Source organism: Oryzias latipes, chromosome 23 (genome assembly GCF_053564925.1).
Source record: "Oryzias latipes strain Hd-rR chromosome 23, Olatipes_Hd-rR_3.1".
NCBI classification, from domain to species: domain Eukaryota; kingdom Metazoa; phylum Chordata; class Actinopteri; order Beloniformes; family Adrianichthyidae; genus Oryzias; species Oryzias latipes.
Window position 1 is genome coordinate 8,361,445 of NC_136259.1, and position 144,179 is coordinate 8,505,623.

The 144,179-nt window shown below is 41.9% G+C and overlaps 4 protein-coding genes and 2 long non-coding RNA genes across 10 annotated transcripts; 3 read left to right on the top strand and 3 right to left on the bottom strand.

Annotated features, from left to right (window-relative positions):
* Positions 1-5,758: 5,758 nt before the first annotated feature.
* On the top strand, positions 5,759-10,222 carry LOC144989397 (uncharacterized). Its single transcript, XR_013653540.1, has 2 exons — positions 5,759-8,132; positions 8,380-10,222. It is a non-coding gene; the product is annotated as an uncharacterized LOC144989397 (long non-coding RNA).
* LOC144989398 (uncharacterized) lies at positions 8,515-47,061 on the bottom strand. Its single transcript, XR_013653541.1, has 3 exons — positions 46,916-47,061; positions 39,406-39,502; positions 8,515-8,628 (listed from the first exon to the last, which is right to left on the bottom strand). It is a non-coding gene; the product is annotated as an uncharacterized LOC144989398 (long non-coding RNA).
* Positions 47,062-49,098: 2,037 nt separating this feature from the next.
* On the bottom strand, positions 49,099-57,612 carry creld2 (CRELD disulfide isomerase 2). Its single transcript, XM_004082908.4, has 10 exons — positions 57,217-57,612; positions 56,958-57,040; positions 56,723-56,833; positions 54,020-54,111; positions 53,754-53,930; positions 53,577-53,675; positions 51,276-51,359; positions 51,042-51,137; positions 49,458-49,598; positions 49,099-49,369 (listed from the first exon to the last, which is right to left on the bottom strand). Exons 1-10 carry the CDS (start codon positions 57,352-57,354, stop codon positions 49,311-49,313), a joined length of 1,080 nt encoding a protein of 359 aa, XP_004082956.1. The 5' UTR covers positions 57,355-57,612; the 3' UTR covers positions 49,099-49,310.
* alg12 (ALG12 alpha-1,6-mannosyltransferase) lies at positions 57,603-62,528 on the top strand. The gene is made up of 9 exons (XM_078941788.1): positions 57,603-58,042; positions 58,767-58,899; positions 59,430-59,603; positions 59,682-59,876; positions 60,757-60,859; positions 60,971-61,195; positions 61,779-61,948; positions 62,072-62,147; positions 62,223-62,528. Exons 1-9 carry the CDS (start codon positions 57,884-57,886, stop codon positions 62,455-62,457), a joined length of 1,470 nt encoding a protein of 489 aa, XP_078797914.1. The 5' UTR covers positions 57,603-57,883; the 3' UTR covers positions 62,458-62,528.
* Positions 62,529-62,548: 20 nt separating this feature from the next.
* Positions 62,549-74,588, bottom strand: zbed4 (zinc finger, BED-type containing 4). Of its 3 annotated transcripts, none has more exons than XM_011490950.3 (2): positions 74,357-74,588; positions 62,549-67,277 (listed from the first exon to the last, which is right to left on the bottom strand). In XM_011490950.3, the coding sequence occupies exon 2, from the start codon at positions 67,084-67,086 to the stop codon at positions 63,331-63,333; it is 3,756 nt and encodes a 1,251-aa protein (XP_011489252.1). In that variant the 5' UTR covers positions 67,087-67,277; positions 74,357-74,588; the 3' UTR covers positions 62,549-63,330. The 3 variants fall into 3 exon arrangements, with proteins under 3 accessions (XP_011489252.1, XP_004082958.1, XP_020569791.1); XM_004082910.5 differs by lacking the exon at positions 74,357-74,588 and adding an exon at positions 73,051-73,443; XM_020714132.3 differs by lacking the exon at positions 74,357-74,588 and adding an exon at positions 72,925-73,443.
* brd1a (bromodomain containing 1a) lies at positions 74,185-97,732 on the top strand. 3 transcript variants are annotated; one of them, XM_078941787.1, is made up of 14 exons: positions 74,603-74,738; positions 75,952-76,035; positions 77,029-78,448; positions 79,294-79,450; positions 79,532-79,663; positions 79,746-79,874; positions 82,984-83,296; positions 83,379-83,684; positions 85,595-86,164; positions 89,609-89,729; positions 89,811-89,944; positions 93,444-93,553; positions 93,714-93,868; positions 96,299-97,732. In XM_078941787.1, the coding sequence occupies exons 3-14, from the start codon at positions 77,046-77,048 to the stop codon at positions 96,480-96,482; spliced, it is 3,714 nt and encodes a 1,237-aa protein (XP_078797913.1). In that variant the 5' UTR covers positions 74,603-74,738; positions 75,952-76,035; positions 77,029-77,045; the 3' UTR covers positions 96,483-97,732. The 3 variants fall into 3 exon arrangements, with proteins under 3 accessions (XP_023808260.1, XP_004083000.1, XP_078797913.1); XM_023952492.2 differs by lacking the exons at positions 74,603-74,738; positions 75,952-76,035 and adding an exon at positions 74,185-74,398; XM_004082952.5 differs by lacking the exon at positions 75,952-76,035 and having other exon boundaries at positions 74,597-74,738.
* Positions 97,733-144,179: the final 46,447 nt, after the last annotated feature.

Here is a 144,179-nt window from a genome sequence, read left to right on the forward strand (position 1 = left end):
AATCCATGCTTTTGTTCAAAATGTTTTTTCTTCACCACAAAACACTGGACCAATACTACTTACTTTAGTCCACCAAACTGCGTTTGTAAGTAGATCAACTTACTAAACACAAAAGATGTGACATGGCAAATTATTTAATAATCAAATATCTTTCACAGCATCAAAACAGGTTTTCAAGGAAATGACACATAAATGACATTATGATGTTACGTAATATTTGAATACATGTTGTGTTGTGATCACAGGTCAGTTTGCACCAGTAGATGAGTCTCATTTTGGTTGTTTTCCCCAATCCATCACACCCCCATTGCATTACATCTCCCCCCTTCCAATTGGAATGAGTGTGTTTTCTTTGATTGGCAGGTGGTTTGTCCCAATAGGTGATCAGACTCTAGGTTTTTTGGCAGCTTGTTCAACTTTAATCAAAACTTTAAGATTGACTTCAGATTATTGTCCAGGGATTATTGTCCAGTCATTAGTGTCTATGCGTAACTTTCCTCCATCTAAACATCCAAAGTGGAGTTTTAACTTTCACAACAGAGCTTTAGCTCCAGTGTTGACATTCTTTCGACTACCGAAAGTCTTCAACTGTTTACGCCAGGGATTTTTGCAACCAGGGCCAAATTTGGTGAGGTGGAAGTGTGTGAGGGCCAACCCTTTGGCATGACATTCTTTTAACCATTTCAGTAGCATTACGTTTAAATTAAAATAAACGACTTAATGAACATTTTACTTTTTATCTCTCTTGTGCCATCCAAGCCACTTTAACATTGGGAGTGGGGTCATCTAGACCCCACAAGACAGTTTGCTGAACCTCTTTTCTTCAATGATTTGTGATCTTCACTGGTGTCCATGGATTCCATGAAATCTTTCCACCTTTATCCACCTTTGTCATGGTAGGGAAAACACGTCAATGTACGGGCGGGGTCATCTAAGATAGCACACGGGTAAAGTACAGCCATGGACTGCTGACAAAAAAGACAAAGAGAGATTTCTGGAGAAAAATAATCCTTCCACCATATTTGTTTTAAATGCCTTTTATCCGTTCGCTACTGCCGTTGTCGCTCCATGAATGAATGGGAAAGGTTAAGGGGTTTTAACTGAACACTCTGCAGCCTCTACAGGCATGACTTGGCGGGCCAGAAGACAACCTTTGGTGGGCCAAATTTGGCCCGCGGGCCCTACTTTAGGCACACATGTTCTAAAGTTTTAAATAATATCTAAAACAACAAAAAACGTGTCAGTATTTTTATCTTTCACAGCTGGTAATAAATTCAGGTGTTAAGCAGTTAAATCACACAAACAAAATTTCAATTTGTGGCTTTGAAATATTTAAATCACACAAACAGAATTCTAATTTGTTGCCACAAATCGTTTTTTGTACAAACAGAATACTAACTTGTGACATCAAATAGTTGAATTGTGCAAATGAATTTTTAGCTCAATCAATATAAAACTGTCCATCATGTAGCTTTACTCTGTATAGATTTTCTTACCCAAGAGACCGTGAATTACGTCAATAAGTTGAATTACAAGCCTAATTTGTGTCCACAAGTCGAATATTTTATTAGAACTATTTCGTGGCTACGAATTTGTGTTTTGTTTTCACGCTTAAACCATTTTGTGGCTAAACTTTATTCATTTTTGTAGCATCTCATCATGATGGACTCCATTGTCCACTAAAAGTTGACACATATCCTATCTTTTTATTTTTTTTTTCTTTATAAATGTTATCCTAATGAGTGAAGTAAATTCAGACCAAACAGGAACATGTGACATTATTTTTGTACAAACAATGATTCAAAGTGCCAAAGTGCAAAATCCTCGTGCTCACGTTGCCAAACCGCTTCCTTATGTTGACGGTTTTCCACCCAGGACTACGATTGAACAGGCTTGCATGATGTTTGTTGTTTTTTATGCCTAGTTAAGTTTTCAAGTGCTTCAGGGGATTTTGAAATACTGTACCTCTGTGTTTGGAAGCGTCAGCATCTTTTCGTTGACCCTGAACGCATCGACAGTAGACCTGCTTCACTGCAAGTGTAGGAATGTTGGGTTGTTCTGCAAGAGTGGCCAATCAACTGGAGGATATAGGCTTGTTAATGTGCAACAATCTTATGTGTTTGGTCAAATTCATCAGTTAAAGAAATGAACACATTTGATTGATAGGCTCCATTCAAACCACTCAAGATCACCTGACAAGTACATTTAAAAAGTGTAACATAATTAAAATATTATTAAACTTCTCATCATTTGTATAGAATCGGTAACATAACATAGAAAAGGAATAACTAGCTTTGCTCAGGTGTGATAGACCGTCCAGGTAAAAGAGTCCGTGGATGGAGATAGAGGAGAGTTTTTTTAGCTCCTACTCCTCGGTTATCTCTGTCCTGATTGATTATTTTTTCCATTAGCTATAAACACCTGATTCGTATGACTGTGACTCTTTTTTGGGGGTCTTTGTGGAGCTGAAAAAACCCAGGTGGGATTTGTGAAAGAGGAAAAGGGAAATCACTCAGGGGAGGAGGACTTGGGGATTAAAGGCCTGTTCACACCGGGACGAATTTCGCCCGCGATTTTCGCCGACGTTTAACGCCTCGTGACTAAACAAAGGGCACCAATGTGAGTGTGCACACCGACGCGAAAAAACACCACGCGTCAAAGCGTCACTTTTTAAAAAACGCCGCGGGTTCGTTTTTTTGGTTTGACGCGCCGCGTCGAAAACTTTACGACCAATGAGAATGGCGCTTTTGCACACGTTGGAGCTACTGGTGCTTGAAATATTCACGTTTTCTTTGTATGATTCTGACAAGCGCGTAAATACTTGCTCTCTTCTTCTGAGTGAAAAGCGACTTTAAGAAGCGTAAAGTTGCGCAGCACCACCTTGTTTACAGGGGTATTTCTGTTTTATATTACGTGCCATCTAATGTCAGGGAATGAAATTGCATGTTCGCTCGGCTCATCGTCAGCGAAAATCGCCTGGGTGTGAACACAAAAAACGTGACGAAAAAACGCTGGCGAATAACGCCTGGCGAATATTCGTCCCGGTGTGTACGGGCCTTCAGACTGTGAAACACCAGGACAGAGAACTATAGAGGTGAAGAGCAGATAAACCCCAAAGAAGATCTCATGCTACGTTCAGGTTCGGAAAACACTCGTCCGTGCTGCCGCTTCCACTGACAAGTCTACGTAAATGCGCATTTAGGGCTTCCGTGTTGAAAACTCTTGCGTTCGCGCATGCTTGTTAGCAAATTAAAGAAAGATTTTTTTCTGATGTTTTTGTTGTTTAGTAATACACAAATCATACACTGAACCAAACAAAACCGTGACCCAAAAAATGTGGTTTGATCACAATCATGGGATAGGTGAACTGCTGCATCCCTACTGCATACATTTGCAACATTTAATGTATTTAATACTGTCTTCTTACATTACACCAGGCTTGGTGTGATGCTATGTTCACACGGGACTAGGAAACGTGCGTTCAAGCGACCGCTTCCGATGAAAGGTCTATGTAAATGTGCATAGATGTGTTTCGGGCTTCCGTGTTCAAAATTCTCCCGTTCAGGCGTCACTATACAAGTTTTTATGTTTGTTTTCGGGCTCCACCTACAAAACACATGGCCGTTGTTTGCATTTTGAAAGGTAAACCAGTTAAATTTCGACCAATCAGGGACTTGGATTTGGTGGTGTCCTTTTTAAAACACGGAGGCGCCAACCATTAGGAAACTGATGATGGAGGAGAAATTACTAGTTGCAGTTTGTGTTCAGATGGAATTCTATGTCACCAAGTCTTTCATATATCGGAATAGAGATGTGAAAGAAGAAATCTGGTGCAAGATTCAGGGGATTTACACCTTTTTGACATTTTGCACCAATCCTCTTCCAACTGTGAGTGCGAGCGCTAGTATCAGGTGGCACCGGACTTGTATGAACACAGTCAAAAACCCACATTCCTGAGAGGGTTTTTGAAGAGGAGTGCAGGGAACTGAAGAAGATCAGAGGGATGGAGGAGCCAAGAGATTTTCCAGGACCTTTTTCCCCCCAAAATGTATCAAATTTTCAAAAGGCATAAGCATGAATGTACTGAATGTGTAACGTGATTACTAATAGATAAAAATATGTTTAAAAAAGTATTTACAAAAATGTGCAGTAAATTAAAAAGAGGATTTGTATGAATAAAATGCTGACTTTGCATTTGCAATGCATTTGGACTGCCTGATATTTAATATAACTGAAAACAGATTGACTCAATTGATCTATGCAGGGTCAACTGGTTTAGTTTAGGCAAGCGGGCCTTTAATATATATATATATATATATATATATATATATAAAAAAACAAGCACACTGTGAGAAAGACACAGCATCTTTCGTCCCGCTTCAGTACTGTCACAAACTCTGGCGAAGGTCCTTCATGACTGATTAAAGGGCCCGTGTTCACCGCAGGCACGTAACAACCACTCGGATCCCTCATTTTCTTCCAGGAATGTATGGGAGATTCTCCGAAAGGGGAGAAAACTACCACTGTGTGGGGAAACGAGCCATTCATTACAGCCCCACCTCCGGGGCCTCCTGCCAAACCACGTACAGTAGGTAGACCATCGGGCTGCACTTTCACCACCCGCTCAGCCTGAGAATATAGGGGGGACGACCGTGGGAATCAGAAAAGGGAAATTGACCAAACACACTTTGATTTAGAAGGAGCTGACAGTCAGAGAAATGAATACTTTGTGTGCTGAATTAGTTTGAAAGTATTTAGTATTTATTGCATTTAGTAAAAAAAGAAAAAGAAAAACATAAATTAGAAAACTGAGAAACCTAATAGGACAAGGCAATGACAATCCTTACTGGGGATTTAGATGTTTTCTTTTCTTAAAGTTTAGTCGTTTTAGTTTTCTTTAGTTCTTCTGGGTTTCAACAATGATCTATGCTAAGGTGTAAAAATTGTGGGTGGGAATTAAGACATTTTGCCTTTTTCAAGCACTATATTGTTTTCTGTTTGTTATGTCCAGATGACCCCACTCCCAATGTTAAAGGGCCTTGGATAGCCTGGTGTGAACATTACAGTTCAGTTGATGGTGTGCCTTATAACCCTTTTGCTGTCATGTGGGGTCAAAAAGACCCCACTCCCAACGTTAATGTGCCTTGGATAGCACATGGGTTACAAGAAGAAATAAAAAGTAAAATGTTTGTTAAGTAGTTTATTTTAGTTTAATTACATTTAGTTTTAATTACATTTAATTTAAATTTAAATGTAAGGTCCAGATGACCCCACTCCCAACGTTAACGTCCCTCCACGGCACGTTAACGTTGGGAGTGGGGTCATCTGGACCCCACAAGATAACACAAGGGCTAACTGTGTTTTTTTGTATTGGATATTAAAAGGATTTCAAATCAAATCCAACCTAACATTCTGTTTGTTGGTTACTCCAGAAAGTGAAATGACCCCCTACCTGTCTTTGCCGACCTGTAAAAGCTGCGTTCAATGAACACGATTCCTGTGTCAAATTTGCGTCCGCTGCCTGTGTTTTGATACATTTGCTGCTAGACACTTGTTTGATGCTACGTTCACATCGGGCATATGACGCGCATTCCAATGCGCATTCTTAAACGAACTACTGTCTACTAGCGCATGCCCGCCACCTATAGTTGGGAGATTTCTTGGTGCAAAATGTCGAAACTGTTCAAATCTGGGAAATCTTGCTCCAGGCTTTTTCTTTCACAGCTTTATTCAGATACATGACAGACTTGGAGTCATAGAAATCTGGCCGGGTACAAATTGCACTTTAGTGATTTAAAGTGGACGCCATCCATACGTCACTCCCAAATCTGAGTCCCTGATTGGTCAAAGTTCAACCTGGATTACCTTTCAGCGTCTGTCTATGAAGACTCTCATTCATCCAGGTTGATTCCATCATAGTAGTAGTAGTAGTCGCCTACTAGTATGACTTTTGGACGCATGTTTTATATGTAGAGGTTAAAAAACCGACTTAGTTTTGAACACAAAAGCCTGAAACTCGCATTATTGCGCGTTTACATCGACTTTTCATCAAAAGTGATGGCTTGAATGCATCTTGCTAAAAGCGGTGTGAATGTAGTGTGAAAGTGTGTGCAATCTAATGCTTGTGATGCCTGTGGGCGGAGCTAACCTTTATTTTAAGGGCTCATTCCTGAATTATGGAAGACACAGATAATGTTAAGAGTAAAACTTTGGCTTATTCACTTTGAAGAGCTCTACAAAAGCATTTGTTAACACGTCTCTCTTCAGAGACTCTCCCAGCGCAGTGAGGTTCACCATGTACTGCAGGAGCTGTGTCTGAATGACGGCCGCTATCAGCAGTACTTCCTTCTCTCTGTTAATATGAAAAATATCATAAAGTTACGGACTAGAATAAAGATCAGCTTTTGGACTCAACCCAAAGATCACATCATCAACACACCACTACTGAAGCCTCCTGATTTGTTGACGTGACGTAAATCTTGGCCAACGTTCAGATATTTAGGCCGAACCCAAATTGCTTCCCTACCCTGATGGCTCCTCCCCTTTTGCTCCAATTGTTGGGGCATTTGAAGCTATAGTGGTGTTCGATGGTGTTTTATAAAGGGGGAGCCGTAACGATGATAGGGTGATCCGTGTCGCGCTGTGATGCAGAGGAGAGACGCATATCTTTATGGGGGTGTGGTCAGAAGCACAGAAGTTTCAACCTAAATGTAAGTATTGAGTTTTTGTTTTGCCGTGACTTTTTATAGGTATAAAGCCGATGTTGTTATGTGTTTTCCAAAAGATGACAGAGATGACCGGCTACCGTTGATGACATCATCAGGTGATAGTAACGTCCCAGCATTTTTTCCAATACCTCTCCACTTGGAGGGATAGATGTTGGGGTAGGGAGAAGCCGTATGGGTAGGGAAGCAATTCGGATTCAGCCTTAAACTCTGGAAACAGTGCATTGAAATGCACAAACCTGCTGCTTTTGTCACCTATTTTCTTCTTTGGTCAATGGAAGGTGGCTGCCGATTCACACCAGGGTTTACTTGCAAGCAACCCGACACCCTCGTTTCCACAAGGACCAGAACTGACTCGAGTTTAGAGCTTTTACACTCGACAAATGGCACAAACTAAGCCAGGAAATCATCTCCAGCGTGGACCAAACAGCTCAGCATAGATGCACCCTCAGGGTACTTAAACATGGAGGAGCTGTAATAGCTTGTTTCAGAAGGGGGTTCAACATGAGGTCAACAAAGGATCGCATAAAAGATACATTATACCTGTAAATAAATAAAGACTACTCTACTACGGCGCAGGTCAACCTTGTTTTTTATTATTTTTATGGTTAATGCTTTTAGTGTTGTTCTGCCATGTTACAGCAGAAAGTATAATTTAGGATTGCACTGCAATGTTTTAAATGATGGTTCAGAGTCGGGGCAAACCAATGACTTTGATTAAATTACTGTAAGTGATGTATTTCATGTTTTCAAGTCCCCTTCTTGAACTTTTCTCAGATTCCTCCTGAATGTTTTACAAAAATGAATAAAAAAAACAATTAAAGAAAAATCACTTTTGTGTTTTCATGACTTCAAAGATCCTCTGTTGCCGTCAACACATTGTCGTAACTATCTACTCTGTTCAAGGTGACTGTTGTCAAGCCCACTTCCTCCTTGAGAAAAGAACAAACATGGAACAGCTCTGGAACAGTGTGACCCCGATGCAGAGCCGGTGCGTCACGGGGAGAAACCCCCAGAGGAGCCGGATCGCGGACGAACGCCGCAGCTTCCTTCGCTTGAGTCCATTCGGTCCCTTCTGCTTATCTCATTCATTTATCCAAAAGCTGAACTGTGTTTACACAAAAAGCAGCGGTGACGCAGAAAGAAAACGCCTCTGCTTGTGGGATCCTGGTTGCCCTAAAAAAAAAAATTCTCTGGAAACGAAATTCTTCAAACCCCCTGGGGATGTTTTTTATCAATGTCCTCCTTTTTTCCTCAGTTTTCTGTGCCAGACATGAAGAAGTCGCACCAACTTGGAAGGATTGTTTTTCATTCTTTCCTTGTTTCAACAGGAAGAAACATCAGAAATCAAATGTCCTGTTTACTGAAACCGATCACTTCCTAGCGATGGGTTTAATTCTCTAACAGGTCACAGAGTTTTTTTCTTTTCTTCATGTTTATGTCTACCCGCCTCCCCTCCTTTTTTGTCCTGTCCTTTTCACCCTGCCTCTTTCTCACCTGCTTGTTTCAACCCCCACCTCGTCCCGCTTGTTTACCTGTTACTCCGTCTCCACGGTGACGGCTCCGGTTGTCACAGTGATCGTGTTGCATCTAGGACAGCTGGTTCAGAGGAAGCATGGGATTTCCAATAACAAACTACTATTGTTCCCAACAGGCCGCCTCTGTGTCGCTCGACTCCGATAACACACCGAAGCTCTCAGAGACAACCGGGGAGAAATACGCGGGAGTCACACCGGGAGGCGAAAGCACAAAATACGAACTGGAACAACAACACTGGGAACGCTGTGTACCCTTGGAAAGCTCATCTGTTCATTTACATGGCTTTAATTGCAGAGAACCATCAGGTGGAGGGTTTGTGGGTGCAGCTGCTCCATCCAGGTGATGCACACAGACATTAAAGGAGCTGCAACAAAAAAGAAGAATCAAATGAGAAATGTAAAATACATCTGCTGCAGACCATAGGTGGAATTTCCCAAACAGTACTTTAAAAAACTCTTCATCAATCCATCCATCCATCTTCTGAACCTTCTGGGTCCCTTATAAGGTTGCTGGAGCCTATCCTAGCTTCCATTGGGATTAACCCCTAGACAGGTTGCACACACACATTCACATCTAGGGACAGTTAGAAAAAAATCCTCAATCGACCAACAAAGGATGTTTTCATATTGTGGGAGAAAACCCAGACATACAAGAGGAGAACGAGCAAAGTCCACCCAGAAAGAATCCGGCAGGGTTTAAACCAGGACCGTCTAGGTGTGAAGTGAGAGTGCTAGCCATTACTCCACGGCGCAGCCCTAACATCAGTGCAGTAATTTATTTGAACCAGGAGAACATAAACACCATTCTAACTGTTGTTTCTCTTTCGGCTTTTTCCCATCAGGGGTCGCCACAGCGAACAAGTCGCATGGTAAACTTGGCAATGTTTTACGCCGGATGCCCTTCCTGACGCAACCTTCTCAAAGCAACCGGGCTTGGGACCGGCACAGAAGTAGAGAAGGGAACAGGGAACAGCCCGGAGTTGAACCCTGGTTTCACGGACGGAAGGCGCTGCAAACCAGCACGAGCTAAACCGGCTCCCAAACACCATTCTAACTAGGGATCGGAAATCGAGTCGGATCACGATCGGAATCGGATGCTGTGTCCCAGCCAGGGATCGGATATTTGTTTTATTCTTATTATCATCAGCGCTATGTATTAAAAATCTTGTTATTAAAAATTTATACTTCACTAGAAGTCAGATCGCAACATTTTATTATCCTAAAGCGCAGCAAAATATGACACCAGTTTGAACTGGAGAAAGGCAAAAACACAGGTTCGGACTTTGGGGCTCAATCACTTTTGTTGTTGCCAGCCATAACTAAATAACGGTCGCTCTTTGGTATACCGTAACTCAACCCAATGTGAATTAGCGGATTCTGGCGTGGTGAAAAAACAGCTTTTTATAATGGCCTTGCACCTATATGCTACTCCTTATGTTAATAAACTGTTCCATATCAGCACAAAGCTGCTTTACTTTGCTTAAGAATCCACTGGATTTACGTAAAATGCAAAAACGTTTGAAGTGTTACTGTAGTCGAAAAACTAGACCTAAAGCTCCGGTGTTAAAGGGTTAAATCCTCGGCCAAACTGGCCTGATTTGCCATGACATTGCATGATTGGTTTGTACTTTTATTGTGGCGGGATGTGGCTCTTCCTCTGCTTTGGAGTGGGCGGGGCCTCACGGCAGCACCTGCTCGCTCAAAGCAAAAATGGTAGAACATTGTGTACTTTGATACTCCGGACACCAGAAAAGTCTCCAGTGACGCCAGGAAAAGCTGCCAGATTTGTCGTTAGTCATTTAAGTCGCCATGGGTTTCTTGAAAGTCTCTAAATATAGCAAAAAAGTTGTCTAGTGGGCAACATTGCAAAGGATTGTATTAAAATTACTTGATATAATCTTTCAGAAATCCCTTTCTGAATTAAATGGCAACACTAATAAATGTGACCGTACAAACTGCTCTCAGTTTTGGTATTTTCTTGGTTTTTTGTTGCTGTCTGGATCTTTTTCTGTGTTGGTTTCCCTTTTACCTCAGGGGAAAATCTGTTAATGTCACTGTTGGTCCATAAGCTTTTGAAATGAAAAAAAAAAATCTTGTGGTGTTCCTCAGGGTTTTGTCCTGGACCCTATGTCATTTATTTATTTTATCCTGGATTTCTCTTATCGTTTTTATTCAGACGACATCCATTTTGCTCATTTACTGGTTTTGTTTTTTAACACTTTGCCTAATATATTGAATTGTTTAACAAGCACTAAATTGAGGTCACCATATTTTTGGGACTATTAGTGGCTCCAGAGTATAAGTTGAAAAAAAAACAAAAAAATAAGAATAAATCAAATATAAGTCGCACTTTTGGAAGAAATTTATTCAACAAAATAATGGAACAAGAACAGACAAATCTTCTTGAAAGGCAAATCATATGAACATATGCATAGTTATTTACATAATCATAGCATAGAGAACATGCTAACCCCAGCGTGGCTAGCTCTGAGCAGCACTCGCTTGCTCTGCCGGCCCCTGGGCAGCGGAGCTCTCCAAGCGGACATCACTCCACTTCCCATCGGGCAGCTGGTTAGCGCACATGTGGGGCCCCCATGGAAACTGCGGGAGACCCATTTGGGGCCCACATTTTCTGCCCACTTTTAAACCATATTGGGCCCACTTGGCAATGCTGGCTGGGTAGCAAGTAGACTACGGTAAACTCTTTATTTAAATTGAAATCATTAAATCCGTAGAATTCTTCATCCTCTGTCTCTTTGGAAAAATTCCTTCAAACCCGGCGTAAGACTGAGCTGCGCCCTCTAGTGGTTGTTTACCTTAAAAAATCGCATGGAAGTTGCACCCCTGGCCAAACAATCCAACACGACTCATTCTTCAGAAAACACTAGCGTTGCACACATGCTGCCTTTAGCTGGATTTAGTCTGAATCGGAGCGCTGTAGATAAACTGAATTTAAATGAACATGTTGACATGAACCTCTGTGTGACTCTGGAAGACATTGGGCCTCTTCACTTGAGGCTTAACATTCTGCATGTTGACAGCAAGTGGATCTATTCCCCCTTTAGCCAGCATTAGAGACAAGCCTTGGCGTGATTAATTCACGGAAATCATGCTTATTTGCTAAGTGCCACATTTTCCCTAAAACAAAGTTTGCAAACAGAGCTTAAGCCCCGAGCCTTATTTGTAAAAAAAAAATTAAAAAAATACATTGGATGGAAATAATGGGTATGAAGCAAAGAGTCTGCAACTTGGATCAGGCTGATGCTGAGTGGCTGAATTTCCCTCTCACGCTGCTGTGCAGAAGAACTCGCTGCCCCTCCAGTTCTGCTGCAGCCAAGCACAAATTCCCACAGGCTTTTTTTCTTTCTTTTTTTTTCTTCTCTGCATCTCGGCCTACCACAGGAAGCTGAGCCGGGTGCTTTAGTTTTTATAGGAAGCAAATGAGCGCACTGCAGTATAACCTGCAGCAGGGAGCTCCGTTTTCTGGCCAAACAGAAATAGGTCATATCCAGCTTCGCAACAGCAAAGTGGAAGCATGATTGAGCAGCAAGGCATCTGATCATGGCCTACTTTCTTCCTCTGGTTGCAACAGGGCTGATTTCAAAAAGTTATGCTGTTCATGAATGAGGCCCTATTGTGATTTTTTATTTTTATTTTTATTAAATCCTATGAAATTGTAAGATTACACTGAATGCAAATTTTCCCTTATTTATATATATTAAGAGGCTAAAATCTTCAGCCTGCTTGAGCATCATACGATCTGCTGATAATTTCTTTGGAGGTCAAGAAGGAGCACATACACAGAAATAAACTCCATAAACCACCTTGCTTTTTCTGCTTTCTGCCAAATCTAAGAGAAAAAAAGAGAGTGAAAGAGCAAAAGTAACAGAAAAATCTCTGGAAAGATACTGACGTGGGTGTTTGTGTGTTCAGGTGGAAGGCAAAAGGTGGTGGCAGACTGAGGACCTGCCAGACTTTTCTTTTCGATATTTTTGGAAAGAAAAAAAAAACATTTTGCTTGGTAGTCAGTGAGTCCAGAGAAACTGAAAAGATTCAACGTTTAAACAAAGTAAATTTGTTGCTTGAAGTTTTGTTGCTGGACCCAAACTGGGTCTGGTTCAGGGTCCTGTACCCTACCACCTTGAATAAACTGACAAAACCATAGCTAAACCAACCAGTTTTGTTTATATATTTTTTTTAATATGTCCTTGCAACTTATATCCTCCCTCATTTTTTCATCTTTTTTTTCCTTCTGGAAACCATTTAGTTTGACATAGTTACCCTGTCCGAGGATATTAGACCAGTGATGGGCAACTCCAGGCCTCGAGGACTGCATTCCTTCTCGTTTTCCAACATACCCCTCTCTGGAATGTTCTACTTAGTTGGACGCACCTGAACCAGCTAATCAGTCTCGAGTAGGGCTCGAATATCTGGAAGTCATACAGACGCATCCCTGGAGCAGGCAATGGGTTGGTTCCTAAACGAACTGATCATAGACACAGGGTACCATATGGTAGTGGGACATTAACCCTTGTGCTATCTTAGATGACCCCACCCTTACATTGATGTGTTCTCCCTACCATGATAAAGGTGGAAAGATTTCATGTAATCCATGGACACCAGTGAAGATCACAAATCATTGAAGAAAAAAGGTTCAGCACACTGTCTAGTGGGTCTAGATGACCCAACTCCCAATGTTAAAGTGCCTAGGATAGCACAAGGGTTACAGCCTTGTTTCCAAGGTTCGCTCCAGTCCGGTATGGTACGTTTTAAAATGGTTCAGGCGACTCAGGTGAAAGTTGGACCGTCACATCGCATCCAGGGTGCAACTCATTTCTCTCCCCTTCGCCTTTGATACTTCGTATATACAAAGCATTTAATGCTGTTTGAGAGAAGATTGCAGGAATACAGCCGCTTTCTTGGCATTTCATTTTGTCGTAGTGACCTGCCAATCAAAAGGTTTCAACAGTAGCTCCGCCTGAACCGACCTGTTCCTTTTTTGTTAAGGACCTACAGCTAACGGGGGCCTAAACATGGTATGATTCGGTCCGGCTTAAAATGGAAACACTCAAAATAATGTACTGGTCTAATGCTGGACTCTTTTTTGCTGTTGACTACATGGTCCATTGTCTTAAACTTTAGTCACAACTCCCCCTATGGGTGGATATGGGCTGTCAAAAGACGGGCAAACTTGTAAGAGCACACTGGTGGCTGCTGAAAATATCAAGGGTGTAGACCACTCGAGGAGCGTGTAGAAACAAGACGTTCATACACATTTTTGTCTTCAGGCATGCTGCAAGCAACAGGTTGGAGTGAATACTTAAACATTACGTAATGGTAAGTTGAGGTGAAATAGGTGAGACACAGGCAGATTGATTGATCACAAGTAGCACAATTACACACAATTACACGGTTAAATGGGCCTCGCACACACAGACTGATTCCTTTACAAGCCCATTCTCCATCTGCGACTACATACTTCTCACATAAACTCTAACATTGCAGCCTTTGCCTCTCAGGACATCATTAAAATCTTCGCTCTCCGTCTGGGGTCCCTCCACTTGGACAATGCTTGAGCAGAATCTGAAAATGACCCGTCTAGTCATACATGGGCTGTTTAACGTTTTACTGAAAGAACTGAAAAATACAGGTTCTTGCACTTGTTTTAAATGAATTTTAGATGATGTCGATGATATTTATACAGGAAATAGTCCATTTGTTTAGTGAATTCTAACTTCTTTTTTTTTTTTAAATCAATGCAATTGTTATTTGAGGAAACCGTGGTTCAGTTGTAGAGCGGTCGACCTCTGATCGAAAGATCACAGGTTTAGCTTCCGCCCTGCAGGCCCAACTGTGTCTGTAACCCTTGTGCTATCCAACTTTAACATTGGGAGTTGGGTCATCTAGACCCAAAGTCATTTTTCTTCAATGATTTTTGATCTTAACTGGTGTCCATGGATTATATGAAATCTTTCCACCTTTATCCACCTTTGTCATGGTAGGGAGAACACCTCAATGTAAGGGTGGGGTCATCTAAGATAGCACAAGGGTTAAACAAGACACTGAACCCCACATTGATCCTGGTGGTTATAGGTTGGTGCTAGTGTAAAGCTACATACAGCATTTGCCGCCTATTCTTTAATGTGCGTTTACCCCATGATGTTCACACTTGACAAGCCGGGAGGGGCTTCCTCTTGTTTATTTATTTGTTTTTTTACTATTTACTAGTGCATGTCCACAATCTACAGTTGGAAGAGGCTTGGTATAATAGGTGAAAACGGTGCAAATCTTGTGATTCATGCAAGAACCACAAAAGGTACCATCATGTCAAGAGAGTGGCCTTGGTTTGTCTTTATTTGAAGACATCGTCAGACTCATTGCCGTGTCTAAATTTGTTTTAGTTTATTTGTTTGGTTAATACGTTTTATAAAGAATATCATAAAGTCAGAAAAAAGTTATAAGAAGTCCCAGTAAAGTCTCTTTTTCTTTTTGCAGGCATTCTGTAAACACATCGTTATCCAAGGTTTTCTATTATTGCTAAGTTTGTGACGTAAAACTTCACCAGATAAACCAGAGACCAGAGATAAACCTGGTTTAACTGGCAAAGTGTGTTCAATGTCCATGTGTTTTGTATGTACAGCCCTGAAACAGGTGTAAAAACATACATAGCTACGCATGAACACAAAAGTTTTGAACGCGAATGCAACATGGACCTCTATTCGAATGCATGTTGCCTAGAGCAATGAGTCTGTAAGAAGGAAGGAAGAGGGAAGGAAGGCAGGGATGCCCAGTTTAGCTTAGTCTGTTCAGTTTAGTTTAGCAATCAGCTATTGTATTTTATAACTGATTTTATGTTTTATACAATTGTGAAGCCCGTTGAGACAACTGTGTTGTAATGTTGGGCTATAGAAATAAAACTGAAGTGAATTGATTTGATTGATTGATTGATTGATTGATGTAGCTCAAGACATTGGAGCCACCATCAGTGTGTGAATGTGTGTGTGCGTGGGTGAATGTGACTTTTTTGGGTCTTCGAGGGAGGTAGCAGAGTGCTGTGTAAATATACACCATTTAGCGTTTTTATTTTGGTAAAATAGGTCTGTCCTGTAAATGGTACCTTGAGTCACAAGAGATCCTGGATAAACAAAGGTTCTTCCACCCTTACTTTCTAACCTTAACACCATTCATCATCCATTCCTTACTCTTTCGTTCGCGTTTTTATTCTCTTTCTTCTACCTGTGCTCTGTCCTTATCTGTTCTTTCCTCTAACCAGTAAATGTTCACCAGTTTCTTCACACCAATTTGTCCTTCTCCTCCATCTACGTATTCCCTCTTCTTGCATGTTTCTTTTTCGTATTCATTCATGCCTCTCTCTTAGAGGTGCCCTCTTCACTTTCTTTCCTCTTGCTCACTTGTTCTCCTCACCCGTCCTACTCCCTCTTTTATCTTTTCTATTGTTAGATATTATCTGGGTCTGGAGATGCCGCAAACTCAACAAGTTACTCGACAGACCCCAACACCACCATTACTAGCATTACCATTTGCTGCAGATTATCCCAACGTTCAATTCAAACCCTTTCTTATGACTCGGTTCTGACCCATATCTGTCCAACACCAGCTTCAACCCGGATCCACAACGCCTAAAAAAAACTGTCCTAGATACGACCGTATACATTTTTCCCCACTTTCCTGTTTGCGGACATGGTGTCCCCTGTGCTTTTCACCCTCCAGGTGTGTCCCTGCTGAAAGGTTATGGGTATCAAATCTGTCCCTGAGCATAATGAATGAAGTTAAAGTGAGCCTGGAAAAAAGGGTGTTGCCTGATATGTGAGATACGGATCCTCGGAGATATATATCTTTTATTGAAACAACGGATTTCCCATCCGCAACCAGATATTAGACGACTGTTATCAGGGTGTCGACAGTCGTATCCCTGTCGTTCCGAACGGATGTGGATCTCCACAGTGACAGAGGATTCTGGCGGCAACCAGCTGCTTTTTTCCCTCGGCAGCGCTTGGTGACACCCTTGTCAGTCAAAAACCAGTGGCTTTGACAAGCAACCGCCCACCTTTCGGTCGATACAGGTCTTAAAAAAGTGACGTCATGCAAATTTAGCATGTAGCACTTCTACGGCGAGCATGTTTCATTTCCCTGCATTTCCTCCGGTGGCCCTCGAGCACACGTGACCTTTCCCCGGCCCCGTTACATATGTGAAGCATGTATAGAAGTACACGCTTTTATCCCACATTCGGCCATTTAATATTCAACATGAGCTATATTTATATATGTAATAAAAAACAATCTCTTAATGGAAGGGATTCTTAGCCTGGAGGGAGTTCAAAGGTAGGACAGAGTGCATATTCAGGTCACTAGGGGCTCCGGAGAAAATCTTCTTTGCCTCATATCGGTGTTGTACTACACCCACATGTATGACATCCATAGTAAAGGGATTAGTAACCTGTGATGGTTCAGTACATTGAATAATGTTAACCCAATCAAGTAATACAACTGAATCGGATTAACACTGTCTACTGGGACTAGAAAAGACTTTAATTGAATAAAAATTCCAATTGATATTTGTTTGTTTTGTAGCATTTGTGTAGAAAAATCCATGAACTTCACTTCTATATGGACTACAGCTTGCGCCAGGGCCTTAAATCTTTAAATCTACTTTATGCGGGATTTATTTCGCTAAATACTGAAGAAAATACTTCTATATTTGTCTATTATAATAATGACGATTTAAACAATCAACTTCAGTCTAGCTATGTCTTATTATTGCTGTATTTTGCATTTTTTGCTACATGGATCAAATCAAAATTTGACTTTTTTGGTGCATTAATACTTTTTTCTGGCTTTCATGAGCTTTAGTGACATGATATATTAGTATTTTATTTCGGATATATGCTTTAAAGACTAGATTAAAAAAAGAAAAGAAAATAATAATAATAATAATAATAATAATAATAATAATAATAATAATAATAATAATAATAATAATAATAATAATAATAATAATAATAAAAAACAGTGGTGTCCAAACTTTTCGTCAAGAGGGCCAGATTTGGTGAGGTGAAAACCTGTGAGGTCCAACCCTTTGGCCTGCATTCTTTGAACCCTTATAAAAAAATTAAATGCAATTTAACTACTTAATGATTTTTTTTAAAAATGGGACAGTTGTTATTTCTTTATTTATAGCAGTAATAAACTCAATACATTTTTACCAAAGTTACTGGGAATTTCTAATTTGAAGACTGATTGTTGCAACTGGTTTACAATGGCTTATAATGTAATTCAACCAATCATAATCAAGAAATCTTGCACACAGTTCCTGTTCACACAAGTTAGTATTGTGTGTGCACAATACTAACTTGTACTCTAGTGAATACATAGTTAGATAACTATATACACACACATAGATAAATATACACATAGAAACCAACATGGAAACATTGACACATTTGTCATGTCTAAACACTCATTTAATTCCATTTAAATCCTATATGAAATTTACGCTGATATTTTAACAGATCTAATATAATCAGTTTTTAATATTGGGGTTTGAAGCAAAGATGTTAAAAAATTGTTATATTTTAAAATGGTCAAAATGAATGTTTTTTATGACTTCCACCCCAACATCTGACCCTACATTTCATGTTTTTTTTCATGGTTTTGCATTCTTCTGCAAAAATGTATGTGTCTGCTGTCCTGCTTTGAACCATTAATACCATCCCTTCCTAAATTGCAGTGGATGCGGTTTATTGTCTCCTCGACAAAAAGTGAATGAAATGATAAAAAGATTTTTTTGGTGACGTACACAATCAATGATGTTTCAAGTAAATAAGAGTGAACGTCACCCCCTACTGTTTCGATTGACATGTGAGCCATGCGTGAGCAATGAGGGTAAAAAGAGTTACTGAGCAGAGCCAGGAACAATGAGCAGACCCCCTGTGGTGCTGTCGACGGGGGGTAACTAAACTATCTGTGTACTGTCCTAGCAACACCACGGTTTCACCCAACAACTTCTTCTTCTTTGCTCTTCTGGTCCACGTTGCTCTTATTCTGTGAATTGTGTAGCAAGCACAAGGATCTGTCTTCTTAGTATTTTTCTCAGCACCAACCATACTTTGTCAGTACACAGGTCTTGGAGTCGCTGCGGTGCTATCAACGCCATGATGAGTTTCGTGCAGCATCAACGATGTCTCTACATTTAGATGCAGGACCCACGGTGTCCGGGATCGGCAGATTGACATCCTGTCATTGCCGGGCCCCCGGCAACAGCCCTAATCGAGTGCCCGGGCTGTTACCCCATAATTTCTAACAAACAGACGGGGGCAGTGGGTGGATGGAGGGTGGCAGTCTGTAATCGACCAATCATCAGACAATTTGGGGGACCTTGGAGAGCCTCCTATCAGTGAGTCAGTTATCATGCTGCTGTCTTCCTGTCACTGGACTGCCACCGTCCAACCTCCAAATGTGCCCAGGCGGCCGCTAACCATTGTCAAAAAAACACACCGGGTGGTGTGTGAAATGCAACTGCCACCTCCCGATTACAGAAGCCGCCACCTGTCTCATTTGCTGAAAACTTGCATTTAAGTCACAGCGCGGTAGCTGTAATGTAAGGTAAATGTAAAAAAATGTTATGATGTAAAAATTATTTAAATAACTTCAACCGAAGGCAAGATGAGGCATCATTGAAATGTGTTTTTCATGTCTTATAATGCCTATAATTTCCCTGTTATCGTGTGAGTGAGTGTGTGTGTAGGTGTGTGTGTGTGTGTGTGTGTTTAGGCACGCACATGCAATGCGGAGGGGAAAAATGAAATGTGTTTTGGACTGACTGGAGGATTAGGGGGTTGCGTGTGTGCTCGTAAGCGATCTTCCATATGTTTGCATGTTTGTTTGCCGGCTTGCGTGAGCTTCGCCTCATGTGATTGAAGGAGTCATGACTAGCCAGCGTTGCTCATGCTGACTAAAAATAGAGGTTTAGTTATCGGCTCAGTGAACTGCTCAGCAACTGCTTAATAATTCAGGACCTGGAAAAAGCTGATGACTGCCGTTTTCTGCCCCCCCCACTACTCTCGTCTGTTTTTATTTATTTGTTTTTGTTTTCAGTGCATGAAGTGGTGGAGTGATATAAGCCCTGCGTCATCACCGAGTTCATGTCACTGTGTCAGCCCCTTGCCTCTAGATAATATTAATATTGTTGGCTCCCCTCGGATCACGCTCCCTGTGAATCACGGCGAACGTCAGAGGAGCAGTGTACTGTCAAACGCTTATAAAGTAGACCTTCCTAGTACTTAAATTGACTATGACAAACACAATTAAAAGGCATAATCGCTGCTTTTCCTGAACCAAACAATGTTTTTTCTTATGTATAAATGCATGTGCTGTACTTTCCGCACGATCCCTTGTGCTATCTTGTGGGGTCCAGATGACCCCACCCTTACATTGATGTGTTCTGCCTACCATGACAAAGATGGATAAAGGTGAAGATGATTTCATGTAACCCATGGACACAAATGAAGATCACAAATCATTGAAGAAAAAAGGTTCAGCGCACTGTCTAGTGGGGTCCAAATGACGTTGGGAGTGGGGTCATTTGGACCCCACTAGACAGCACAAGGGTCATTAGGCGCACCGTCAACTGAACTGTAATGTTCACATCAGGCTCGGAAACATGTTCAAGTACCATACTATCCCATCACGTAACCGTTGTGCTATCCTAAGAACTTTAACATTGGGAGTTGGGTCATCTAGACCCACTAGACAGTGCTCTGAACCTTTTTTCTTCAATGATTTGTGAACCTCACTGGGGTCCATGGATTACATGAAATCTTTCCACCTTTATCCACCTTTGTCATGGTAGGGAGAACACGTCAATGTAAGGGTGGGGTCATCTAAAATAGCACAAGGGTTAAATGTCGACAACACTAAATCTATTCAGTCAACATGCAGAAACCTCACATGACAACCACCAGCGATGAAGGTCAAACCTCCCCCTGGGGTGCCAGTAATGTTGGAGATTTGTTTTTGACTTGTTTACCCGCTCAGTTTTTTTCTCCTCTCTGCATCTTCTTTTTATCTGGTTAGGTGGTGCGCCCAGCGTGACAATGCATTCATGTTCACGGTGATGAAGGAGCTCCTTTTGTAAGGATGAGAGAAGAGCAGATAAATATAGTTTACTCCTTTCAGGCAAGAGTGGAGTGTAAAAAACAAGTACCGTCAACAAACAAGAGAGTCTGGTGACACTTCGTCAGTGAGTATTTTTAGACCTTGATCCCTGTCCGCCACACAGGTGTTTTGAAGCAGCGGTTGGTTGACAATTAAAACTACATGGAAACGTGTGTTCTGGATTGCGAAATTACATATCTTGCTAACAATTTATGACGAAGGAATGTTTAGCTGTCTAATGGCAGAGCAGAAAAGATGTTATGTTGATGCTGAAGAGGTGCAGTCTTCTAAATTAGGGGTGTGTTTTTCTGCAAACTAAAGGGCCAATCCCACCTACAAATCACTCAACGCAAAAACATATTAAGGATCACGACAATTAAAAAAGCAAAATATTACAAAAAAATTGGATTGTAGAAATCAAAACAAAAATACAGACAATAAAACACAGAATTTCAAAGAAAATAAATTGAATAAAAATGTAACAATTCGCGGTAAAACGTAAATCTCCAGAAATAAAAATGAGATATTAAAAGACGGAACACAATGAGAAACTGGAAAAGGTAGTTACTATGGGTCATCACTGATTGGAGAATGATATCTGATTTTTGGCATTTTTGGAGTGTTTAATGCGTCTTCAGTGTCTGCATACTTATCACATTTTAGGATTAGCACAGAGCAAATCCAGTGTCGCTTATTTTTGGGGGAAATGTTGGTCAAACGTCGTGATCCAATTAGCAATGTCCCTTAGATTTCTTTATTTAACTTGTTTTTTAACATGTCCCTTTTGGTTTAATTTTTCTAAAATGTAATTTTTTATTTTTATTTGTTTCGCTTTTTAATATTCGTTGTGATCTAAGAATTGTTTTTGTATTGAGTGATTTGCATACCATTGGCACTTCAAGGCCACCGTACTTGATTGGGTGGAAACAAATCTAGATCAAGAACATGTGGGTTTTTTTTTTTTTTTTTTTTTTTACGTCTGGATTCTCCAAGTCTTAGAATGTTATGGGAAAAAAGATTCATTCCGTTGATTAAATCTTTGAGTCAGAAGTAAAAAAAAAAAAGGTTAAATAGTCCGGGTTTTTTAAGACAAGAAGTTTGTTTTACAAGCTCAATCGTAATTTTTCCAATATTCGTCACAGGCAAGATGTCTGATTTACAGAATAGGGACCAGATGAACCCAACACATTTCCTGAACTGGGTTTGTGCATGTGTCAGTGATGTTGAGAACCGAAGTTTTGTTGATTGGATCTTTTGTCTGTCTGTATACTGATTGGTTGGACTACTTCAGTTATCTTAGCTAAAGATTTTTATGGCTGTATTGTTTATATTTTGCTGATGGGACTTTGTGGTCTATGCACAGAGGGTTAGCGGTTAGCATCCTCACCTCACAGCCAGAGGGTCCTAGTTTGAATCCTGGCCGGGCCCTTTCTGTGTGGAGTTTGTATCTTCTTGTCACGCATGCGTGGGTTTTGTCCGGGAACTCCGGTTTCGTCCAAAAACATGCTTAGGTCAATTGTTCATTCTAAAATGCCCATTTGATGTGTGTGGGTGGGTGGGTGAACCTGCAACAGACTGGCATCCTTTTTAGGGTGTATTCCACCTTCGCCCAACAATAGCTGGGATAGGCTCCAGCAACCCAGTGACCCTCATATGAATTCAACAGGTCCTGACGATGGATGTCTGGCATGTACTAGAACTCTATGATCTCATCTAATCTTTGTGCCAACACTGACAGAAGCCACAAAGCTCAGAGCGACCCACCACTGATCTACATGCTCACCGTAGCCTGACGAGTGGTTCAGGAAGGTCAATGAAAAGGACAGGAACCATCCCAGAGGTGACTCGGGTCATTCGCTGGCACAATCTGTGCCGCACATTTGCCCTCAGTCACACAAACCCACCCTCTCCACCTCTGAACCCTCTGCCCCCATTAAACAGGCAAGCATGTCAGGAATACTCACGTGCGTTTACAGACATGTTTTGTCCCGATGGTGCCATCTGTTTGGCTAATCGGCCGGAGCGGGCAGCACGGTCTTTGTTATTAGCTGGGGCACAGGGCGGGGTCTCCCCGCTGAAAGAACTTCAGAGCATCAGCAACATTCTGCTTCTTTCAGCGGTGAATGCGGCATGAATTCTTGTAACGCGGAAGCATTGTCATCTGACATAATGCTTGCGGGAGCACAGCAGAGGAGGAAGAGGGAGCCCTCATTTTTCACCATGACAGCCTCTCACTTCTATCCAGGCCGCTGTGCTCCATCTGATGGGAAATAAGGTTGAAGGTTGAAACAAAATAGAGCAATTCATTGTCTGGACTGAAATGTACTGTGTTAACAAAGCTGAAGAATAACCATGTATGACAAAACGGAAAGATTCACAGCTAACAGAGGCGTGGCTGATTCAACTACCGTTAAATTAAAATCAAAAACTTCCTTTAAAGCCTGTTTTGATCATTCAGCTTCCTATTCTTTTGCCATGCAAAGACAAAGACATATTTTTATTAGTGTCTCTAAAGAGTCTAATGTAAAACATGTCAGTTAGCTAACAGAAATGAACCGTTATTAAAAAGAGAGGCAAACACAGCCCCTAAGATAATGCAATTGCAACAAATAAAAATCCGTATTGTTTTTTCTTTAATTAAAACGTTTTTGAAATCTTTGATTCTTTCAAGTTATTAATAAAGACAAACTCAATTGAAAACAATATTTTTTCTGCTGAAATACTGCCTTTTGGGAGAGTTATAGGCAATGGTTGTAAAAATAAGTCCTCCTAAACATGTTTTATCGTCTGGTTGAACGGGCAATTAAAGGGTTAAAATGTGTCAGAGCCATCACAGATAGACAGACGCAACAATAATGTAAACTAGGAAAAGTGGACTGTCCCTACTGTGAAACACGGAGGTGGCACTATTATGGTCTGGGCCAGCTTTGCTAAATTTGACACAGGACGTTTTAAATCTAGGCAGGTAAAGTGAAACCCTAAGACTAAAAAGGTGTCCTGGAGAGACGCCCTGCCAAGTGTCTGAAGGTTTTGTCCCAGTCACAGTCTTTCAACCGAAAAATCAAACAAAACACAAACTTAAAACAGCATCCATCCACCCATTTATCCATGCATTTATCAGTCTTTCCATTCAACAATATTCAGAACCCGCTGAATCCCTTTCGGGGTCACAGGGTTCCTGGAGCAACCCCAGCTACTGGTGGGTGTGGTTACACCCTGAACAGGTTCATAAAAACACCCAGATATAAAAATACTGGACCAGAAGTGACTAAAAAATTCCTGATCTAAATCCCATTGAAAGTCTATGAGAAGAGCTGCCTCATCAGCACTGAACTGCACCTTCCACCAGTTCACTGGTGCTGTAAAAAAAAAAATGAAGAACTACTGTATAGTACAGTCACTTTATTTTTCTCTTTTTACCGTCACTTTATTTTTTCGTCTTATCTATTCATTCATCTTCTTCTGTTTATTCCCTTTTGGGGTCACGGGCTGCCGGAGCCTATCCCTGCCACTTGTGGGGGAAGACAGGGTACACCCTGGACAGGTCGCCAATCTGTGGCAGGGTAGAGTGTCCACGATCACACACCCACACCCTCTCACATTCACACCAAGGGACAATTTAGATTAACCAATTAACCTTATGAAAAATGTTTTTAGACGGTAAAGTTTACTTTGACTTGACTTGACTTTGAAATATGCCATCTCAAGAGGCCCCCTATAAAAGTCTGGTGCAGTTTACCCCAGGCAAAGAGGCTAAAAACACCTGGTTACAGGTGTGCAAACTGTTTTAACTGGATTTCTACAAATGCCGACTAATCACTGGACTGGAATTTAACCCCTTCATGTCCGACTTTATTTCTAAATAAATAAAAAATCATTCTTTAATGTTTTTTTTTTCTGGTGATGCTAAATTAAGTGGAGTCCTGGATTTAATAGTATATGGTGAATTAGCGACATATTGCTTGAAAGTGTTGAGGTGTTTCCACTAGTAAGGGTCTCACATTGTGGTTTCAACCTTTTAGGCCCTCCCCACCCTAGGTTCTTGGCTGGGGTGGACACAATTTACTGACGCTAACAAGAATACCAGATACCTGGGCTCTGCCAGGTGGTCAGGAAATGGCGGTGGTTGTTTGTGGTATGGCCACTGTTCCTCAAAATCGTTGTGGGTGGTTGTACTAAGGAGAGACAGCAGTCTAAATAACTGTAAGTCAAGATGACCGATGGGAATGATAACTGATAGTTACATATATCGTTTATTCCAGTGACCGTCTCAAGATGTTATAAAACCAAACATTAAATTCAGGCTACCATCACTTTTGTGTAATGTTGAATACTTCATAAGCAATATCTTACTTTAGTTGGCTGTTCTTTTTTTTATGTTTTCATATTCTAACCTTTTTTGAGTTTAAAGTTAATTTTCTGACCATCTGAGACTTTTGTTTAGCTTACATAGGTACCCAACATTTTGTCCAAATCATTGATCTCTGGTTCCAACAACCTCGTACGCCTATGTGATTAGATTTATGTAACAAGGGGGGATTCTTATGAACCAGATTTTTTTCAAATATAATTTGTGATCAAAATGCCTCCGCTTTGGAAATCTGTACAGAGAGTCGAGGAAAGTTGTGTCTCTTAAAATATGTTCAACTCTGAACGCGTTTTCTGATTGACGGGTGTCCTGATCTCTGCCTCAGTGACAGATCAAGACAGTGACGATTTCTGCTGCAAATCAACCCAATGATTCGTTTGTAGTAAAGTGTATCTAGAGGTATTAAATACATTTTTAGCAGTTCGACAAAATGTTGAGTTGTGCAAGAGAGCCAAAAAGTACAATATATACTGATTGTTGTAAGCTGCTGACGTTTCTTTGTGACTGATGACTGGTTGGAGACACAAGCATGATCGTGACTTTTTTTTTTAAATGACAGTGCAGCTTTTTGATATGTTCGGCGGTCTTTCAGAATTTTTGGTTTGTCTTGGCTAACGTGTAGCGGTGTTGGACTGTGTTTTTTTGTGCGAGTGTGTATTACTAACTAGGTTGGTTGTTAACATACCTACAACAACCTTTGTATTAGCCGTGTTAGACTGTTTTTTAAGTGGCGGACCGTGCATTAAACATCTGGGCCTTCAGTAGTACTATGTCTGAATCGCTTAATCCCTCAGTAAGCATTTTATGATGCAAAAACAAGCTTTGCATTGCATATTGAAAATTCATGTATCCCTATTAAATGCTTCTAAATAGACTGAATAAACAAAACAGTAAACAAGTCTCATTATGCAACTACAGCCAGCAAAAAACAATGAAAATAATCACAGAAATTTGGAATATTATTTATTAGGATATTTATAATTTCATTCATCAAAAAATCAGATTACTTAAAGACAAAATCCATCCTCCTCTATTTCCTCAAAAACAGTTGGATCTGACATATACATTTTTAAAATAGTCCATTCATCAACTGTGCAACTTCTAATTTTTTATTTACTTTTTTAAAACATCGAATGCTTGTAAACAAAATAAAAACTGTCTATAATTGTGTTCAATGGCGAGTAAAAATAATCGTTAGTTTTATTTGGTTGTGATAGTTTTTGATATTACTCTAAATTAAAGAAAAGCAAAAAAACAATATCTACAAGAGCAGAAGGAGCAACTGACCTAGTGGTGTACCTGGCAACCCCACCATTAATGAAGTCAATAGAAAGAGAAATAATGAATTAACCCTTAGATCTTCTTGACATCCATGGGTCATCATCACTTTGAAATCAGATGAGGCCTATTGAGATTACATGTGAGCTCTTAAGGTCAGATGGCACCCATGTGAGATTCATTAGAGCCATCAGAGAGGGGGAAAAAACACTTTAAAGCCAAAGATAAGATCTGGAGGCACAAACAGGATGCATTTGATTTATACCAGAGGGGCTAAATGTACCTCCCATGATCTGCAGTCACTGTAACTGCAAGCTGTCATGAAAGAGGTTTTCATTTTCAAGCGATGTGCAGGTTGTTGCTGGAGGCAATTGCAAAACACAAATATGCAGCTTTCCTTTGCAGGGCAGCAATAAAACTATATCTAGAGTGACCTGCTCTGTAACACTATTGTGTTCCTTTTGTGTGATGCTAGGCGGAGGACTGAGGAAAAATCAATTTTGTGTTGCTCCTAAATGTTTTGCTATCAGGTGTTTGAGAGCAGGTTCCCATTGAGGAAATAAAAGTAGGCTTTTAAAACTCACTGGTCATTGTGTTGTTCGTTTTGAGTCACGCTGTCCTGGCTTTGGACAACCAGCACCCACAGAGTATTCTGTACAGAGTATTAAGTCGAGAAGCAGGAAGACAGCAGTGGGTCATACTGACCCTGTTATGGAAACAAGTGGGAAGAATACAAAAGAGTTGGGGGGTGGGGATGCTCAGGAACATAAAATATATAAGAACAGTTTAGTGTGAGGAAAAGTTAAAGAAATTGAAATTGTGTGTGTACATCGCAACAGGTGCTAAATGCTAACTTCTAAATTTTATAGAAAGGTTGTATTCCACTTTGTCCTGTCACTCTCCCAGTTTTCATTACGTAAGGTTCAAACATTCTTAAAAGAATAAAAATGGCATCAAATACAATTAACAATAAGTCACAAAACAGTATCGCACATCAAGGTAGCATGCTATCATTAACACCAACTCCCTACATTAGAGGAAGTGAGCTATTGTTAGCATTAAATGCAGCATTCTATCACTTGCCTTAAAGGTAGCATGCTATTGTTATCATCACAAGTAGTATACTATTTTTAGCAATGAAAGGAGCATGCTATCCTTAGCATTACAAGTATGTTATTGTTAGCATTAAATATCATGCTTTTGTTAACATCAGAAGTAGTGTATTATCATTAGCACAAAAAGGAGCATGCTATCATTAGCATCAGAAGTAGTGCTGTCATTAAGAATAGAGATAAGGTGATGTTGTTAGCATTAGAAGTCGTGTGCTAGCGTTAGAGCTAGCATGCTATGGTTAGCATTAGAAGTAGTGTGTGAGCGTTAGCATGAGAAGTAGTGTGCTAGTGTTAGAATTTGAGTTAGCATGCTATTGTTAGCATTAAAGGTAGCATTAGATGGAGCATATATTGTCAGAATCAGAAGTAGTGTGCTAGCATTAACTTCAGAGGGAATGTGCTAATGTTAGCATTACAAGAAGTGTGCTATCATTAGCATTAGGAGACGCATGCTATCCTCAGCATCAGAATTAGTCAGTGTGTCCAAATTGGAGGGTGGCATTCTATTTGGGTTGCATTTGTAGGCTGCTTACATCACAGCGCCGCGACAAGTGCTGTCCAAATTCAACGACTCCTTCAAATGCGGCCAACAATTCCGGCCTTCTTTTTCCCGATTTCAAGAATTGGTCTGGTGTATCCATCTATGCTGTCCATATCCCAAGATGCATTGCGGCTGAACCCGGAGATTTACTGACAGAAATGGCGGACTGTGAAGCGGGACCCGGACTTGGAGATAATTACACCTCAAAGATTTTGTTGGATCAAATAATTGAGTGAGTCAAAGACTGAAGTGGTTCAAAGCAACTGTAAAAATAAACTGTTGCTGCAGCTGTCAGTTTGAAAAGGATATAGTGCCAAAACAAGATCTAACCAAGAAAGGGTAAATTACTGCAAAAAGAAAAAAGAACTCTGGTTCGGCTGCGCCTTTGACTATGAAATATTGTTAAGAGAGAGAAACTTCTTGTTACGTCTAATTCAAAGACTACACTTGTTCTACTTGTTCACTGTTTTTCTTTGGTTATTTTTCACTTTTAGGGAATATTCACACCCGAGTTTGCGTGAGCTGTCATAGATGTCGAAGTGAATTATCTAACAAAATGAATTCTGGTGCAGATCAAAGACCAAACTTGTAAGTGTAAAACTGTCCTCATCCATCTTTTACACCGGAATACCCCAGTACAGAGTCACAGGGTTGGAGGAGCCTATCCCTGCTGCTTTAACCCTTCTGCTATCCGAGGCACTTTAACATTGGTAGTGTGGTCATCGATCTAAACCCACAAAACAGTGCGCTGAACCTTTTCTCTTTAATGATTTTTGATTTTCACTGGTGTCCATGGATTACTTGAAATCCTCTTCACCTTTGACCACCTTTGTCATGGTAGGGATAACACGTCCATGTAATTTTGGGTTCACCTGGACCCCATGAGATAGCACAAGGGATAAAGCAAAGGCAGGACACACCTTGAACAGCCAGTCTGTCTCAGAGGCAAAAATTGTTTCCTTATACCACTTTTTCATTCAAATCCAGAATTTGTGCTTCAAGAAAATGATGTACAACCATGTTGTTTAGATTCAGCATTTGACCATTTTCTGATCATTTTCCTTTTGTAAATTTGACAACTGGCTGTAGCTTTCTTACTGGAAATCAATACACAGTGAACAAACTGCCCGCTTTAGTGAGTTCATGTTAATGTTTAGCACTTATTTTTTATTTTTATGTTGGTTTTTTTGTTCTGCTTAGTATTCAAAAAGTCTTCTTAAGTTGAAAACAAAATTTGCTTGTTATAAAAACATATTGTAACACATTTCTAATGAGAAAAACTGGCCTGAATGTAATGTGGGGGATTGTTTCTCTGAAAAGATTGTTAGCTTCTTTGCATGTCTTCAAAGTGTATAGCAGCTCGTGCTTCTAGTGTACTCAACCTAAAGTATAGGGTAAGAGTATCCACATTTATTCAAGTGTTTGGGTGCGTGAATCAAAAAGGCTTTCGGCCAAAAACGTGCCCTCAATGTCAAAGAAAATCTTCCTCTTTCTTTATTGTGTGCGTTTAGAAACAGTTTGAGACAGGCTTTTGTTGCATAATTCCTGTTCTGGTTGTAGTCCATCTGGGAGTTTTGTATTGGCATACACACACACATGTGAGAGCATCTCAGTGTGTAGGCGTGAGCAAGATGGAAAAAGTCGAATGAGTGAAAGCGAGGTTCTTTTCTGTGAAAGTGCATCCACGGCTGTGATCTTTTGGCGTTTTTTTGTGTTTGAATAAAATTTATTTCAGAATGGTTTAAAGCCCAGTTCTCAATGTTTCACCTGTTTGTATTTTTCGTTTGAGGACTTCAGTACTGTTGCATTCCTGTGTGCGTGAGAGGATCTGTCTGTGTGTGGGGGCAGCAGCAAGCTGGTAAGTGGGCTGTTCGCCGCCTTCCATTCTCCTCAATCAGAGACACTTCCGTGCTGTTTGCTATCGGCTCCATTCACAGCCATCACTAAATAGCCTCAGAAACAGGATGTGGGCCAAGCAGGAACTGCTAGTGCTTGGCCACGGTAAAAGCTGACTGGGTTCCAGCGTTATGTAAAAGTGCCAGATCAAGCTGTGTAGTCATTTGGTGGCAGGCTTATTTTACATTTTCAGACATGGACTGAAGCGCAGGAAACTTGCCTGGAGAAACGGAACAACAAACATCAGTCAGACTATAGGAGTGTTTTCAAAGTAGAAAAAAGAAATATAGACAGTATAGGAGGGAAATTCCCAACCTTAATGAGCAACCTTATTTAAAAACACCAAATTTTCAACGTTTTTCCTGATTAATTATTTTTTATTAATGTCATACAAATTTCCGTTGCAGAAGCATTCCAATGCTTGGTTCCAACCAACGCAGTCTTCTGGTTTTTAACCCTTTAACACCTAAGATGTCACTGGCAATACCCCTTGCGCTATCTTGTGGGGTCCAAATGACCCCACTCCCGACGTTAACGTGCCTCAGAGTGCGTATTACTAACTAGGTTGGTTGTTAACGTAGTCACAGTAACCTTTGTATTAGCTGTGTCAGTCTGTTTTTTTAAGGGTTGCATACCAGTGGCGGATCGTGCATTAAACACCTGGGCCTTCCGTAGTACTATGTCTGAATCACTTAACCCCTCAGTAACCCTTGTGCTATCCTAGGCACTTTAACGTTGGGAGTTGGGTCATCGGGACCCCACGAGACAGTGCGCTGAACCTTTTTTCTTCAATGATTTTTGATCTTCATTGGTGTCCATGGATTACATGAAATCTTTCCACCTTTATCCACCTTTGTCATAGTAGGGATAACACGTCAAGGTAAGGGTAGGGTCATCTGGACCCCACAAGATAGCGCAAGGGATACCTAAAAATCGCACACTCTTTGACTCTTCGACGTTATGGATCACTCAAGTATTGCATAAAGCTATGTTAACACCAGCCTTGGAAACTCGTGTTCAAGCGACCCCTTTCAATGAAAAGTCAATATAAACATGCTTAAAAGCGCATTTCAGACTTCTGCGTTAAACACTCTCGCATTCATAAGTAGCTATGCAGGTTTTTTACAACCGTTTTCAAGCTCTACGTATAAAATGCGATGTCCCATAAAGCATCTTCAATCGTAGGTAAATGCACTAATATTGAGATAGTGACAGTTCAGTGTGAACACCATGTGCTCAAAAAGACACTTTTAGCGCTTTTAACGCTTTCTTGATTGTGTTTTATATGCCCAGTGTAAACGTAGCATAATGGTGCAAGGCTGCTTTTCTCTGCGTCAGTATCTACTGGAATTACATTCATTGTTTAAATGGTTGAAGAGTTATACAGTTGAAAGAAATTCAACGCTGAAGCCAAAGCTCTGGTATTAAAGGGCTAAGATGACCGCTGTTCCTCGCATTGGTCGGCCCTAAAGTTCAAACAAACTTTTCTGACACGTCCAAGTAAAAAGGTTAATTCGAGTTTACGAACTTTGGTCAGCACCAAATATGAAACCGCACTGACTATTTATTTTATTCCTTTTTTTATTTTTATTTAACTTTTACTTTACCGAATAAGGCGAATTACGACACAACACAAGACATTTCATAAAATTAAAAAGGCAAAAAGATAAAAAACAACAACTTGTTAATGATTTTATTTCCAGATCTTTCGGAAAAGTGTCAAGACTAAGTCATGACAAGTAGTAGGTGAGTTGTCTTTTACTGAGATTATACTGAAAAGCCATCTTTTCTTTTTCTGTTCTGACACGAGGGATGAACCACGAGTAAATGTCCTGGGAGCGGAAAGATTAAGCTCTATCAGGCCTCTGCTTAAGACCAACACAAACAAAGCAGCCCATTTAGTCCCTAACCTATCAACACCAAGCAATTCATATTTGGCCTGAGTACACTTGATTCTCAAAGTCCAAGTCATTTGTCTAGTTTTATTGCTCCAGTTCACGCTTGGACAAGTGGTTCGTGATTTAGTAAGGGGGGTACAGATTGGTCAACTGCGTCATTGTACAGATCAAGCGAGATCACTAAACACGCATTCCTCATAGCTATGGAACATCCATTAGCTGGTAGGGGGAAAATCAATGGTTGAAATACATTACACCGCCTACGTACAGACTGATCTAAGCACCTAGTGTGAATCAGACCTCACTTCTTTATCACCAATTTGTCCCTCCATCTTGATTTAGCAGACCAGAAACTTTCAACATGTGTACTGTATTTTACAAATCATCGGGCAAACATAAAATCCTTTAATTCTCTCAAAAATAAACATTTCACGATATAATCAGGTGCGCCTTTTGTGTGGATTCTGGTTGTTCTTACTAACTTAGAACTGATTTTATGTGGTGCACAGCGATCAAGAATCTGTCCAAATGTTTAAGTATGACTTTGGTAAACTACAAAGCGGCATGGCTTGATGGATTATTGGAGGATTATGGGTACTGTAGTCGTGTTAAAGTGCAGTCTTGTATTTGACATGTCACAACTGAACAATGTTGAGAGTTATTGTCAATAAAGTTTGACTTATGTGTCATGTTGTTCTCCGCAAAGACATGAACACAGTTCACTAGAAAAACTTCCCATCAACCCCTTTAATCAATCCCCTGCCTCTTGGTCCCTCTAGGCATACTGGGTAGTGTAGTCAAACTACATTATATCACTGATTTTGTTTTACTGAATGCCCCCTTTAATCCGGTGCCCCTTATGGCCAAAAAATACTGTTCATGTCGATGATATGAGGTGTACTTTATAATATATTCTACTTTATATGGAGCAAAGCCAAGCATCCTATCCACTTTCATTATGTTCAAGCAGTTACTTACGCCTGTTTGCATAATTTGGAGTGACATTTCAAACCAAAACAAACAAGACCTATTTGACTCACAATCATCTCCCTTTAGGGCATCTAAAAAAAACCTCATGACAGCACGATGGGAGATTTTGCCATTTTCTTAACTACAAAGTCTTTCACCCAGTCGTTTTTTAAAACGAAAAGATTCAGGCCGTGCACGTGGGCAACAGCTCAGAGCTGTAAAACAAGAGAGGGAAACAAAATTCAGCTGCAACCAAACGTTCGATTAGACAGCTGTCCAGATGTTTCTTTTTCTGGTCATTAACTCTGTGCATGTGGGCTCAGTGGGAGAGCTGACAGCTAACCTCTTGCAAACAGGGCGCCACCTAGTGTTCAAAGCAAGGGCAATATTGACTAAATAAGAGGAATTTCCACTAAATTGATTGAATTTATGGACTTTCAGTCCCGTTTCTGGGGTTTACTCTTTAAAAACATTTCATGTAATGAAAAGATCTTCACACTTGTGGTTTTGTAACCTCAAAAAAACAAATCTGTCCACCACAGGAGACGGGTTTTAATCATGATCACGTGCACTGTTGCAGCATTTTAACAAAATAAAACCATTTGTTTTGTAACATTTAGACTGTGAGGTTCGTTTCAGGGTAGACTGAGAGTGAAAATGTGGGGATGACGATGTGGATGCAGGGAGCGTGGAATGAGTGGCACGCCGGTGGACCCGCAGCTCCACAGGGCAGATATATACCCCAAAGTGCTGAGTTGACAGAGAGGGTGACAGGCAAGGCTTCGCTGACCCAGCAGTGCTTGCTCTTTCGCTCTGTCTGCCTGCAGACTCATCAGCAACAGCCTTCAATACAAAAAAACGCACGCCTTTCCTGGAAACCCGACCATCTCGTGCCCTGTTATTAATTAGCAGGTACTTTTTTTTACAACCCTGTGAGGCAAAAACTTCCTCTTTTGTCTCTGAAGTCAAAGAACTGAATCCCTCTGTGTGCTGACAGAGAGTAGTCCTGTCAGTTGCATAACAGCCACCGGCAGGGTGGTCGGAACGCCTGAGCCCTCCTGTGATCCACGCAGGGTCTCCATCCAGGACAAACACAGAGCCAATATAAAGCGATAACCGCCAGGAAATGAGTTCCACAATGAACGAAACACCGAAGGCCAGGTCTGGTTCCAATCCCGGTCCATTATAACAGGAGGAAAATTGAATTGGTGTCTGCCGATGTTGCTCCGAGTGGACCGCCGTCCGCCTTTCATGTGGCTTTGAAGGTTCAGAGGGGGACTCATGTTCTCACTTATCATGTCGCAGTGGATCACAGCACTTCAAGTACCCAATAAAAGAAGGATCAGACCGAGTCACATTCAGGTAACTGGAAGAAGATGTGAGAAGGTCTTTATGGCCCATCTGCAGCAGGTTTGAGCATCGTGCCACCGGCTGCTGATCCTCAGTTTGAGTTTCAGAATTTATCAGATGGAACAGATTTATGAAAAGATACCAAAAATATATGGAAGCGATTTGTAGCATAAATAAAAAGAAAAGTCAAAACCAGAAATGCTTTTTTATTTTCAAAATGAAGCTGCATTTTTTTGACTCAAAATTAAAATGAAAAAGCAATATTTCAAAATGCTTTTTCATTTTATACTTAAATCCGCTTATTCTGTGTCATAATTAAAACGAAAATGCAAAGAGGGGATTGCATTTGCATTTTCACACCCACCCTGCAAAATTTGTAGCAAAATTCATTAACACTGAGCATTAGCAGAGAGGAGGCGGGGCGATGACGTCACTGATTTCTCCGTGTGTCTGACACACCAGGAGCAGACTGTGTTAGCGGCAGAGAAGACGGCTTTGAGTTGTGAACTTCTGATGAGTTTACACAGTTTCTCAGGACTACATTGCAGCATGTCCGCCTTTTTCGGTCCTCATTCGGACGCACCGCGGACACGCTTTTGTTTTTCGGACCGCCAGCTGCCTTCGCATAGCGGGGCGCGAAGCTCCCAATCATGATCGCCGAAGGCGGAAATGCTGCTGCGATCTGAGAAACCATTATATGAATTTGTTTTTCCAGTGGTGTCCAGAACAACAATAAAGACTGATCTAATTCCCACATATTTACAAATGTATTTGCAGCTTCGGGCTGAATTTGCTGTTCGATGACAGCTGGAGCCCCATCAACAGCTAGCAGATTTCACCATGCTAAACATTTGCTGGGTGGACCAAAAACACTCACTCAGCGCGAAGCTGCAGGAGACTATCTTCATAATGTGCTTTTATCACACAGTTAAGATTTTATTTAAGGGCCTGCTCGATCATATGTGTTTAAATCAGTGCGGTCAGACGACGCTGAAGTTGGCTTACGATTCAAGCATCTGATTCGCGAAGGCAGTAAAGGAATATTCCGCTGCATTTTTCGCATTAAGATCACCTAAAACCGGACGACGCTGAAGTTGGCTTACGATTCAAGCATCTGATTCGCGAAGGCAGTAAAGGAATATTCCGCTGCATTTTTCGCATTAAGATCACCTAAAACCGGGTCCTGTTCACAAACCGCTGGACCTGGACTGCTCAAACTTGGATTCCTGGATCTTAATGCGAAAAATGTAGTGAAATATTCCTTTACTGCCCTCGCGAATCAGAAGCTGTGAATCGCAAGCCAACTTCAGCGGCCGGACACACGGAGAAAGCAGTGACGTCATTGCCCCGCCTCCCCTCTGCTAATGCTCACTGTTAATGAATTTTGCTACAGATTTTGCAGGGTGGATGTGAAAATGCAAATGCAATCCCCTCTTTGCATTTTCATTTTAATTATGACACATAATAAGCGGTTTTAAGTATAAAATGAAAAAGCATTTTGAAGTATTGCTTTTTCATTTTAATTTTGAGTCATTTAATGCAGCTACATTTTGAAAAAGACAAAGCATTTCTGTTAATGCATTTTAACTGTCAAATTAGACATTTCTAAATGAATTTTGCTACACTTTTAACAGAAAACTTTTTGAAAATGAAATGTCAAATACTATTTTCTTTAACATTTTAATTATGTGACAGAATAAGCAGTGTTGAAGTAGAAAAATAAAAAGCATTGTGGCGGATTGCTTTTTCATTTTAATTTTGAGCCAAAAAATGCAGCTTCATTTTGAAAAAGAAAACGCATTTCTGGAATTGCCTTTTATTTATGCTACAGAATCGCTTCCATACAAATACTCTATTACTCAGTCAGTCTATGTGTCAGAATGACCATTCTTGTTCTGATACCTTTTTTTTAACAAGTTTTTGATAATACTAATTTCTTTTTCATGATCTTTTTTCTGTAGTGCAAGTTGTATAACCCTTGTGCTATCTTAGATGAACCCACCCTTGCATTGACGTGTTCTCCCTACCATGACAAAGGTGGATAAAGGTGGAAAGATTTCATGTAATCCATGGACACCAGTGAAGATCACAAATCATTGAAGAAAAAGGTTCAGAGCACTGTCTAGTGGGTCTAGATGACCCAACTCCTAATGTTAAAGTGCCGAGGATAGCACAGGGGTTAAGTAATAAACTGACCAATCGGATGCCTCAATGATGGTACAATTTCATCACGTCGAAAGTGTTCGACTGACAGCCCGTTTTCAAGTGCTAGGAGTGTGGCCTTCCAATTCTGATTGGCATGAGTGGTCGCCGTTGACCTAGACCAGGGGTCGGGAACCTATGGCTCGCGAGCCATATATGGCTCTTTTGATGGTCACATGTGGCTCGCAGACAAATCTTTAATTATACTTTTTTTTTCTTTTTTTCATTAGACCAGTCCTTCTCGGGCGCGATGCGATGCCAGAGGCGCGCAGTAGTAGCGGTGCTTGGAGAGAAAACTATCAGTTTACTATTATCTATTATTTCACAGAGTTTGTACCAGCCGGAAACCTGTGAATTGCCGTGCCTAAAACTGCGCGCTCCCGTCTCTGAGAAAGAGCGCGCAGTTGCGGGGACGGGATGTGTGAGGAAGAAAGCAGAGGGTGGGGGTGGGGGGTGGAGTTGTGGGCACAGGTAGCAGGTGAATCGCGCAGGGATTCTAGTAACGTAAAACCCGCTACCCGTCACTCACTGCAGCGTGGGTGTGTGTGTTTGGCTCCGCGTCTGCATGTGAGCAGTCTTTCTCACATCTACAGAACATTCAGACCAACCTACGATCAGGTTTAAAGTCTCAACGCCTCATTTATCAGCAACAGCATAACAATATTATTAAAAAGAATCCACAGACTTATTGTACTTTAAAAATGTTGAAATTACATCAAATGCACACATTCACTTGTAAATTTAGTTTTAAACATATCGTTGCTTACTGACTTGGACTGGGTGGCTGTTGGGCAGCGTTAAAAGTTCTGGAGTTCAATGAACGCATCAAGCAGAGATCTGATTGGCCCTCAGTTCTGTCGCTCAGCCTGTTGTTAGGTAGTTTGGACCAATGGGGTTCAGCTATGGGCCGAATAAGGGAAATGGGAGGGCTGGAGCGGGAGCAGGGGAATATAAAGTTGGGAGAAGCGCTCTGTCTCGTCTCAGCGGGAGAGATTCAGGAGTTGTTGAATTAATTGTACGGCGTTTGTTGCGGTCTACAGTAACCAGAATAAAGAACCTTAAAAGAGGTTACGTCTCAGTGCCTCAGTGTGGGAAAGGGACACTACATTATTGTATGGCTCTTTTGAAATTACATTTCAAAATATGTGGCGTCTATGGCTCTCTTGGCCAAAAAGGTTCCCGACCCCTGACCTAGACCGACTCAGACCAATCACTGCTTACTGACGTCGTCTGACTCCAACATGGCGGCGTCCAAAAAACAAAAACGCAACTGTCCTGAGTTCATTTTGTTGGACCGGAAGCAAACCATTTTCTATGGGTGACGCTACACTCACTTAGTCCAGTTCACAACCCAACACTGCACAGTACAGTTTGTATCACTCCGCCAAACTCCTTACTACAGTACCCATAATGCTGAAACATTTGGAGACATTTTTGACCACAGAATATTGGTTCCAGGTCAGTAAACAAAACCAGAATCCATACAAAAGAAGAACAGGATTCTAAGTCACACTGTTGATTTTACAAAAATGTAAAGCATTTGAATTCCCCTTGTAGTCTTAATATTTCAAATGAAGATTCTTACATCCTGTAGAAATGTTTGGCACATCATACTACAGCGTCCGTTTTGTAAAATCAAACAGATCATCAAATAAACCTTATCTCTGAATAATAATGTCAATGCTTTTAGGAATTGTTGTCTCTGTCCAACTTTTGGTTGGACTGCCAAAGTTCAGTGTCTCTTATCCGAGTCACCACCCAAATCTGTCTGCCTTTGCCCGTATGTGGATGTGACCTACAAGGCACAGACTTGTTTCTTCCCCTCCTGTTTACACCCTCCAGCGTCAACAAGGCCTGAGTGCCATGGCAACAACGCGCCCAGCTTAAAGAGAAAAGGCCCGGCGGTCCCTGCCTCCACAGGGGTTTTACAGCTGGTTTTGAAGAAAAGATTCAAGAAAGAAAAAAACCTCTTTGAAGTGGGGTCCAGCGGGGGGAGACAAATATGTCTTTGATGTGGAGAGCCGGCGAGTGTTGTGCCTTTCTGCAGGTGTTAAACGTGTTTACAATGCAAAAAAAAAAACGTCCAGTTCCCGCGCACAGCTGCGTGTTCGCTGTGTCTCCTCTGAGGTCCTCGGGACTTCCGCCGCCTGTTTGTTGGGTTACATAAAGACAAACAGAGCCATCCAGCGTCGCATCACATTTAACTGGAGTGCGATGCTTACCTGAGCAGGTAACTACATCAGGGCTCCCAACCCTTTTTTGGACTGAGAGGTCTGAGGTCTTTCCAGGTATCTGTTGTAGCCATTCCTCCAGCTTGGGGGTTACTGCCCCGAGGGCTCCAATTACCACGGGCACCACTGTACCCTTTGTTTTCCATGCTTTCTCCAGTTCTTCTCTGAGTCCCTGGAATTTCTCCAGTTTCTCATGTTCCTTCTTCCTGATGTTCCCATCGCTTGGCACTGCCACATCCACCACAACGGCTTTCCTCTGTTCTTTATCCACCACTACAATGTCTGGTTGGTTCGCCATTACCATCCTATCAGTCTGGATCTGGAAGTCCCACAGGATCTTTGCCCTCTCATTCTCTGCCACCTTCTGAGGTGTTTCCCATTTTGACCTTGGGGTTTCCGGTCCATATTCTGCACACATGTTCCTGTATATTATTCCAGTCACTTGATTGTGGCGCTCCATGTATGCTTTCCCTGCCAGCATCTTACACCCTGCAGTTATGTGCTGGATTGTTTCAGGGGGGCCTCTTTGCACAGCCTACACCTTGGGTCTTGTCTGGTGTGGTAGATCTGAGCTTCTATCGCTCTGGTGCTCAGGGCTTGTTCCTGGGCTGCCAGGATGAGCGCTTCAGTGCTGTCCTGTAGGCCAGCCCTTTCTAGCCATTGGTAGGACTTCTTGATATCCGCCACTTCAGTTATGGTCCGGTGGTACATCCCATGCAGGGGTTTGTCCTCCCATGAGGATCTGTCCTCCAGCACTGTATCCTCTGCTCTCCATTGCCTGAGACATTCACTGAGCACACTGTCAGTTGGGGCCTTGAGTTTGATGTACTCATGCATCTTGGATGTTTCATCCAGGATAGTGGCTTCCATGCTCACTAGTCGTCGGCCTCCTTCCTTGCGGCTAGCATACAGTCTCAGGGTGCTGGATTTGGGATGGATTGGGGATTTTGATTCGCTGACTGATTTTTTAGAAATGTAATTTTATTTTTTTGGTTATTTATCTTTGCTGGCCTGCGATCTACCCTCATGACCTTAAAGTTTGACCGGTCGACTGCAATCAACGTAATGAGCACCCCTGGCCTACATCTTATTCTGTAAACTCGTGACAGTACGGCGACAAACCTCATAGCGATTGGTTGAAGGCCACCAACTTTGGAGACTGATTCCCGCTGGTGACCACTGGGGGAGACAGAGCTCTGACTTCTGACACCAAGCATCCCTAAAATAAAAATAGAACCAATAGAGCTGAAATGCAGAGAAAACAAAGATATGAACATCAATATAGGTTTTACAATAAGTTATACACTGGAAAATGATGCCTTCTGAAACCAGCCTCAAGTGGTCGTTTAAGGAACTGCAACGTTTTGTGTTTAATGGGTTAGTTTTAAATTTGGGAAACACTATGCAGGTATTTGATGAATACAAAACATACTGTTCATTGTTTGTTGTTGTTCTGCAATGTTGTCAAATGGGGAAAGGGGGTTTCGTGTGTTCAAGACAATAGTCACTAATTAATCTGGGTTGCTTTTTGGTGTTTTTTATGTGGAAAAAAAATCTTTTTAGACATCAAAGTCACTTCGGTGTCTCCTTTTATTCTCGATGCTGCGAGAGATCAGAGGCCACTCACAGTGTAGTGCTACAAAATGTTATGCAGACACACACACACACACACACACCTGCCTGTGCAGACAGGCATGGGCGCTGGCTTTAACATCAAACAGAGGTGGGTATCCTGCATGCATGCCTGCAAAATCACAGAGCAGGAAGGAAAAAGCATGGCAGCTCAGACCAGGCCACGCGTCATCCTCCAATACACATATTTGTCTATAGTGCTGATTAAAAAAAGAAAAACGGAGCCTGGGAATCGGACTAGAAGCTTTAAAGTATAAAAGCCTGAATTCTTTTTGGAAAGGAATAAGTTCTTCATGAACCTCTTACAACTGGAAGATATCAGTCTTCCGTGATTCATCTTTGGGGCCATGTGACACTAAATAATTGAAAATGTTTGGATTGTTCCCTGTTACTGAAAACAATGGTCCCGGCTAGAATATGATTATTACATGTCTCCTCATTGAACGCTTTGCTGCTTTATTATGCTTTTAATGCTGTGAGCCCAAGGACACATAAAAAATAAACAGACTAAATGAATCATTTCAAATGAAAAGAGGTCTTCCTATTTAAAAAAAAAGATCAGAAACAGATTCCATTCCTCTTGCTTTTCTCCGCCTTAAAATCCCCTGGAATTTCAGGTATTGCGCAAACGGTTGAAGAGTTAAGGTAGTCAAAAGAATATCAACACTGGAGCTCAAACTCTGGTGTTAAAGGGTTAAAGACCTCTACAAAGGCGCCAGCGAGCACGTCTCCATGAGAGGTTCACTGTCTACTGCAGGAGCATCTAAGAACGAGTTTCGGTTCGGGTGCTTCCTGCACCTTCCCCCCCCCTTGGAGTCAAAGATTCCCGTGTGGTGCTCTGAGAAGGACCGGTTGGGCCCAAAGCTGCAGAGCTTCCCATATGCGCTCACCCTAATTGTTGGCGGTTGAGGGTCCAGCTGGGTGAAAGGAAGGCGAGCGCCACCGCATCAGAGGGAGCAGCAGAGTTTAAGGAGTGCCTGACATCAGAGCCGGCGCAGACCGCTGACAGACAACAAAAGCACATGGTGCCACATCTGGCTTTTAGTTTAACATGCAGTTTCCCTCCCCAGCGCTATGATTATCCCCGTCCCACCGCCTTTCGGTGCAATAATAAGGCTTGTCTGCTAAGGACAGCTTCAGGGAAAAAACAAAAAAAACAAAGCTTCGACCGCTAATGAATGAGAGGGGGATAAAAAATCAGGACGGTCAATAGAAGATGATAGATTCAAATGCGATCGGCTCAGTGACAGTGAACTGCAATCCATGCGATTGCAAAGCTTTGGCCGGTCGGTGTCCTCATGCTCACCCCGCTGCAGCTGCACCACATGTGAAAAGGCTAAGGGTTTACTGGCAGAAGAAAACTACCACAAATAGAGGGAGGAGAAGAAAAAAAAGAGGGGTACCCCTCAAGCCACAGAGTCTGTGCGCACAAATGCATCCTGGTTAAGGTTTTGTGGAGATTCACTTTGTGGAAGCGAATAAACAAAGTAAAATGTAAACAAACGTAAAATAAAATAGGGGGCCAGCAAAGTGATTATTACAAGGTTAAAAAATTCTTCCGTCCATCCTCTGAACCCGCTGAATCCCTTTTGGGGGTCACTGGGTTGCTGGAGCCTATCCCAGCTACTATTGGGTGAGGTGAGGAACATCCTGGACAGGGTGTTGCAGGGCCACACACTCAAACTTAAGTTATAAACGCACCTTCAAGTGACCACTTTTAATGAAAAGTGCATAAACGCACATTTCGGGCTTCCACATTGTAAAGCGACATAATTTTCTTCAAAAAATGAAGCATTGAACTCACATTGAAAGTTAAACCAGGATAAATGTTGACCAATTAGAGACTCGGATTTGGTTGTGATGTATGGATGGCGCCCCCTTTTAATTCATGGAAGTGCCGACCTTTCTAAAATTGATCATTGAAGAAAAATTCATAACTGCTGTTTGAACCCAACCAGAATTCTATGACACCAAGTCTTTCTTATATCAGAATAGAGCTGTGAACAAAAAATCCTGGAGCAAGATTCACCAGATTTGCACCGCATGGACATTTCACACCAAACCTCCAACTGTAGGTGGCGTATAAACAGTAGATAAGGAAGAGAAGAAGCCCCTCCCTGCTTGCAGGTGTGAACACCATGAGCTAAACGGACGATCAAAAACCTGCGTTTAGCGCGCTGAAGAATGCGTGTCACATGCCGGGGTGAACATAGCTTTACATTCACACTTGGGGACCATTTAGAGACACCAATTAACTTGTAAAGGATGATTTTGGACTGTGGGAGGAAACCGGAACGTCAGAAGAAGACCCACACATGCACAAGAGGAACATGCAAACTCCACACATGAAGAACCCAGCTGGGATTCAAACCAGGGTATTCTCGCTGTGAGAGTGCTAACCACTACACCCCCGTGCAGCCTTCCCAAAAATCCAGTAAAAGAACCCATTTTGATATAAATCAGTAATTCCTTTTTGTTACATGACGTGTTTGTTGTGTAATAATGATTTCTGGAATAATGTAATAGTTTTTTTTGTCTGACATTCAATGATATTATCGTTTTGTTACATTACGATTAATACAAATTTCTTCAATACTGGAATAATCTTTAATGAGGGCAATCGACGAGAATTATAAATAATAAATACAGTTCTGCAAAATGATCATATCTTTTGATAATAATGAATAAAGGTTCTGTTATAGTTATGTGATGTGTGATAAATGATACCGTTAAGAACCTAATCTTGGTTGTTTGATAAAAAACTGGATTATGGCAACTACGAAAAAAAAAAAAAATTAACTTTGCTTCTTTTTTCTCCCTTTTAAGCAATGAATTCAGAAAACCATGAAATTCAATAGATTTAATGTGTAGTGAATGTTGATGATTTTGAGTGTCCGCCCTGTGACTGGAAGATCATGACTTTAAATCCAAGCCGGCCGAGTCATACCAAAGACTCTGAAAATGGGACCCAATGCTTCCCTGCTTGACACTCAGCATTAAGGGGTTGGATTGGGGGGTTAATCCACCAAATGGTTCCTGAGTGTGGCTGTGTCTGCAGCTCACCGCTCCCCCAGGAGGTGGGTCAAATGCGGAGCATAAATTTCACGCACACACCTAGGTGTGTGACAGATAAGGGTACTTTTTGATAGTTTTCTTACCAATTTCTGATCAAATATCTCAAAAAGATTTGAAAGAGACACGTCATTTTTTGTCTTATTCCTTTATTTTTTTAATTGCTTGAAATCTATCTATCGATCAATCGATCAATCAATCAAGCAAGCAAGCAAGCAAGCAAGCAAGCAATCATTCATTCATTCATTTAAGGATGATAGACAGTTTTTGAAACATTACTAAAACATAAAAACATAAAGTAATAGTTATAGTTACTGATTAATAAAAAGAAAAACTATATTGTACTGAAAAATGTCCTCAAAACAAGTTAAAAAATTTAAAATCCGAAACGTGTTTTTCCTCTCAAGTGCCAACAGAGATTTCCTAAAATAAGTTGTGAAGTTCGGCCATTTTATGTCTTCAGAAGTCCGAGATCTGTCACCCCCCCGTGGTCACCAGCGGGAAATGTCTCCAGAGCTCTCGACACAACATTTCCCAGCAACCCCAGTGCACTGCTCCTGGATGCTGCACGCCTGACTCTCATTTACTAAACACTCACAGTCTACTTAAGCACTGCACTGAGCTTCACTCAGTGTGAAGTATTGTTTGGGCCTCTCTGCCTTCATTACCAAGCGGTATATTTGGACATGAGCTTCTGGTTCCTGACCTGGTTTCTGACTCTGTTAGCCTGCTGCGACTATCACCTGGATGCTGACTATCCCTGTTACGTATGGATGGGAATAGAAGCCCCATCAAGCTTTCCTTGGGGTTCATGTAATTGTGGCAGAAAAATGAACAAACCATTCAGGGCTTTGAAACCACACAGAACAGCGGCATCTGGTACACTGGACGTGTATCATATGCTTCAACTAAGCTCCTTGTAAGACTTCATTGTGAAAATAATGAAAACATTTAAAACAAAATTAAGTGGTTAACGATGATAAAAAAAAAAAGTAAAACAACACAACGAGTTATGTTTTCTGTGAGGAGTGCTTGACACAGCAAAACACACATACATGAAGAAAACGAACACAAGGCACTGGTCTTGAACCCAGGATCTCTGGATGCAGACATGACTTTTCCAATAAGCTATCTCTGCTACAAATGACATACCATGCCATTATATATTTGTAGAAGTATTTTCTTTATGAATAACGTTCATAGTGTACTCTCTTATTAGGAGAAACCTAGTTGAAACGATCCTGGGCCACTGTGCATTTTTGACCAGGAACTATGGTAAAGTGCAACGAACTGACGCTGATTCCAATACAGTGGAAACAATAAAACTGGTCGGGAAACGTTCGGGATTCATTTGTATTTACAGAGAACAGCGCGCCCAACTGTACAAACACAAGTGACATCTGAACGTAGGAAGTATGACGTATGAAGCGCCAAATGCATCGTGTGGTCATCAACCACATGATCTTTGTGGGCGGCCGTGGTGCAGCGGTAGGGCGGTCGTCCCATGATCGTAAGGTTGCAGGTTCGATTCCCGCCTTGCACGCCCATGAGTCGAAGTGTCCTTGGGCAAGACACTGAACCCCACCTTGCCTCTGGTGGTAGGCGGGCGCCTGTGTTTGGCAGCGGAGCGACCACCAGTGTGTGACTGTGTGTGTGAATGTGTGTGTGACTGGGTGAATGGGTCTGTGACTGTAAAGCGCTTTGTCCTTGTAGGAAGAAAGGCGCTATATAAGTATACGCCATCTGCGCTAGTTGACACACGCCCCGAAACATTGTGTCGAACCACGAACAGGCCATCCCTAAGCTGAGCTAATAAACCTGCTGCAATTGGAATCAGCCATCGCCTGATCTCGTGACAACTACTAGTTGGAAATATAATGTCTTGAATATGTCGTAACCCTTGTGCTATCCTAGGCACTTTAACGTTGGGAGTTGGGTCATCTAGACCCACTGGACAGTGCGCTGAACCTTCTTTCTTCAATGATTTGTGATCTTCACTGGTGTCCATGGATTCCATGAAATCTTTCCACCTTTATCCACCTTTGCCATGGTAGGGAGAACACGTCAATGTAAGGGTGGGGTCATCTAAGAAAAGCACAAGGGTTAACAGCCACATTTTTTAACAACATTTTTTTAAAGATTAGAAATGTACTTTTTGAGTTGTGACCATTGGAGCAACTTCCCAACACCCCTTTGTTTATACACTCTCCCACTAGCTTACAGCCTCTCACAACCCCAACCAAACAATGGCATCATTGTTAGGGAGCAACATAAAGCTATCCCGCTGTACAGTTTTGAGCCATATTCCAGCACAGACGAGGAAAACAAAGACGTACATGACATACATACTTGTCTACAAGTGGAATTATCAGAATGGAGCGGAGCAGGGAGCTCGTGAGTTGCTGTTGTAGGTTTTTCAAACGTCATTTTTCGTCTGCTCCTGATTCCCAATGATTTGAATAAACACTCAGAAATGCAAATTTGAGCTAGGTTTTCTTTACATATGTCCTCCATCATCAGAAAAATGCCACAAGAATATGTTTAAACTACTAAAAAAGAACATTTTTCATCGAAGTGGGTCTTTAAAAAGTCATTCAAGTGATACTTTAAGATGATTATGGTCTAGAAATAAGGGTAGTTAGACTGTTTTAGCTCTTAAAATAGGATAAGTTTGGGAGAAAGCGTATAAATCGAACCATTTTGCAGACGTGAAACCCTTTTTTGAGGGATACACGTATTAAGATATATTTGCAATTATCAGAGACCTAAATATGAGCAGCACAATTAACTAAAAGAAATCTTACCAAGACTACTAGTTCTACTAACAGATTTCTTCATAACAAGAAAAGAGCATCTTGTATTCAACAGTTTTAAATATATTCCTTCATACATTTTTGTTTTGAGAAGAAGATTGTATTTGATCAGAAACGCAGATTCAATCAAACATTGATTCAGTATGAAATAAATGAGCCTAGATGGCTTTTGCAGCATCTATATTAGTAACAGTGATTCATGCATTAGTTAGAATGCTGATTCATGTTCTGTCATCTGACTCATTTCTCCAAAAAAAAAAAAAAAAGCTGAATCATACAAATCATTGAGTAATAAAAACATTTGATGGGTTTCTCCGCTTCACTACTATATTCAGACTATTTTATTAATTTGATATAAGAAGGATCATATTTTACTGTGATGGCCGTGCAGCTTTGACAGGGACACACGTGTCCAATAGAGGAGATCAGGGTGGGGGTCTGCTGCATCTCCACTGCCTCCAGATCAGACAGGTCGGAACCGGCTCCTTCCTTCCACCTTCAGCAAGCCCAGCGTGTCAAAACAACTGACATCACGCCGCAGGAAGCCTCGCTGGGTGGCAGGGTCGTGCTTTGATCCGCACGGAGGAAGAGGAAGGTCTCCGAGGCCTTCGCATCATTCGGAAAATCGAGTAAAACGCTGAGCTGACTGAAGGGAACATCAAAAACCATCAGAGATGCGACTGAATCCACTGAGAGACACTGTGTACTCTTTGAGTGATCAAGTTCCAGATCCAGGTTTTTAAGGACCACACTGACACCTTGTGGTCGTTTCTTATCACTGCAGCCGACCCAACCCACAACAAAAAGAGTATTTGACAAAAGATGGGTTCTGTTTGTAATGTCCATCTTCGATACACTCCATTTCTTTGCAAAAAGTGGCAGAAAATAGGCATTTAGTCAACAACAACAGTACACCTCAGTGTTGTAATCCTAGTTTCTCACGATGGAGGTCAAAGGTTTCCTGTAGGTCTTCACCAGGTTTTCTCTGATGCTGCTATTTTGGTCCATTCTTCCATACAGAACTTCTCAAGAAGTGTGAAGTTTTGGGGCTGTTGCTAGGCAACACAGACTTTCAATTCACAGATTCACAATTTGATTGAGGTCCAGAGACTTACCAGACCACTCCAGAACCTTTTAACGTGGGAACGATTTTGTTGTCCAGGTGATGTGTTTGGGATTATTGTCTAAATAGATAGATAGATAGATAGATAGATAGATAGATAGAGAGAGAGAGAGAGAGAGAGAGAGAGAGAGAGAGAGAGAGAGAGAGAGAGATAGATAGATAGATGACTTTATTAATACCACAATGGGGAAAATTTCATTTATCTGTGGCAGCAAAAACGACATTCAGAAATAAATTATTATCAAAAATGAGATTCTTATTAAATAAAAAAATAAATATTAATTATTAAATAAATACAGCTGCAAAACTGTAAAAAACATGTGGTCAGCAAAACATGTGTTCAACTGTAAAAAACATGTAAAAACTTTTTTTTTTTTTCAAAATACAGAAATAAGTAATGAAGTTCACACCATAAACAAACAACTGTTCAGGAACAAAAACAACTGAAAATTGAAAAAAAAACTACAACAAAAGAAAAATAAATAAATGAGTGAATGAAAAAAAAATCCTGGGACCGTGGAGTGTCACTTTAACACAGTGTTGTACAGTCTGATGGCTGTGGGGAGGAATGACCTGAGGTAACGCTCCTTCTTACACTGAGGGTGCAACAGTCTGGTGCTGAAGGAGCTGGTCAGCGCCTCTACAGTTTGGTGCAGGGGGTGGGAGGGGTTATCCATGATGGATGTTAGCCTAGACAACATCCTCCTGTCCGCCACCTCCTCGATGGACTCAAGTGTGCAGCCCAGGACAGAGCCGGCCTTCCTAACCAGTTTGTTAAGCCTCCTCATATCTCTGCCTGTACTGCCCCCCGCCCAGCACACAACTCCATAAAGGACCACTGAGGCCACCACAGTGTCGTAAAAGGTCCTCAGCAGCTGTCTGCACACGCCGAACGACCTCAGTCTCCTCAGCAGGTGAAGGCGACTCTGACCCCTCCTGTACAGAGCATCCGTGTTGTTGGACCAGTCCAGTCTGTTGTTCAGGTGAACACCCAGATATTTAAATATGTCCACGACCTCAATGTCTGAACCCTGGATGTTCACCAGTGACTGTGGTGGTGAGGACCTCCTGAAGTCCAGGACCAGCTCCTTTGTCTTGCTGGTGTTAAGCAGCAGGTGGTTAACTTCACACCAGCCAACAAAGTCAGAGACGACCCCCCTGTACTCCTGCTCATCCCCCCCTGATACACAGCCCACAATGGCATCTGAGAACTTCTGCAGATGACAGTGGAAATTGTCATTGAAAATTGTCATAAATTGTCCTAGGTGAGCTAATAAAGTCATTCTACTCTATTCTTTTCTATTCTGTTGGAAGATCCAGCCATGTTTCGTCCTCAGTGCTCTCGCTGATGGAAGGAGGTGTTTGACCCACATCTAACCATACATGGCCTCATTCATCCTTTCCTTAATCCGGATTAATTGTCCAATCCACTCTAGAAATTCAGACCGACACCATGACGTTTCCACCCCCATGCTTCACAGTTACAGTGCCTTGGGAAATTAATCAGCCCCCTTGAACTTTTTACCTTTGGCCACATTTCAGACCGCAAATAAAAACATAAAACTGTATTTTTTGAAAAGAATCAACAACAAGTGGGACATAGTCATGAAGTAGAACGAAATTTATCTGTTATTTAAAAAATTTTTAACAAATAAAAAACTGACAAATTGGGCGCGCAAAAATTATTCAGCCCCCTTAAATTAATACTTTGTGGCGCCAACTTTTGCTGTCTCTTAGGATGTGTCTCCATCAGTTTTTTTTACATCTAGACACGCTAGGCTCTTTAACCCTTGTGCCATCTTATGGGGTCCAGATGACCCCACCCTTACATTGACGTGTTTTCCCTTCCATGACAAAGGTGGATAAAGGTGGAAGATTTCATGTAATCCATGGACACCAGATCACAAATCATTAAAGAAAAAAGGTTCAGCTCACTGTCTAGTGTCTTTTTAAGAGTGTGTCCTTCGACAGCTCTTGGGTCTTGATGGAGATCTTGAAGTCTGGCTGGTTAAAGGTGTGGACAGATGTCTTAATTCACTCAATATAATCTCCTGGATTATATTTTGTCACGTTTTTCTATGAGGAGCATCACAAATCTCTCATCTTTTTAACTTGCAGACACGGTGACCCCACAGAATGGGGCAAAACATTTAGATCAATTCAGACACAGTCTAATTTAAATTAAAGAAGTTTTGTCTTTATTGAAACAAATGTAAAAGCATTCAAGAAAATGAACAAATGAAGATGGGTGGTCTTAAAGCAGATAATGTCCCCATTTGTTGTTTGTCCTTTAATCCAAAACTGGAGTTCGATGGAGTTTGGGAGCAGCTGGTCTTTTTAAATAAAAAAGTGGGTTTAAATGCTCCTGATGTTCCTCAGTTGTGCGATTAAAGTTCCCCGTGTGAATTCTCTGCTGCGTCAGGACTTCCTGGTTCTTCTGTCTGATCTAACAGAAGAATAAAAGCATGAGATAGAATCTTTCATAGGGCTTCACTGCGGCTCATAATACGTCTAACCTGAGTGGCGTTTCCCACCTTGATCTTGCGTTTGAACACATTCTCCATCTTGGTCCTGGAAGCCTGCCGAGCAGAGGCACCTGTAGCTGCCGTGGGTGTTCAGACACTCCTGATGCTCTTGGGTGCACACCGCCTCAGGCTCCGAACACTCGTCAATGTCTGCAAGAAACGCAGACTCCGGTCATTTCTGGAAATGGTGATCTTATTCTGATTCAGTCACAAACTTCCTCTGATCAGATTCCCTGCTTCCTGCTGGCCTTCTGGGTTCTCTCTTCTTTAGCTTTTTATTGTCATTTCTCTTATTTGTGCATTTTATTATGGGGGGGGGGGGGGGGGTATTTTAATATTTTATTGCATGTGTGGGGATTGGGGTTTTGGCGTCCTTGTTTGTTTTTATGTACAGCGCCTTGAGCTGCCCTTTTTTCATGAAAGCAGATTTAGAAATGAAATAAAATGGAATTCATTGGATTTGATACAGTCGTGTAATGAACAACTGCTTTCCTGTGAGGGGAGTTCTGGGGTGTGAGCGCCCTCTGCTGGGCACTGCATACTTGACATGCCTAGCATGCAGAGTAGAAATGAGGTTTAAAAAAAAAAACTGACTTAAAGCCACAAAATCTGGAATTTAAAAATAACCTACTCTGCTTTTTGATTTTTTAAAATCATTTTTCTATCTTGTTATCAAGAGAAAACAAATATCGTTTTATCATGATCACAACAAATATACTGTAGCGTCCCCCCCCTCCAAACGACTTCTCTTCCTGGTGCGTTCACTGACCTCCGAACATTAGAAAACCCAAGCAGCCGCCCAGCCCAACTCAGTCCGTTCCAATCATTTTTCTACAATACAGTGAAGCATCTTCCAATAGCTACTTCCAGCAGCGTAAGGCACCATGTCTGGGTTTCTTGAACAGAACAATGAGTTTACTGTCCTCAAACGGCCTCCACAGTCACCAGATCTCAACCCAACAGATTACCTTTGGGATGTGGTGGAACGGGAGATCGGCACATCTGGAGCAACTGCGTGATGCTGTCATGTCAACATGGACCAAAGTCTCTGAGGAATCTTTCTAGAACCTTGTTGCACCTATGCCACCAGGGATAAAGGCAGTGCTGAAGGCAAAAGGGCGTCCAACCCGGTTCTAGTGAGTGTAATTCAGCTTTGACTTCAAAGCAACACTGCATGCGGTGCTGCAGAAAATTTGTTGGAATCTCAGAGAGTCATCAGTAAAACAGCAGTGATGAGAATTTTCTCCAATAAAGAAAAAATATATATATATATATGTTTTGCTCATCAGCAATAAGACTACAAGCATTTTATGCACTTCAAGTATTGGAAAAGAAAGCTATTTAAACAGTTCATTAAAATTTTTACTTCAGAACCTCCAAATAAGCACTTTGGTCACCAGTTATATTTTAAGTCGTAGTCGAGTAATATTTGGATAACTACTGATTACTACTTAATCAGTACAAACACTACATTACCTCGAGTACCTCCATCTGCCTCTTTGGTTTTACAGATCAGAGGTCAGCAGGCTTGTCCCCGACTGACCTGTCATTTTAATTAATAAAAAAAACAAAAAACGGACTTTTCCTTTGTACCTTTGCAGGACCCCTCCACATGTCGGTACCCGTTGGCACAAGCCTGGCATTCATCGGAGCCGGCTCCAGAGCAGCCAGAGCACGCCTCGTCACAGGCTGAGAGAGAAGCAGACAGAAAGAAGATGTAGAAAGGCTTTAAACGAACATCTGATCCCCAAAGCAATCGGAGGAATTCTCCCTTCGTTCTATTTAAACCGCCGTGTGCCGGCGCCGCTTTAAAGAGCGTCTCCTCACCTTTGCAGGAATAAGAGCCTTCGGAGTTGAGGCAGTATTCCTCCTCTTTGCACGGAGAAGGGTCTCTTGCACACTCGTTCACATCTGCAGCACAATAGATGTTTTATTAGAGTTTAATTCAAAATTAAAAAAACACCTAAAAGGTGAAATGTTTTAAGACTTCTCACGCATGACAGATTGGAGGGAATCTCTCAATTTTAAGAAAAATCGGATATTGTTGTATATCATTTACTTTAACAAAACCGTGTAAGGGTTAATGGCCGACAAAGTATGCATTATCATTTTTTAACGCACGCCGTGGATGTCCGACGCGAAGCGGAGGCTGGTTGCTTCGGCGAAGTGCGTTAAAAAGTGATAATGCACACTTTGAAGGCCATTGACCCGCTTATACCATGGTCACTTACAAAAGAAATAAATAGTTACCAGTTTTTAGTCCTTAATTCTTGTTTTTTTCCAATTTGGATCGCTAATCTCACAAAAAGCGAACTACATAAGAAATAGTCCGTGTCACGCCGCTCCACTGCTGCAGTCAAGATTTGGCGATATATCTATGCTGATCTTTCCGATGGGTTGAATAAAGCATCAGTTCAGAGAGAAAGTTCACCTCCTACCGCTTGTTTTTGTCCAGATGATGAAGCAAAAGGTTGTTTTAAAGAAGCCGGCGCAGTGATACAGAAGATTTAAGATCGGTGATCGGAACTTCTTTTTTCACTGTGTGGTTATCCTGTGGTACATCACTTTTTATACCATGGTCCGGTTGAATACTCGATTCTGATTGGCTGCTGGGTATGCGTTAAAACCTGATAACCGCACGGTGAAAAAAGAAGTTCCGGTCGGCTAGCTTAAATGATTTGTATCACTGCGCCGGCTTCTGTAAAACAACCTTTTGCTTCATCATCGGGGCAAAAACAAGCGGTAAGCGATTAACTTTCCCTCTGAATTGATGCTTTATTCAACCCATCGGGACGATCAGCATATATATATCGCCGAATCTTAACTGCAGCGGTGGTGCTGCGCGACGCGGACTATATGTTACGTGATGCGGCGCGATGCGCCGCATCACGTAACATATAGTACGCTGTTTATGAGAAAAGTGATACAAATCGAAAAAAAAAAACAAGAATTAAGGACTAAAACCTGGTCAATATGTATTGCTTTTGTAAGTGACCATGGTATAAGCGGGTTAATGGCCTTCGAAGTGTGCGGTTACTACTTTTTAACGCACTTCGCGGAAGCAACCGTCCTCCGCTTCGCGTCGGACGGTTCAGGCTTCCACGGCGTGCGTTAAAAAGTAGTAACCGCACACTTCGTCGGCCATTAACCCTTACTTAACGCACACCCAGCAGCCAATCAGAATCGAGTATTCACCCAGACCGTGGTATAAAAATAGTTAACTGGTTAAACCATCTTAGAATTTAGCCTGATAAATCAATGTTAGTTTTGAACAGTTTTTATTATTTTATCTGAGTTGTTTCGGAAAATCTTTGGAGGAATTTGTCATTTTCTTTATATCAAAGTAGTTTTGAGATTAGCCATAATAAAAATTATTCCATTGATTTTGTTTTACAATTTCAAAAGGTGGCTCAAAATTCTTTCTTTGGTAAACTTCTCTTCCATAAATCAGACACTGTGATGTCAGTGAAGAATATAGAAAAGGGTTTTTACCATCTATAGGTGGTGGGAAGTTCTCCTCAGAACAGGTCAACTTTTGGTCGTGTCAATCAAAATCTGGTATAACAAATGTATTTTCATAATCCACATTGTCACTTGTTTTTTTAACCAGAGTGAATTTTGTTTCCAGGTTTCATAAATTTACTTTTCGAATGACGTTTGTGAAACAAGTGTTTAAAACTTTTTTTATTCCATTTGAGAGGAGCTTTAAACAACTAGATGACATATTTCCTGTACAAAATATTTTGTATATGAATGGATAATCTGCATTACATTATTGTTTGATAACGAACATTTGTCATTTGGGAACAGTAGAAGCCCTAATACGGAGCCCTGATGGACTCCACTAATGATGTTATTTGAAATGTAATCCCTTTCAAGCCTTTATAATATAAACTCTTAATTTTAAGAAATTTTTTTTAAAGCAGTTTGGCAGACTAAATCCCACTTATCTTGAGTCCTTTTGACCACATTTATGATAAAACTCAATTTAATTTAGCATAAGTTGATACTCTGTAAGAACAACATTCAATTAGTTCAAGGACTTTCAAAATAAAAGATTATATACACAAGTAATCCAATTTAATGATCAGAAAAAGTGAAGAAGGGGCCTCCTCCTCTTCCTCTTACCAACACAAGCCTCTTGATCATCTTCCTCCCAGCCCTCCTTGCACTCATCACAATCCTGACTGCTCGCTCCGTCACAGGTCTTGCAGGCAGCGTGGCATTCTGACGCAGGACGATGAGTAGCACATTTCAAAACCATTGCAGGTTTGGCGAAACCTCAGATTCTGAAAGTTTCCTCACCTGCGCACAAAGAGAAGGTGTCGTTCCGCTCTGCGTTGAAGAACCCGTCCGTGCAGTCTAAGCAGTGGTCTCCCTTGTAACCGTGGTCGCAGCTGCACTTCCCGTTCCCTCCGCGAGTCCCGTCGCCGTCGCACGCTCCCCTTCCATGGCAGGGCTTCTCAGATCCCCCGACACAGGCTTGACGGCACAGACACACCAACAGCGACTCCCATCAAACACGCAGCAGGCTGAGGAGGCAGACGCTCTCCTGAATGAGTTCTCCTTACCGGTACAATCAGGCCCAAAGGTTCCTTTAGGACAGCACACTTTAAGAGTTTCAACGCAGAACCACTTGTGCAGATCAGGGTTTTTGGTTTTCCTGCATTCCAACAGGAAGAGGAAATGATGAGATTCACACACAGCATTGGACAGATTTCACTAAAAAGGGTTATGAAGAGACAAAATGAAGTGGGTCAATCATGTTGACCTGAGTTGATCTTGCATACTTTTTAAGACTCACGTTTTTTTTCTTTGTTTTTTTTTTCTTGTAGCATTTTCTTCATGATGGAGGATATAAAGTGCTCAGTATAAATGAGTACACCCCACTACATTTGTCAGAAAACCTCTAGTGTCCTTCCAGAATCAACATTTTCTATGAAAACACTTACAAAAGGTTGCAAACAAGATATGACAAAAAATAAAAAATAATAAAAATAAAAAATAAAAATAAAATCACACAAAAAAGTGATTTTCCTAAGAAAAGGTCCATGTGGCAAAAATGAGTAAAACCCCGTCGTTTTCTTAGGACAAAAGCCAAACTTAGGACTGCAAAATTGTAATTAACAGGCATTCAACCACAGGTAGGCCTGCACAATATACCGCAGATTTATCGTTATCGCAATATCCAGCCCTGCAATATGCATGTCGCAAAAAATCGTAAACCTTAAATGTGTTAAAACAATCTTATGGCAGCTTGAAGCGTTTAACGAATCAAATAAATCCCTTTATGCATTTGACCAATCGGATGGAATCCTTCATGTTGTTGACCAATCAGATGGAGGCCTATTATGTTAGAGATTCACCTCCTATATTGACGAGGGTCATTTGGAGTATAATTTTAAACTGTTGCAATGATATTAAGAATTATGTTTTTGGTTATTTTGCCGTTTGTTTATATACCGCACATTATATCGGTATCGCAATATTAATCTCTAATATTGCAAGTTTTCCTCATTTCGTGCAGCCTTAACCACAAGTGAGTCTCGTGATTCATTTAATAGGTGTCCAGCACACGTGTGACTAGAAAAGGGCATTTCTTGACAAAGAAGAGTCCGTCCCATTTCATGCTGTCAGCAATCGCTAAAGAAATGTCACCAAAACTGAGAAAGGAAATCCTTTCTTTGCACAAAAAAGGTGAGGGCTAAAAGAAGATCAGCAAAGGTTTACATATCAGTCTAAATACTATGGCAAAAGTGATCCGAAAATTTAAGAAAGGTGGAAGTACAACTATTTTACAGAGACGACCAAGCTGTCTACGGAAGCGAATAGCGTCTTCCGATGAGAAGGGTTGAAGAGAACCGCCATGCAAGTTCACTGCAGTTAGCTAAAGCAGTGGAAAGCCAAACTGGAGCGGAACGGCACGCATTGGGTATCGTCCACGAAGGAAGCTTCTCCTAAAACCCATGCACAAAAAAAAAAAAGCATGCCTAGAATTTGCTACTAAAAACGATGAAGACTACTGGGACTCAATACTCTGGAGTGATGAGACAAAGATCACCCTATCTGGTTTTAAAACTGTATGGCATCACAAAGGTGAGGATGTCAAAGAAAAGTATATGGTGCCTACAGGGAAACATGGTGGCGGCGGTGTCCTAATGTGGGGCTGCATTTCATTGCTGGGATCAGGAACTCAACAATGTACTGCTCTGTACTGAACGAGAAGATGTTCCCATCATGGTGGAGCAATTTTCCAAAACGACAATGATCCAAAACACACTTCTAAAGCTACTGTGGCATTTCTGAAGAAATACAGGGTGAAGGTGATTGAACGGCCAAGTGTGTCTCCAGATCTGAACCCAATCGAATTCTGAAGATGAGCATCACTCTCCATCCAGCATCCAGGCTCTAAAAGAGGTCATTCTTGAAGAATGGAAAAAGATAGGTGTTGCAACATGTTCATTCCACGCCTCGACGACTTTGGTCCTGTCCTTCAAAATCACGCTGCTCATACAAAATCCTAGCTGTGGTCGTTTTTGTTGCAGGGTGTTTTCATTTTTGCTTCAACCAAATGAAGTAAAACTGAAGATTATTTGATCCAAGTTAGATCATTAACCTTAAGTTCATGTTATGAACGTCAAGAAGCGTTCAATAAAACTCAACCTTGTGGAAAGTTTAGAAATGTTTCTTTTGTTCATTGAGCTACTGATTAAATTCGTACTTTTTAACCCTTATGCCATCTTGTGACATAAGGGTTAACCCCACTAGACAGTGCGCTGCACCTTTTTTCTTCAATGATTTGTGATCTTCACTGGTGTCCATGGATTACATGAAATCTTTCCACCTTTATCATGGTAGGGAGAACACGTCAATGTAAGGGTGGGGTCGTTTTGACCCCACAAGATAGCACAAGGATTAAAGGGAGTGTACTCATTTTTGCTGAGCACTGCATCTAAAGATAATTAACATTAAAATAGTATTTCTGTGTATCTCTTTAGTCAAATCATTTGAATCAGGAGCAGTCGGGGGAAAAAAAATGCAGTTTCAAAAAATATCGTACTACTTATGTAGAAACTACAACGGGTGGGACACAAGCTCCATGACCCGTTCTGATGCATCCACTTGTAGATGTGCGTCTTTCATCGTTTCCTCTCGAAACTTTTTGGATTATCCTGTTTGTCGTTTTCATGGAAACTTACAGCACTTTGCTTAGCCTGCAGCAGATTCAGAGAAAGCGTACACACACACACACACACACGCACAAACACACTCACCGCTTGAACCACCAGGTCTCAAAAAGCTCTTCGTTTTCTTCTACCATCTGATTGCATTCGAAGCTGCTGCTCTCGCACAGCTCCTCCAGAATCTCCACCAGGCGAATCTCACTGCAAAGACACGGGACAGGCCCTCATCCAGCAAAACGCCGACTCTGATGGATGGGTGATCAATATTGACACGGGGTCTGAACTATTAGCTCTGGGTCGAGCTGACCCGCTGTGTTTGTCCCACCTGGTCTCATATTTGGAAAGCTTTCTCTCCTCCCAGGCTGTGTTGCCTCCTCCAAAGTTCTGCTTTGCCGTTCTATCAAAACCCTGAACACAAAACAATGCAATCAATTACTATACAACAACAACAAAGTCAAAAAAATAAGAAGATGTGATGCTTTAAGGTCAATAATCACTGCAGACACGTGTCATCATCCATGGACCAGTGTTTAATCTGGTAAATCATTCTTAAAAAAAACAAATGGTTAATTTCAATGTCTGACCTTGTTGAAGTTATCAGTAATTTGCCGACAGGTGCTGCACGCGCTTTTTAGGTCCTTTTTGGCGACGACGGCGTGGAAAACTAAAAGGATGGTGACGCAGGACAACAGTCGGAGCTGCAGTGGACCGGTGGACAGCATCTCAGTCAACACTCTCACACATGAACGTAGAAAGAATGAAGCAAACTGCCCGCTGCTACTAAAGCGTATTAGCGCTGGGACACATCTAAACGAGCTGCTCCTGGCATTAAATCATCAATACAAACTCCCTTTGCAAAGCACAGGAGAGTAATATTTACATGCTGGCTGTACTAGGGGTAAAAAAAAAAAAAAAAAAAAAAAGGATAACCTGATGCGGTTCTAGTTTTCCGCGTCAGCTCATTAAACAGATTGTGGCTTGCATCGATTGGCTGGAATGTCCGTCGTTTAAATAAATAGCCAATCAGGAGCCGCCACGCGCGGGACAACGAGGAATGTGAAGAGATCCTGAAACGAAAAAAGACACGCCTAAATAATTGTTTTATTTTTTTAAACAGTGTAACATTTAAAAAAAATATATAGTGTAATTTCTGTTAGCCCTAAATGTATTTTTATAATTAGAAATAAACATATCAAGGGATATTAGTTTCCGGTGTTAAACGGAAGTAGAAAAAGGGGCAAAATAGCCGTCATGGCCGAAAAGAGGATTGTTTGGGGTGGACATTTGCTCCTTTTATTAGTTTGTGTGGCTTTTCTTCATTTATTTATCTGTCCGTTTACCAAAGTTGAAGAGAGCTTTAATCTGCAGGCGACACATGATATTTTATATCACAGACTCGACTTTGATAAAGTAAGTAAGCTAGCATAACAGCAGTCAGCACAGGAAGGTAATGCCTGCTGCTGGTGCTTATAGAAAATGCAAAATATGATGAAAAAACAAACAAACGTAAAGATAGGCCAATTAATATAAATGAATGTCAAAAACCTTACTGTGAAAGCTAAGGGAAAGTATTTTAAGGTTTATTTTTGCATTATTATATTTAGTTGACAGGTAAACAAACTGATTTATTATTTGTTAACAGTGTGATCACATTTTTTACATATTTGTGAGAAAAACAAAACAATAGATGTACAAACAATGACTTATAATTCTCAAGTTGGGATACAACTGTATAGTGCGTTCGCCATTTTGTAGAGCTTTCTGAATCTTCCATTCTTAAAGCTAGTGTCCTACAAATTTCCCAGAGGCCTCTGGGAAAAACCGGCGTGCATCACTCCTTGCTGGATTAGTGGATATAGACCACAATGCATTGCGTTTGAATGATTTTTCAAGTGGAAAAAAATGTGTTTTCATTTATTTAATAAATCATCCAAGTTTTCATTCTCAGATGAAAGCAGATTCATTACTTGTCTTTGTAAAGTGCAATTAAAAAAGTAGTGCTCATTGTGTCTGAATTGCCTCTGTTTAGGCATTAGGATTCAGACATGGCTGTAATTTGTCTCTAAAACCTATTTCATTGACCCAAAATGAGTGATTTTTCTGTAATTATTGTTGATGTTCTCCTCTCCTCCAGTATGACCATCATGAATTTCCAGGTGTGGTACCTCGCACTTTCCTCGGCCCACTCTTCCTCTCCGTCATCAGCAGCCCTTTTGTTTTTGTCTCTTCTCTGTTGGATGCGCCGAAATTCTACTCTCAGCTCATAGGTAGATCGAATCGCAAGCAGATTATTTTTATTTATTTGAAAGTCCCACTCCGATGAAAATGTTCTTGTTGCCTTTGATCTGATTACCTGACGATGGAGGATGTGTATAAAGAAAATTACTCTTAAAGTTGTAGTTCTGGATATTAACTTTATTCTAACCGTTACGAATCAAAAAAAAATTCTATTTGAAAAAAGCTTATTTGTTTTGTAGAAAATACGCTGGGCGAGCAACAAGCTCCCTGCTCCATTCCAGCAATAAAGCTCAGAGGGGAAGAGGGGGTGGGATTGCTCAATGCCAACAGTCCCGCCCACAAATCAGAAGTGAATTTCTAATGAACTACTGTCGCTCTGCAGAAACTATGATCTAGAAAACGACAGGTTCTTTTAAACTTCTGCCTCCAAACGGCATAATCGTCATTAAAAGACCACACTTTGACAATAGCTTCAAAGAAGAGCGGAGTGGGACTTTAAGCCACAGTTTGTTTCCTAACATCCAGGTGCGGCTTTTTTTTGTGTGTCTTTCTTGTGTAGTCAGAGCTTCTTTAGGGCTGTGTGTAACCGCTGCTTTGTGGCACATGCAGAAGGAGGCGAGGAAGCAGTTCGGTTCCACGGTTTCTAGCCTTTTCTGCCTGATCTGTGCTTCTCAGTTTCACCTGATGTTCTACAGCACCAGGACTCTCCCGAACGTTTTTGCACTGCCGATAGGTGAGTTTTCATTGTGCTCCGAAGTTTCATTTCCCCTTGTTTTGTTGAAGCTGACTTTGCAAAAATTCCTGCCTGCAGTTCTCTTGGCGTTCACAGCGTGGATGGCGCAGAAACACGGCCAGTTCGTTGGCCTCTCCGCCTTCGTCATCGTGGTGTTTCGGTCGGAGCTCTGCATCTTCCTGGGCCTCATGTTACTGTTGTCCCTGCTGAGCAGGAGACTGGGGCTGCTGCGGCTGCTTTGGTACGCTGCTCCTGCTGGAATCCTCTCATTAGGTTTGTAAAATTAGCAGAAATATGTCAATTTTACTTTTTTTTTTCAAAGTGTGTCCAAACTTTTGGTGTGTACTGTAAAAGGTGAATTGAACTAGACCCCTGACCTCACACTGCATCCAGTCCAGCTTTGGTGCGGCTGCCAGTCTTTACGTAACTTAAAAAGTGCGAGAAGCTCTCACGCGGCATCCAGTTTGGTCCGGCCTCTCCGGCGCTTCGAATCCGTTTTGTTGGCTTCAAATTTTGGCCGGACACCGGAGCGAGCTGGAGCACTTTTATTTTTGTGACGTTGCGGCAAATGAAACACCCTAAACCGGAAATCATGCGAGCGAGTGTTTTACCGTGAAGTCATTTACGTATGCAGACGGGTCACGCAGGAAAAGAAGTGTCATAAAATACCAAATCACTGCGTGATAAGGGTTTGTTTACTAGTACTTCCTATATAAATGGCGGGTTATCACGTGAACCTTTGTGAGTTACAGTCCTGGGAGGTCGGCAGCAGAGCCTGTGGCTGCAAAAGGACTGCAGCCGTCCGAAGACGATGTGAGTCATCTGCTGTAGCTAGACCGCCACGGTGGCTGCACCGAAGCTGGACTGGCTGCATTGTGATCCCAGAATAAGGCGCCTTATCAGTCAAGTCAATCAGACTTTATTACTTGGGTTCACAGTAATTCTAGAACTTGATTGTACATTTTAGTCACGTTAAGCGTTGGAACAATACCTGTAACTCAACTTTGGCCTTCAGCTTCAACAAGAGGCCTTCAGCACTTCTCTGTCTGCTCAGCTGTTGGACTGGACAAGTTAAAAAAACAAACAGTTTAACATCTCTACACGCTAAAAATATGCTATGCTTAAAAAAAAACACTTTTTTTATGCTCTGCAGCTCTAACGGTTGCTGTCGACACCTTCTTCTGGAGGAAGATGCTGTGGCCCGAGGGGCAGGTGTTGTGGTACAACACCATCCTGAACAAAAGCTCCAACTGGGGAATATCCTTCCCGCCAACAAGAACTCCTGTTTGGCGTTCAAAAACTCCAATTCACGTTTCTAAACTGCCATTCAATTTCAGCAGACTTTTCTTTGACTCCTTGCTTTCGTAAACCTCCCCTCTTCTGTGGTACTTCTACTCCGCCGTGCCGCGCGGCCTCGGCTGCACGCTGCTCTTCGTGCCCCTCGGCCTCCTTGACGCGCGGATGAGGCCGCTGCTGCTTCCAACCGTCGGCTTCGTCCTCGTCTACTCGCTGCTGCCGCACAAGGAGCTGCGCTTCATCATTTACACCTTCCCGGTGTTCAGTTTGGTGGCGGCACGCGGATGCTCTTTCATGTGAGTACAACTTCTCAGGAGTTGAGCGTTGCTAGCAATACAAAGTCGTCTGAATTCCCTCAGTCACATCCACACAGCGATTGGTCCAAGTCGGTCTGGGTCAGCATTTTTTCATTGGCGACTGCCCTCGCCAATCAAGGGTGAGCTTGTTGGAAAGCCACACCCCTACCCCTGAAAGCGGGGAACACAACGCTTAATGCATTCAATGTGAGATTGAGGCATCTGATTTAGTAACATGAATAACTTGCACTAAAGAAAAAATATTATCAAGAACATGTTAAAGGTAGTGGAGAAAGTATGATTTATTTTTTTTTTTCTGGACAAACATGACCAATAGCTGTTTTTTTTCCCCCAATACAAGATTTGAGTTTTTTGAAAGCAGTGGATACTTCCTGTTTGGAATGTAAGGAGGGGGGGTCACTCAGTCCAATTCTCATATACGGTCAATGGCATTGATGCACACTAGTTGTTTTGCAAAGACTTCTCTATATAGAGCACCAAAGTAGTGAGGGGAATTAAGACACAACCTAAATGTAAGAATCTAAGCAGTAAAGAGGAAATAAACCTTTCATTTTGATTCCAGTTTGAATAACTATCGGAAGTCTTGGATGTACAAAGTGGGTTCAGTAGTTGTGGTTGGTCAGCTGCTGGTCAACGCTCTCTACTCAAGCGTTTGCCTCTACATTTCTCACCACAACTACCCAGGAGGCCAAGGGATGCTGGAGCTGCACAGAATGCTGCCCCCTACAGCAGGTAAAGAATTTCTTCATTGTAGTCTGATATTTAGTCTTTATGTTCAGGCTATAGAGTCATGATAAATGGACATGGATTTGTTGCTTGTAACCCAGAAAACACAACATTTTTGCGCGTTTGCAGATGTTTCTCTCCATATCGACACTTATGCGGCTGAAACTGGAGTGTCGCGCTTCTTACAGCAAAACACAAACTGGAGGTTTGTTGGATTTCTAGTCGCCACAGCCGTTATTGATCAAGTTTGTAATGATTGCACTTCTTACTTATTGGACAGATATGACAAAAGAGAAGACGTGGGTCCCACAAGCCCTGAAATCCAAACTTTGTCGCACCTCCTGATGGAGGCCAACGACAGCAGGATCCAGCTGCTCCGCAACACTCATCGGCCGATAGCCTTCATCCGAGGTTACCACAACATCGTCGTCGACACGGCCCGCTTCCCCCCTGCCAGTGTACAACTGGAGAGGAAGACTGTTCTGATGGAGAGAACGACGACCCCCCAGCGATGACAGAAATAAAGTCTAATTTTTTCTATTAGAAAACCTCAAATTTGTAAATAAAATCTCATTCGTCTCCCATATTTTGCAAAAAGTGTCGGCATTCTTGTGTAAGGAAAACCTTTATTTACAAATGACCACAAAATTGTCTCCAGTTTTTAATGCTAAAACAATTATCAAATCAGGGCTGAGAAGCAATTTAATATAAAAAAAAATGTACAGTACGTTGCTTTAATCATTATTAAACCCATTAATTTAATCCCCCTTGACAAACTTAAAATTGTGCTTAAGGGAAAATGAAAAAAGGATATTCCAAACAAACCCCTAAATCTGAAAATACAGCAATATCATACACAATTTCATTAAAACATTTCAGCAAATAATAAAAAAAAAAATTCTAATTCTAAGTGACGGTACCATGAGCCACAAAGTCACAATGGAAATTAAATAACATTTAACTTAAAACATTTCAGTCACAGCATTTATTTTTGGGGCCTAGTTTTCATTCAACCCTGCATGTATCTTAAAAAAAAATAAAAAATCCTGACATGATCTGCTCGATTTTAGTATTTACAGCATTTTGACCTGAAGTAGTACTGGATAAGGCACGAGGAGAGAGCAGACCCAAAACGAGACACCGGTTTTAAAAAGCAAACACACAATCCCCGACTCCTACAGCTAGAAAAACCCCGCCCCTCCCTGATACACTTCTGGGACTTTTTCCTCACAACAGCTCCAAAGTGTTTTCAACAGTAGTAAAACAAAAGCTCAATCTGGCCTTTGGATTGAGAATCAGTGTATTAAAAAAAATCAATTATTTACATTTGCTCAGCAGAATAAATTCCCATTTCACAGGTTTGCGACTTGGTCTGTTTTAATGCTCAATCAGTACTGGAAATAAATCAAAGGGAGGTTGACCTTCAGGAACAGCAGACCCTCGATGTTGTCCAGCATCGGCCTGGGCTGGTTTAGAGCGCAGTTGACGCTGGCCGTGCTGAACAGTGTCTCTGCTGGGACAATACTGGGGGGGCAACCCACGTAGCGGGCGGCGACTTTGGCGAGATCAGGCCACAGGAACTTCTTCAGGTTCCAATAGTCGAGAGGGTCGCAGCTTTGATCCAGAATGTCCTCCTCGAGGTATTCCAGCACCGCCTCTTCTGAGGACTTTGGCTTTTCCTCGTTTTTCGTTCTTTGCCTGATGTCGGGCATCAGGGACCAGAGGTCGTCTACGTTTGAGTGGGAGGAGCTGTGCGAAGCCGGGTCGTCACTGCAGCCATTGGGCGGCAGCGACTTGGCTTCAGCTGAGGTAGAAGAGGACGAGTCCAGCTCCCGGATCAGATCTTGTTTGCACTGCTCGGCTTCTTCTTCTGTGAACAGTGACGTTTTGTATCTCGGGTCGAGCATGGTCGCCCAGGTGTATCGCTGGTCGTGTAGCGTGGCAGACATTCTGCTCACCAAGGCCTCTTTTAGAGACCTAAGCATGTTGTCTATGCCCACGGTCTCGTCAAAGAGCAAGTCTATTTTTCTGCTAAGGATGTGGATGAGTGGTATCACTTGTCCTAGTGTGGCAGTGTGATTGCTCATCTCCCTGCAGGCAACTTCAAAAGGTTTCAGTGCATTGCAGACCGACAGCATCACTTCCCACTGGTCACAGCTGATTATTTCCCTGAAATTGCACTCGATCGACATCTCGTCTATAGCGTTCTTCTGCTCCACCAGCCGCTCCAGCATGAAAAAGGACGTTCGCCACTTGGAGGGCACGTCCTGGACGAGCTGGTTCTCTGGCAGCTGGTGGGCCCTCTGCAGCTCCACCAGCTTCTCTTTAGCTTTCGCCGAGCGGTGCACACGTTCGCAGATCTTTCGTGCAATACTTAGGAGGTTCTGAACCATTCTCTGGCTTTTTATGGCTTCGCTTACAATGAGGTCGATGGTGTGTCCGAAACACTCCATGATGGGATGGCCGTGCTCCTCCAAAGTGTGCTGGATGGTGATGTTATCCGTCAGAGTGAACCCTCTTTTCAGCCCTGAAGAGGTGATCCAAGAATCCCACAGGTACTCCAGCTGCTTCGGGATGTCGTGCATATCTTGGTCGCAGTCTATTTGTGAGACACTTAGAAGAGCAGAACAGTGAAAGTCTTGCCCTTGGGGTCTGACACTGGATTCATATGTCGCCCAGTGGGCGGTAAGGGTCAAGTACTCCCTAGTCTGGCTACTGACCCAAATACTTGTTGTAAAGTGGACAACACCTCCTTCAGCCTCTTTCAAATGGGTAAGCACGACGTCCTTCACCTTTTCGTACATATCTGGTATGGCAGTGCTGGTAAAATAAGATGATGGTGGTAGAGAATACTGAGGCTTGAGGTACTCTAGCAGTCTGTTCAGTCCAGCATTCTCTACCACAGCTGATGGCTGGAGATCCAGTGCGAGCATTTCCGCTACAAGTTTGGTGATTTTTTTGGCAACCGGGTGTTCCTCGTCGAACCTCTCACAGTTTTGCTCAGTTTCATAAACGGAGGTCTCCATGACTTCTTGTTTGACATGGATTTCTGCATCCTGTGCGTCACCTGAGATCGCATTGTTACTTTCAAGAACGTGTCCGTGAAACCTCTGCATGTGCCTGAAGAGGCAGCTGGTGCCAAGGTTTGTAGTCTTTTTGCCTCTGCTTATTGTGCGGTTACAGTGCAAACAGACCACCTTTGTAGGGTCGGCAGGTGATATAGAGAAATGGTTCCACAACTTTGATGTCTTCTTGCTGAAAGCTGGCACGGGTTGCGCCTTTGCCTCTGTGACCGGGACCTCAGTTTCTTTGGCAGAAACTGTATCCGTCGTGGCTAAATTGTTGTAGGGGTGCGGGGGTGATTCCTTTTCATCTGTGCTTTTTTGGTTTTTGAGAACGTCTGGGTGGCGGCGCGTGAGGTGCCTCATCAAGCAGCTTGTCCCAAAGTCGCCCCGCTTTCCCCGGCTGATAACGCATGGACAGTAACGGCACAGTGCTTTTAACTGGTCAACCGGCGACACTATGAAATGGTGCCACACTTCGGATTTCACCCGTTTCATGATCTTTTTATTTTGCTGAAAAACTGAATGATCCTGACTTAAGCCAGGCCCGTCAAAGAGCTCGCATGGAGAGGAAGTCAGGGGCGTGTCTTCCTCTTGAGCTTTAAAGAAGTTGAGGGAGGACTCCTGCCCTGAGAATTGCATCACCTCCTCACACTCCTCCTTAATATCCATGCTTTCCTCAATGCTTTGGGGTAACTCATCGGCTATGGTTTCTGGCGAGGATGGAAGAAGTGGCGATTCTTTTTTCACTTCAAACGAATCCAGCAATTGTGTGCGGGACAACAGAGAGGGTGGGTTTGTATAGGGCGGGGGAATATGATTGCCCTGCCCGTTTTCCTCAATCACAACCTCTTTGTGGGCCCTCCACATGTGACGGATAAGACAGCTTGTCCCGAGGTCCTTTCCGTTTTTCCCCCTGCTGAACTCATTCATGCAATGAATACAAACGGCTTTGGAATTGTCCGCGGGCGACAGGTAGAAGTGTTTCCATACAGCTGACCTGCGGCGGGAGTTGGAGCCTTTCGGGGTTCCCGGAAGGCGCTCAGACCCCCCGTCTGACAGTTCTTCGACATTGTTTTCAATGGAATGCGAGGGCAGGAGGGAGCCGTAGACAGTGTCAGCATTGGCGCATGATTCTAGTTTTGGTTCAACTTTGGGTAAAGTTTCTTTGGATGACGGGTCTGAATTTTCTGCTGAGGACGTGGACGGCGACGAATTCTTTGAGGCAGGAGTAAAAAGGCTATTGGTCAAGTCTCCGTTTTTTGGTGAGCTCGGGGGGAAAGGTAGGAAAGGAGAGGGAAGAGAGCTGGAGAGGTTACTGAGCGATACATCCGCTCCGTCTTGTAAAAGCACAGTGGGATGAGCCCTTCGCACGTGCCTCATTAAGCAACTTGTGCTGAGGTCTTTTTCGTTCTTACCGCGGCTAAACTCTTTCATACAGTATAAACAGATTGCTTTGGTACAGTCTCGCGGCGATATGCAGAAGTGATTCCACGCTGGAGACTTTTTCCTCGGGTTGGCGTGACCTCTTATAGATGACAAAAGACTCTGAGTAACGGCATCCATGGCAACATCGTAAAGAGTGCTGGTGTATCCGCTGAGTAAATTACTATAATCATCAACATCTTTTGTTGCAAAGGGGCCAATCGAGCTGCCAAAGGCTAGCCGTTCATCGTCCTGCGGTTCGTCCTCCATTTCGTTAGCATCCTCAATGTCCTCTCTGGCAAGTTCACTCGATTCATTTCCATTCTCGTACTTCTCAGTCTCTGCATTTCCTTCGGTATCAGTGTTGGGAGAAGATGGACCCGTGTTGCATGCCAGGTCTATCTCCAAGCGTTTGTCCATTTGAGAAGTAAAATGGAAACAAGGGAGTATGTCTTTATCCAGTGTTGAGGAGCAAGCAAGTGACTTTGGGTCTTCATCGTCATGAGGGTGAATGCTGTAGGACTTGAAGACGTAGCCGTCCTGCCCCTCGATTTTCAGGCAGGTGGCTTTTGCCTCCCTTTTCTTACTCTCGATGAGGCCATTGGACTCAATAATTAGATCCTCACTCATGTGGGGAACCTCTTCTTCTCCATCCATGGCAGCAACCCAAGGATTTCCGTCAGTCAGGTCTGCTTTGTCAGATGTAGCAACTTCTTTTCAGGTATACTCATCAATAAAGCGGCTCTCAAGCAGGAGTCGTACTGATACTTTTGCTGTCCAGGACATAGAGATTTTGCTTGTTCTGTCCCATTTATGACTTGTATCAGTTCAACTACTTTGCACACGACCTGCAGGGGGAAAGAGAGACAGAAAACAAGTCAGATAGGATCAGTGGAGAATGCAAAATGGATAAAATGATTCCTGCAAGATACTGCAGGTGACCCAACACATGTTTCCATGTCTCGTTCAGTTGATTATCTCTACAGCATACATTTCCAAAGCAACAACAACGTGCTTAAGGCCAGACATCATCTGTAAAACATAGAACGAAACATTTCACCATGACTGTTGACTGATTCATTTTTTTTTTTTTAAATGATATACTTAAATGAAAACCCATTTACTCCTCTGTTCTGACACGTATAACCTCCAGGCAGTGTTAGCTTTGCTTAGTGGGAAGTTTCGGTTTTGTTTGCAGGTGCAGGTTCAACCAGAACTTCCAGTACATCCTAAGGATTCACTCTGATGATCTTGTCAATGATCCGGACCTGCAGATTGCCTCACTTCTGTCTAAGGAAAAACAGACGTGCGCCCCATCAAACTTCTTCCAAAGAAGTATTGCTAAATATTAGATCATGTCCCAAAATAAACAACCCTTTATGGCCTGATATAAATATTTTAAGCACTTTGAAATATATGATATTCTGGTTAATTTGCTTATCGAAAAGAAAGAATAAAATCAAGTTTTATTTTAGATACTAATCTAGAGTTAGCAGGGATTAGATACCAGATGTGTGGTAATAAACCAAACATTACAAGGTACACACGTTAGCTAAAAAGCTAATGCCAAGCAGTAATGTTTTTTTTAGCTCTTTCAACCGTTTTAACATCTGAGCCTTTGCCGGCATGAGTTACAGACGCTCTTTGACATATTACATAGATCTTTGGCTGTTTATACTATCCGCCTGAATCGGCTGATTCCGATGCAAAGGAAAGTGACTTTGTACCGATATGCGACACATTACTAACGTAAAGAATTGCATATTAATACAAGGCTGCTTTCCTCTGCTTCAGAATCAGCTCGAGTTACATTAATTACAGCTATGCTTCAAGAGTTAACACTGGTGCTAAAGCTCTGCTACTAAACTGTTAGTGCAAGGGTCACAAACTCGGGACCTGTGAGCATCAAGTCGCCTGCAAGGACCACACAAGTCACCCGTTGTCAACGAGCGGTGTCAAAAATGTCGTTTTTCTACATTTTCTACATCTTAAACTCTTAAAGTTCAAAGCTTTATGGAAAAATAAGTCCAGTACTATAGAGTGAAACCAAAGATCTGATCGTGAAGATTTATGTAAATAGGGGAACTGAACACAATTAGTACAGTAGAAAAAACAGGGAGAAGCTCGGTTTACAATGGTCTATAGCCATTTAGGACACAGAACACAAAATGTTGTAATAATAAAAAAAAATGCCTGCAAAATTGCTATTAAAAAATTTGCAATACAGTGAGACCGCAAAGGGTGAACCGCGATATTGCGAGGGACCACTGGAAAAGTTTGTTACTTAAACCCATCCAAAGAAATTAAAATGGACGTTTTATCTACTGTATTTTACCCATCCCCCAGCTCAAGTGACCAACCAAGCTTCCAGCTTTTTTTCTAACCACAGTATGTTTTCCAAACAGCATCAACATCTGCACCTCTGACCGGATTTTTCTGTCTGCTCTGCTGTGATCTCTGGTGACCCAACAGCTTTAGAGCTATTTACACGGAACAAGCAGGGTGGGGACAACGCACCTGTCAGGTTTACAGCCGGGACTCGACGGCTGAGGGTCATTTTAGAGTCTGCTGGGCGTTTTCCACCACCTGTCTGTTCCTATTCCTCACATCCTCCCTTACATGGCATTTGTTTTCATTTCGTCTTAAAACAGATGAATTTGGGTTTGTGTCTCTCTGGCTCTAGCCCATTTCAGAATCTCTTCGTTTAGTAGGACTTTCACACATAAACATCACTAAAGTTTACAAAGAAAATTTAGGGAAAAAAAGGACCATCTTTAATGCTGTGTCAACGCTAAAGGTCAGAGGGCAACAACCAGAAAGGGAGATAATGAAACCCCCCGGTGACCAGTTTACAACTAAACTTCACTCGACCAGCACTGGCTGACCCTGGATTTCCAGCTCTTCCTGCTGATCAGCTGATCCACATTCTGATTGACCGAACGCACCCAATCCAGGTGATCAGCTGGTTAGTTGGATCGTTAAAACCAGCCAAACCATCACTTCATAGACAGATTGAACCTAGAAGAAAACTGTCCACGTGAAAAGGACACAACCGTCTACAGTAAACAGGACAGTTAGCATTGTCTAAAAAGAATTGGACGGCAGCAAAATTGGAGTCTATTGACAAATCTGGACAGTAAAAGAATCTACAAAGCTAATAAATACATTCGATATAATTCACTGACTCTTTCTTATCTGACTTTTTGCATTAAGTTCTGAAGGAAATGCTTTTTAAAACATACATCAATCCAGTTTTTCTCTGGCAGAAGACAATTACAAGCGATTATTAATAAGATCCTACACATTTATTTAACTAAACGTTTTAAAATGTAATCAAGTGGTAAATTTTAATCTTCTGAAACGTATGTGTAAGAGACGCAGAAGCTCTACCAAACAACCTTCAAAATAAAAGTATTCATAATTTGACAGATACTTAGAGCAGTGATAATGGAAAGGTGTGTTTAAAGAAAATTTGATTACTGGTAATAGTTTTCTTTTTTAAGTGTCAAATTTTGTATGGTAAAAATGTATGAGACAGCAGTGTAGAGCTTCTGTTATGTCCATAATGATATAGAAACATGTCTGTCACAGGTTTTATAATTTGATCAGAAATTGTCAATAGGGGGCAAATGCTATTGGTTTGTCCTTCTACCTTTTTCAATCAAAATATCCAAATTAAAAGATAAAATGGGATAAATTTTATTAAGCAAAAACAAAAGCAATAAAAATGATTTCTGATTTGACATTTTGCAGTAAACCACATGAAACTACAGATTGTAGCACCAAAACATAAGAAGTATTTAACTTTCCTTTTAAGTAGGTTTTTGTGACATTGCTTGAAATCAAACTTTTTAGTAAAACCCCAACTTAGTTGTTTTTTTTCAGATAGTTTTTCATTATAATAAACAATAAAGTCACACAAAAAACTGCAAAAAAACTCAATTCAGAGGGGTAAATTTGGCCACTTTTTACACCAAAAACTACAAAAATTGAGAACAAACTGTTTTTTATAACTAGGATAAACAGTATCCAACAACAAGACAAAGAAAAGTTCAAAATAATGTAAAATAAATGTATTTAAAGAAACTATGAATCTCGCCTAAACTATTTACGATGTTCAGAGGATTTATTACTATCCCAATTATGTTTCATAATTATTTTTAAGTTTGGATTAAACCAAAAAAACTCAAAGCTAATTGCCCTTTTCCCCCCTAAACGTTCATGTTGAATTTTGAATAAAAATTATACTAATGGCCAGTCATTCCTTTGTCATAGTAAACAATCCATGTGACTGGAGTCAGGAGACTTCTAAGAGTTAAAGTCAATTGAAACACTTGATTTAAAGTCCCTCTCTGATCAACTTTTGATCCATTGTAAAAGAGATTTAATTATTATATTTTTAATTATTATAATTCTGTCGTTTTCTGGGACATAGTTTCTGCAGAGACGCAGTAGTTCGTTTAGAAATTTGCCCCCTCATTTGTGGACGGGACCGTTGGCGCAGAGTGAGCCCTCCCTTACTCCCCGTCATCCATCCGTTTACGTGCTCTCCTGCTAGCTTACAGCCCCTCACACTCTTGACCTAAGATTACCGGTGCAACAAAAATGGCGAGCAATTTTTAAAGCTATCAAGCCGTACAGTTTTGATGCCACCCCAGACGAGGAAAACAATGATGTTAATGGATTTAGTCGTCTACAAGAGGATGCATCAGAATGGAGGGGAGTAGGGAGTTTGTGGCCCGCCCAGCGTATTTTCTAAATTACAAATACAGTGTTCTTTTTATTTGCACCTGATTCACAAGAATTTGCAAAATTCAGATATGCAATTTTGAGCTTAATTTTCTTTATACATGTCCATCACCAAATTTGTTTGAAGCATATTGTGCTATTATAGCATATTAAAAACACTATATTCATCTACGTAAGTCTTTAAAGGCTCAGATTGAATTTCAGCCAGAACCGTAACCCATAAGAACCCATGGTGACATCAGTTTAACAGAAAAAAAAAATCAGAAATGGATTCTGTGGTTCACTTGGTTTGCGGCAAAACACACAAAATTCTTTTTTTTTTTTCTTAAAGGTGGGTCTGGGTCCTTATGAGTGTAAATGTTTTGAACCACTCCCATATGAATTGACAGATTAATTTTAAAAACAGCTAGATATATATACAGAATCCCACACCTTTTTGGGTTATTTTTAATTCCATTAATATCAATGATTTAACTCCTATTTTGAAACACAACTCATAATTGCCAGAACATCTGGTAGAAAGAGGAATAAAAGAAAAAAAGATATAAAACAAGTGGCCACAAACAGTACTGTTGTTACCCGGCAACAAGAACCAAATGATAAAACCATACACTAAAACCTAATAATGCGAGGTTAGTTCCTTGTCTGCAGACACCACTGCTGTATCTTTCTGTCAGTTGACCAGCCTGTTCACTCGTGTCATAACAGCATAACTAGACTACCACATCAGATTATAAGAGGGTTTATCTGTTGTAATCCGGGTACGTTGCTCCAGTCTTATATATTCAAACCTGGATATATATATATTTCTTTTTTTTTTTAAGTTGTGATTCCATTTAAATCAAAACAGAGGAAACTAAAAATTATTTGTGTGCACATTTTCACGTCGTGTCACTTTATTTTTGTAATGATTAGTATTTTTACGGTTCTTTTTCTTCTAAAGGGTTAGCAAACGTGGCGTTGTGCAGTCAAGCCCTATGAAATTACATGTATTTCTTTAAGAACAGTATTATTTTAGGATGTGTGCGTGTAAAACACGTGCTGATTGAGGTGATTAGACTAAAGAAACCAAGTGTGTTACATAGAAAAATAAGGCTAACTGCTACCTAATTAGTAGTAAGTGTAGCAATAGCTACTATAAAAAGTTCTTTGTTTACTTTAAAGGAATACGTTAAATGGAAAAAATAATGATGTTTTGGTGAGATATGGTTCAGTTTTGAGTCACTAAAAGGCACTTTTCCGGGTTTGGCTTACGTGCTAAATCAGGAAGATGCTACAGGACAGCGTAAAATAGTCAGCGCTGACTAGCCCTCAGTATTCCTCGTAAGCTAGTTTCAATGAGCACGAACATCGTAGTTTTTCACTTTAATGTGAAAAAACTGTTACTTTCTTACATATTACTGATAAGAAACCCATAGAACAATAATAAAACCCGATTAATAACGCAATCCGGCCGGAATTTTAGGGTAAAATGCAAAAATATAACGTCGAGGGCTACTCTGGTGCTAACTGGGTTAGCCTCGAAGCTAATAAACACAATAAAACAACACGCAGAAAAAAGCCTTCTGTCACGTGCTCTTGTAGTGCCTTTCCTGTCAGCTTGTAGGTTTCTAAAAACGAGCCGGTTAATGTGGGGCTGAGAAAAGGCTCGCGGGAAATTTCGGACCATACTACGACTGCTAGCTGGTTAGCTGCCAAGCTAGGTCACACACACATACACACAACACACAGGACATTCAAGCTAACCTGGCGAGGCAGAACCCGGCCGTGGCAACACGAACCAGGATCCGGATCGGGCGAAACGCTCGCCACGATGTCCTGCCCGCATTCAGCCCCGGTTCGGCCACTGTTTTAGGCGTCCAGCATACTTACTGTTCGAATCCAGCGGTGGGATCACAGGGTTTCGGCTCCGAAACGGTTAAATATGACACATTTGATTGATCCGGAGGGGGCTTCACTTTGTTGCTTTTGTCTCCTGGTTGCTAGCAGTTCACGTTCGGCCGAAGAAGCAGCTCCACGCAGCGTCGGACGGAAGGAACGTGTTAATGATGTCACCGGGTCCTGACCGAGGCCAAATAATTCCAAATGTTTGCTTGTTAGACATAATTTTGAGCTAGTATAATGACTACATGAACCGGGATTTTATTTTCATGCTTAAATAAGTTTTGTTGTTTGGAAAATTTCATAAAACAAAATGGTCAAAGTCCAAACCAAAATCGGAACCTTTGAATTATTAATCAGATTAAACAAGAAAATGGCAAATAAACATATTTAATTTAATTTAAAAAACTGTGATGCTCATAGCCATCCATATAATCTGTAAACATTCGCATTTGTTTACTTTCTACCTCGTGGCATTCCCACTTTTGTGTGAATTTCTTTTTATAAATAAAGTTTATTCAAATAAAAGAAGGCAGAAGGGCTAAACAGTCGTATACAAACTTAATAACTTAACTTTATTGTTATTATTCACGTAAATTGATTTGTATGTATTGTTTATTCAAATGTAGCACAATTAATGGCATTATTTACAAAGTAATAAATCTCATTGTGGTTCAAATTTTCAAGAATAGCTGGCTATATATTTGATATTTTTCTGTCATGAGGTTTAGGCGTTAGCACAAACTTAGTGCGATTTTTGGTGTAATTTATTAAAAAAACATTACATATTTCTTACACTGTAATTATGTCACAACTAGCTTGATTGACATTTTAAACACAGTAATTAATTAAAGAATGTTTTTATTAGTTTGTGTGTTAAATTGTGTAAAAAGATTTCTGTTCCAAGGTTTTGGTCAATGTAAAGTTACGTTAAATGTACTACTTTTTCTTATGTAAATTTCAAATGGGGCTCATAAACTATTATTTTTAATACATGACTTGCATTATTTTATCCTTTTATACATTTCTGATCTAGGAAATGTATAAAATAACAAAAAAGAGGCTTTTAAAAAAAATGCTCTGGGGTATGGTTTATTTATTTCTTTTGCAAACTTGGGGTTCTCGATGGCACTTGCCTCTGCACGCACGTGCATGCCATGTCCGCCCCAGCCTTCGCCGCGCACAGCCGCTTTGTTAGCAGCGTTTTTTGTCCGCGAATGTGTTGCACCAAGAAGCGAGGCATCGCATTTATGATGTGACAGATGGGACTCCATTGTGCAAAAGACGCACGACTCACCAAAATGACCTCCAGCGTCACACGTCGAGCGGTTGCGTACGGGTGGGAGTTGTCTGCTGCTTCAACGCATTGTTGTGTTGGGGGATGATCCTCCGTCGCCCTGCCTGCCTGTCTGCTGCTTGTTTCTGCTATTTGCTTCTGTTCCGCTTGTGGCTAGTCACCGACTGTAGCCTTTGAATGGCCGTTAAACACATTAACGGCGTGTTTGCACGATTTAAAGCCCAAACTCCACAGGCACGCGGCGGGTTTGTCCTTTTTTTTAGCCGAAGCGTCGCTCATTGGTTAGCTCCGTTCAAAGAACCGTTTAGCAGGCCGTTCTTTTCAAGGCTTTTTTGGCTAGCTGGCTTTTAATTCAGCTAGCAAAAACTATTCAAGCTAGGAGGTAGGTGTCCTGTTCTGTCTTTCTGCTTTCCCCTTCCATCGTCTTCCACCACTTTTTGGACGTCGAATTCGTGCTGTAAAGTTTGCATTCCTTCCGGGTTGAGTTTAGTGAAATAGTTTTAAAAAGGCAATGTTTTTGTTGGACGCCATTTGCTTCGTTAAAGGGGGGGTTAGCTAGCTGTACTAGCTAGTTAGCTAGCTCGTAGGCTAATGTTATTGTTAGCATCTCGGCTACTTTAATGAGTGAAAAGCTGCCCTCGAACAAATGGAGAAGTTTCAACTTCTAGGTGTTGAAGTTGCCCCGTCTGGCCGCCTCCCGCCCCTTAAATGTCTTGTCTCATTGAGGAAACGAACTAGTTTCCACGGTCCAGTTCACTAAATACCTTTTATTCTGTGTTTTGAAGCAGGAAGACCGTTAAGAATGAAAATTTCTGTTCTCTGTTAGTCAGCTGTGATGCTAAAAACTGAATAAGTGTTTAGTTTTGACCAGTTTCCTGTGTCCCCGCCCCCAATTGCATTGAATTTAATAATATATGTATTTATTTTATTTTGAAAAATTGCATAGTAAATAAATGTCGTTTTTTAATTAGGCTAAGAAATGTGTAAGTTTTAAAATAAAAATATATACTTTCTGTCTTCTATATCTCAAGTGATTGTTGTAAATAAGAAAAGGATTATTTACACAAAAATAAAGTCAGCAGTTTTTTAGTTGGGTTTCCAGTATAGCTAGTATGTGTGTTTCTGTATTTTTTATGTCAACCAGAACCAGAATCTGCTATATTGGCCAAGTAAAGCGCATGTACAAGGAATTTATGCTCTCGTGCAAGCTAGAAAGATATGAAAAAAATTTACAGGAGTAAGACAGGAGAGGATAAATAATAAAAAGATAGGAATATTCTAACATAACTAAATAAAAAATGCAACAGTAAAAATGCAACAGTAGTTCTGGTGCGACAGTATCTGTGGTTTTGTTCTGTGTTCTTGAGTGGTCTGCAGTCAGGAGTTCATTAGAGTGACAGCTCGGGGGAAGAAGCTGTCCTTGTGGCAAGTGGTTTTGGTGCGCATAGTCCTTAAGCGCCGCCCTGGCCGAAAAGGCAATTGGTTATTCTGCCAGCCCGCTTCCTGACCCTGGTCCTGAATGAAGGGAAGAGTGGAACCAATAATCCTCTCTGCAGATCTTATGATTCTCTGTAGTCTGTTCCTGTTGTGTGTAGTTGCTGATCCAAACCAGACCGTGATGGATGTGGTCAGGACAGCTTGGATTATTGCCCAGTAGAAGATGGTCAGCAGCTCCTGAGGCAGGTTGAACGTCTTGAGTTGTCGCAGGAAGTACAATCTCTGCTGAGCCTTTTTCCGGAGTGAGTCAATGTGAGCGGTCCACTTAAGGTCCCGTCAGATGGTGGACCCTAGGAACCTCTGTGAGGGAACAGTGCTGTTAAGAATTGTGAGTGGGGGGTGGGGTAAGGGGGTTCCTCCTGAAGTCCATTGTCATCTCAACCGTTTTAAGTGGGTTCAAATCCAGTGGTTTTGTTTTTGTTTTTTCTTTGATAAAAATCACATGACAAACCACCACCAACAACAAAAAAAGCAATATTTGTCAAAGTGCTTTGACAGACCCGTGCTTTGAATAAAAAACAAAAAAAAAGTATTTTGTGATTTTTCATGTTTCTACCTGGATGTGTTTGGATGAAAACACAGCTGATATCCTGGTAATCGTCAATGTTTTTAGATCAATAAAGTCAATTGAATAATTTCCCTCCTGTACGCTAGTTTATTGCCGATCACTTGTTAAAAAACCTTATCTGCTAGTGCATCATGTAAATGAAAAAGATTTTTGTCAAAGTTACATTGTAGCTTCAGTTCATAAACCTTTAGCTTTCTTTGCAAGGCTGGTATTTTTGAAACTTTGTTTAATTTTAGACGAGGATCCAAAATTATCAGGTTGTTATTGAAGATGATGAGAAGAGAAGAAAAAAAGTCATTTTATTTCCCAGATTATTTTATTTGTGACTTGTTGGTTGATTTTGGGATGAGTTTAAGCCTCTCATGGTCACATGTTATTGTCCAGCTGCGAGAAAAAGTGTTTTGAGATTTGGATCATTTTTGATGGAGGAGGTTGAACTCTGCTTTACTCCTATCAGACGTTGTCAGCTTTTCTCATCGCAATGAAACATCTATGGTTCTCCTCACTGCCTTAGAATAAAATAAAACAAAAACATACAAAAAAATAAAGATTATAGATTTCTGAAGAGGTTTTTGTTAACAGTTTGTACTTCTTTGCGGCTCCACAGCAACACGGAGCATCAGGATGAAGAAGAAGGCTCGGCAGCACCGGGCGGCGGTGCCTCAGAGACCGCCGTCCCCAATCAAGCCTTCGCCCAACAAGCAGATCCTGACATACGAGCAGGCGCAGCGCTTGGTGGAGTTCGAGATGGACGGTTGCATCCACCGCCTCAGCATCTACGACAAGCTGCAGGTGGTCTGTGATGACGACCCGGTCGTCCGGGAGATGATGGAGTGTCTCAGCAACAAGGAGAACGCCGACAAGCCCCAGCAGCCGGTCCTCCTTCGGTCGGTGCGGCTAAAAAACAACAAGGAGAAAAAGATCGCCGCTCTCGGCCTTTTGGGGCACGGCGAAGAAGGCGGCCAGCCGCCGGGTGGGCATCCTGGCCCAAAGCTTCCTGAGCCTAAATTTCGCACTGTGGAATATAATCTCCCTGCAGTTCCTAGACGCCCGGCGTCTTATTATAAATTAATTGAAAAGACAGACGAAGAACTCGACGAGGAGACGGAGTATGACATGGACGAGGAGGACTACGCCTGGCTGGATTTGGTCAACGAAAAGCGCAGAAGCGAAGGCATCAGCCAGGTGTCGCACAATGTTTTCGAGTTCCTCATCGACCGCTTTGAGAAAGAACTGCACCTGGAAAGTCTGGATCAGGCCAGCGAAAAGCAAGCCCCCGTCGACGAGGACGCCGTCTGCAGCATCTGCATGGATGAAGAGTGTCACAACAGCAACGCCATCCTCTTCTGTGACATGTGCAACGTAGCAGTGCACCAGGAATGCTACGGTGTGCCGTACATTCCCGAGGGCCAGTGGCACTGCAGGCACTGCCTCCAGTCACCCACCCAACCCGCCGGCTGCATCCTCTGTCCCAACAAGGGCGGCGCGGTGAAGAAGACAGACGACGAGCGCTGGGGCCACGTGGTGTGCGCCCTTTGGGTCCCCGAGGTCGGCTTCTCCAACACCACCTTCATCGAGCCCATTGACGGCGTCAGCCAAATCCCCCCAGCCCGCTGGAAGCTGACGTGCTACATCTGCAAGGAGAAGGGCGTCGGCGCCTGCATCCAGTGCCACAAAGCGAACTGTTACACCGCCTTCCACGTCACCTGCGCCCAAAAAGCCGGCCTCTTCATGAAGATGGAGCCCATCCAGGAGGTCACGGACACGGGAGAGGCCACCTTCTCCGTCAAGAAGACGGCCTACTGTGGAGCGCACACGCCCAACGGCTGCGTAAGGAGGCCATTGTCCATCTACCACGACGCAAAACCCAAAAACGGACTTTGTAAAAAACTGGACAAAGGGAGAGGAGACGAGAAAGGACAGCCGAAAGGAAAACTGAAGAAGAAGAGCAAGGGCAAAAAGCCAGAGCCCAAAGAGGAAGTCGAGGCCGCGATTCCTGCCGTGGTTCCTACATTTCCAGCACACAGGTATTCCTACCGATCCAAAGGGAGTATGTTTTTATTACCTTTAAAGGAAATTGGAATATTCAAACTAATCAATTTGTAAATCATTTGATTTCTTTTTTCTTCTACTCGTTTATGAATCATCAACTCACAACCAGCAACAACCTAAACAGCAAACCAGTTCTAATGCAGAAGTCCATACAATTCCAAATGATTTCTATGGAATCTCTATTCAGTTCATAGATAATATTTGAGAACCGGACTCAGTGACTCCTCCTGTTCTGAAAATGCAAACTCGGATGATTGCTAAACTATAAGTTTGTTTTTCTAATGAGAAATTGTTGAAATGCAATGCTCTATGGTTCCGTTTCACGTTTGTTTATTAAACATCGACTATGAACTGGAGCAAGCGACTGTGACGTCATCTATAGAGAATGGTTTACACAAAATGAAGTCAATTCAGTTTTCGCAATCTGGACACCACCATGTCGGAGCCAGACGTTGTCGGTGAGCGGCGATTGGTCCGAGTCGGTCTGAGTTCTTGTTTCTATGGCAACCACTCTCGCCAATCAGGAGTGAGCTTGTTGGAAAGTGAGCCACATAAACGTTTCAAATGTCTGATGTGAGACCACATTGAGGGATCTGATTGGTCGGTTTAGAAAGTTGCACTACAGCAAATATATCTTGAAAAACAATTGGATTATCAAGAGCATGTTCAGAAAACGTATCAGAGTAAGAATGATTGAAGCTGGTGGGTACTTCCTGTTTTGTGTGCGAAGGGGGAGGGGTCACTCACTATTGTTCTCATATACAGTTTGATTCCTTCTCTTTGTCCTCATAAATCTGCATTCATGATGTGCTTCCTTTAGGTTACAAACCATCCTAAACCAAGTGTCCATACAGAAGAAAAAGGCCTTCGTGGAGCTGGTTTTGAACTACTGGACGCTGAAAAGACAGTCCAGAAACGGGATGCCGCTCATCAGACGCCTCCAGACCAGCCTACAGTCCCAAAAGAACGCACAGCCGGTTTGTTTGCCAAACACTTTCCCGTCGTTAACTTATGGTGGTTTTCGCCTAAACGCTTAAAAATGTCATTTTTGTTCACAGAGGCAGAACGAGGAGGAAAGCAGGTCGTTGAAGGAGCAGCTGAAGGAGTGGCACCGCCTCCGACACGACCTGGAAAGGGCCCGGCTGCTGCTGGAGCTGATCCGCAAGAGGGAGAAGCTAAAGAGGGAAGAGGTGAGGAAGACCCATCGAAGCTTTTGGCCAATCACAGAACCAGCTCTGCTCATCATTTCCCCTTAAAATGTGTTTGTTTCAGATCAAACTGCAAGAAACCCTCCTGGAGATGCAGCTCACGCCGTTCAGCATTTTGCTCCGAGTCCTCTTGGACCAACTCCAGGCCAAAGACCAGGCCAGGATCTTTGCCCAGCCTGTCGACGTTAGTGAGGTGATGTGCAGAAAACACACTAAAGTGTCATTATTGCGTCAATGTTATCGCAATAAACTGTCAATAAAGTTGAAATGTATCCTTTTTTCTAATGAGAAAATGTTTATTTACAGGATAAAATCTGGATTTTTACTGATAAACCCTCCCAGAAATAGAAAACAGAATAGAAACTGTGGCATGTGTATAATTACTAATTAATAAACTTTTCAAATTCTCAATAAGAAAAAAAAAAGTCAAACCTTCACCTTGTTGGGGTTGTTTTATGGTCTACGCCACTTTTTGGACATTTCTGTAAGGATGAAGGACGCTCTTGTCAGAGGAAACCTTCACTTGTCTGCTCATGAAGGGTCCAGCTGACATAATATGAAGCTGAAAGAGACACAAACTGTTTTTATGAGTCCCTGATGTTTAGGACAGACTAATCTCATTTAGTGCATGAAGTTAAGTGTCCTAATCCAGCGGCGAATTATCTAACTCTTGTTTTTAAAATCATGCGAGCTAAGACCCCCTTCATTATTTTCAGATGAGGGTTTTTTTCCCCTTGCAATTTTCTGTTGACTTCACCTCACAACTCTTACTTAATTGTCTTTAAGAACAAAAAAATGTTGTGTGAGCAGCACTGATTTTGAGGACATGGTTCTTGACTGGAGGAAGGTACAGTGTTCCCTCATTTATCACATAAGTTGCATTCTGCGATTCTAGGTGTTTCAACTGCTGTTAAACTCCTCCCTACACACTTTCTAAACTGTTCTCGGAGATAACCATAGGCCTGCGCCACGGGGCTTTGTGGTGGAGTACAGTTTGTGTAGAACTGGCTCCATCCGTTACACCGTTGGTTCGTCTGCCATGGCCTAACGTACGTTTTATTTTGGACTAAAGGCCTGTTCACACCGGGACGAATTTCGCGCGCGATATTCGCCGACGTTTAACACTTCGTGACTAAACAAAGTGCACCAATGTGAGTGTGCACACCGACGCGAAAAACGCCACGCGTAAAAGCGTAATTTTTTAAAAAACGCTTCAGGTTCGTTTTTTTGGTTTGACGCGCCGCGTCAAAAACTATATGACCAATAAGAATGGCGCTTTTGCACACGTGTCTGGAGCTTCTGAAGTTACAGTAAAACACAACTTGGGGGCGCTCAAACACAAAACTGTCTTGCTGAGCACACATACCAGCGAAGAAGATAGACGCCAAGTAGCATCTAAATTGCCGCAAAGAAATAATGACGGACATTCTAAAATATCCCCGAAAACGTTCATGATACATTTTCAGCTCTTAAATACTTGCTCTCTTCTTCTGAGTGAAAAGCGAGTTTAAGAAGCGTAAAGTTGCGCAGTGCCACCTTGTGTACAGGAGTATTTCTGTTTTACATTAAGCGCCATCTAATGTCAGGGAATGAAATTGCATGTTCGCTCGGCTCATCGTCAGCAAATATCGCCTGGGTGTGAACACAAAAAACGTGTTGAAAAACGCTGGCGAATAACGTGCGCCGATTTTCGTCCCGGTGTGTACGGGCCTTAACCTTGTCCTAGCCACTGACTGAAGACCCTTCCCCCAGGGCATGAGGGGTTTTGAAATTAGAGTTCTGCTAGCCCTTGTGCTGTCTTGTGGGGTCAAAATGACCCCACTCTTACATTGACGTGTTCTCCCTACTACGAAAAAGGTGGATAAAGGTGGAAAGACTTCATGTAATCCATGGACATCAGTGAAGATCACAAATCATTGAAGAAAAAAGGTTCAGCGCACCGTCGAGTGGGTCTAGATGACCCAACTCCCAATGGTAAAGTGCCTTGGATAGTACAAGGGCTAGAAGAATTGCCTACCAAGGCTTATGAACTCCAAGTTTGTAATCGGTGCTATATTTTTCCTAGACTGAATGCCAACCAAAGCTATTGGTCTCTGTCTGCCCTCAGACTAGCGGAGGGATGGAGGCATCTTAATTCCCCATTCTAGACCGCCTCCAACCAAAGTCTAACCACTGCCCCAAAGACAGACATGATAATTTTCTCTCTTTTGTTTAAATTCTCAAAGTAAAAGCAAAAATCCAGTATTATGGAATGAAATGCACTGTTAAAAAAGAAACAAAAAAAGGTGGAAAAATTGCACAAAAAAATCTGAGACAACGCGAAAGGGGAACCGCAATATAGCGAGGGATCCCTGTAGTTTGTCCTTTTCTGGGTGGATGGACTGCTCCAGGCCCAGGTGGAGGAGTTTAAATAACTCTGGGTGACGGAAAATCAGAGCGTGAGATTGAGAGGCGGATTAGGGTGGTGTCCTTTGCTGTGCGGTTCCCGCACCGGTTCGTTGTGGTGAAGAGAGCTTAACCAGAAAAAAAAAAGCTCTTAATTTAATGCTTCGGTTCCAGTACTCTCCTGTGGTCATGAGCTCTGGATCATGACCGAAGCTCCTGAATACAAGCAGGGGTAATGAGCGTAGGGTGGCTAGGCGTTCCCTTAAAGAGGCTGAGGAGTTCACATTAGAGCCACTGCTTCTCCGCATTGAGAGGAACCAGCTGAGGTGGGTTGGGCATCTGGTCCGGATGCCTTCTGGACAATTCCTTGCCCGGGCACGTTCCAGTGGGTGGAAACCCCAGGGAAGACCCAGGACACGCTAGAGAGATGTCTCGGTTTGCCTGGGAATGCCTCAGAATCCCTTCAGAGGAGCTGGAGAAAGAAATCTCAGAAGTCTAGGCATCTTTTAGACTCCTCCCTCCGCGATCGGGGCCCAGACACGCAAAAGAAAATGGACAGATGGAAGAATTTTGACGTAAAGTTTTGTATTTTCTAACTTTCCTGCAGTTCAGTTGTAGACCCTACAGGACAAAGGTGGTTTTACTACTTCTCTCTCATGAGTCGGCACTTACAATGTTTGTCTCAGTCGAGATCCCCAAGGTTTTAGGTCACACACTGAACGTTCAGGTCCAGCTAGCTCAGTCAGTTGAGCATGAGATTCTGAATTTTTCCGTCTAGAATTCAAACCTCAAATTGTGCGTGGATACTTAAATCTTTTTCCAAAAGGTTCCAATATGTTTGAGGGTCTTTAGATCGGATCCTACAGTACCTGCCTGTCATGTTTCGGAGCGTTTCTGAAGTCGGCTTCTCTTCACAGGTGCCGGATTACCTGGACCACATCAAGAACCCGATGGATTTCTCCACCATGCGCCAGCGCGTTGATGCCCAGTGCTACAACAACCTCGACCAGTTCGAGGCCGACTTCAACCTCATCGTCAATAACTGCCTGAAGTACAACTCGAAAGACACGTACTTCTATCGAGCCGCTGTCCGACTCAGAGATCAGGGCGGGGTCTTGCTCAGAAAGGCGAGACGGGATGTGGAGAAAATCGGCTTCGACGCGGAGAGTGGTGTTCACCTGGCAGAAGCTCCCGAAGTCAAAGCCTCGCCCTCGTTTTCTTGGGAAGATGGTAAGCGACGGAAACCGGAACAGCTTTTATTTAGAAAGAGTTCCTCGCGTCTGTTCTTTACCTCCTTCCTTTCCCCCTGCAGTGGACCGTTTGCTGGTTCCAGCCAATCGGGAGCATCTGCCCCTTGAGGAGCAGCTGCAGCAGCTCCTGGAGAAGTTCGACCTCACTTGCGCCATGAAGTCCAGCCCGTCGCGCAGCAAACGCCTCAAGCTTCTCAAGAAGACCATCAACGACGTGCGTAACGAAATAAGCCTGAAGAAAGTAGTGCCGTCGAGTCACCACTGCTCCTCTTCGGCGCCGACGTCGTCATCAGCTCCCAAGCTTCCAGAACCGGAGAAACCCAAAGACCAGGAGGTCAAGTCCAACGGCCATTTTCCAGAAGATGAAGGTGTGTATGAAAGTTTCCATTTTTTAGGATTGTAACGTCCATAACAGACAAGAGCTCCCATTTTTATAATAACATAATATTATAAAAACGCTGAACTGGGATTCTGTTCTGGTCACGTGACACGCAAACACCAAAGTCTAGCTGAGATTGGATCTTTGAGCTTTGGTTTCCTCCAAAAGCTTCAGAAGAGAACAAAGATCCAGCAGAACATTTGGAGCTCTGTGGACCTGTTGGATCGCAGCGTGCCAATTTAAGCTAGCGTCATCTGACGGGGTTCACAGGCTCTGCCGGAGCCAACCAGAGCTGCACCCCTCTTCCTGTACATGAACCTCCTCCTGGTTACTCTCTCTTCTGTCCATCGTTCTGCTTTGTTTGGTTCCAGTTTATCCCCCCAGAATTCTTCTATCTTTGGACCAGATTCCAAAGTACTTTAACCAAATGTTTGGAATTTACAGGTTTATTTTGAATAAAGTATTGGGTTTCCTCAAAAACAAAGGAAATGGGTTTGAGGGTGCATTCAGACTGGACACATTAAAGTGAACCAAAGTTTGTTTTCTCCGACATGGAATGCATCCAAGCGGACCCTGGTCCTGGACCCTCTGACTCATCTTTCAAGGTGTTTTTTTTTTCTGACTCCAATCGAACTGAGCTTTTGGGTTCGCTCTAAGATTCCTCAGTCTTCGGAGCGAAACAACCGGACCAAAACGGCCACCATAGCGGTGGTCACGTGATCCAAACACAGTCAGAATGTAGCATCAGATGAGCCGCGGACAAATGTAGAGCAACAATTGTCGTGTTATCAAAAAGGAAAATAAGAGTCCAACTCCCTACTTGTTACATTTAATTTAAAACACGTTTTACATGCTTTTGTGTCTCGTCATCCTAAAAGCGACCTTGTAGTTCCTTTACAGAATTCTCTTAAAACAATGCCCTAACACCACAACGGTGAGACACAGCAACTGCAAAGTGCAGGACTTCCATCATTTCTGTCTGTAGTTGCTTTGCCCCCACCACATGGTTTTGTTTACAAGTTTTGGTTCGAATAAGGAAAGTCCATCTGACGGCAGTCTGAGTACAGACCAAACGCAAGGTTCAGAGCTGGATCCGGACCAAATTAAGCAGACCTGGTCCGGAACAAACGGTTTTCCCTGTCTGAAAACACCCTCAAATAGCAGTTGGAACTAGGAACGGGTATCATCAAAGATTTTATCCGTACTACTCCTCTTATAGACGCTGCTTTTGGATCTGGTATCGTATTGATACTTTTCTGTGTGAAAACCTGGAGGAAGAAGACAAATAGCACACCATGTAGACGAAAAAGCTTTTATTTGACAACAAATTAGAATGCAAAAAAAGAATTTAACGTCCATTGCAAGAGTAAACTGAAATGATCTATAAATACTAACATAATTAACATTTTAAGGTAACAACGCAAATAAACAAAGCTCCAATTAACATAGTATATTAAATCACCTCAACGAATAATAACAGTGGAAATGAAAATTCACAACAGTTTTTCAGCCTAACCGCCTTTTCTGCAAGCAGTCAGGGGTCGGGGGTTTACTGACTGCGTCTTTAAAAAAGTTAAGATAAAAAACACACTTTTTATTTGCACAATGTTGTATTTTCATTTTAATTGTCTTTATTGAGGCACCATATGAACTTTCACCCTGTAAATATTTTATGATGATTGCTTTTTACAGTGCTGGTACTGTGCAATAGCGTAAAAGTTTGACGAGTTACTGTCGTCAAAATGATGTCCACACCGAAGCTAAAGTTTCGGTGTTACAGGCTGAAGTGTTCTAGATTTTGGCCAAAAAAAGGCATAATCATAATTGAAAGACCACTAGAATAGATCAAAAGATGATCTGAGTGGGGCTTTAAAGGGTCTGCTTGTTTCTTCCCCACAGCGGACAAGTCTCTTCCTCCTAAACTAGAGCCGTCAGATGCCACGCCCCCCCCCATCCACTCTGACTCAGATCCCGGACCCCCCACCCTCAAACCAGTCGACGCAGCCCCAAACCGGGAGGACAAGGCCCACAGCAAGCGGGCAAAGCTGGACGCAGAGTTACCGGACCTGCTGTCCTTTCCCCCGCGCCTCAACGGCCACTCCCACGGCGGGCTGGCAGTGCTGGACGCAGATGTGAGCGTGATCGCCACGTCCACACTGGCCCAGCCCACAGGCACGGTCAACCGTCGGACTTCTGTTCTCTTCCAAAAGTCCAAAACCGCCAGCCCCCAGGCTTCCTCCAATAGCGGAGGGGAGGATTCGGACAGAGCGGCCGGGAAAGACAACGACGGCGAAGAGGAGGGAGACAGCGAGCCTCTGAGCTCCAAATCCATCCTGTCTGTGGTCATACCGCGGCTGGAGACACTGCTTCACAGCAAGAAGAGGAAACGCAGCGACAGCAGAGAAGACGAGGAAGGGCAGGCCGACGACGAAGACGAGACGAAGGCTCCCATGAAGAAGCTCGACAGTGGTGAGACAAGATCTGTTTTTTTTCACACCCCTGAAGTCGCAGCAGCTTTTTCTTTTTTTATGTGGTCAATGTCACAACATCAGGGTTGTCGAATAAGTGAAGCAATTTGGTGTTTCTCACATCAGCAGCTGTGCTTGCATGGATGCGTGGAAACCTGGAAACCTACAGAGGCTTGGAAAAGGACGTAACTTAAAGGTCAAAGGAACAAATTAAATACACCAACGACTCTCACAAACAAACCCTGACTGAAACTAAGCTGCGAATTAATTTACAAAAAAATTCAAAACTATACAAAAACAACAAAATACATGGACCAAAGCCTCTAACAAGAGCAAAACAAAGTAAAGCTCTGCTGCTGGCAGCTGTGGGTAGGGTGGGGTGATGTGGCAGTATTTGAACCCTGAGCTGGACGTCCTCAACCAATCAGGTGCTCCGGACAAAAAAAAAGAAAGACAGAACCTTTCTCTGCAGCAAAAATAAAGAAATAACGGAAACAGAGAAAGAAAAATACCCCAAAAGTACAAAAAAGCAATATTACGGCCACTGCTGTAACAAAATCCTCTACTTGACTTTAGAAAGAACCTTTTCAGTAATATGACCTTCAATTTGATTTTATATACATTTTATTCCATAAGAACCCAGACCCCTTTTCAGAGTTTCACAAGGGTTTTAAACCTTTTTTTTACCTCAGTCAGTGAACGTTTTGATCCCGGACAGTTTATTCTTAGTCAGTGAGTCTCCCCAAAAAATTAAATAAAATTTGAAAAATCTTTTTAAACAGGTTTGTTAACTGGACTATGTGAGAACCAAACAAGTGAGCCCTGATGTGGTTCACTGCAGTCTGAAAGCACAGAGACTTTCCAGACTAAATTTTAAAAATATGTATTGAAAAGTACTTTTTTTTTTTAAATAGAAAGTTGTTAAATTAAATCTATAATTCATTGAAAGACATTTCTGACTTTCTAAACTTAGTTTTGATGGAGGAGTTCAAAAAGATATTCATAAATAAATTTGTAAAAGTTCCACTTTTGTTCAATTTAATTCACTTGTGAAAACTGGTTTTCGTAACAAATCTAAACTAATTTAGGATTTAAAATTTCTGATGAGTCTTAATCAAATTGAACAACTAGTAAATAAGAATCAAACCTAAAACAGTGAATCTGATTCAAATTGGAAAAGTAAATCAGATATCAATTTAACCACTGAATCAAACTGAACCACTGAATCAAACTGAACCACTGAACCACTGAATCAAACTGAACCACTGAATCAAACTGAACCTATAGTTTGGAAAACTCTTCATTAGATGATGGAGCTGGAAGTGATGTTAGGAGAGCAACAGACCTAACAGGTTCATTTGTTACGCTTGAGTCAAGAAACCGCAGAAACGCAGGTGAAGGTGCTGCGTTGGGCCATACCACCTCCAACAAATACCTCCTGCAAGAGTGGAACCTTTGTAGGTGGTTCAGTCCACTTTCCTCCACTGCAGCATAGAAGAAAACCAAGCGTGGTGTTGCATTTTCCCAATTTCCTGCCCATTTGACGAAGTTTGTCAGGCTTTGTCTTTGCAAAAGCTCTTATGTGTTGTCCAATCTTCACACAGACCCGCTTTATAATGGCCTTCCATCTGTGAAAAGAATTTTTAAAAATGATTATATAAAAATAGTGTTTTAACTTAAAAGCTCATGCTGAAATCAGCAGAGAGGAAGCGGAAGAAAACGGACGTGCTTTTATATCAGAGACACGGTGATTTCATGTCTACAAGCTTCCTCCTCACCAGTCATAGATGAGCAGTGAGGTACTATCATCGATTTTCTGCTTTTTGCTCTGTCACGCAAACCTGTGAAAAGCCGCAACATCCTCCACCCAGCCGGCTTTTCTCCTGTTGTTCTGCGGCTGAGTACAACCTTAATGAGGCGCATCAACACAAAACCCCTCAAAGCTGTTTTTAGTTTGTTTGTGCTTATTTCCTGCTAAACGTCAGGTTTGTAAAGCTGGAGATCATTCATGTCATGACTGTGTTTCACAAATGAACAGTCTGTGGTTTCACTCTCTCCGAATGAGGAACATGGTTTAAAAAAACCAAACAACTTTTGTTTGTTTGGATGTCTTTTTTTCTTCTTTTTTCTAAATTTTTCTGTGTTTGGGGTGTTTTAAAAAAATAATAAAGTACCCCCCCCCCCCATTCCCTAATCATCCTTTAACCTTTTTACTTCCTACATCCCTCTCTCTTTTCTCTTTTTTGCAATCCAATAAGAAATGCACCAAAATTACATCCAATCAAAGGTGAGCCCCAAATAAATAACAGGGAGTTTATACAAATATACTCCTCATGTGTTTGAATTTACATGAAAACCCGTATAGTGACTGCAAAATCTGTCCAACACAAGAGACCATCAGCTCTTAGGTTTTCTCAGCTGATGGTCGGGACAAAAATGTTCTTTTTTTTAAATATATATTTTGACTGAGGAACATCTGATGTCCTTTTTCACGGATTCAATTCATTTTACAATAATTATTTTATTACGAAAGCATTCATAAACAAATTTTCCTTAAAAACAAAAATACTACAAATTGAAAGAGAAGGAGGAATATTGCTTAAAAAAACATAACTTTTGTTCATTCTAATGTCTTTTTTTACCTTATTTTTCTGTGTTTGAGACGTTTTTGGGCTTGAAATCAAAAAATGAATCCCCTTCTATTCTTTAATTCTCCTATTTCTTAGCTGTTTTTCTTTTTTGTTTCCTTTTTGCCCATCTTTTGTATCCCTCTTTTCCCTCTTCTGTCCCGTACATAAATCCAAAAGGGTTTTATAAAAATACACACCATGTGTGTTTTCATTTACATAACAGTAAAAATCCCTCCACCATAAGGGCCCTAAGCTCTCACCTGTTTGCTTAGCCGATAAACATAACAAAAAAAAACCACATTTAAAAATAGTCAATACATTTTTCTTATATTATTTATTTTAACACTGAATCCATTTAATATACAATTATTATTTTATTTTTGAAAACAGTTATACATAAATATTGATAAGTGGACTGAAGTGGAAAAAAATCAGGAATTATTGCATCAAAAAACCCTAAAAAAAAACTAGAATTTTTTTAATAGAAGATGTAATTCTTGATTCGATGTATCAGTATTAACTTTTTTAAGGGAATATTAATATTGATTGTTTAATAATAGATTTTTTTTTGACCCCACTTTCCTTTATAAAACCAAGACTTATTTTCTTCTCGGTTTTCACTTCCTGTAGCTGTTTAACTTAGAATCCTTGCTAACAATAAAGACGTATGAATGAGTAGTAAAACAAGTATTCCCCTTGATACTTGATACTGCACTCTATCCATCAAATGGATGTCCTCAAGAAATGATGGCATCATTCAGTCTTTTCTTTTCAAACAAGAGTGTTAAAGATGCTTCGTTCCTGTTCCGTTCCAGGTCTGTCCAGACCGCTTGTGGAGAAGGAGAAAAGGCTGGAGCAGAACAGCCGGGCCGTGGAGCCGCGCAGACGCTGCGCCTCCGAGTCCTCTATATCTTCATGCAACAGCCTGCTGGGAAGGTGATGCGTCCAACCAACCCCTTCTGCTCCACAAGAGGGCAGCAGATGTTCTGACTTGTTCATTCCTTTTTTGGCTTCCAGCACCCTTCCCAGTCTCCCGAAATGCGGGAAGGGCAAACCCGCTCTGGTCCGAAGGCACACGGTGGACGATAAGAGCGAGCTCATCGCCTGCATCGAAACGGGAAACTTTGCGAAAGCCGCCCGGATTGCAGCAGGTAACATTTCCTCAGTAAAAAAACAAAACAAACGGGATGTTTGGGGTTCGTAATAAGAACTAACAAACTGTTGTTTGGAAGAAAGGATTTTCCTTTCAAGGTTTATAAAGTGCACTTCTGCTTTCAGTCTAACCCTTAAAAGGCTTTGGGTCTTTGAACATATTTGACTACATTACAATTAGAAATTGACTTTGAAAGCAGTTTTTGTGGCAGTGCTTCTAGTTCAACCCCAGCTTAAATTTTTTACAGATAGTTTTTCAATATGTTATGCAATCATTTCTCAATTAACCTAAAACTGTGCAAAAAGCATGAAATCCGTGTAGTAAATTGAGTCACTCTTTACTGCATAAAACCCCCTCAAATTGAAAACAAATGTGTGCACCCACACGGACAGATACACAACTATTTTGCTTTATTCTGAAACCTACTTTATCAATATTTCATATGCTACAGAAACACAACAGAGTTTTACCACAACGTTGAATTTCCACTACCAAATCCGATTCCCCGACAGGTCAAAGTTTAAGGTGGTTAATACCATGGTCTGGGTGAATACTCGATTCTGATTGGCTGCTGGGTGTGCGTTAAAAAGTGATAATGCACGCCTGAAAAAGAAGTTCTGGTCATATAGCTCAAATGTTCTGTATCACTGCGCCGGCTTCTTTAAAACAAGCTTTAGCTTTATCATCTGGACAAAAACAAGCAGTAAGAGGTGAACTTTCTCTCTGATCTGATGCTTTATTTAACCCATCGTGACGATCACGAAGAATATTGCTTTCCTTTACCGCTGCAGTCGAGGTCCGTGCTGGCACAGCTGGCTAAGCGGTAACGTGACAACCCGCCGCACCACGTAACAGAGTCCACTTTTTGTGAAAAAAGTCATCCAAACCGAAAAAATGACAAGACTATAGTACTAAAAACTGATTGAATATTTATTTCTTTTGTAAATGACCATGATATGCCCTTTGAAGTGTGCATAATCAAAATTAAACGCACTTTGTTGAAGCAACCATCCCCCGCTTTGCGTCGGATGGTTCCGGCATTCACGGCGTGTGTTAATTTCTGATAATGCACACTTCATCGGCCCTTAACCCTTACTTAACATTCAACACAGTTTTTAATGGTAGCTGATTTTATTTGTGGAGTAACGATTTGCGTTTGTTGAAATAAGCGTTTTCATAGACCTTTTATTGGAAGTGGCCATTTCAACGTAGGTTTACAGGTATTGTGAATACGCTAACCCTAACCCTAACCCTAACCCTAACCGAGTTTCTGTGAACGCAGTTCATAAAGTCTCACTGACTTGCCTCTGGGATCCTTTTTCTCGTTTATGCGCCTTATAGTTTGCTGAGTCTAGCATAGGTTCAAAAAGAACCCATCGTGTGCCTCATAGTCCTGTGCGACCTACAGTGTGGAAAATACGGTGGATACCTATCTCTACGCGACCTCTAATGTTCTGTATTGAGGGCCGACGTTCCTCCTCTGTCGTCTCCACCAGTGTTTCCTCTTTAATCTAGTAAGAACGATCGTTCATTTCAAGATGTCAAATAGGAAATAGGGCTGCACAAAATGTGGAAATGTCGCAATTTACGATATTAGTGATCAATATTGCGATGACGATATAACTTGCGATATGTGAACAAATAGCAAAACAACCAAAAACATTTCACCGCAATGGTTTTATTGAAATAAGAGACAACATAACTTAAATTACAGTCCAAATGACTCTCGTCTACATAAGAGTCGAGCATCTAACATAAAAGGCTCCATCTGATTGGTCAAATACATAAATGGATTGGTTAGTTTCAATAAATACTTCAAGTCGTCATAAGATTGTTTTAGCACATTTAAGGTTACATTTATCGTGATTTTCCGTGGCTTTTTGCGATATGCGTATTGCACAGCCTGATATCGCGATAACGCTAAATTTGCGATTTTTTTGTGCAGGCCTGATAAGAATGTTTTCTAAATAATCAAATTCGTCAAAATACTTCAGTACGCCCATCACGCCCACAGGGAACACAAATGTAAAAAAACCTTCTGAAAAATGAAATCGCTCTCGCTCGCTAATATTACAAAGCAGTGATGACCTCACAAGTGTTCCTATTGGCACATTATCGTCTCATTCAGCACCACAAAGGAGGACAGTGGCGTGTTTAGTAGCTTGAAAGGTGAAAGTAGAAAGTTGCACATTTTTGGACATTCAAATTTGAAGGTTATTTTCATTTTAAAGCGAGAATCTTGAGGCGTAAAACCTTTTTTATGCCTTCCCGTTAGATTGCGAATGAAAAGTATTCTAATCAGCGTTCAAAATAAGCGGTTATCCTGTTGTCCGAGACAACCAGATTTCACGGAGGACAACCAAAAATGAATCTGATGGTTGTCCGTGTGACAACCTGGTCTTTTATTCAACATTTTGGTATTTTCCGACTATTTTTCAAGTTTCAAGGGTTAGTTTTTGGCAACCTCTGAATTGAGACGTATGCAGCAAATTCTTTCCACTGACAAACGAAGTGCGTGCATGCTAGTGAATCCTTTCTGTGTCTACTGTACATGTGCACTTTTCAATAAAGATTATTCAAATTAATGTGTTGAACAACAGTACCTGGCGCGACCGCTAGAGGTCTCCAAAAACACGTTCAAAATAATCAGCCTATTAACAAAAGATTTAATAAGATTTAAAAGATGATTTCAAAGAGAAGATTTAAGAGAAGATTTAAAACACATTCATAAAACACTTTTAATTTTCACTCATAACAGAACAGACTGACATGAGCTGAAAAAAACCTTTTTCCATGAGATTGATATGAAATTCTACATTTTTACAACAGTCTTTGTATTTTATATTCTTTAAGCAACAATTATCAAAACCAAAGGAAAAAAAGAACCAATATATTTAAATCTGTGTAAAGATACTAGTTATTAAGATATTAGTTTCAAGTTTTTGGCAATACTTTGTGTAACCAGATGCTTCAATATTTAGTAAAATGTTTGTTTTTAATATTTAAAGAGTTTTTTAAATGTCCATCATAAGAGGCAGTTGATATTAGATGTATAGAACAAATAAAGATGTAAGTACTGACATCTGAGTAGGTTTCGTTGCTGTTGAATATTGGTATCGAAGGACAACCAAAAATTGGGGAGGACAGCCAAATATTCAGACAACCATTCCCCCCCCCCTTATTTCTAATGCTGCTAATGGCGGTTCGGCAATGCCTTTCTGCCCGTTGTTGAAGGGCTAAGCAGCTTTCACGCCGCTGCTCCTCACATAAACACGAGCGGCATCGCTGGACACGACAGCAGCTGCAGGCGAGGTCCACGAGCGCTCTGGCTCTCAGAACCAGTCAGCAGCTGGAGAGGCCCTCCACGTTCCCTGTTTAAAACCCGAAAATTGTCGGAGAAAGCGCCATGTCCACCTTTTTTTTACTGTCCCGATTCCAAGCCAGGTGTTTTTCTGCTCCCGTCTGACTTGTTTGGTGTTGTTTCCCCGCTTCCATAGAGGTTGGCAACAGCAACATTTGGATGCCTGCTAGTGCTGCAACCGTTGCATTGGAACCCCTAAAGCTAGTTTGGGCCAAATGTAGTGGATACCCCTCCTACCCCGCCCTGGTGAGTGTGTGCTGCCGAGCTGTTGATGTGTTTTTGCCTTTACTCCTGAAGTCTAGACTCTCCTCCAGGGGGCAGCATTTCACTGTAATCCTCCCAGCTGCCGTCTTGTTGTGTCGTGTGCGTCTAACCCGTTTCTCCCGGCCTCCCCCGGTGCGAGTAGATTATCGACCCCCACATGCCTCGTGTCGGCTGTCAGCACAACGGGGTTTCCATCCCCACCCCCCCCATGGACGTGCTGCGCATCGGAGAGCAGATGCAGTACAAGGCCGAAGAGAAGCTGCACCTCGTCCTGTTCTTCGACAACAAGCGCAGCTGGTGAGTTCTGCCTCCCCACCTCAACCCCCCCTGGATTCCGAATAGGAAGTGCCCGCTGGTCCCAAAAAGCAGAAATAGATTTCTGTAGAGAAACAAACAGCTTTAGCTCAGTCAGAATACCCATTCTTGATCTAAAACATTTTTAACAGGTTCTTGTCTTTTGGGATATTTTGTTTAAGTCATAAAATGACCGGTGGTTCAAGAAAAGGATGCGGTCTCACGTTTACGACGTTTGATTAACTGATCGACCGCTTTCAAGTAGAAGATGCGTGTCCGTTCGAGAAGCTAACACCGGATTGGCGAAAGCGGCTCCCATAGAAACCTTGACTTGAATCCCCGCTTAGTGAGAAAGGTCTGGCGCCCATAAAGCAAATACATTTTATTTGGTTGGAGCAAGAGAGTTGGAGAAAAATTTTTTTCTTTGGGTGACGTCAGTCAATGCTCTGACATCATCCATCCATCCATCCATCCATCCATCCATCTTCTTCCTCCTCTTCCTCCGCTCATCCGGGACCGGGTCGCAGAGGCAGCATTCTAAGCAATGTTGCCCAGACTTCCCTTCAGCTCCTCTGGGGGGGACCCCGAGGCGTTCCCAGGCCAGCCAAGAGGCGTAGTCTCTCCGCCGTGTCCTGGTTCTTCCCCGGGACACACCCGGAACCCCTCCCCAAGGCATCCGGACTAAACTGCCTCTTCTCGATGTGGAGGACAAGCCGTTCTACTCCGAGCTCGCTGACATCACTGTTGCAAAAATATATTCGATGAAAACGACCCTACAGTTGGGATGCTCGTTACTCCCCCACGTCTGCACGAAAACTCTTCTGTTTAAGTTTAGAAAAAGTTCATCCACTAGTCAAATTTGGGCTGTAGTCATCCCAATAACCAACAGGACACCTGAACAGTCCTAAAGATACATTCTTCTACTTTTCTTCCTCGGACTAATGCGGGACAGGAAGTCATCAAACCGGGTCACAGAGAGGTGGAAGCTCCGTAATCCAGACGCCGCTTCTGCAGCAGACGGTGAAGCTCACTGCACCGCACTGATCTCATGTGCCGCTGACACGGCGTCTTTGCAGAGCTCACCAAAATAAAAACATGGGAAAGGAGGTTTTGACAATAACTCCTCCCACCCGGGGCAGGAGCATCAGTTTAATGAACACGGATTTGATGCGCGTCAAAACAGAGGCGGCGACCACAAATTAGCCATGCATTCGCCATGAACGTAGTCTTATGAGCGTCGCCCCTTACAGGCTTGGATTGGCTCCTCATTTACCTCATTTTGTCGTCACTTCCTGCACCGGATATCATGGCGCCCCGAAAGGACCGTGTTGGTACGAGGGAGCTTCAGCGCCAGTTTACAAACAAAACATTTTCTTTAGCTATGACTTTAAAGTCGTAAGTTTACGAGGAAAAAGTCATAACTGTTAAATTACGAAAATAAAGTCCTAAATTTACGACTTTATTTATTTATGTTTAATAAACGAGAAAAAAGGCATAGTTTCACGACTTGAAATCTTGTTAATTTATGACTTTATTCTCGTAATAAATTGACGAGAAAAAACAACAAAATCGTCTGTTTATCAGAGCCTAGCTTGAAGGCGAAGATCTGAAGCATTTTGTGAAGCTTTATTTCCAAATAGGTTTCAAAAACAAAGAAATTCTTAACCTTTTGGCGACTCAAAATCAAGTTATTGTTAGTATAACCGGGTTTCCGGGTTCGGTGTCGGTAAAGCGGAGTTTCATATGTAAATGAAGGAGCTCAGAGACACGCTTGGGTTTAAAGGACCGCTACTTTATTCTCCCTTTTCATTCACATACCCAGAAGTCCATTTGTCTTGTTACATCATGAGTGTCAGGCGCACACTAAACACTAAAGCGCAAGTAAACAGCGTAATATACGCCCCCTCCTCCAGATGAAACGTCTCGTTTCAACATAAAACAGTACAGAGGAATGAAAATTGTCTGTTAGATTAGCATAAAAACATTTTTAAAAATGCCAAAAAGTGCGGCTGCTCAGACGGAAGCGTCACACAGACTTGGAGATCTTGTCTTTAGTGGAGGAAGAAAGCGTTGAAGTGGAGAGCTGCAGGGACACAGATGGCTTCATCAACGGGTTGCAGAGATCCTGTAAGTCAATAAATAAAATATTAATGAATCGTAAATCAAACAAATGAGCTTCCAAACATTCAAGTAAGTCTAGGCGGTCTGCTCTGCTGCTGCACAGCGTTCACTTGCAGCACTGCATGCTAACTTTTACTTTAATCTTGTAAGTTTGCTGCGTTAAATCTCGTGTTATTACTCCGTTGTAGTGTTGGTGCAGTTGTGGCAGCTTAGAAGGCTAATTCTGTTCCTCTAAGCCAAATCCTGCAGCTGTTCTTTCCATCAACAGTTCATTCAGACCAGATTCTGCTTGTTGGTGGTCTTTCTCTTCAGGCAATGGCTTCCTAGATCCAAGATGGTTCCTCTGGGGATGGACAAAACCATCGACAAAATCAAAATGATGGAGGGACGCACGTCCAGCATCCGAAAGGCCGTGCAGATCGCCTTCAGCCGCGCCATGAACCACCTGAGCATCGTCCAGGACGAGCCCGTCAGCGATCTCAGCGACGTGGACTGACAGCCGTCCTCTGGCGCCCTCTGGTGTCCCACACACAAACAACTCAACCCCCTCCAACATGGAACGAATGTGTCTGAGCCCCCTCCCCCCACAGCTCCGGGTGGTCACTGTGTCGAGAAAAGTCCTCACTCCTGTGACTTTTCATCATTTCAACACAAAAAGTACTTTTTATTCTCACGAAATCAGTTAGAAGTTTCAAGAAGCCAACTATGAAGTATTTTCATTCATTTCAATTATTACAAGAATTGTACTTTCAAGGCGGCTTCATTTCCTTTTGTTTTCTTTTTGTATTTAAGCTGTAATGAATCTGTATAGCGATGTGACACTAACTTATTTTGTAGTGTGGACATTCATGGGTACTGTACAGGTCCTTCGGTAGTATTTATACCTCTTGGCACAAAGGTGTGCCGTGTGACCAAGAATAAAGAGGGAAACAACATTTGACTTCCTTGGCGGAAAGGAAATTCGCTGTCTTTGTTTTTGCAGAGTAAGAAAGTGCTGCTTTTTTTCTTTTTTCTTTTTTTTATAAATATATATATATACTGTTTAAGTTATTGAAGTTTATATGATAACCCTTCCTTTTTGGCATTAATCATTTGTATTGAGAATAGTCTTAGTATATTTTTGTCGAAATATATTTATATCATTTGAATATTCAACGTGTGCATCTCGGACGCATGCAGCCGAACAACGAGGAGGCGGAGCTTGTTCTGACAAAACCAAAAATAGTGCTACCCAGAAGTGTTTTGTTTTTTTTCTGTCTGTCTGTTTAATGTGAAGCTGATCTAAAAAAAATTGAAAGAAAAGCTAAAAAAGAACAAACAAAAAAAAACAAAAAACTAAGCATTAGTTTGTTTTTATGTCAAACATTTGACTGTTACCTGATTTTTCTGTCGTGGTAAAGAAATGTGCCTGCGTTAACTTATTGTAAAGTATTCACAGTACTTTATATACCACAAAAGAAATTCATGTGACAAAGTGTCACATTTTGTGCTGGATGCTTGCCTTTTTTTTAATATAACATTTTTTTTCTCTTGTAGATTTAGACATTGAAACATTTCGTTCTTCTTTCTTTTCCATACGGTTGTCCATATTCTCTGGGTAGCATGGGGTAGGTTTTTGTATATTTCCTTTTGTACTTTAGTGAGTGGGAAGGGTTTTTAAATGGGACTACAAAAAAAACAAACAAAAAAAACACCAGGACTGTTTTTTTTCTACCAAAATCTAAATAAAAATACAAATATAAAATATTTTTGTGTTTTTCTTTTAAAGACAGAATTAAACATATTTCAAAAATGTTTTTTTTTTTGCTTTTTTACATTACCACATTACAGATATGAAAATATTAAGGACTTATTTCTTGTATTAATGTTTTTAGGAGTGAAATTTTAGTACATTTTATTTACATTAGAGCATTTCCATGCAGCTCAGAGGCACGGATAGTTTTAAAATGAAACTTGATTTAGATTTGGTTGTTTTGGGTAAATTTTTTTGTTAACTTTGATTATTTAACCCTTGTGCCATCTTAGATAACTCCACCCTTACATTGACGTGTTATCCCTACCATGACAAAGGTGGATAAAGGTGGAAAGATTTCATGTAATCCATGGACACCAGTGAAGATCACAAATCATTGAAGAAAAAAGATTCAGAGCACTGTCTAGTGGGTCTAGATGACCCAACTCCCAATGTTAAAGTGCCTAGGATAGCACAAGGGTTAAGAGTAAACTTATATCCATAGGTATATATTCTTTGGCACACTGAGGCTCCGCCTGTCGCCCCTTGTGGGTGCCGCCCATGTCATGATGTCATCATACAGCCGTCCCCTGCAACCCTGTTAACGTTTCGCCCACAACAAACAACGTCCAAACTTTTCCAAAGATGGAGGTGCATATAACCTTTGTGATATCTTGTGGGGTCTGTTAACGTTGGGAGTGGGGTCATCTGGACCCCACAAAATGGCACATTGGATGAGGTAAAGGCGTTTTGCTGAGAGCTCCGTGGAGAAAGTGGATGTGTGTGTTAGCCTGGGGAGCAGGGCTCCTTCCTTCCTGGAATGAGCAGGTCCTCACTTTGTGACATTACAATGTAAGTGCATGTAAAAATGCACTTAACCCTTGTGCTATCCTATGGGGTCCAGATGACCCGATCCTTACTTTGACGTGTTATCCCTACCAGGATAAAGGTGGAGAGGATTTCATGTTATCCATGGACACCAGTGAAGATCACAAATCATTGAAGAAAAAAGGTTCAGCGCACTGTCTAGTGGGTCTAGATGACCCAACTCCCAATGTTAAAGTGCCTTGGATAGCACAAGGGTCAAAAGCCTCACATCATACACTGTAGGCCCTTAAATTGTGAGAAGTGTCATTCTCCCCAGTGCCCACAGAGGGGCGCTGTTGCACCACAAAAAAACAAAGAAAAGCCTTCCTTCTGCTTCAGCTAGGACCTTAACACCTGCACTGACCAGATTTTTTTTTTTTTTTTATACTGCTGCGTTCAGCTGCACAAGTTAGAGGGAACGTCAATTAAATCTAACTCAGATGGAAGTCTTCAGGTTTGGTGGCTTTCTCCTCTGAGAATCTGCTGCCGCCTCTGCTTCCACTTCCTCTCATTCGGAGTCCAGGCAGGAAGTGAAGGCGTTTGATTTGCTTCCATGCATAACTTTCGATACAAAACTTAGCCAACAGCCTATCTGTTGCTCCGCTGATGAGCTAACTGTCTAAAGCGAAGCGATTCTGGGATGTAAATTTGCCTCATATCTGTTTAAATATGCGCCCTGCTTAAGCCAATAGAGGCTCGGTTATCCCGAGCCCCTGACATTCAGAGAGGTAGAAACATTTTATGGGGATTAAATGAGCTCGTAATGGCGTTGTGATATAGACCGCCACCTTCAAGCCACTTTGAAAGACATCTCCCATCTTCATAAACAATTGCTGCTAATGGAGTCTCGCAAACACTCGGCAGAAATCAGACTCCATCCCTCTCTCCGCCCGCTCGTCTGCCTGTCTCCGGCAGATACTAATTGTGTGGGGAGGTAAACACGGCAGTCAAGTGGAGAGGACGGTGAGTCAAGCGTGAATATCAATCTCCCCCCATCAGTGTCATCAGATGACTTTGGCTGAGTTGAGTTGGGCTCATTAGGGTGGAAGAGCTGGGTGTTGAGGTAACCTGGAGGTGGAGGGCCCTGAGGTTTGGGAAGCTGAACAGGTTGGAGCCACAGGATGCTGGGTGGAGCCTATAGCCCCAACCCCACCTGGCATAGATTTAAAGATCCACTCTGAAGATGATGATGTTTTAAATATTCTTGATGCATTTTCCTTTTGACAGAGGACATGTTTAACCTTTGTGCCATCCAAGGCACTTTAACTTTGGGAGTGGGATCATCTAGACCCACTAGACAGTGCGCTAAACCTTTTTTCTTCACATTTAAAGTTCTGTTGCTGAAATAAGCGTCACAAATATCATTATCAAAATACAAACACATTCCTCCACTTTCTAGGCTTTACATAAAAGTGATAATCTAAATAAATAATAGGGTTGTTAGTAAAGTTTGGTCATATATATTTTAGGTTTTTAAACTGAGGTGATCCTACATGAGTAAAAAATTGCCTGTCTTCTTTTTTTTTTTTTTACCACTGCCATCATTTCACTAAATCAAGAGCCATTGAGAGTTTGACCATTCCTCTGAAATGCACACGTCAAATAACGAGCCTAAATTATGGTGAAAAATCTGATCTAATGTCAGAGTGATTTATTAATAGAATGCGTTTGCAAGTCCATCTACAGCAGAAGCATATTAACTTACACAGGATGTATTTTATTTTGAAAGGAACTTGTATGTTGCTCTAAAAGGTAATAAAATGTAACACTGTTATAATTTAATTATTGTAGTTTTTAACTATCTACATATTATATTTGGAAGGGTTTAATGGCCACAAAAACATAAATAAAGTATATTCTCCTAAACAGTGATGTGGGATTTTGCAGCTCTCACTGGGTTTTGGTCTTTAAGAAATTGGTCCAAATCTGCTCTTGTTGCGTTAAAGGTTGCAGAGCCCTGTTCAAGGCATAAAAAAGTTTAAAATTATATTAAAAATCCACCTAGTTAAGCAAATCCTACATTACCCAACTGTGCTTTATTCATGGAGAAATGATTTAAATTGTTAAATATGCACTTTTTATTAAGAATTTGTAACTTTTAAGTTTAGTTACACACCAAAAAGCACATTTATGCTTTACTTTTGCTTCCAAAATGTCGTCCAGTAAAAAGTAAATGAATAAAATTGAAGACAGAACATTCTAGACAGGGTTCCCTCGTTTGTTGTAGGGGGTTATGTTCCAAAAATAACCTGTGAAAGCTGACATTCGTGAAGTTGCATTACAGATGCTTGAAGGCTGTAAAACTCCTCACTAAACACTTTATACAGTTTTCTCAGACGGACAATAACCTTTTTACACAAAGATCTGATTCCGATTGGACCCGGATCTGGGCATGGGCAAGGGGGGGGTAATGCCCCCCCCCCCCAAATGCCAGGACTGCCACTCCAAACGTGACGCCATGCAAACATTCCAAATTGTAAAAATATCTACAGAAAAACTGAGTGCTTCTCTGCACTCTCTGCCTGCAATTCAAATTAGCTGCTTGTGCTGATTGGTAGATGGAAGGGAGGGCGTGGCCTCTCGCTTCATCCCCGCTCGTCTCACTCGGTCAGCCCAGCAGATAAAGCCGCTGTTTGGAGTTTTCATCAAATGATTTGATCACTCGTTATTTCAACTCATTCTTGTCTATCTGCCGCTCTTTGTTCTGCTTTATTATTATTATTATATTAGCCAGCACGCCTTCACCAGCTGCTAAAAGAAGGAGAACGATGAGCTCAGTGCTCACTGTTACGTCCACTGTGGGCTGGGCGGAAGACTCATTTGACTCCTCTTCTTAACATTTTGGACATAGCCATTGCAGAGATGGAGACAAGATTTTCCAAACGCAATCTGGACCTCATGAAAGCAGTTCATTGTCTTCAACGTCAGTCTTCCTCTTTTCTGGATGTTACCATGTTAAGTCCTCAGCAGGAAACGGCAGGAAGTGACAGAACGAACTGTCCAACGAGATTGTTCTCGCAAACATAATGTTGGAAAAAAAAAGAGTTCAAAAAGACTGATGCTGACGGCAATGGAGAGTCTGTAGACCTCGCCAGTGCTTGCAAATATCTACGCAGGTATAAGAAGGCTTTTACTCAGCTCCATGGTATGTTTGTGACCTCCATTGTGATTGGTGGATCATCTGCATCACATGAGAGCTCTTTCCCTACTTTTCTCCAGTACTGCACCGCTGCACCGTGCTACATGAAAGAAAACAAAATGTAGTTATTTTAGGTCAGAACAAAAAGTCTGGATATGGACTCATTTGTCAGGACTTATGCACAAAACTAAACTTAAAAGCCAATCAATAACAGTGACTAAGTATGTAATAAATGAATAAATAAGATGTTGAAAAATGAAAGAAAGAACAGAGATGAATAAACAGACAGACAGGTTAAAAAAATAAATAAATACATAACTAAAACTCTCTCACTCACTCAGCTAAGTGGGTCACAGGAGACGATAACACAGAAAGTGGAATCGTTTGTCATTTTTCTGTTGTGAAGTCAATGGTGTTACCATACATTCAAAAGATATTTAAATAAAAAAGTAACTTTAAATATTACAAAATCCGTCATTGTTCCATTTAATCTTCCTTCACTAACAGCCAGTTTTAAAGACATTTTAGTGTTTTTTTTAAGCAAAGTGTAGACACAACGGAACCAAAATACAGCATTCAATTGGAAAAAAGAAGGACAAATGTCTCAAAATTAAACTGAAAAGCTGCTGGCTTAATTTGATAAAGTTACACAGTTGCACAACCATGCTAATAAATATTTACCTAAAACATTTTCAAATAATTGTAAAATTTCTTTGTTGTGATAATGTCCCTTTGAAACAATGCAGGTTGAACATAATATTAAAAATAATAAATCGTCTGGTATCAAGTCCGTAACCCTTGTGCTATCCGAGGCACTTTAACATTGGGAGTTGGGTCATTTAGACCCACTAGACAGTGCTCTGAACCTTTTTTCTTCAATGATTTGTGATCTTCACTGGTGTCCATGGATTACATGAAATCTTTCCACCTTTTTCCACCTTTATCATGGTAGGGAGAACACGTCAATGTAAGGGTGGGGTCATCTAAGATAGGGCAAGGGTTACCATTGGAGATGACACAGCCGAAGAACACGTCAATGTAAGGGTGGGGTCATAGGATAGCACCAGGGTTAAGGTCCAGAGTCCTTTGGGAGTCCAATGACCTCAAATACTCCAATGATGATCCATTTGTTAGCAGACAAAGATGCCACTTTAAAGGCGACTAAACAAAGTAAACCGCACCTCATCCTCCTGCATTAAGCACCTCACACGCATGAATATGAGCTGCTCCTCCTCGTCTTTCTCCTTTTTAATTCTCCCTCTGTTCCTCCTCTCAGCCGGGTCCCCGATAGGCCAGATCTCCAGTGGCCGCGTTGAAAACACCGGGCCGGGATGGCGCGGGGCTCAAGGCGCATAAATATTTATGAAGGCACGTTTCTTTCTTAGCACACACAGAGGAGAAAGTGGAAATAGTGTTTCCAAGGTGAGCAAAACAAACAACTTCAAAGGGATTTAAATGCAGCGGATGTAAATTTCCCCTCTGCAGTCACATGTTTTCTGCAGAGATGATCTTTTTTCCGGCGTTAATGAAGGCCGGATAAAAGACGACCCGGTTGATATATTTTTCGCAAAGAAGCTGCGGCGGTGTGGGGGTTTGGTGGCGCGGCGCAGGAAGCCAGCAAAAAGCCTTTTGTCCCAAAAAACCGTAAAGTGGCCATCAAGTCACGGCCTTTTGAGCGACACTAGTGATCAAAGTGGACTCGGTTGGGAGAAAGGCTGAGATGAAAGATAAAGCCCAAGGCGAGAAAGAAAGGAAAATCAATAATCCCGCGGGAATGTCATTTATTTACTGCTAATCTGTGAAATGCTACGCAGGCAGCAGCTTAACATCCGAGATCGAATAGATACTGTTAATCTGGCTCTGATATCTCTGGATTCTCCTCCAGCAGCTCATCCAGCAGACACCTCCTCGTCAAATGTTGCCCCCATCAAATCCATTCAGCCGATCGCCTAATTATCCGCTAATGTCACGATTCCGCTGGCTCCGGAAACGGGATGGGGGTGGCGTGTCAGAGGCTGGCTGCTTGGTTGTGGGGGGGTTCCGGCGGGGCTTGTGGCAGGGCCCTTTGATGTGAAAGATAATTACTTGTGTAGTTAAGATAATTAGCACAAGTCCAGAATAAAAGTAAATAGGCTAACTGTCACTTCCGCTGCTGGCTGAATGAACTCAAGCTGGGAGTCAAACTGCATGCAATTTTCCTGTCTGCTGAAAGTGAAATTGGATTTAGAGTCTGCTTTTTGGAGTCATTTTGGTGGACTGGGATGTGTGGAACCATATTAAGCTTTTCAAGATTTTTTGTTTAACCCTTGTGCCGTCCTAGGCACTTTAACGTTGGGAGTTGGGTCATCTAGACCCACTAGACAGTGCTCTGAACCTTTTTTTCTTCAATGATTTGTGATCCTCACTGGTGTCCATGGATTACATGAAATCTTTCCACCTTTATCCACCTTTGTCATGGTAGGAATAACATGTCAATGTAAGGGTGGGGTCATTTTGACCCCATACGATAGCACAAGGGTTAAAAAGGTTAATCGTGTCCTGAAGCAAAACTGGTGACATGATGATTGTACCACCACCGTAGTGATCTACTTCCCTTTACCATTGGAGATGACACAGGCGACACCTAAAGAACACACGCTCTTTGACACACTAACATTAATCAGCTTATTCTGTCGCGGATAGAAGCGGCTTTTCATCTCAGCTTTCATGATCAGAATGAGTCAGAACCAGCTGAGTAAGATTGATTGTGTAAACACTTCACCTCTGTAAAGTGTTGTATATCAGCGGAAGGCTGCCTTTTTTTCACTTCAGAACCTGGTGGAATTACATTGTTTGCATACACGACAGTTGAAAGCCTGTCAACACTGAGGTTAAAGCCGTTGACATAAACAGATTTTATCTTTTTTTTTTAACCGACTTCAGTCGTCCCTCGCTAATTCGCTGGTCACTATCTGCGGTCACATGTGTTAAATATCTTTGAGCGGATCAAAGATTGGATTAGAATCGAACAGTGTACATGGCCCCAGAAAAACTTAATCCGATTCTAACAAATGTTTACATACGCCTCACTTTTTTGATTGGAACAAATCATTTGGACATGCGCAGAACTCTCTAAAATACCGGAAACGTCCGTAAAAGAAATGTTGTAAACTGTTGTAAACAAATAGAGCAGTGTCATACAGCAAGATGATCTTCTAAATGTGCTTTTATTGATGTTTTGATTATTATTAAGTGCCTGTTCGCTCATCATTTTCTAAATATGTGCTTTATTCTTGGACGAACGGACCCGGAAAAAGGAGAGTTAGGATTAGATTAATACAAGATTTAGCCGTGGATGAACTTAAAAACTCATTGTGCATCTTGGCTACATGTAAATATGTGGGAATAACATCAGCCTTTCTCATGTCTGGACACGGCTGGAAGTAGAAATCCACGTGATTGTTTACATGGTTTCTCAGGACTGTGCGGAGCGGCGTGTCTGCATTCAAAGGCCGCCTCCGCCTGCTCACACACATTGTCCCAAAGCCGCTCCTCTGCTCGGAAACTAATTTTTCCAGAGAGACACGATTCTTCTGTGCAGAGCATTTGTGAAATTGCTGTTTAATCCAGAATGTGTGTTTTTTTTTTTTTTACAAGGGTTCGACAAACTAACAAGATAGATAATTTAAAGATAAAATTAAATAACTAAAGTTCATGACTACAAAATGTTTGGTGGAGAAGTTGAGCACTGGCTGACACTACTTTATAGGATATATTCCACCATTTAACTGGAAAAAAGGCTTTTTTTGCATATGATCCTAAACAATCAAATTGATTTTTCTTTTATTGTCTCACATACAATATAAAGACTAAAAGTGCTATTAGAGGAGCTGCAGTGAAAACAAGCAGTTCAACGACCCGAGTCACAGCCTCACATTATTATTTTATCATTTTTTGTGTTTTATTTTATTTCTTTGTGGTTAAATGATGCTGAAAATCAATTTTCTCTTAGCTCGGGGGAAGAATAACCTCTTTCTGTGGAATGTAAAAGAGGCTGACGTTATTTGACAATGTGCTACAGGTACATATGGATGTCCTGATGGGGGTGTCACCCCCTCCCAGCAGGATAAAGCAGGTTTCCTCATGTGCAGATGTAACTGGTTCAGTTTTACGGTAGGAGAGACTCCTCTCGTCACCATTCGGCCACATTCCAAGGACACCCTTGTGATTGACAGGGCTTAATGTATATCTTACCAGAATTGACTTTGATCCTGGGGGCTCTGCTTCGGGGCCCCTTATGTTTCACACTCACCCCCTCCTCATCTGCGCTTCTATTTTCCCGTCCCTTTGTCTGTGTCAAACAAACAGAAAAAGAATTACACCATCGCTTGTGTTGAGGCGAGATCATGTGTGGATCAATGTCACAGAGTGATTCAGCTGCTGGTTTTGCTCTGTTTTTGTTTTTTCCTGTTGGTGCAAGAATAGTGGTGGTGGTGTGTGTGTGGGGGGTTGTGCTTCTGAAAGTAAAAAAAAAAAGTGTCTTTTATTTTATAAACTGGTAATAATTTTTTAAGCAATGTTTCATGTATATTTTGAGTTTTATGTCTGGTTGAATATTGTGCACCCCTTAAAGCCTTTATGTAATAAAACACCACTTTTATTCATCAAGTTTCTAAGAAAAGACGGGGACATCCCACAATTTCCAGATTGAAGCACATTAAAGAAGAAATTGGTCAGATGCAATTCTCAAAAATACCCACTAGGTGGCTTGTTTTAATATCAAGTCTGTCCCTGTTTCTACCAGTGGGGAATTTTATATCAAATATTTTTAATATCATTTTTTTTCACTTCTACGCTCAGGTGTATGATAATGACACCTTTGCTGGAGGTTGATTTGTTTTAACCTTTTATTTATTAAAAATTTGGAAATCAAACTTCAGACATTTGGGGGCGGTCTTTGAATTGTTGAAATCCATCAATTCTGACGAACGTCAAGCTTGTTTGCCCCTCCTATTTGTTTTTTTTTTTTTTTTAGAAACACCGGACATCAGAACAGGCAAAGTAGAAACATCAGTTGATCTTAATACCTGGTTACAAGATGAATTACAATGGCCCCTTGTTTTTTTTTCATTGCAATTTAGCTTTTTTCTTACATTTTTTTTAACCGAGCAGTGTGTTCTGCGTCCTGATTGGCTGTAGGCCTTGTCAATCATTCTGAGCTGTGCCTCCTGTACAGACTAGCTGCCCAAATTTACATACAACTTCAATCGCTAAAAGATCAAAGATTGTATAATTGTGGACTTATTTCTTTACAAAAGTGAAAATGGTCATGTCTGTCTGAGATAAGTGTCTGGAGTGTTTAGTGAAGGGTTTTACAGTCTTCAATCGTCTGTAATTGAACTTTGTTGATTTCACTTGTCGTGGGTCATATTTAGGATGTTACTCCCGCAATAGACGAGTGATCAGTTTATTTGGAACCATGGGGTCACATGACCGTACGCTTTTTGAAAAAAGGGATAAGCTGGTTCAGTCACTCCTAGATGAGAAGTTTCCCTCTGTCAAGTAATTAATCTGCCCACCAAAGAATCAAAGTCAAACTCCGTCTTTAGTGAACTTTTGTCACCAAAATATCCATCCAGAAGCCAGAGATTTGCTGCGCCCGTCTCAACAGTTCAAATCTCCATCTGTCGCCGTATCGGTTTTCCTCTTGGATGATCGCAGGGTTGCTATCTAGCCTCCTTGTCTCCAATAGATCGGTGGCGGTTAACATCCTTATCGCCGCTGAAAAGCCTGTCATCAAGGTTTATCCATTTGGCACAAGTCTGACATTACTGCAACAGTGTCCCCCCCCCCCCCTCCCCCCTCTTATCTCTATCTGTGATGAAGCAAACGCAGCCCAAAACAGACTTTAGCCGAGAAGGAGGTGATTGCTGTCGGCCTTGGGTTTCTATAAACTGACATATAAACTCTCAGTTAAAGACCCACATGAATGAAAATGGTCTTTTCGGTGTTTTTACCATGCTCTTGTGGCGTTTTTCTCATAACGGAGGACATGTAGTATAAAATTAAGCTCAAAATTGCATTTCTGAATATTTCTACATTCAAACTGTTGTGAATCAGGAGCAGACAAAAAAGTTGTTTGGAAAAGATCCTATTTTTTGACAAGCAAGTGGAATTTAAGATGAAATTTCAATAAACTTTACAGGTTGATTATTTGATCATTATTCTAAGTGTCTCTGAAAAGGTTAATTTTTTTGTTCAAAGGAAGAATTGTGTTATTGAAATGTTTAAATTGTGTTTTATTTGATTTTATTCTATTTAATACTAAGTTGTATTGCAGAAGATGTGTATAACACTAATAACACAAGAGTTCCTGAGAACTCGCGGGATTTGATATTGATACCTTTTTTTGGATGCTGGTTAAAAAAAAAGTCATTCTTTAGTGAAAATATTGATTGCTTTGGAGGAAAGAACAGTGGCAGCTCTGCACCTTGTAGCTCATTAAGTGGAATTACTAGCTTGAAAATAATTAATATGGATTAAACCGCTGCAGCCCTTTTACACTAAAGGGAAAAAAAACATTCTTGCTTTAAGGCTTTTCTTTTTAAGACCTCACAGAAATCTGAGTGGACATCCTACATAGCTTTGCTTCACTATAGTTACAAACCCACTGGGCATATGACACACATTCAAGAGTGCTAAACAGGGCTCCTACTGCTTTGTAGTTATTAGTTTCGCCCTCATGATCAATTTTCAAGCAATTGGCACTTCCTTAAGTTAAAAGGTCATTACCCGACTGGTCAACCCAATTGGTCAAAGTTTGACCCGATTTAACTTTAAAAGCACGTTCAACAGCCACATGTTTTGGAAGTATAGTCTTGTGTAGCTACACGTAAGTGCAAGAATTTTGCTGAGCTTTAGTGGTACTTTTGATGTGTTTAAGCTAAATTTTTGGCCATTTAGTGAGGGCGAAAAGGTGCCACACTCAGTAAAGACAAGAAGAAAAGATCGCAGTGGATCCAATTGCAGCTGTCATGACTGACTAGGCTTGGCAGACCCAGATGCTGGAACCCGGAAGGATGGCAGGAGGTGAGTAGTGGTAAGTAATGGGTTTATTAGTTCAGCTGGTGATGTAGTCTTGATGCGGCAGGGAGGCGACGTGGCTGGAGGGGGTCCGTGGATCCGAGACGAGACAAAGACAGGAAACGTAGCTTGAGGGACCGACTGTGGCTTGAGAGTTGGCGTGGACTCCAACAGCGCTCCACTGAAGGAGGTGAGTGTGGATGGAAATGATGGGAGAGTCTGACAGGGTGAGAGGGGGTGAGGGGGCTGTGACTCTCCTGAAGTCCACGATCATCTCCACTGTCTTCTGGGTGTTCAGCTCCAGGTTGTTGATGCTGCACCACGACACCAGCCGGTCCACCTCCCTCCTATAGGCAGGCTCATCATCATTAGAGATGAGTCCGATGAGGGTGGTGTCATCTGCAAACTTGATCAGTTTGACAGAGTCATGGCTGGAGGTGCAGCAGTTAGTGTACAGGGAGAAGAGCAGAGGGGAAAGTACACAGCCCTGTGGAGTTCCTGTGCTGATGCATTGGGTGGTGGAGACATTCTTCCCCAGCCGCACACACTGACTCCGGTCCATTAGGAAGTCAGTGATCCACCTGCCGGTTGAGTCAGGCACGTTGAGCTGGAGGAGCTTTTCCTGGAGCAGATAGGGGAGGATGGTATTGAACGCAGAACTGAAGTCCACGAACAGGATCATAGCATAGGTTCCCGGGGAGTCCAGGTGCTGCAGGATGAAGTGTAGGGCCAGGTTGATGGCATCGTCTACAGACCTATTGGCTCTGTAGGCGAACTGCCACACCGGAGAGCTTTGTCACGTAATGAATTGTTGATGATGAGCGTGATTTTACTATGATCAGACTGATAGTACCTGGGGGCTTGACGAAAAATGAGCTGGCACTGTAGAAGGAAGCCGCTGCAGACCTCTACGTCACCAAAAAATGGCTCCGGCTGCAGCCGGAAGTTTTCGGCAGTCTGAAATGATCCGGAACAGAAGCGGGAGCGGAGATGTTGTCGGAAGTAGCCATGGATGATCCTATAGCAGGGTTAGCAAATTGTCCGGTTAGTTCGACGAGAGTTTGAGACATACCGTCTAGTCGGCGGAATAATTCCTGTTGTGCCGAGGCCATTTGGGCGAGAGCATCCGCCTGACGTCTGAGCATGAAGCCCTGTTGGGTGACGGCAAGACGAAGGCCCTCCGGGTCAGCTGGGTCGGGGCTTTGGGGAGTTCGTTCTGTCATGACTGACTAGGCTTGGCAGACCCAGATGCTGGAACCTGGAAGGATGACAGGAGGTGAGTAGTGGTAAGTAATGGGTTTATTAGTTCAGCTGGTGATGTAGTCTTGATGCGGCAGGGAGGCGACGTGGCTGGAGGGGGTCCGTGGATCCGAGACGAGACGAGGACAGGAAACGTAGCTTGAGGGACCGACTGTGGCTTGAGAGTTGGCGTGGACTCCAACAGCGCTCCACTGAAGGAGGTGAGTGTGGATGGAAATCTGCTCGGCGCGTCCGCTTGACCGTCCACCCGTGGACTAGGATATTCCTGGAACAGGAGAAAGTGTCGTGAAGGGAGATGTAGGAGGTAATCATAAAAAGGATCACTAGAGGCTAGAACATGCACCATTAGAGGCAACGAACTTGCGTTGAATACTGGTCCTGGAGCTCCTGATGAAGGTCTGGCAGGCTGATGAGTTGAGTGGCGGCAGCTGCGGAGAATTAGGCCAAGCAGAGAGGGGAGGGGGGAGGAACCTGACAGAGGCACCATGACAGCAGCTTGGCTTTTCACAATCCTTTTTATTCTTTTTTTACTTGTCCTATCCAACAGCTGGGCAAACAGATGAGAGCTGAAGGCCTCTTGTGTTGGACATATGGTGGGGGGCTCCTGGGTGCTCTGGGCCCTGGCCTCGTCCTTGGCCCGCGTTTCGGTGTCAAGTGCCCGGTGGCCCCAATGGCTGCCGCCCGGTATGGCGGAGCGCGCCTGGCCTGTGGCCTGGGGGTACTGACACTGGGCTCGCCCATGCCTCCTGGTACCGGAGGGTCCCCTGTAGGGGGGCCTCCTCCTGTCGCTTGGGACGTCCCTGGTCCGGGGGTCTCCTCCTCTCTCCTGGTCTGGCTGGTCGGGCTGGGGAGGATCTGGTTCCCCTTATGATCACATGGTTCACTTTGGCAGCGTGCATGTAGCTCCAGCTCCACGTGCACGTGCACTCTGGCACACTTGTCCCTGTCTGCCTTATCCCTCCTCCTAACCCCCAGTGTATTGATGGACAGATATCTTCCTCTTATCTTAGTGTCAGAATTTCACGTTTGGATGTAATATTTGCCTTTCTGCAGATCTAGCATAAATGTTTCATAGCTTAAAATCATAACCTATTTAAATTAGCAGGTCGGCACTTGTAACCCTCACTATCTCCCCCTCCCTCTTTATCCCCCCCCCCCCCCCCCCCACACACACACACTTTCCCCCTCTCCCTCCCCTTTAATAAAAATAATATGTATATATACTTAAAACACAAAATGTAACAAATAAATAAAAAGTAATAAAACAAAAAATCAAAATTTTGAAACTTTAAAGCGCCGTGCAAAATCAAATATTTCAACTTTGGCACATCAACCAATCAGAAAGCCAGCTTTGGCCTGTGCCGTGTTGAGGATGTCATCAGGAGGTGGAGTTAGAAAACCAAAAAGGAGGAGAATCTGATCGTTTTCTTATTTTTCAGAAAAATTAAGCTTGATCTATTAACATCATGTCTCCCATGTATTGACTTTATATACAGTCAGGGCTTTTATGTAGCGATGAGGCTAACCACCTTTGACAGAAGCTTCTCTCACACAAGTCAGGAGCAGCACGTTTATAAACACACCTTTGAACAAGTGTCCAGAAGTGAGTTTGCTGTGCGTCTGAACAGAGGTGACGGAGAAAAATTTGCAGTGCAAATCGGAAACATTGTTAATGGAACATTTTAGAAGCACATAAAAAAAATTGACTCTAAAATGGTGACTCCATAAAGGATTACCACCTATAGATGGATTTAATTGAATTACAAATACATTATTTGATCTCCTCAATATTGTTTGGAGCAAACACATGGACGTATTCTTGTCGCCAAAGCTGCATAGTCAAGAAAGAATTAAGCCAAAACCTTTGTTGCTAAAGAGGCTTACAGAACAGGAACCATCAAAAGAAGAAAGATATACTGGGAGCACTACTGGGGCAAAGGTCCCATCAACCCGGTGGTCCTTTCTCTCCATCCAAAGGATGCCTCCTGAAGTCACACTGACATTTAAACCTGGTGCTGCTTACAATGGGATTCTCTGATGGGGAGTGCGGGTTATTATCTCCAGCGTCTACAGCAAGAGCGTCCTGTTGCAGTCCTCAGGGGTCGATGTCCTCCTTTTTCAATCGACTGCAGTCTTGCTGTTTCTTATCGTCTGAACACACAAGGTCCAGGTAGCAGTTGGAGCAGGTGTATCTAAGAAGACGTGCAGGACACTTGCCCTCTAGGTCTACAGTTCGAGCTCAGCGTTGCAATGTCTAATTGCCATATACCAAGGGACAGAACAACAACAAAAAGACGTTGCTTAATGCAACAATTTCCTAGTTCAGTGGATTGTAATTATTGCTTTTAGTACTTTCGTCAAAATTGATTAAAACCATATTATTTTAAAACTTTTGCTTCACAAAATGAGTAATTGACACTTTAGCCTTTTAGCATTTAAGGTAGCTGTCTGAAGTTTGTTCTTTACATTTTTCCCTAATGCTACATTCACACCAACCTTGGCAACTCATGCAACCACTTCCAATGAAAAGTATATATAAATGCATGTAAATGTGGGTTTCAGGCCTCCACGTTCAAAACTCTCCTGTTCATCCCTCACTACACAGGTTTTGGGCTCTACGTGCAAAACGCGCAGCAATTGAAGACATATTGAAAGTTAAACCACTTGATCAATCCGGGACCCAGATTTGGTAGTGACATATGCGCTTTTTAATGTATGTAAGTGCCAACTGTAAAGAGCAACACAACAGATAAGTCAATCCAAATAATCTGATCACAGACGACAAACTAATAATTACGGTTTGTGCCCGGCCGGAATTATGACACCAAGTTGATCATTCATCGGAATAGAGCTGTGAAATAATAAAAACCTTGAGCACCAAACCTCTTCCAACTGTAGATACATGTGGTAGAATTGGGTAGCAACAGTCCAGTGTGAACAGCGTATGTTAAAAGCGTATTCAAGGACGCGTGGCACATGCCCGGTGTGAATGTTGTATGAGTGTTACAGGCCTTGTGTGGGATTAATTTATTTTAACGCCTGGTTCTGCCGTCAAAGCTCATTTTCAGAGACTCTGGTAGAACCGGCACCATGGCTGGTGATAGAGGCATGTCGAAAGTTTCCTCTGTTGAAATGTTCATCACGACAGAAAGCCTGTTTACAACTGATTGCAATCTAAGCGAGTTTCCTCAGTTCTTAGGTTATTGGATTTTTTGAGCGACATGTAGACAAGATAATCTGATGCTCTTAATCCCACCATGAGATATTGGACAAACACATATTGACTTCCCTCAATAAAACATCAAAACTTTCCTTCAGGTTTCCACCATTAGTCTGTACTGTTCAGTGAACAAAAATCAGTAGGGTTAGGCGTTACCATGGTTTCATTGTCACCGAGAGCAAACACAAGATAATATGATATGATCTGTTATGCTTGTTCATTAGTCCCAACATTTGAAAGCTAATACCACAACCATTTGTATTGTCATTTAGCACAAAGAACAAACCTGGAGAGGATCTGGAACTACCAGAAAATTTGAAAGTTATGTCATCACTCATTGACAGTTCTAGTCCAGTAAACCTTAGGGTTAAAATTCTCGTTGACCTTACAGACCTGGAACCAATTTTCTGTGGTACACGGCGTTCATAAATTGCTCCAAATGTTTTAATGCTTTTTACTTCAATATTCATTACTTTTATACTTTGGTCACCTATGAAGCTTTACCACTTGTTGGAGCATTATGGGTACTGTAGAGGTGGAGTGATACCTACTGTGGTTTCACATAATGATGTGAGAAAGTATTGTTTGGTATTTGATGTGTTACAACTGAACAATGTTTAGAATTGTTGTCAATAAATTCTAAGTGATTGAATGAGGTCACATCAGGATCAACGGGACCCGTTTATGCGATGAGCGTTGAGCACCTTCTAATTCTATATCTTTACACAAACTTAGTCTCAACTCCCAGTATCACGCTCTTTCTTCTGACCAACAAGAATAGGCCAACAAGGGGTTATCTTATGTCACAGGAACTGGGACAATATTCTAAGCTTTGGAGAAATCCATCCATCCATCCATCCATCCATCCATCCATCCATCCATCCATCCATCCATCCATCCATCCATCCATCCTCTTTACGCACTACATCCCTGTCGAGGACATTGTCAAAGACATTGGGATGCCAGAGCTCTTTCCCGGCTACTGTTACAGGTTGCCAGTCTGTCGCAGGTCACACATGAAAGAAATATTGGAAAAACTTTTACACTTGAAACATGACTTAAAAAAAATATAAACATGAAAGTGTTACCAAAAAAAAGGTTTATTTGTAACAGCTGCTGTTTTGCATGTTCACATTTTTGTTTTTTTGTTTCCCTCACTCTCCGTTTTCACTCCTCCATTTTTAGTACCAATTCTGAATTGTATTTTCTTTCTGAGTTTATGTGGGGGTGGGGCCTTGAGCCCATTGGCTACCGGGACATGATTGACATTATGTGAGAAAGGTCCCAGGGGCATAATTTTCTCTCCAAAACAGCTTCTGATGTTGGCGCTGTCTGTGTCATCCCTCCTCTAATGTGGCGTACAGTCGTGATAATGCTCTCTTTTGTACATCGGTTGGTACAACACCGAAAGCCAAAACTCTGAATTGAAACTGATTGAGAAATAACAAACAAAAAAAACAGCTTTTACACATAAACATTTTTCCATTTGGGAACAGCTTTAGGCTTAACGTTTTTTTCTGTTCAGATTTACACATTTTTTGAATTCAAATTTTAAATATATTTTACATTTTAAAATATTCGTTTTTAATTTCCAAGATTTCTTTCAAGTTCACAATGTGTACTTTCAAATTAAAAGCATTGTCAATTTTTTTTTCAAATGTAGATCTAATTTTCAAAGTCACAATCTTCCACGCTGGTTATTGCAGATAAAAAAAAAAGAAAAGAATAACAACAACAGACAATAATTAAAAAAAAAAACTTCCCATTAAAAAATCACCTGCATTCTGGGAAGTGTAGTCATATCCTATAGTCTGTCTTTATCATCCTTATGGTTCATAAATTACAGAAACCATGGTTTCTGTCAGTAAAATCAACGAGAGGCCTTTTAGCACCAAAAACCAATCATAAGGTATTTACTTCTTGTTTTAGTTTTCTTAATTGGTTAAAAAGCTTTAAATGACTCAACCATATAACTCTTTTACCACTTTAGTCCTTTAAAAACTCACAGGAAGCTTTTTTTTCCCCCTCTCTCTCTCTCTTAATTTTGACAGTCATTTTCACCGATAACACAGCAGACTTGTCGCTCCCTCCTCCCTTATCTCTGCTTCACACAAACAACAGATTTAGGAGTTAACGCAAACATGTCACTAGTAATTACATTGATGAAGAATCGCAATCTTAACTGAATTTCAACAAATGATGTCTCAGTTTTTCCTCCAAGCCTGAGAAAACGCAGTTTTTTTCTCGAATGCGGAGAAGAAAAATAACAAACACTTCACCATAGCTTTTAGTTTTTGTTTTGAGTTAAGAGCTGCAATCTGTTTATGCGGGGCTTATTTAAATTCTTAGAAACACGTCCTCTAAATCCTGAACTGTTCATTCTATTCCTGGGTTGTTAATAAATCTAAGTGCTCTCGACCTCATAAAGGTGCTTTTATCCTTGCAGTGATTACATGTGCGTCTCATCTCGTGGCATTAGCATTTAGTGCCAGTTCGCTTTGCCCCATTCATCCTCGCTGTTACTTTTAAATGAGCCTGGCTGGTTTGCGTCCAGTCGATGCGAGGCTGGCATGCGAGCCGCCATCCATCTGCCGGTTGACACCGCCTGGCTCGCTCCCAACCCCTTTAGCATTAGCGCACCAGTCACCAAAGCAGCCTTGCGGAGACCCCCCCCCCCCCCCCCTGCCCCTCCAGAGGGGGTGGGGGCAGAGCCGTGGGGTTCCTGCGTTTAATAGCTTGATAAATTACACGCTAGATATAAATTAACGAAGAGCAAATGCAGATACACAACTCAAACAATTGCACCAGATTACTTTATCTTGCGGAACAAAACAAAAAAAAAAAATCAATTAAGAGCACTGATAAATATCTTAAGTTCAGAAGGGGGAAACAGGGAGGAGGAGGATGGGATTGTGCCGTTTTCTGGAATTTATTAGCATTAAAGATCCACTCCAAGGAAAATAGTTTTTCTTCACGTTTTTGTACCATTTTTCTTCCGATGGAGGATATAAATGAAGAAAATTACGTTTAAAATTGTGTTTGAGGATTTCTATATTAATATATTGTGAATCAGGGTCAGATAAATAAAAGTGCAGTTGGAAAAAGCTTGTAGTTGTCACGGCAACACTGCAATGCTCTATCCTGATGCATCCAGTTGCAGACAAACAAATCATCTTTGTTTTCTGAGCTTGCATCTGGATCTTACCGGTACTGACGGATAGCTCCAATATTGCTTGCCATTTTTGTTGCACCAGTATTAGTAGGTTGGAGTTGTGAGGGGCTGTAAGCCAACGGGAGAGAGTGTAAACAAAGGGATGATGGGAAATGAAAGAAGTCACAAGCCAATAGTCCCGCCCACTACTCAGAGGTGAAGTCCTAATGCTGCTTTGCAGAGACTATGTTCTAGAAAATGACACAGGTTTTTGGGATTTTGGCTAAAAAGAACATAATTAGACATAGAAGACCACTGAAAACACTTTGACAATAGATCAAAAGTGATGATTAAATTACATTCTGGAGGAGGGGGGGGGCCGCTATTGGTATGGGGCAGGGGGGGTTGACGGGTCGGGGTCTCCGCTGAGGCCATCGGCGGTTTCCCCGGCCGGTTGGCTGCCTCGGTCCCGTCGAGGCCTGACCAGAGCTCTTCTAGGGCCGGCGTTTGGGGGTGGGGGCCTGGGCTTGCTCCGGGGGGGGGGGCGGCGCTTTCTGGCTCCTCTCTCTCTGTGTGGGGGGGGTGGTGCTGGGCCTGGGGTGTCGGCGCCTCCGGGGGTGGGGCCCCTGGGCTGGGTGGGCCTGGCCCCCTTGCTGGGGGGGGGGGGGGGGGGGGACAGCTGTTTGACCACCGGGGGACAGTCTATCAGCTGTCCCCAACTTACCCCCTTCCTCATATAACCTCATAATAGGGTGAGGGGGTGGGGGGCCTAGCCTGCGATGAGCCTTGGGGGGGGGGGGGGTTTACTAGGCAGTGGCCCCCCTCCTATGGTTGCCGTATGGAGTGGGCCCCTCTTTCGGTTTTATTTGCACCTTAGACATGTAGGGCCCTTGGTAGGGGGGGTGCTTGGACATCACTGCCAGCAAGCAGCGGATGTCCTCCTAGCACCCTACCCGCCAATTTTAACCGCACCTTAGACATTTAGGGCCCCTTGGTGTGGAGGGTGAGGGGACGTCACTGTGAGTAATCAGGAGATGTCCCCTTAGTGCCCTACCCGCCAATTTTAACTGCACCCCCCCTTAGTACACACACCCCTCCCCCCTCAATATATACATCCCAACATAAACACACACACATGCACACACACACCCTCTCAAACACACATACACGCACACACATTCTGCAAGGAAGGTGGGACCTGGGTCCATCTGTCCCCTGCCTCTTCCCTGGTGGGGGGTACGGGCCCCCTTTGCAACGGCGGCCGTGTCCCCGGGGTGCCGGCTTCCTGGGCCCGGCGGTGCTCTCTCCGCACGGTGGGGGGGTTCACATTACATCTGAGCCGGGGGTGTCTGGTCCCTGGGGGGTGGGTTCTGGTCCTTGCTCCTGAGTGCTGGGCCCCGCCAAATTTCCAACTGTGGCCGAGCCTGGTCGGGCCATATTTATAACACCCCTTGTGGGCCCTCTTTTTTCCCCGGGGTTCCCCCCTCCTGGGCGGGGGCGGCGGGCCCCTGCCTCGCTCCTCCCTGGACCAACCGTGGGCCGGGCGGATGGCTGCCTGGAGTGCGGAGCGGGTCTCCCTTGGGGGGTCCTGGCTCGTACCTGGGGTTGGGGCGGGGGGATGCCCGGAACTCCTGGGTGGTGGTGGGGTGCTCGTTTGGGGCTGTGGGCGTCCTTCTCCGGTGGGGCCCTGCGTTGGGTTCTCCCGGCGTGGCGGGGGGGCTGCTCTCCTGGTTGGGCTGGGGCGGCGCTCTCTTTCCCTCCGTGCCTCCCTGGCCTCTGGCTCTGGGGGCCTTGCGGCGGCCCTGCTGGCCCTGGCTTGGGTGGCGGGCTTGGTCGCCCGGGCGGCGGTTGTTCCCTGCCGGTTCCCGTGTGGCGTTGGGGGGATTCCGGCTGCCGCTGCTGCTGCAGTGGGGGTCTTGGGGTGGGGATGGCTGGGCACTCTCCCTCTTTCTTTTCACATTCCACCATCCATTTTAGAAGAACATAAACACTCACCTGAGCACTGGTCTTAGCTCACCTTTGCACTAACAGTTTGCATGACTGAATGACTGAAATATTTCACACTAGTTGGTTTTAAGGCATAAGTATGCGTGTGAACACTATCTGTTTTGTGTACATGTCGACAGGTGGACATTTTTGCAGCTAGCAGGTGTGTTTATAACATTTGAGTGTGTGTGTGTGGACAGGCTCCACCCTTTTTCTTTTTTTTTTTTTTTTACTACATTTGAACCTTACCGTAATGATAAACAACCAGTAAACTTGTTGCTTTATGCTGCTTCATGGTCTTATCCCCCTTCCCCTCCTATTATCACCCCCTACCCCCCCTCTCTCTAGCGTCCCTCTCTCTTCTTCCCCTCTTTCCTTTTCCGTCCGGTCCAACACCAAAGATTTTCAGACATGATTGAAATTAATAAAGTTTGGCCTCAATTACAAAAGGGGTTTATTCAGACATACCTTTGGTTTGTCTGAAGATTAATAACCCCTCTTGTTAAAGTAAAATATGTCCAACACAAGAGGCCCTCAGCTCTCATCTGTCTGCCCAGCTGTTGGACAGGTCAAGTTAAATAAAAAAAAAAAAAAAAAAGAAAAATTAAAAAAAAAAAGAAAAAAAAAAGTGATGATTAAAGTGGGACTTTAAAAGGCAAAGCAGGAGCAGGCTTGTTGAAGGTCAATGTAAATGGAGAGTAGAAAAAAAAATCCTTTCCCACTTGTTTACCCGATAAACAAGTTAAATCAACAAGCTGGAGTAGATAGAAATTGGATAAAACTGTCCGGGTTCGCCCCGTGAGAGGATTCCATATTCATTATGTTTAAACAAAGTTGTTATTTACGTTCCCGCCTCTCCCTTAAAAAAAAAACCCAAAAAACAAGGAAAAAACAATGTGTGATGGTATTTCTCCCTTTTTCAACGCATTCAATTTGATAGCCCACCTCGCGGTGAAATGGAAAGGGACAGGCGGCAGGAGGAGGGATGGAGACAGATAAAGTGATAAGGGTTAGTTGGGTGGTCAAGTCGCCACCTGTGATCCACGGGAAAACTAAACACTCTCTTTCCCAATCCTCTCTTCCGTCCTTCATCCTTTTGTTTTTTAAGTTCCTCAGAGGATGTCGCCGCCATATTCCTTCATTGGTAAAATGTCCCCAGGCACAAAGCTATTTCAGATGCTTTACCGGCAGGTCTGTGGTGACGGAAAAGGCGTAATTTGTTTTGACTTTGCCTCTCACACAAACCAATCTTCCAGTGTTATTTAAGTCCCCACTCTTGTCTCGCTCTCAGCAGCATGTGACGGCAAACAACAATTCTCAGGTTGCCATGGATCCCCACTATTTATAGGCTCTTAGTGTGTCTCTGTGTGGTTTTACTGCTCCTGGTTTTTTGCGTGTTTTAATTATCTGAACTCTACGTTTGGATGGCTGCTTTTTTTTCCCATTTTTTTTCACTGCCCATTTAAAAAGCCGTCCCAGCCTAAGTACTGCAGTGCAGATGTAGTTATATCCCACTGTGGCCGAACCAAAGGGGAGGAAAGTAAAAGAAAGAACTTCTGAGATGGGTATTTTTGAGTTTGACTTAAAAAAAAAAAAAAAAAAAAAAAAAGTCTTTGTGTCCGTATTCCCAGTTCACTTGTATCTGGGATGGTACGATCCAAGGGTACAGATAAGAAGATAGCTGAGGTAAAACAGCAAAAAAAAAAATAACACGAAAGCCTTAAAATAGAGAGCTTAATTATGCCGGAGCATGGAAGGAACCAGCTCGTCCGTTGATCAATTCCCTGTGGTGGCTTCAGAGCTGCTGCATTCAGCCCCAATGAGAACAGGGGGTCTCAGAGAAACTTTTGCGATTCAAGACAATTCTTAGTTAGATGTATGGCTTTATTTTTGTAACCTTTCTGAATCTTCTGATCTCCAATGAGCTTTCAAATAGTTCTTATATGTATAAATGCCCACTGATAATGTCATCTAAACCAGCTTTTGCAGAGACACTCACGTCCTGTTCTGGAAGTCCAAGTAAACTCTAATGGCTTTGAGTTTAATTCAACACGGTGATAGTTCCAAGTCTGTAAATCTCTTCCGTGTCACAAGCCTTTAGCTGTTATTTCAAGTCAAGCCTCAAGTCTTGAGATGTTTTTTCAAGTCAAGTTTAAAGTCTTCAGCTGTAGTTTCAGGTCAAATCTAAGTCTAAGATGAAGTTTTGATTTAAGTTCTAAGTCTTTAGCTGTAATCTCAAGTAAAGTGTAAAGTCTAGCTGTAATTTCACTTACCACACGCACAACAATGTTACGTTCCATTTTCAAGACGTCTCTTAAGGTGGCTGCAGGAGCTTCACAGGTACTGCAAGACACACCTGCACTCCCTTTAAGGTAGAACAAGGTCTATGACCCTTCATAGTCCTGGCCAACTCAAAAAACTCGCAGCACTCACACAGGTCAATCCCCTGTGTGAGTGCAAAACATGACTTGTTTTGATTTAGATGCAGAGAAATTGATCCACTTTTAAACCCCATCTATCCAAAAATCTCATTTCTTTAGTTTATCAAAGTTTTAGGCTCAGCTGCTGAAATCTAAGGATCCTCAGACCTCCATCCCCCTTACTCTAGTTCCTTCAGGAGGATACGGGGGGGGGGCAACTACGCAAAACCAAGATACATAATAGTAATAATTTTTACTACCGTCCGGGTAGCTTTCTTTCTTGCCAGATGTCCAAACCACCGCCTCCTAATGCAAAGGGGTGAAACGTCTTCACATAGCTCAATTTAGGAAACACATTTTTGGACCTTATATTGCATTTGAAACCAATAAATATATTTTTTTTTACATGCTTAAACTTAAATATTCCCTAGAAACAGCCTCTTGTATGGCCTTCTCCTTTAAACCTAAATGGTTTGGTCAGTTTAAAGCTGTAAAATAGAAATATAGTCTGACAAATGGAATCGTTCAAATAAAAAAACAAGCTCATTCTGTTTTAAATATTCCAAGTATCTATTATCTTTTCGAAAAGTGAACAGCTACATTCCCCCATAATCTGATATAATCTCTTTTCAGCTAAACTGATAAATCTACAGGTATTAATGTTGCTGAAAATGTAATTTATGCATTTAAGTGAAATAAAGAGGCAAATTCTATGGTGGTTTATAAATAAGGTAAAAGTTTGACATTGGTGCTCAAAAAGAGAACAAATTTTAGAAGAATAAGCAATCATTATAAGTTACATAACCCTTAACTATTGAGGTAACATCCATGCTAAAGTCAGCCAATAATCTGGCAAATCCACAATATTGGAGATTGAGCGTCCAAATAGAATTTTTTAATTCCCCGTATAGAATAATGGCTGGTTCATACAGACCTTTTTATTTGTTTGAGCGTTTCACACTTTAGACAGGAAGTGGAAATCCACTGGCCGCTACATACCCCACTCAGTCAAAACAGTGTGTGAATCAACACTAATAGCAGCAACGAAACAAAAGCGGGTTCAAATTTTGGCGATGTATGTCTTTATATTATTAGAGATGTGTATTTCTGCGGTATTTTGTGTTGTATCAGCGTTAATTTCTCTTCAATCCTTTTGCAATTGGTCTAAAAGACAAAATTTGCCTTGGAAGCTGAGTCAGAAAGGTTTTATGGGGGTGACCATAAAAAAAAAACATAAAATATGTCAGTTGTTGCAATAAAACATCTCTGTCCATAGAGATGCTTACGGATGACCCACCAGTTGGGCCGTACCAACGGCGCCACACAGATGCTGTAGAGATGTGTCAGCCAAGACAGTCCCACAGCATCTAGAAAATTTGACGTACTCAGGGCGGACTTCATCCACTACCGGTGCTCTGCAACCAGGGAGCTCAGTTTTTACTGTATACTTTTTGGCATTCGGAGTAGACAGCAATGTAAGAATTTCATTGTGCAGGGAAACCCGTTTCTTACTGTGCATATGACAATAAACCCTTTGAATCTTGTATCATTGACTACTACTAGTACTGACACCTAGCCTCTTCCGACTCTTGGTACTTGTGCTAGTATCTAGTAGCGACATTAGAGTGTGAACACCTTATGCTAAAAGCACATTCTTTATGACGCCTCACATGCCTGGTATGTCCGTAGCATCAGACTTAGCTTTTCTACATTTTACAAAGCTCATAATGGAAGAAACTTTTGTTTCTAAGACTGAGAAGATTTTTTTTTTATGTTTTCGTTTCTTTTATAAATAGTTCTTCCTGTCTGCAGGCCGACTGGATGTTAACTATCAGGCTTTTTAGCACTTCCTAGTTTAATTTGTTGCATCAGCTGTCATAATTAACATAGCTGACATCTAAATTTACATTTTGTTAACAAAACTGAATGAAAAAAAAAAGTTTAAATGTTTGCTTTGGGGATTTTAGTTAGCAAAAATTAAATTATAACAGCTGCCACATTGAGAATACAGGTACCACTTCTAGTACATCTGTTAATTATTTGTCTTTTTCAATATTTTTTAATATCTTCCTATCTGTCTGTGTCACGTTTTATCACAACCTGACAAAACTGGAGGCTATGACTTTAATTTTTATGCCGCTGTTTACAAGTGTCATATAAATAAATCTATCCGTATAAATAGTTATTTCCAAACTATTGCCGTTTCCAGCTGCTCCACTGCTCCTGGTTGAACATGACAAACATTTCGTCATATACAGTTGCTGCTAATATTACTAGTTCATCTCAGGATCCATTTAGGGAAATGAGGTGCAGCCGGGAAAAAGGAAGGTGGTGCCGAACGGGAGAGCCATTGCAAATCTGAGGATATAATTACTCCCGAGCTCCTCTCTTGTGTCTCGTTTGAGTTTGTGGGAGACAGAAGTGGAGGATCAGCACTTTCCAACCCCTCCTGCCAGCTCTTAGTTCTCTTTCTCCTTTTTCACAGCAGGGTTTGTGTTATTAACCTTCTGTCTGCTCATGCAAATAAGATGCGATGGCGCCTCTTCCTTTAACTCCGAGCTCATTTAAGACATCCTGGATGCCTTTTTTTGAATACTTCCATGTGTTGTTTCCCCTTATAGGCGTCCCGCACCATCGGAGCAGCCGTGCACGGCGTGGAAAATACAAATGGAGAAGAGACATCAGATGAGAGACAGATTGACGGCACAGGGGGGGGTGGCCATTGTTGCATTTTACTCGATAATAAGCAAGAAATGTGGAATGAAGAGCAAGCTGAAGAGTTTAAAGAGAACAAAGTGAGAGACCGAATGAAATAAACCCTCTGATGAAGGGCACTTACTTATGTATGTGACTGACTGCAGTGGAGCACAAACGGGGGTCAGGGGTGTACTTTAGTTTGATGGCTGGGGCTCTTCACTCTGACGGCCGGCTCCCCGTTCTCCCGTTGGCGCCGCTCACTCAAGCTCGTCGTTAGGGCCTCTAAGCACCTCTTAAGGTGCTCATCGTCCCTCTCACCACGGATCCCGCAAGAGCCGGTTCGTTATTGGCGGACGAAAGGCAAGCGGGGACGACAGAGAGTTGTTAGGTGTGAATCACACAGGGCTCTCCTGGCTGATAAAGCGAGAGCCTCGCCAGTTGCGTTGCCCTCAGCACAAACCCCACCCCTGCAATGACCACTGATGAGAGCTCATGGAGTCGTACATAGTAAGTGTTTGCTCTGTGGTGGCACATAAAGCCAACAGCCGCACTTTAAACCCTGGAAGTTTTTATGGCAGAGACATAGTTGGTAAAGGAATTTCATTGGACAATTATTGGAATGGAAATTCTTTACGTTATAGTTGATGAAACTGACAGTTGGTCTGCCTGTTGCTAAACCTTTTAATACCAATTAAACGCAACAAATGCAAGTGGTTTTAATGATAATTGGCATATTCTGTATTTTTGAGGGAAGATATTTGGCATACTTTTGGACAGGAATGTGACCTACATGTGAGGTTTTACACAAATAAATGGCAACAACCACTAGAGGGTGTGTATCAGTATTTGTTATTGACTTCGATGTAGAAGAAGAAGCGCTGCTCAGTCTTATGCCAGGCTTGCAATGGCAGAATTGTATTGTATTTTAACATATTCTTTAACATGAACAGGCAGACGGTTGGTTCCAATGGAAGCAAGTTTATTAGCTCAGCTAAAAGTCCGCAAAACTAAATCAGGGTCAGGCAGGCAGGGTCAAAAACGAAAGGGCTGCACGGTGGCGCAGTGGTTAGCGCTCTTGCCTCACAGCAAGAAGGCTCCTGCTTCAAGTCCCGGCTGGGGGACGTGAAAACTCAACATCAATGGGGGACCTTTCTGTGTGGAGTTTGCATGTTCTCCCCGTGCATGCGTGGGTTCTCTCTGGGATCTCCGGCTTCCTCCCACCATCCAAAAACATGCTTCATAGGTTAATTGGCTACTCTAAATTGACCATAGGTGTGAATGTGAGAGTGAATGGATGTGTGATTGGGGATATTCTACCCTGCAACAGACTGGCGACCTGTCCAGGGCATCCCCTGCCTTCGCCCACAAGTGGCTGGGATAGGCTCCAGCAGTGCTGTGACCCCAAAAGGGAAAAAAGGTATAGAAAATGAATGAATGAATGAATGATTTTTCTTCTTAATTTATTGTACTTCTTGAAGGCTGCAGATTTTCTCATTTTTATAACAATAAAATGAATGTAACAAAACAGATTATTAATCATGTACCCATATACCATATCTCTGAATTTATCATTACACCACCACATAGTAGGGGTGCTAAATTACCTCATCATCCTCTTCCCTCCCACTCATGGTGCAGAAAGAATTAAATATAACAGTACAAATAAGGGGTGCGACCTATACTCCGCAGCGACTTATATTAGAAATAAATTGAAATAAATACATTGTTAACCCTCCTGTTGTGTTCATTAGTGAGGAACAGAGATGATGTTACTGGCTAAATTTGATGTATGAGGTATGTTAAGTGTTAAGAGTATGTTAAGTGACTCAGAGAATCAGCAAACTTTTTTTTTACAGTAAGATATTGAAGGCTAAAAACATAATATTCTATTTTCCAATGATTTCATAGATTCAGAAATGCAATAAAAATGACAACTGTTTCTACAGACCAGGATGAAAACAGAGTATTAGTTGGCCAATGATGCTTCATGAAAGGAATAAATAAATGAGAAAGAATTACTGTGAAATTATGAAATAAACAGTCTGCTATGATTGTGTCACATGAGGTTGTGCAAGTTATTAGTTCTTGGTCTCAGATTTTGTCAAATAAATTTCCAGTCAAAATGCGACTTATAGTCCAGTGCGACTAATCTGTGTTTTTTTCTACTTTATAATGCATTTTTGGGCTGGTGAGACTTGTACTCTGCAGCGACTTATAGTCCGGAAAATACGGTAAACCAAAGTAAAATAACTGTCTGATAACTACGTGTTATTTTTAAGCTGACTTAACTAAAACATGATTTATCTTAACTAAAGCAAATAATTATGTTAGATTAAAGTAAAAAAGTTTCTTTCCAACATCCATACGTGGGCTTATCACCCTCTCATGGTGGAAAAATTATTATCTGAGCTTCTTCATCCACTAAATCATCTTCAAATGGACACGCCATGCTGCTTCACCTCTCTGAAAACAAACTAACCTTCAAATAAACCTGCTCCAGACCAGGTTATGTTCAGAGCATGAGTTGCCAGGGGAATTAAACATACCTCGAAACAAACATCTGTTTTTGGAACCGAAAGCGGTGGTTGTACACTTCTTTAGCCTCAAACTTACCGTGGGAGCTAGCAAAACTTGCTTTCTGGAATAACCCCCTGGATAGAACACTCGGTAATGCAGGCAGAATGGCACAAACAATACTTCACACTGAGTGAGGCTCAGTGTAGTGCTTAAGAAGACTGTGAATGATTTGCAAATGAAAGTCAGGTGTGTGGCATGCAGAAGCTGTGTGCTGGGGTTGCTGGCAGATGAAGTGCACTCTGGAGACAGTTCCCAATGGTGACCAGAGGTGGAGACAGAGCTCTAACTTCTGATAAACTATAATTTCTATGCATTTTGGAAATTAGAGAAAGAACAGGAAGAAAGAGGGACAACATGTAGAGTGTTTGATGACAGCTTAAAGTAGACAGTTGCATATTACAGTGGCAAATTTCAGAAGAAAAAAAAAAACAATTTTTGCCATGTCACAAGAAAAATATTAATGGAAACCACTGATTGTTTTGATTACGTTCCTCTACCACCTTTTCCACAATTAACGTCCAGGAGTTGGACCTTTACTGTGGAAATGTACCTAAATTATTCCAAGTTTTGGCCAAACCTTTGTGTTTTTTTGAAATGACATGAGATTGTTAATTGTTTCATCAATGATGACAGGCTGTCCTGGCCCATGTTAGCTCTTTCACGTTATCTTCAGTGAACCAGCACACTGGCAGCAACACTCTGAATGTGGTTGCTCCACATCACACGTCTTGTGTTGAGGCTGTCGCACGTTCACACAGCACTGTCTGTCCTAATGAAATGATAAATCAAGCGGCTTCGTTTGTTTTGCTTTATTCATTTAGACAAGTCAAAGGTGTAAAACCAAGTGCTAAATCGTTGTTTTTGGGAGTCACGCTGGTAATTTGTAGGTTTAAATATAAAACTGCGTCACACCAGGCAACTGATGTGCATTCAAGAACATGCTGAACGCGGGTTGTTACAAGCTTTTAGCATATGGTGCTCACACTAGACTGTCACTACCCAAAACTAGCGCACATACCTGCAGGGAAGAGGTTTGGTGACAAATGTTGAAGCGATGTAAATCTCATGAATCCTGCTCAAGGCTTTTTCTTTCACAGCTCTATTCTGATATGTAAAAGACGTTGCGTCATAGAATTCTGGCCGGACACAAACCGCACATAATTCATTTTTTCTCCATGATCGATTGTCAAACAGTTGACACTTCCATTTATTGAAAGACACACCATCCATACGTCACTACCAAATCCAAGTCCCTGATTGGTCAACCTGGTTTAACTTTTAATGTGCGGCCGAAAAACGGACTTCAAAACATACGGAGCGATGCGTGAACACAAGTTTTGAACGCGGAAACCTGAAATGCGCATATATGCACGTTTACATAGACTTTTCGTTGAAGGTGGTTGCTTGAACACGCATTTCTGAGCCTGGTGTGAACGCAGCTATCAAACTAAAGCAGTAAATGAAAACCTGAGATGTGTTCAGCTGTTCTTTTATTTCATCCTTCGGACGGTGGTGTGGTGGTGGGAGCTTGCTTCTCAGAGCTGAACAAAGAAGATATGAAGTTCTGTCTTGTCTCCTATCACAGAGTAAAATGATATTTCTGAGCATATTGACCTGCCCTGTCTTATGGGTTAGATTACTCTTTTCATTTCAGCACCCTGAGGTACCATCAGCTCAGCTCCTAGCAGATGATTTGATGGGTTGTCATAGGAACATTGAGCGTTAAATGTGGACGGCTGGAAAAAGGAGGGAGACGAGCTGTGAGAAAGAGAACGCTAACCACTCGATAGAGTAAGTGAAGTAGTTCATGGTTAAATAACAACTTTTTTCTCTCTTTTCTCACCTCTCAACCCAATCAATATCTTATTTATGGGTTCTTAGGACCTCTGTGTTAGCCAGGCTGCTGGCTCCTCAAAGTCCCACTGCATCAATAAATAACACACAGTTTCTGTGACCAATTGTTCGATAAAGAAGAGGGTTTCTCTGTTTCATATAGTTAGATGGCAATAGTGAGATCTTAGTATGTCAATGACGTATTTGACGTTTATTTGATCATCTTTTACATCACACGTAGGGCAATTTTAATAAAGCGATCTATCATTAGTCCCTAAATTGTGTTCAGAACCCTAATCGGAGCGACAGCTGGTACCTGGCGGTGCTGAACCAAAGTGTTCTTGGGCAGTCAGACTGATTGGGTCACAAATAGTGGAAAAGAACCGGTGTGAACGGTGTTTTATGGTGATTGTATTGCAGAGTGGGCTTAATGAGCTGAGGCCAGCGTCTGTTTCCTGCCTGGCTTTTCACGCCTCGTTTTAGGTATATATGCGCTAGCTGTTGCTTTTCTAGCCTACAGTCAACTCCAGCAGATTCTCTGGCAACCCTGAACTTCTTTATTTGCCATCAAGAGCAACATTTTCGGCTGAGCGTTCTTTCAAATGTTGCCCACATCCTACCTGACACAAGCTGACATGTTGGAATCTGCTTTCTTGGCCGTCTCTCTTTATTTCAACTGGAGCAGTCAAGTTGTATCAGATTTAATTTGGATCACACGGTGTATCTATTTCCAAGGCGGCCACCGAGAACAACCATCCTGCCAAACAACATCCCCTCCCCCACGTATGATTACCAAAAAGATGCAGCGTTGAGCCTGACCTATTATTTCCAATTTCTGCTGGAGAAAGTTAATCTAATGAGCATTATCGGCAGCTAATGGGAATCATAATTAGTCAGATGCAGCAGATTATCTGTGTATAATTAGCTGTGTCTGTCAGCTTCAATTAGCATGACAGGAATTACGAAACTTTGGAGTTTAGAAGGAGAGAAGGAAAAGGAGGAAGAGATGTGGTTTGGGAAAAGAAATGTTGAGAGGGGTTGAAAGAAGAACGAAGGGAGGAAGGAAGGATGAATGATCAGGAGAGGCAGTTTTTTGGCTTGAAACTCTCCCGTATGTTTGGGAGAAGTGTGGAAAGTAGAATTTCTTGGTTTGAACGAGAAATTGGTGTTGATCGGCCAGTCTAGAGCTTTCTTTTGGAAGGGAATTTGTACTTGTTAAAGTCACATGAAGGATTAAGTCCTGCAATGGAACAGAATGGCGACCTGTCCAGGATGTACCCCGCCTTTGCCAAACAGTAGCTGGGCTGGCTCCAGCAACCCCATGACCCCAAAATACATTAAGCGGGTTCTGAAAATAGATGGAAGGGTTTCACTAATAATTTCCAGAACGGATTCGATTCGATTCACGATTGTTTTGGTCCGCTCAATTCCATTTGATCCAATTCAATTTTGAGTTTAAACGGTTTACAGTTTAGACATATTTGTATAGAAATACAATAATGATCTTTATATGTTTTGAAGATATTCATATTAATCTGATACAGTTCACACACTGTAACATTTATATGTGAAATAATAAAACAACGGATCATTAACACCTTACAGTGTTACATGATTTCTCAAACGGAGAAGCTCCATCAAAAATGTGCAGATTGTTAAGACACCTGTGTTCCAGTTTGGCCATAAAAAGCAGAGTTTAGAGGCTGGAATGCATCCCTCCATATTCTAAACCCGCTGAATTCCTAATGGGCTGCTGGAGCCTATCAGTTACTTTTGGGTGAAGGTGGTACACCCTGAACAGGTTGCCAGTCCGTCACAGAGCAACACATCCTTTCACGCTGAGAGACAATTTAGTCATCGACAAATAATATTTCTGGACTGTGGGCGTAAACGAGAGTGCCAGGAGAAAACCTACTGTAGCGGTCAAAGAGGTAGAGTTGTTCTTTTGGGACATTAAGGTATCCTTTAATGATGAAGTCATCAGTTTGCCTCTCTGGAAGGAAGCATGCCCTCACTGTTGCCAAGTTTGCTGTACTGTACGTCTCTTTTTTTATTTTATTTATTTGTAATTGTGAAATTCGGGTTTGTTTAGCTCTTGTTTTATTAATGTATTCTTAAGACATTAGCCATCCAACAGAGCTTTATAAGGTCAAGAACTTTATTAATAAAGCAACAAACACTATTGGAGCCCCAATTACTGTTATCTTAACTTTTCTCTCTGGCAAGTTCCTGTATGCTTTTTGCACATCCTGTGAACGTAACACCACACGTGCAATGAGAGAACATGTAAACACAGAAAGGTCTAAGCTGGGATTCAGTTCAACATAGTTGAAGTGAGGCAGGAGTGCTAACCACTGCACCATCGTGCAGCCGGCTGTAATGCATTCAGGGTAGATTTCGTTAGTAACCTACTGTTTTTAGACTATACCGGATCTATGGGGCCAGATGTGGCAACTTACTTAAAGCAATTCATTGCATATTCAATCATATTTGACCTCAAAGTCTAGTTCATTTGGCTGGTGTGGCCACTTAGGCACTTTAACATTGGGAGTTGGGTCATCTAGACCCACCAGACAGTGCGCTGAACCTTTTTTCTTCAATGATTTGTGAACCTCACTGGTGTCCATGGATTACATGAAATCTTTCCACCTTTATCCACCTTTGTCATGGTAGGAATAACACGTCAATGTAAGGGTGGGGTCATCTAAGATAGCACAAGGGTTAAAACACCCCAATTTTTGGCTGGAGGTGGTAAGCTAGAATGCTGTTTTGTGGTTTCTAGCCACCAAACAGCATTTATTGATTGGCAGATGGTAAACCAACAAAAAGAGTCCCTACCACCAGTATTTCATAAAATACTTTAGCACATAGTAGAATTTTGTTTTATTGGTTTCACTTTTTTGTCATTTTTAAAATGATTTAGAATGATCCGTTCTAAATCTTAAAACAAAATGTTGGACAAGCCAACTAAAGTCAAAAAGTAGATAACATTCATGGTTTGGGGGGCTTTGACTGGTGTATGAATGTAAGGCCTTAGTCCCAACTGCCCTTACAGGTGTATAGGGACTGAATACTGGAGGTGTAAAAATACAAATACATCACGATACACTTACCACACAAACAACAGAGGCACTCTCTATTTTCATGACGTCCCTTCAGGAAGCCATACAAGCCTCAAAAGAACTGCGAGACACACCTGCACTCCCTTCAAGACGCAGCAGCTTCTCTTTTACGCAGCCAGACAACCCAAAAATTCACAGTCACTGCCCAGGTCAACCCCCATATGAGTGCATGTCACTAAGGTGTATACTTTTATCCCAAACAGATAAAAAATGACAAGAAAGAGAAAAAGGAAAACTGGAAAATTAAGCTAAGCTGACATTTATTCTGACAAAAACTCATCTTTTAAACCTCCGGTTTGTGTTTCTTTCCCGCCCTTAATTTAGTGTTCTCTGTTAAAATTGACTTGTTTGTTTTAATTGCTCCTAAATTGGAACAAAAAGCAGAGATAAAGTCTCAAAGTAGTGTTTATCATGAATTTATAGACATAGATACAAAAAATAACTATCACAAAAAACTGGAACACCAAAGACCAAACTCTACCTGAAGTTGTGTGTGCATATGAATTTGTACATGAATGTCATGTGACTTCAGGTCAAGTGGACATGGCAAACATAGGGATAACATGACCTTTGCAGCTTCTCAGGCTTCTTTTGTTGTCTCAAGGAGCTCACAGGGCTTCTTTATCTGCCCATTTCCCTGCTGGCGGGGACAAATTAGTGCCCTTTTTAATCAGGTCCAAAAATCTGGACGGGTACTTCTTTAACAGAGTACACGGCCAACATTTAGCTCTATCAGACCCAGGACACAGGGACACAGGGAGGAGAAGGGAAGGAGGACAGACACCTGTTCAGTCTGTGTGAAGACATGATAAATTTTTTTGTCCTAAAGTTGGTTCATGTGTGCGTGACGAAGACATGTGTACCACCAAAGACATAATTTGGTCTGAAGTGAGTGTGTGAATGAATGGAGTTGGTTTGATGTGTATTAGATATTTTTCTGTCATGTATGAATACAGTCAAGTCCGGATACCCATTGATTTCATATGGCAGTCACTTTTGACCAGAAACCACACAGGTGTACCGAGGTGGATTAAAATATTCAAGTTTCAATGAAAGAGGTGATAGTGTGTAGGATATTACAAACCCTGGAGGCAATCAGATGTAAAAACACGTTATTTGTGAGTGTTTTAAGTTGGATGTCGGTCAGATTTGACAAGAACACGACCGAAGGGTTGAGCATACATACTAACAAGGAAGTAGATTCCCGTTCTCATTTAACATCTTTTTATCTTCATGGACTGTCCTTGCAGTGCCTTTGTGAAAAGTGATTGTCCTCCAGAGATTTTACAATTTCAATGGGAAATTGCATTTATATATTTGTCCTTTAAGCTGGTAAAACACTTGAAACATAAGCTCACATAGTTTTTGAGGACACCTGTTATAACCCGATCAATGGTTTTTAAATTTCAAATCAAATCCAATCTTTGTCTGTTGTTTCTAAGGTTAACAATATGTAATACAGAAATATGTATAGTAAAACTTTTGCATTACCCTGACAATTTGATACAATCATGTTAATTCTTGAAAAGGTAAAACTCCTTTTTTAATTAAATGGCTTTTATAGATGTAGTGAATATATTCACCTCAAGGACGACATCAAAGCATCTTTGAGTTAAATGGTGAACATCAATGTCCCCACAGGGTTATTGGTATATTAGTATAAAAAAGAGCCTTTATGTATACAAACTGCATTTATAATAAGCTTTATGTGAGTGTAATCATCAATGAATATGATCAAACATGCAAGAAAATATTTTTTCTTCCCTATCTTGCTTTCCAATTTTTGGCATGAGATTTTGAGCAACCAATTATTTTTATTAAACCCAATCAGAGCCACTGTTTGTGTGAAACAAATGTGATTACAGCAGCCTTGCTTCACTTCTCCCTGAAAACAGGCTTTTTCAAATACAGACGGCACGTCTCACGACAAGAAAAGAAAACAAATTAGACGAGTTCTTTGAATACTCGTGATACGGTCTACATTAAAAAGAACACAACTGTATCTGGTGTTCTTGGAGCAAAAACAAACTACCTTGCGATGTTTTCTAATCAGCCTCATATCACCAAACCAGCTCCACTGGAGGCCCTGTGGGAACTGTCTCAATGAACACGTACAGGAAGCTACACAGCCAGTTAAATGGCTTCTGATTGAGAAAACACAGCGCTGCATTTGCATAGATTATCTCCATCTATTTGACCAGGCTGGGTGTGTGTTGGTAAACTGCGTGCATAAACAAGCACCGTCAACAGTGAGAGGCGTTGGAGAAAGCCTGGATGGTTCACAAATTCAGCCCAAGTATGTTGAACAACATAAACAGCAGCCACACGCAAGCACGGTTAAGCCAACATCTCTTATACCTGCAGACAAACAGTTTGTGCACATAAAGGACCCGCAGGGACCGAACAGGAGGGCGGTGGGTTTTGACAGCTTCCAGTTAACGTGGTTAAAGCCTGAAGCGTTTCCTTGCTTGAGATTATTGATCATTTACAGGCCATCATTACTAAAATAGACAGCCTGAGATGTGTTTTCTGCACAGATATAAAAATAATCAGCACAGGACCACACCAATGCAACCAAACACTCTTCTCCAGTCATTGTTCAAGCCCTCCCTCCCCCAATAGACTCTGGCTTATTGTCGTTCCCATCTGGCTGTATTGATATCTCACTCCTTTGACAGGTGTTGCAGACACTGACAGTATGATTTGTAACCCAACACAAATATGCCTGGCATCATCAATTCCCACGGTAGGACCGGGAAATGCCTGTGACCGTGTTATTCCCCATTTGCAGGTTGAGTTTCGCGGCAGCTGCCGAGCTGCTACACCTCCCTTAGGAGCACTTTCGTCTGGTCTGGATACAGATTATCACTTAATCCATCCCCCTGTGTGTAAATCACGTCTTTGTTTATATACTCAGGTAACATTTAGGGACCGTTATGGTCACTTTTGGTACACAGTGTAAACAAAACCCATCTTATCTTGAAAAGCAGGGATGTGGGGATGTGTGTAGGTTTTTGTGCTGCTTTGAAAAACCAATAAATTATACTTTATTGCTTTTCTCAAATTTTGATATGAATTTCTTTGGTTGTACATCTGCCATTTTCTGAAATGTTGCTTTTTTTAATTTAAAAGGTATACAGTATGTTGGTCTATAACATTAATCTACTATATTTAGTCTTACTTTTTGATAGTTATAGGAAATCTTGCAGTACACCTTCCCTATAATCTGTAGTTCAGACAGTAAAACCTAAAGAGTTCATTAACCACACCTTTTGGCATATCCCCTAAAGCGGCGGTCCCCAACCTTTTTTAACCGCCACGGACCGGTATACAAAGTTTACACAGACCGGTCCTTAAGATCTAGGCGGATGTTTATTGTAGCAACGCTACAATGAAGGAGGAACAGAGACGTGACAAAACAAACCCTGAGCTTTTACTTTGACACGCATGACATTGTACATCGCACAGGTGTCATCATCCTCTCCCCTTCCCACACTCATGGTGCAAAAAAGACGTACTGTCTACTATATGTAGCTTTCTTTTTTTGGAAGTCGAAGGCTCCTCTTCTGTCTCCTGGCTGGGTGTTTTCCCCTTGGCAAAGAAACGTTCAAAAGACGTTTGTTTTGAACTCCTTTTGCTAGCTCCTGGATTTTATTTTAAAAGGGCTTGCAACAACACCAAACAAGCTTTCCCTGATTCGCACAGGTGGCTTGGCAGAAATTTTTTATGCCAGATGACCTTCCTGACTCAGTGCTGTATTTATATGGCTGTGGACTGGCACAGGGAGACCCCGTCTTGGGCCCCCTTGTAGCTACACAGGCAGTAGCATGAAGGGTTTTGCCAAGGGACTTACACTGGATGGAGCTAATTTCGCCATCTGGGAATCAAACGGTGGTTTTCCATGTTTCAGTCCTGTGCTTACCCAACGGAGCTCTCCAGTCACTTTCTTCATTAACAAAGTTGTACATTTGAAATCACACCCAAAAAGTGCAGTTCCTCGCATGCCCACATGAAGCACATTCACATGTTCCTTTAAAGCAGGGGTCCCCAAATCCAGGCCTCGAGGGCCGGTGTCCTGCTGGTTTTCCAGAATCCCTGCCTTATTTTCTGCTGATTACCGGGATCAGGTGTGTTTAGCCAATAAGGAGCTTCAAAAGCAGGTTGGTTGGAAAACATGTAGGACACCGTCCCTCAAGGCCTGGATTTGGGGACCCCTGCTTTAAAGTATTGAAAAGAGTGATAAAAATAGCACCGTTTTAATTGTGAATTGGATACCACTGTTGATTGACTGTTGGGAAAAAAATATCCAACTGTATCTGTCAGTTTCTGAAAAATGCTTTTGGGAGTTTTCTGTTCTCAGCTGAAGGATTTTGTTTTAGCGCACAAGGACTTCAGGCAAAGATAAAATAATTTTTGCAGCATATCTTCTCTCAAGGGTCTTAAAGTTGTCTCAAATCGGTCTCAAATGGTTCTTAAAGTCTCTGATAAAAATTGGGTTTTCTGTGTTTTTAGTATGTTCTTGAGACATTGTTCTAATGATGGAGGACATGTAACCAGATCACTCCTGCGTTGTGTTTTAGGGAGTCAAAAGATGTAGCACCCTTGGAGACCACCTCCGTTTATTGCGGATCTGACAATTTTCCAAAAAGAAAATAGAAACAACGCTGTTAGCATCCCGTATTAGCTCCTACATGAGGGTGAGAGGTAGATGGAGCACAGGAAATTCTTATGCTGAAATAAACAGTCAACATCTACAAAAGTTTTTGTATTTTCACAACAGATTTCAAATAATAACAGTATATGGAACAAAACTAACTTATAATGAGGATTCACATAGCTAACGTTACAGGACAACCACCTCTCCCACTGGACAATAAAATAGAAAGGGGAGAGGGAAAGCAAGCGGCAAACTTATAAAGGGAAAACCAGCGAAGAAGAACACATTAACCCTTGTGCTATCCTAGGCAATTTAACATTGGAAGTTGGGTCATCAGAAACTTTGGAATATTTTGTGAAATTAAAACAAAGAGATCTCGTCCCGTTACACTCACATATAAAAAAAAAATTAGTCTATATTGAAATTTGGTCATATTTGTGACGTAGAAAAAAATTATGCTGGGGGAGCCACAACTTCCCTGCTCCGCTCCACCCAACAACTGTACAGCTGGATAGCTTCAATATTGCTCACTGTTTTTGTTGCACTGGTAATGTTATGGGGTGTGTGTGAGGAGTTGTAAGTTAGCGGGAGAGAGTGTGAACAGCGAGCTCTAAGTTATGGCTGACGGGAAGGGGGGCGAGAGTGCTTCGAGCCAATGGTCCCGCCCACAACTCAGAGGCAAATTCCGACAACTGCCGCTTTGTAGAAACTATGTCCTAGGAAACGAAACAGGTTTTTTATTTTATTTTATTTTGGCTAAAAACGGCATGTTCATAATTAAAAGACCACTGAGAACTCTTTTAAAATAGATCCAAAGATGATCAATGTGGGACGTTAATGTAGTTTGCGTCATTTAAACAGCAAAGCAACGTTTACGTCGCCCTCGGCAAGGCACATTCAAGAACTTCTTTTAAGGAGAAATCCATGTAAATGCATGTTTAACCCTTGTGCTATCTTCAGCCCTTTAACGTTGGGAGTTGGGTCATCTAGACCCACTAGACAGTACGCTGAACCTTTTTTCTTCAATGATTTGTGATCTTCACTGGTGTCCATGGATTACATGAAATCTTCTTCACCTTTATCCACCTTTGTCATGGTAGGGAGAACATGTCAATGTAAGGGGGGGTCATCTAAGATAGCACAAGGGTTAAGTGTGTTTTGGGCTTCTGCGTTCAAAACGCTTGCGCTCATGCATCAGTAACACAAGTTTTCCAATGTTAAACCAGGTTTAACTTTGACCAATCAAGGACAGGATTGGTAGGGATGTATGGATAATGTCCCTTTTTATTCAGGGGAATGCCAACCGTTTGAATACTTATCATGAGGGAGAAATTAATAATTGCGGTAAGTTCCTGGCCATAATTATTTGACACCAAGTTATTCGCGTGTCGGAATAAATCTGTGAAAGAGAAAACCTGAAGCAAGATTCATGAGATTCACACCGCTTTGACACTTCCCATCAAGCCTCTTCCAACTGTAGGTGGTGGACATGTGCTAGTAGACAGGGGAAGAAGAAGCCCCTCCCTGCTTGTCCAGCGTGAACACCGTATGCTGAAAGCAAGTTTGGGAATGCTCTTTTAGTGCGTTTTCGAAAGTGCATCACATGCCTGGTGTAAGTCATATTAACATTAGAGTAAAATGAGGTAACGTTTGAGACAAAAATTAGAATTTGCATTTTCTAATTCATGAATGAGTCATGTCTCGTTAGTTTTATGTTATGTCCTAAGATGTGCCCTTTTGGTCAACGTCTGTCACCTGTGTTGTCTTGTGTTGCACTTCCTGTTTTCTTTTGAAACACTTACTCTTCTCTCGTTTCAGGTCTTGTTACTTCCTGCCCTGGTGTGTTTCCCGACTGGTTTTCCTGTCTAATCTTCCCTGATTGTTTCCATCAGTGATTCCCTCCATCATGTCTTAAATAGTCTGAGTCTCCATTTGTCCTGTGCCAGTGTGTTCCAGTGTTATCCAGTGCCACAGCGAAAGCATTTATCTGAGATTACAAGCTCTAAACTCTGCATCTGAGTCCAGCCCTGAGTTCTGTCCTGACGGAACGTCATGTAAGTCTGATGTAAGTGTGTGATTTTCTTCAAACATACAGTGGTTTCTTTCCCTAATGAAGATCTAAAAGGTCTAAAACAGTGCAGCAGTAAATCGTTTTTTTTCCAAGGATGTTTTATCAGTATTTGATGATATTTCTACTGGCAATAAGATTAAGTTATAAACATTCAGCTCAGACCATTTCTTTGCGCTTTGGGTGGTGTTTACATTTAAAATTTATGAATCAAACCTCTAAAATATTCCAGCCCTTTTCAAACATTTTTCTTCAATCATTCTACAGATACTATAAAGGGTCATTTACAATGCCAGTCACAATGTTTTTGGCATTTTGATTTGAAGATGGGAGAGGGCTTGTTGCAAATCGATTCCTGCCTGGAAGGGTAGACATGGTTCAAGCCGCACTGAGCCTCAGAGAGTGGAGTGTGTGTCTTCTGGGTGAAATCTGTGGATTAAGGGAGGTCTGAACTTGAAACAGGGAAGGACAGAGCAGTCAATAACCTACTGATTAATGATAATAGCATGCAAGCCAGGGGGATAATCTTTATAAGCTCTTTTTATCTAAGGACAGATTGACTGAAAACACAGAGGACAGAAATAAAATGCTCCAATTGTGAATCAGATCAGGTGATTCCAAACTGATCTGTTTGTGTTGCAACTTTTTACAAGATTGTGGCTAATATGATTAGCAGCATCTTCCACATCAGGTAACCAGGCAGACGATGCAATGCCGATATGAAAAGCCACTTTTTCTCCACATCAGAATCAGCTGATTTTCACGGGTTGCTGCGGCAGCTCCAGTGTTAAAGGGTTAACAGTTTGGGTTGTGGCCCAGCTTAACCCTTTAACATGCCCTCGGCAACACCTAAATAACACACACCCTTTGACCTACCGCATATCTTCGATTGTTTACGCGATCAATGAGAATCAGCTGATTCTGTTGAAGAGAAGAGTAAAACAAAAAAATGCAGTCAGGGTGGTTAACTTTAAGGATAACCTATTGACTTTTGGATTAAAACACATTAGAAAACTTGGTGAGGGACCCAAACGCAGTTCACCAAGTAACCACCAGGGAGCACGAATGCAGGCAAGACATTTTTCTGTCACTTCCACGTTCAATTTTTTTATATGTACAAACCTAAGTTTTAGTTTTAAATACTTTCCTACCCCCTCTGCGGCTAGAAATAATCCTGTCGTCGGCAACACCTAAATAACATGCTGTCTTTGGCATACTCTAACTCTTTGACTGTCTTTGCAGTCAATCAGCTGATTCTGATGCGAGAAAAGCGACTTTGTGTAACCCTTGTGCTATCTTAGATGACCCCACCCTTACATTGACGTGTTATTCCTACCATGACAAAGGTGGATAAAGGTGGAAAGATTTCATATAATCCATGGACACCAGTGAAGATCACAAATCATTGAAGAAAAAAGGTTCAGCGCACTGTCTAGTGGGTCTAGATGACCCAACTCCCAATTTAAAAAGTGCCAAGGATAGCACAAGGGTTAAGTTGCATAACGGCGCAAAGATACGTTTTTCCATAACAGAATCAGCTGAATGAAATACCTAAATCCTCCAAAATGTTGCATATCAGCACATAGCTGATATGCAACCTGCAACCTATGCAACCTGATAAAGGTTGAAGAGCTACGATAATCCAAAGAATATTCAAGGGTTAAACCCCCTTCTGTAGTACTGGGACCAAAGTATATTATAAACATTTCCAGAAGACATTGGGAAATTACACCAACTTATGGAAAAGGGTCATCTCCTTTAAATCTTTTAAAGTAAAAAATATGCAAATTTTATTTCCAATAGAGAGAGCCAAACCAATGACAATTTATGCATAATCACTTTTGACCATCACATTTTCTTATAAAATCGTAAGTATGTGAATATATGCATTGATGTGCTCCCACTCGGAGCCACCATCTGGTTGGTTATTTCCCTTCACCAATTGTCCGCATTATGTGGGGAAATGCATGATCAATCAGTGCCTCCATCAGTGCAATTGTCTGTCACCTTTCTACAAAGCAGTGGTATAAAAGCTTCACTTATCATAATGAGGAACCCCCCCTCCTCCCGGCCTGTTTTATCCCCCTGTATAAAATGTTTATTGACAAGGCTGAAATGGAAATGACGGTTTTATCCCAGCATCCTCATCAATCTGGCCCATCTGAGCCTCTGCTCAGGAATCTGAGAGGCAGTGATCCTTGCGCTTGGGCCTCATCCAGTTGTCTGTGGATCTGCCACGGTTCTAATTTATGCAGTCGCATGGATGCAATTATTCCCTGTGACCACAGTTGCAAGGAGCCATAGGGATGCTTTAGGACTCAACAGGAACCGGATACCAGTTTCATTCATGTTTATAGCAGGAGCTTGTCCTTGATGTGGTATATAGTCATCTCAGCTGGATGCCCTTTTCCTCTTGTTTTCTTTTGCCTGTAGCCTTTTCATCTCTCCCTTCTCTCCCATCCCTCCATCCTTCCCAACCTCCCATCCCAGAGCCAAGCGTCGGCTCCCCTGACACCCCGCTTCCCGTTCGATTGACCCAATAGTTTATTCACTCTACCTAGACACAAAAGACATCAAACTGACTGATCAACGAGCAGGAGCTAGACGCACACTGATCAATGAGGCCTTGGGTGGAGGATGGATGGAAGAGCGTTGGCGGTGGTGGGTGCAGGGGGGGTTGGTTATGGAGGGGGGACGGACAGGTAGGCTGACAGACGCACAATCAGCGCACCAATCGATGGGAACTTTTTGCTGAGCTTGTGCGGTGAGCTCCACCACATCCTTGCTGACAGCAGCTTTTGTTTCCCATCTTCATGAGCTTAATAGCTCCTTAGGTGACAACCTTACAAAAGAGAGAATCTAAAAAAAAACAACCCACACATAAACAAAAGATACAATACACGGAACTTGAAGAGGTCGTATAAATCCGTTAATGTGTTAAGAAAAAAGGTTCACCTCTATAATGAAATTAAAGGAGACGCTTGAGTGGAACTATTGATCGTCAGACTTCATTCATGCCTTTGTTTGTCTGTCCATTACAGTCAAAGAACAGCACCTGTTGGTTTTATAGGGTGTAAAAAAAACTATTGATGCAGCTGAGAATTTACTGTCGTCACAATTTATTGATTTAAAACACAAATCTACCTTTTATTAGTCATGTTCAAGAATAAAAGAACTGTAATCTGATGGTTGAGTAATACAGGATTCTGTATTTCTTGCTGTTGTGGAATTGAAATTAAATAAATTTGCATCATGCAAATCAAACTAGATAGTTTTATGAAAAGCTGAGACTTAGGAGTTCACTATAAAAAAGATTGTTCATCCCCATCAATTTTTTTTTCTCCTCCCGCAGAATGAAACTGTACCTTATCCAATGACTCCCCCATTAGTTTTACCGTTTTTAGGCACTCCGGGTTCTTCCCACAATCCAAAAACATTCATAGATTATTCTAAATAGTCCAAAGGTGTGTATGTGTGTGTGATTGTAAGGCCCTCCAACGACCTGGTAACTTGTTCAGAATGTACCTCACCTTGACCCAGCTATAGCTCAGATAGGCTCCAGCAACCCAGTGACCCCAAAAGAGATTCCGCAAGCTCAGAGGATTGATGGATGATGAATTTGGAACAGCCACGAATTGCAAAAGGTTTGATAACTGAAAAAATAACAAAAAAACAATAACAACAAAAACTCAGTTTTGTTAAATTTAAATTAGTTGGTCACATGGCCATAATTCATCATTTATATTCATTGGGTAATCCTGGAGGTTTCTTGAGTACCACTTTTAGAACTACACACAACATTCATCTTCCAATCCGTTTGTTCCCTTTCGGGGTCACGGGGGCTGCTGGAGCCTATCCGGCCACTTGGACAGTCTATCGCAGGGCCACAGTCACAAACCCATGCACACTCACATTCACACACAGGGACAATTTGGAGTAACCAATGAACCTATGATGCATGTTTTTGGATGGTGGGAGGAAGCCGGAGAAAGGGAAGGAAGTATGGGGAGAACATGCAAACTCCACACAGAAAGGTCCCGCCTTGATATTCTGCTCGCCAGCTGGGACTTGAACTGGGGGCCTTGTCCCTGTGAGCGCCAACCACTGCGCCGCCGTGCAGCCACAAAACATTTCACTGAATGGCTGAGTCTAGGTGGTCAGCTGTGAATCGGACACACACAGTGACATTCGATACACACAGACACACATTTCTTATCTGATAATAAGAAATCTTACCTACTTTGTCCTTTACATTATTTTTAAATCATATTATGTTATGTGTTACTTCTCAATCCTTTAACTCCGGATATGTCACCGGCGACAAATTGATATCCAGTAACTCTTCAACTGTTTACACGGGGGGTGTCAGAACCCAGGCCTCGGGGGCCACATGTTTTTTAACCAACCTACCACTGAAGCTCCTTTTGGCTAAACACACCTGTTTCAGATAAGCATCAGCAAATAAGGCAGGAGGCCGACCTTTAAGGCCTGGAGTTCGACATCCCTAATTTACGCAATCAAAGTGAATCAACTGATTCTGAAAAACAGTTTTTTTTATATTGTTTTTGAATCGATATGCAACACGTTACCAACGCAAAGTATTAGATAGCGTGCAAAGTCATTCTTTCTCTGTGACAGAACCAGCAGATTCATGCTCATAAACAGTCAAAGATCGGGTAAGCACATATCAGCGCAAAGCCGCTTTTCTCCACTTAAGAGTCAGTTGGAATTATGTTAACTGTGTTGAAGAGTCACTGTAGTCGAAATAATGCAAACACTGGAGGTAAAGCTAAAAGGGTTATAGGGTAAGTTGTTTATTTGTTAACCCTTTGCTATCTTAGATGACCCCACCCTTACATTGACGTGTTATTCCTACCATGACAAAGGTGGATAAAGGTGGAAAGATTTCATATAATCCATGGACAAGAGTGAAGATCACAAATCATTGAAGAAAAAAGGTACAGAGCACTTTCTAGTGGGTCTAGATCAGTGTTTTTCAACCAGTGTGCCGCGGCACACTAGTGTGCCATGGGAGATGGTCAAGTGTGACGTGGGAAATGGCCCTCATTAACTGATCTAACAACATTTTCCATCTCCAGGATTTCAGCTCTTTGTTCATCCAAACAGGCCCTGATACGCACTGAGAAGTTAGGAATATGAAACATCGTAAAATACTTTTTTCCTTGTCTTTATTTGATTCTATTAAAGACATTTTGATAAGAATGACGGTACCGCGATTTAGCTGCAACTAAAGCCGTTTTCTGAAAAGTCCCGCCCCTTTAACTCCATCCATCCATCTTCCTCCGCTTATCCGGGACCGGGTCGCGGGGGCAGCAGACTGAGCAGAGATGCCCAGACTTCCCTCACCCCAGCCACTTCCTCCAGCTCCTCTGGGGGGACCCCGAGGCGTTCCCAGGCCAGCCGAGAGACGTAGTCTCTCCAGCGCCCCTTTAACTGTCTCCGTCAATTATTCTTGGAGTGTTAATCACATGTCATCAGTCTGACCAATCACAAGTGTTTAAAGTCTTCACTTCCTTGTTCTGATTTTGTTGATAAAGTCGCTCAGTTCTAACAAAAATACCAGCCAAAGCTCATCTTTAGCGGTGTAGCTTTCCACAGAATCCAGTGTCAGACCGTGGAAAAAGTGAACAAAACAATTAAGCTCAGAGACATTTGTCTTTCTGCGTTCGGCGGATTTTTGCACTACATCTCCCATAATGCATTGGGTTAAAGTGACAGCGTCTCGGCGCTGAGTCAACATTGTTAAACGTCTTGAAACCACAACGAACACAAATCAAACAGTTCTTAAATCTTCTAACTTAACTTTTATTGCATTTTTTTAGAAAAAACAGCTGCAGCTTCTTCTGCCTCAATTATCACAAAAATGCATGTGAGATTGCAGAGGGGCTGTAGATCAATACAGACTATGATTTTCTCCTTTTTTTTAAATTTTTGGATGCTGGTGTGCCGCGGGATTTTTTTCAAGGTTAAAGTGTGCTGTGGCTCAAAAAAAGTTGAAAAACACTGATCTAGATGACCCAACTCCCAATGTTAAAGTGCCTAGGATAGCACAAGGGTTAAACGTATGAATGTTGCACTGACCAGAAGGCACTTTTAATTTCATTGTATGTGTGACAATGACAAATAAAGATCTATCTATCCTAAATTACATAAAGTCTGGGTATTTAAGATACAATGATTTGTTGAGGATTGAAGTTCCTATGATATTTTTTTATGAAGTTTCCCCAACTGTGAACCATCATTGTCTTATAGCACGTTGTACTGGAATATGTTAAATCAAAGAGAGGCGTTTATAGAGCCACAGTCACCCTAATTGCTGTCCTTGCAGTGTGATGGGGGCCATTAGCAGAGCCCCACTTTCCTTTTTAATCACAGAGGCTT

Bases quoted from the DNA above. Each gene is read 5' to 3' on its own strand.
- creld2 (XM_004082908.4), bottom strand. From the start codon at position 57,354: ATGCTGTCCACCGGTCCACTGCAGCTCCGACTGTTGTCCTGCGTCACC. The intron at 53,676-53,753 runs GTGAGGAAACTT...GTCCTGCGTCAG, and splicing joins CACCTTCTCTTTGTGCGCAG to AATGCCACGCTGCCTGCAAG. The intron at 49,599-51,041 runs GTACAAAGGAAA...CGTTTCTTGCAG, and splicing joins TGTGGAGGGGTCCTGCAAAG to ACATTGACGAGTGTTCGGAG.
- zbed4 (XM_011490950.3), bottom strand. From the start codon at position 67,086: ATGGATGGAGAAGAAGAGGTTCCCCACATGAGTGAGGATCTAATTATT.
- brd1a (XM_023952492.2), top strand. From the start codon at position 77,046: ATGAAGAAGAAGGCTCGGCAGCACCGGGCGGCGGTGCCTCAGAGACCG. The intron at 86,165-89,608 runs GTGAGACAAGAT...GTTCCGTTCCAG, and splicing joins CATGAAGAAGCTCGACAGTG to GTCTGTCCAGACCGCTTGTG. The intron at 93,869-96,298 runs GTGAGTTCTGCC...CTTTCTCTTCAG, and splicing joins TTCGACAACAAGCGCAGCTG to GCAATGGCTTCCTAGATCCA.
- alg12 (XM_078941788.1), top strand. From the start codon at position 57,884: ATGGCCGAAAAGAGGATTGTTTGGGGTGGACATTTGCTCCTTTTATTA. The intron at 58,043-58,766 runs GTAAGTAAGCTA...CCTCTCCTCCAG, and splicing joins ACAGACTCGACTTTGATAAA to TATGACCATCATGAATTTCC. The intron at 60,860-60,970 runs AATATCCTTCCC...CTTGCTTTCGTA, and splicing joins AACAAAAGCTCCAACTGGGG to AACCTCCCCTCTTCTGTGGT.